Source organism: Benincasa hispida, chromosome 12, assembly GCF_009727055.1.
Source record: "Benincasa hispida cultivar B227 chromosome 12, ASM972705v1, whole genome shotgun sequence".
NCBI classification, from domain to species: domain Eukaryota; kingdom Viridiplantae; phylum Streptophyta; class Magnoliopsida; order Cucurbitales; family Cucurbitaceae; genus Benincasa; species Benincasa hispida.
The window spans coordinates 76,644,164-76,752,265 of NC_052360.1; the positions used below are offsets into that span (position 1 = coordinate 76,644,164).

The 108,102-nt window shown below is 35.3% G+C and overlaps 2 protein-coding genes and 1 pseudogene across 7 annotated transcripts; 1 reads left to right on the plus strand and 2 right to left on the minus strand.

Moving 5' to 3' along the window:
- The first annotated feature begins 39,575 nt into the window (after positions 1-39,575).
- Positions 39,576-56,353, plus strand: LOC120067648 (annotated as a pseudogene).
- A 569-nt stretch (positions 56,354-56,922) lies between these two features.
- On the minus strand, positions 56,923-59,984 carry LOC120067926 (proton pump-interactor BIP131-like). 2 transcript variants are annotated; one of them, XM_039019567.1, is made up of 8 exons: positions 59,730-59,984; positions 59,232-59,508; positions 58,854-59,045; positions 58,644-58,766; positions 58,341-58,532; positions 58,063-58,257; positions 57,642-57,740; positions 56,923-57,438 (listed from the first exon to the last, which is right to left on the minus strand). In XM_039019567.1, exons 1-8 carry the CDS (start codon positions 59,810-59,812, stop codon positions 57,205-57,207), a joined length of 1,395 nt encoding a protein of 464 aa, XP_038875495.1. In that variant the 5' UTR covers positions 59,813-59,984; the 3' UTR covers positions 56,923-57,204. The 2 variants fall into 2 exon arrangements, with proteins under 2 accessions (XP_038875495.1, XP_038875496.1); XM_039019568.1 differs by having other exon boundaries at positions 56,924-57,438; positions 59,232-59,513; positions 59,730-59,982.
- A 35,046-nt stretch (positions 59,985-95,030) lies between these two features.
- On the minus strand, positions 95,031-97,959 carry LOC120092740 (proton pump-interactor BIP131-like). 5 transcript variants are annotated; one of them, XM_039050913.1, is made up of 8 exons: positions 97,870-97,959; positions 97,049-97,761; positions 96,628-96,822; positions 96,401-96,523; positions 96,175-96,321; positions 95,883-96,083; positions 95,543-95,641; positions 95,031-95,450 (listed from the first exon to the last, which is right to left on the minus strand). In XM_039050913.1, the coding sequence occupies exons 2-8, from the start codon at positions 97,298-97,300 to the stop codon at positions 95,211-95,213; spliced, it is 1,257 nt and encodes a 418-aa protein (XP_038906841.1). In that variant the 5' UTR covers positions 97,301-97,761; positions 97,870-97,959; the 3' UTR covers positions 95,031-95,210. The 5 variants fall into 5 exon arrangements, with proteins under 5 accessions (XP_038906841.1, XP_038906843.1, XP_038906842.1 ...); XM_039050915.1 differs by lacking the exon at positions 97,870-97,959 and having other exon boundaries at positions 97,049-97,315; positions 97,525-97,862; XM_039050914.1 differs by lacking the exon at positions 97,870-97,959 and having other exon boundaries at positions 97,049-97,333; positions 97,525-97,862.
- Between the last annotated feature and the right edge of the window lie 10,143 nt (positions 97,960-108,102).

Below are 108,102 nucleotides of genomic sequence, written 5' to 3' on the forward strand. Positions count from 1 at the left end.
ACTGAAAACAAACTTGATGAACTAATCTTCCATGCTTCCTTGCGGTTCGACCCCAGACTTGCTGCTTGTACTATCAGTTAGTATAAGTAGTTAGTTTGGTGATTTATAAATATTATTTGTAGAGCAAGGGTTTGGGAATGACACCAAAATTCCTGCTACCAAATTGACGCGTTGCCGGGGAAGTCAATTAGTTCTTCTTAGTTAGTTTTTAGTTAAATTTTCTTTTGCTTTGATTTGTTTTCTTTTTGTGTCAGTTGAGCATGGCAAGATTTCTGAATCAGTCTTCGACGTCCAAAGGTCAAGTTGAAAATTTTGATGACGAGGTAAGTGGCCTTCTCCACGAGCTTGCCGAGTTGATTTCCTTGGTTGCCCATTTGGTGAAAAGGAGATCGCAACAAGTAGAGGTGTGCGGGAGTTACCTACTCGAGGGGTATCCCACGCAAGCATGCCCAAGGTTGTAGTGGATGCCAGCACCGTGCAGATTCGCCGAGGAAGTGTATTATGGTCCTTGGGACTACGAGCCTCACCATTCTTGGCGGGAGTCTTTTGACCATGGATACTCAGGATGACAACAGAGCTTTGACAGTCAAGATTTCATAACACCACATCAATTGACTCATGATCAGTCTTCAGGGTCAGGTATGTCTTTAGAGGCTTTGGTTATCAAGCTTGCTGACAAATCTTTTAAGTTTGAGTAGGACAACCTCCGTAGGTAGCAAGAGTTCGAGCGCATCCAACAGGAAAATCTTTGCCCCAAGGCAAAGGCTAGGACTGATTTGTAAAGTCTGAGTGACCTTGTTGCTCGACTTGCAACTTCAGCTAGGAGGCCAGACGAGCCGTTGCCAGACTAATACCTTGATTTTCCTGAGAACCAGAGGCGTGAGGTAGTCCATATCAACATGGTGGAGGAGTAGGAACCACTTCCTGGAGATTCGTCCCAAGTATGACTTTGGAGGTTTTAGTTTCTGAACTTGCTAACAATACTTCTGAGTTTCAGCAAGATACAAAGAATTTTCAACAGAATTTTCAAGCTCGGTTGTAAGGATTGATCATCCATGTTGCCCAGCTGAACAAGTTCATGTAGAAACTGGAGAGCACATTAGAGCAGTCCATCGTCTATACCTCAGAGGATGAGTTCTTTGCGGAGTACTACTACTCCAGTGATGATGAGGATGTCACTTCATGCTTGTCAGTTTGTGTGGTTAAATATGAGTATGGGTTTAATTTGGAAGAATCCTAGGTAAAAGAGTCAGAGGCTCCCAAGCCTTGTCCTGTTCTTTGTACTGGTATTCCTATCATTTTTGAATTTTGCTCACCTTCGCCTTACGAGTCAGTCGAGTTAGTTGAGTCAGTTCTTAAGTCTTTTGATTCTTTCTTTTTACCTTTTTTGTCATATTCTAAAAAACCAAAATTCAACTTGTCTGGTTCTCTTCAAAAGATGAAGAGCCTTATAGTCTTACTGGGCTATATAAACTCATCCAAGAAGGGATCAGAGAAACACGAGAATTTCTTTGTGTCTTGACAGGGGACAGGTCACGTCAAGCAATCGACGTTAAAAATTTGCCCTTCCTGGATAGAGCCAGGTGAAGATTTTTACTGCTTTCTTTATTTGTTTTCTAGATTAGATTTCTTTTTGTTTTTGTTTTATAGTGACGACCTAGAAGAGAGGAGAGGAGCATTTTTTTGGAAGGCGAGTCTACCACCACCACCATCCCGTGTGCGACATCGTTATCAGGGGAGATTTTATGTTCCCTTGACTAATTTTATTGAGCTTTACTAGAGATACATTAAGGACAATGTATCATTTTAAGTTGGGGGTGGGGTATGTTGTAACTGATGAGGTCCCTGAGTGCTTTGCTTGGATGATGTTTGTGTGCTTGAATTTGCTTGCTCGTTCTCTTGCTTGGTTTGTTATGATGAGTAGTTGATGACACACCCTTTTTGTGATTAGGTTTGCATGCAACTATGTTTAAAGAACATGATCATCATTTTTAGCCCGTTTAAAAAATTTTTCTTATCTCTCATGTATCTTTAAGTCCCTTGTCCAATGAAATTAGGACTTGCATGCTCAGAGTCGTATTATGAGGCTTATATTTTTGTTGTCACCTCAAAAGGCCTAGGTGATACGTGGTAAGTGACTGAAAGCTCAACCGAATAATGCATGCCTAAGTTTCTTTTTCCTAAACTCTTGTTTTGTATTGTAAAAGCCAAGTGTAAAGTATGTAAAAAGAAAGTTTATAAAAGGCGGAGTGTGTTGTAAAGTAAAAACAAGTTTGTATGTTATTTTTGAAGGGGATTACTCCTCTTTCTTGGGTTATGATTAACCTGAGGTGGCTATGACACCTGTAGTTTTTCTCTGAGCTAAAGTACCCAAGGAATAAGTAAGCTTCAACATCTTGTTAGGAGACATTGCTCGTAGTTGGATGACTCGCATGATACCCGTGTGGGCAAGCCAAAACAAAGGTGATGTGTCTAGATAAGGTTTTCTCTTTTTTTGTAAAGTAAAAAAAATAAAAAAATAAAAAAAATAAAAGTTTGGTTTCCTTAAGTAAGTTATTACAAATTTGAGTCTAGGAAGCTTGGCTCTTAAACCTTCGAGCCAGTGTAGGGGAAAACAAATTGAGGGCCCTATAGAATCATTTCGAGCTTTGCGAGCTTAATTAGTAGGGCTTTTGACTCACTCATGGATGAAAATTTGAGAATTATTTTTAAATGTGCTTTATTGATTGATTGTAATCGGATTTCATTTTTTGATTGCAAATTTCATCCTTATAGACTGTGAGACTAGAGCAACGACCCTTATAGTGATTGAGCAAACATATTTTTTTTGTGTGAATGTGTGATTTTACCTTGCTCGAGGACGATCAAGAATTAAGTTGGAAGTGTTTGCTAACAACAAAATTGTGCTATTTTCCTCTTTTTAATTTTCGGTCGTTACTACGTTTAATGTGTTTATTTGATGATTTTGTAGTATCGAGCATCTTGGAGGTGGAACCGGTCGTTATGAACTATATAGGGGTAATTTGGAGCAATTAAGAGCAAATTTGAGCAACTAAGCTTCAAAGGGACGTGAATGGACCAAAATATCCCTACCAGAGCGTCACAATGCTCAAGATTGGCCTAAGTCTGATGCTCGTGCAATGCTTGAAGGTAGTAGCTTGGAATGTAGAGGAACGTTGCAACGCTCCAGATTTTCACCAACATCAGCATCACAACGCTGCGCAACGCTTCAACCCAATGCCCTTGGACAGAACGCCCAGCGTTGCAACCAACACTACGACATTTGACGGAAGTGGAGCATAATGTGTGTGCAAGTGAGCGTTGCAACGCTGCTGTCAACGTTGCGACGTTGCCTCATTTTCTATAAATACATTCCCTCGGCCCTCGGTCAAAGTGTGTCGAATTTTGGAGGCCAAATTGATGAAGGCTGAGGAAAAACTTCAATCCTTCTTCCTTTTCCTTCAATTTTCAATTATCTTTAGGTAGATATATTTAGTAGTTAATCGAGTAATTGCCATCGATGAAAGATTTAAAACTATAGGTTATATTTTATATGATACAATATTAAACCATAGGTTATATGTTATATATAATATACCATATAGTAATAAATTAAATAAATAAATATATATATATATATATTATATTAAAATTAATTATTCATGTATATAAAGTTAGTTTTTATATATGTATATATATATATTTTATATTAAAATTAATTATTCATGTATTGATTTTAATATTTTGAAATTAAGGGAGGGAAATAATTTCTCTCACATATTCTCTCTCAACCTACGTACTGAGTGGGGAGAATTGGTTGGAGTATCTTTCTTGTTCTTCATAGAGTTTGAGATTTCTCTGTGTGTGTGTGAAGTTATGCTTTCAGAAAAAAAAAAAACCTTCCAAGATTTTCTTCCTATTCCTCTCATCTCTCAAATTCTCTTTTCCCTGAAAAAATTCCAAGAGTCCACAAGTCCTTGGGTTCTTATCCCAGAGAATACAGAGGTAATTTTCGTAGTGGTGGCCATTTGGAGATCCTTTTGTTCGTGACCATTTTTGGAGAGGAAAAACGTGAAGAAGTTGATTCTTCAAAAGTAAGGGCTTATAAACCCTATTTTTCCTTCTGTTTCTTTTTGGCTTGCTGTAAATTTATTATTTTGCATAATCTTGTTACTGTAATTTATGTGTTTGTGTAAAATTAAAATTGGAACCAATCCCCATGTTTCCGCTTAGGGCGTTCATAGGTTCCTTCACTCTTATGGTGGTGTCCAACCAAATAGTGATTTGGTGTTTGCTAAGATTTTTGGGTGTTTGCATTCTGAGACTTGTTTGTGATCGGTTGGAGAAGGAATTTGTGAGGACTTTTGGCTTCAAGGGTAAGTGTTGATCTAACCCATCTTCCTCCTTTTAGATGCATGTTATAAAATTTGTGATAATGCATAATGAGTTATGTGTATTTTAATTTATGTGAATTTAAAATTGGGAACGATTCCCGCTTCCGCTATAGACCCACAGTCCTTTACAACGTTGTGTGTCGAAACTATATGTGTGATGATCACATCCCCTCGCTGCACAATATCTTGTATCAAATGATACATCTGCTCTATGTACTTCTCGTGCTTATTATTGATGGAGTTGACAATCAAAAAAACGGAAGCTATTACGGATTTAAGTACTCTAAGTACATCATTTTTAATTGAAAAATATGCATGTTTAACAGAAAACCAAAAATAGGGTTTAGGAAATACAACCTTTATAGAATCCATTAATTAGCTTGATTCTTCACCATTTCCTTCTCCAATCTTAGTAGTAGACCACTACCAAAGTCTTCTTTACTATCCACAAGCCTTAGTTTGAAGTGTAGACTTTAAATTGAAGAGAATTTGGAGTTGTTTTGAGAGTTTGAAGAGGGAAGAATTTTCTAGATTTTGAACTTTAGAAAAATGGATGCATCAAGCTTCAATCTGATCTTCAACCACCATTATAAAGCCTCAATCCATGTAGGTTGGATATAATTTGATGTTTCCACTTCAAATTCCAATTAACTTGGTGGCATGAGGTGAATTTCAAAGTGGAAAAATCCCAATTTTTCCACTTTGCATTTTTAACCCAATTTTAACTTCTTAATTTGATTAATTGAAAAACTTAATAAAAAATTGAATATCAAATTCAATTTTAAATTAAAAGAGTTTTATAATTTTTAATTTCCCAAATTCAAAATCCAATTAATCCATTTAATGATTTTGAATATTTGGATAATTAATTAAAATAATTTAATTAATTAAATTTAATTTAATATCAAATATTAAATTAATATAACACTTTATCTAATATTTAAATCATATTTAAATATTATCAACTCTCTAAAATCGAAATGTTTAATTCGTTAATTGAGCATTACTTATATCAAATATAATCCAAACCCTAAATTGAGCTTGAATATTCCAAATTCTCTCAACACGCTATTCTAAGGTTTAATTTTTTTATGAGCTAGTAGAGGGACCTGATGGACCTACAGATTATGAGCTCCAACGATTTGAGTTTAATTGACTAAACTCTTTAAACCGAATTAATCACTATTTTTTAACTACTGAGACATACTATTATAGCTCAATAGTTGCACTCTCCTTACTATAGATATATTTCTATCAATTTGATTTAACCGTAATCAGTAAGTTGATCCTTCATAGGTCGATCGTATTTACAGTTACCGTTTTACCCCTATAATACATCTTATTCCGTAAGTCTCTGTTGATCCTCTATTGAACAATTTGTTTATGGTCCTACCAATAAACCATATCCATCTCTATCATAAGAGGGTGTGGCCCCTTTGTTCAAGATTAGGAATCAGTACTTAAGAGAACAACTTATCTGCTAACCCTAAGATGGGTAGGAGTGAATTCCTTCTTACAGAACTATATCCCCAACTATCTATCTGGTCTTACCCCTAAAATGGGAGGCTTATTGAGTGGTGATGTTGAACCATTCTCACCTATGCATATTAAAGAATAATCTCGAATAAATTCCTTTCATAGTTAGCTCAAGATTAAGATTAAGTTACCTTAGGTCATCAAATTGCAATAGTTAGTTTTAATAGTAAACGATCATTATAAAGAAAAGTGACTATTTCGTAGTCTGGTCTTATACAAACATCTTTTGTATAGGATGCCCCCACTCACAAGTCTTTACATGAACGATTTTGGGATCACATCATTTGTATCAATATACAAAGAGGGCTGCATCCATAGTGTCTCCAGGATAAGTTTTGGCTATATACTAAAACTTGATAATCTTTTATGTCTCTACATAAAGTATAAGTATTCATGGATTTATAAAAGAATGCAATTCAATAACACCTTTATTGATATAAATTTCAACAATAACTTTATTGTGAATAGAATATGTTTAATGTTTATAAACTGCAAGTTTTTAGGACATTTCCAATAGTTGTTGGGTTTTATGTCTTAAAACTTTTTTTTATAAACATAAAACTGATTCTATTTTACAATAAGGGACAGTTGCAAATATAGACATTAGACTGAAAGTATTAACAGATATAACATAATGTAAAAAAAATGTACAAATATGGCAAAATTTAAATAGTCTATTAGTGATAGACCATATTATAGGTAGGAGTCTATCAATGATAGACCATATCACTGGTAAAAGTCTATCAATGATAGAAGTCTATCACTCATAGACTTGGGAGTTTATCAACAATAAAAGTCTATCACTGATATGTTGGGACTGGTGTCGTAATTCTCCCGGAGTCTCGTTGTTTTGTAAAGATAGACATTGTTTAAGGAATAAAATAATGTTATTTAATTCTGGCATTTGCTCATATCCAATAAACAAAGCTCCTTGGTTATCTTATGTGAACTTAAGATGTATATGTGATATATTAGTGGATCATGCATTAAGTGATAACTTAAATAGGTCTGTAGTATAAGGATTAAGGTGGGATACCTGATCCTGGTGACACTATGGATACGACCCGCATTGTAGAGGTTTGCAAGTGTTATAAACTACTACAGATGGTAGATCTTAACCATTCATGTGAAGACGTGCGAGCGGAGGTGTCTTATACAAAGAGTTTGTATAAGACCTAGACCACGAGATGAATAGACTCTGTATATAATTCCGTTGATACTAGAGACTTGCATCTCACCTAAACGATCATAGGTGACACGACCTCAATCCTGAGTGTTTTGGGAACTCTTGCCTTTGAGAGCGGTCCTTTGATTAGTATGGGTGAGAGTGGCCAGATTGCCAACTCAACATGCCTACCTTTTTGGGGACTTGTCTGATGTGGGAGCTGGGAACTCAATCCACAAGATAGAATTCACTCCTTTCCCGAAGCAGGGATAAATTAGAGAGATTGCTCCTTAAGGGCTGATTTCGAGGCCTGAACATAGTGGCCACAGTTTTTTTTTTTTGGAAGAGAAGACATCAGTCATAATAGGGCTATGACTTATGTTCATTATAGGGACAGTAGTACTTAAGGAGACAAATGTAACTACAGGAGTATAACGGTTATTGCCTCAGTTGTACTTACGAGCGATATGTGAAGGGTTGTCGCACTGCTAATGGTTAAGATGGACACATAATATATATGTGGTAAGGAGAGTTCAACTGTCGGATCCCGTGACTAAAGAGTTTAGTTTGTTATTCACCTACCGTTGGAGCTTCGAGCTATAGGTCCATAAGGTCCCCTTGGTAGCTCAATGGATTCAGTTGAGGATCAGTTTTAGTGTTGATTTGAAATGTTTAAATTGACAAGAGGTTTTTGATTATATATGATATAATCGGTATGATGTATAAGAAACATCTTGGAGGGTTGATATAAATGAGATTAACATTAATTACCATGGAATAGAGAAAGAATTATGGTTTATATGTTTCATGGATGAAATATTAAAAATATAGGTTATATATATAGTATATATAGTTGTTTATCATTTATATTTATAATAATATTAATTATTGGATAATTAATTCTTTCTTTAATGATCAATTGAGTGGGTGGTATTGGTGATTCATGATAACCGTGGAAGATAAAGGAAATGGGTTTCCTAATTTTAGTAAGTTTTTGTCAAAAATTTGTTTTGAGATTTCTCTCTCGCAAAAAGAATCTCACGGAGTTGTCAAGTAATATAGATTTACTAAACGATAGCTTGGGTGAGTTAAACGATCGTACAGTGCAAGCTAAATGATCATGCCAGTGGTGAGCTAAACAATCGTTCAATATTTACTAAACAATAGCTTGCCCAAAGTAAACGATCGTGTAGTGTTTGTAGGCGATAGACACTGAGTTATCGATGAGCTAAACGACCGCTTAGCTTTTTCTAGACCATCGCGTAGCGTTAGCTAAACGATTGGACATCAACCTATACGATAGGTCTTCGGCATCTCCCACTTTCCCAGTCGTGTACATGATCGGTGTTTCCTCCTTCGTCTGCCTCATTCCAAGTCCGAACAGAGCCCACCCTCTGGATTCTCACACCGAGAATACCAAGGTAACCTTCTTGGTGGTGTCATACTCAACTCGACACCGTCGAGGTTCTATGGAGGTCGTTCGTGTTGCTGAGGAGTTTGTGACTGAGGCGATCGCTGAGTTCGAGCATGAAGTGTTCGTGCTGTGTTGCGGTTGTGTAGATCGAGCGTTCGAGGTTGCTATTGTTCAAGCGTTCGTGCGCAAATGAGCGTGGAGACAAGGCTACAAATGTTCATAGAGTTCTTCCTTGTTCATTTGTAGTGTTCATGCTGTAATTTCTATATTAATTGTATAACCACATGTTTCTGTACGACTGTAAATGTAATGTTCATTCATTATTGTAATTTGGAATGATCTTATTTTCGATGCTCATGAAAATCTCGAGTTTGATATCTTTCATGATAGACTGGTCTATATTTGCAATTTTTTTTTAAATGATGTTATACACTTGGTTATTATTCCTAAAAATGCTACCAATTGCAATTACTCTTCCAATAAAGTTGTTATTGAGGTTTATTTAGTACAGATGTTATTTAATATTGAATTTCATTTAAAAACCCTAAATCCAATAAATTAAGAGCTCCTGGCTATAACATGAATACTTGAACTATATGTGGAGAAATAAAATTGGATCAAGTTCGAGTAATAACATAAACACTCTATAGTATAGGGATAAGGCTAGGTATCTTATCTTAGAGACACTATGTATGCAACCCACTTTGTATTTGATGCCAACAATGTGATCTTGAATTGCTCACATGGAGACATGTGAGCGGGGACATCCTATGCAGTGAGTTTGCATAAGACCGGACCGCGAAATAGTCACTTTTACTTTATCACGCCATTTACTGTTAAGACCAACTATTTCAATACGATGATGTAGGTAACTTGATCTTAATTCTGAGCTAACTATAAACTCTTATTTATTCGAGATTATTCTTTAATCTGCATGGGTGAGAGTGGCCTGAGTTTTTCACTTAATAAGACTACCATTTTAGGGATAAGACTGTTGGGGTTGATACCCTAAATCTCGTGGGTTCTGTAGTTTATAATTGTAATATATAAACAATTATTTATTTAATAAAATGCGAGGTTTTATTCGACATTTAGTAGCATTAACTCGCAACCAAAAAAATAACATCCAAGGTTATCATCTGTAGCTTAAACATATTTGTAGGGACATACGATGGATCATATTTAAGTGATAACCTAAATAGTCTGTAGTAAATGGATCAGACTGGGTACCTTATCCTGGTGAGACTACAAATACGACACGCTTTATAGATGTTACAATTGTTTAAAGTGCTACAAATAATCTGATCCTGATCATTCATGTGGAGACATGTGAGTGGGAGTTTTTATACACAGAAGTTTGTATAAGACCAGACCATGAAATGACTGGTCTCATTATTTAATACAGTTAGAGACTTACATTTAACTAGGATGACCATATGTGACATGACCTGAATCTTGATTGAGTTGTGAACTTTTATCTATGAAGGTGGTCCTTTGATTTATATGGGTGAGAGTGGCCAAATCGCCGACTCAATAAGCCTATAGTTTTGGGGATTCATCTAATGGAGGAGCTGGGAACACAACTACACAAGATGGAATTCACTCATTCCCTAACGTCTGGGTAAATAGATAAATTGCTCATTTAAAAGCTGATTCTGGGGCTTAAACAATGTGACACCACATCCTCTCTTGACCCGAGAGGGGTTTGGTCATAGTTGGACTATGACTTATTGTTCATTAGAGGGATCGGTAGTACTTAAGGAGTAGATGTAACTACATGGGCCAAACGGTAATTTTGGCTTAGTTGTACTTACGAACAATTTGTGAAGGGCCACTGCACTATTGATTGGTTATATCTAATAGACAATTAAATATATCTGTAGTGCGAAGAGTGCAGTTGTCGATTTTTAGTGGAGTGACTAACAATTAATGGATGTTGAATAATTTAAATAATTTTTTTTAATTAATTATTCAAGTACCACCAGAGTTTCAGTCTACAGATTCATAAGATCCCCTCTGTAGCTCAACAGGGATTAACGAGAATTAATTTTAGGTAAATTTGAGTGTTCAAATTAATTGAGGGAATTAATTATATGTGATATAATTAATTTAAATTAATTGTACGTGATATAATTAATATAATGTATTTGATACATTATAATATAAAGTTTATTTGAAAGGAAATAAATATTTGAATATGATTCAAATATTAATTATGTGAATTGGATTCATATAATTAAATTTAGTATAAATGTGATTTATATTAAATACCACAAATAATTGAAAGAATTAAAACTATAATTACTATTGTATTTGATACAACATAAAAACTATAAGTTATGTGTATATTTGATTTAAATATAATTTAATAATATATACTATATGATAAGCTAGTTGTTATTATATATATATATATATAATTTATTAAATAATTGTTGTTTATTACATTATTGTTTAAATTTAATTAATTGTTTTTTTAAAATTAATTTTAACTCCCTCCCCCTATTTTCTCTCATGATTGATCGTGGTAACATGAAGTGGTTTTTTCATCTTCTTCACAAAAGGTTCACAAAGAACAAGTGCTCTTTCTAGCTTTTCTGAAGAACTCACTGCAAAAGAAAATTCTCTTTAAAATCTCTCTCTCTCTCAAAAGATTATAGAGCCCACTCTTCCTGTAAACTTTCATTCCTTACAGAGAATATAGAGGAAGATCTTGTGGTGGTGGTCATTTTGCTTTTCTGTTGATCGTGATCAATTCAAAGAAGGGGATTCGTGAAGAACAATTCTTCAAGGGTAAGTTTCTTGAAACCCTAACCCTAATTTCTTTTTTGCCTTTCTTGCATGTTGTAAAATTTCTGAAATTTATGTATATTTTGGTTCTGTAAGTTTTTATTCTATGTAAAATTAAAAATTGAGACCGATCCCCGCTTCAGTTTCAAAACTTCACCGTTCCATTAAAGACCAGGTAGATAGCTAGGAACATAGTCTTACAAAATGGAACTCACCCCTACCCGATTCTAGGGATAGTAGATAGGTTGTTTTCTTAATTACTGAGTCCGAGTCTTGAATAAGGGGCACCACCCTCTCATTGGCCGAGAGGGACTCGGTTGGGTGGTTGGACCACAAATCAATTGTTCATTAGAGGATCAGTGGGACTTAAGGAATAAGATGCAATTGCTGGGCTAAAAAGGGTAAATTTGACCCAGCTATAATTTCGAACAACCTGTGAAGGATCGATTTACTGATTATGGTAAATCAAGTGGACAGAAATATATCTACAGTGAGAAGAGTGCAGCTACTGGGCTTTAATGGACTATCTCGGTACTTAACGAATGCTCGTTAACTAAGTTAAAGAGTTTACCCAGTTAATCTCGGATTGTTGGAACTTATGATTTGTAGGTTCATTAGGTCCCCCTGCTAGCTCATATGGACTAAACCTTAGAATAGTGTGATGAGAAAATTTGAAACGTTCAAATTCTGTGTAGGAAGTAAGCATTAATTATATTCGATATACTTAATGTCTTTTCGTTTAATTATGAACAAAAAATATGGAGAGTAGAATATGGTGGTATGCGGCTAGCACGCTCATGCTGCGAGAGCACAGGAGTGGGTTATGGAGGTTTAGGTAGGCATAGGCTTCCTAGCAATATCGCAGATACACTGCATACGTCCTAGAGTTAGGCTCAAGTGTGTGTAGCATGATTATATGGCTTGCATTGACTAAGGTTGCCCTTGCGGTCACTCTTAAGTTTTTCATTGAAGACATCCCCACATTTTATCTATTTTTCCATTCATTTGTTTCATGTCAAGAGTTGTCATGTATCTACCTCTCTTTCATATTCTCATTGCGTTGTCTATTACTTAGGAGTAGGAGTAGTGTTAGCATAGAAACCTCCCATCCATTCTTTTATTCAACCGTCACATGCACATTACCGTAATCACCTTGCTACAAGTCCCTGAGTTCGACCTCGGATCACCCGAGAAACTTGCGTTCGCGTTATACTTGACGTGAGTGCAAGAAAACTTGTGACAGGACACATGGTCATCGTATACATTTGTTAACGCATAGTAATTTCAATGCATGACCATCGACGCATGATAATCAACGCATACCTTAAGAACATGCATCGCATATTGCGTCCACGAAATTTTAATTGTCGAGTAATTGACATCTAATTTTCCGTCATCAAGTTTTTGGCACTGTTGCCGGGGATTTGGCAGCTAAATGTTTGTTGAGTTTTGTGTCTCTGCAGGCAACTTTTTTATCTTAGGAGTATTGCAACTTGTGCGACCAGGTTGCAAACAATATTGAAGTGTTGACGATGCGCTGAAAGTCAATGTTGACCCTAAGGTAGAAGGGCAATCAGTCGCATGAGCTGAAGGTAATTCTAAGCGCATGGTGGCCAACATGAGCCCAACAATTATCGGAAGTTCCAATGGTCAAGGCAACTTGACCCAAGCAGTTGAGAGTAATCTCCTACATGGAAGACTCTTTGCGGTGACAACACTCCTATTTTTCCAAGGATGTCTTCTACTCTATCTTTAACTTGCTTTCTTAGTTTAGGTTATTTTTATTTTTATTGTTATTTTTGGATATATGGCTGCTTCCTTGGTAGTGGTGCGATTGTTCCTTGTAGGTGTAAAAAATAAGTCTCCTCGGTGTGTAGTCAACGGAAGAATTCCTTTCATCCTTCAACGTATGGCTTCGATCGCGTGGATTCCAATGCATGATCGCATTCGTTACTTTGCCTAAGGTTCTTTTCTTGTTATCCTGTATGCATTATCTTTTTGAAATTCTTTCTTTCTCAATTGCGTTGCTTTGCGATGTTTCTATGATGGTACGTATAATTCACCGCATCTTCTAATTAATCATCGCAAGGCGTTCCTTACTTTTAATAGCTTCTTCAAATTTTGAGAATTTTAAGTTTTATTTTGTGTAAACATTTGCTCAAACGTTTGTTACCACATTCCTGTTGATTTTGCTTTTATCTTTGCGGTGAGAACGCTGCCAACCTCTAAGTTTGGGGGTGGCAGCGGTCTCGGAGAAATTGCGTTCATTACATTCCGATCATAAAAAAAAATGCAGAGAATTTTGAGAATAATAACTCTACTGTTAACGCAAGGGGAAACCCATGTTGATAAGAGTTAAGTTGTGAAAGACACTTAGCAGAAGTTGGATGTCCGCATGACACACGTGGGGGCAAGCCAAAACAAAAGTAAGTTGCCAGGATCAACGCATAAGCAGAACTCCTCTGTCCGGCGTAAGCAAAATCAAGCAAGACAAGAGTTAAGTTGAATATGGAACACAACCGAAGTTGGATGCCCGCATGACACACGTGGGAGTAAGCCAAAACGAAGAGCGTAACCAGGTTCAACGTTGAATTTGAATAAGTAATGGCAAATTTTTTAAGTATTTTGAACGAACACATTCTCAAAAGCTAAACGCAAAGTTGCGGTGAATGAATAAAATTTTTTGAGCAAATGCTTGCCGGATCTAAACTTAGAAAACATCTTTTTGAAGAAGCAGCCAAAGTGGAGGAGAGCATTGCGATGATGGTTAGAGGTATGAGGAAATTATATTCTGAGAAACTGGTCATTACAAAAAAAAGCTGGAAGGTGAGTTAGAATTTCTTGAGTATAACGCTTGTCAATGAGTAAAGTCAGCAACAACTAACTGCCCGAGAGGGTAAGTGGTTGGTCGCATTAAGCAATGTAAGTTATTGTTCACTAGAGATAGGAATAATCTTATGTCAGCAAAGTTCATACGATTACCTTGTCTGATGAGCGCATCATTCATCATTTAGGCATACTTGAGAGAGTAGTCTAAAACCCAAATCTAAGACTCGAGAGAGCGGATTGGAACGCATAGGCAAGAATGGGGAACTTAGAGATAAGCTCCCTTCACTTTCATACAGTGTATGCACCCTACGGATAGGATATTGCATGCGTCTAGGAAGTAGGATACGATAGTATGCAGCTAGCACGCTCATGCGGTGAGAGCACGTGAGCGGGTTTTAGAGGTTTAGGTAGGCATAGGCTTCCTGGCAATATCGCAGATACATCGCATATGTCCTAGAGTTAGGCTAAAGTGTGTGTAGCATGATCGAATGGCTTGCATTGACTAAGGTTGCCCTTGCGGTCACTCTTAAGTTTTGCAATGAAGACATCTCCACACTTTATCTATTTTTCCATTCATTTGTTTCATGTCAAGAGTTGTCGTGTATCTACCTCTCTTTCATATTTTCATTACGTTGTCTGTTATTTAGGAGTAGGAGTAGTGTTAGCATAGAAACCTTCTATCCATTCTTTTATTCAACCACCACATGCACATTACCACATTTGCCTAGCTACAAGTCCCTGAGTTCGACCTCGGATCACCCGAGAAACTTGCATTCGCGTTATACTTGACGTGAGCACAAAAAAACTTGTGACAGGAAGCATGGTCATCGTATATATTTGTTAACGCATAGTCATTCCAACGCATGACCATCAACGCATGATAATCAACGCATACCTTAAGAACATGCATCTCATATCACGTCCACGGAATTTTAGTTGTCGAGTAATTGACATTTAATTTCCCGTCATCAAGTTTTTGGACCACCTTTATAGGTAGAAGTTCACAACTCACTTAGGATTTAGGTCATGTCATCTATGGTCATCCTGGTGAAATGTAAGTCTCTATTAAGAACGACATTGTATAATGAGACTAGTCATTTGGTGGTCCGGTCTTATACAAACTCCTTTGTATACAATATCCTCGTTAACATGTCTTCACATGAATGATTAAGATCAAATCATTTGTAGCACTTTACAATAATTGTAACATCTACAAAGTGGGCCATGCTCGTAGTGTCACTAGGATAAGGTACCCAACCTTATCCATATACTACAGGCCGTTTATGTTATCACTTAAACATGATCCACCTGTATATCTCTACATATATGTTTAAGCTACAGAAGATAACCTTGGATGTTAGTTTATTGGTTTGTGGGTTTAATGCTACTAAATGTCAAATAAGCATCTCATATTTTATTAAATAAATAAAATATTTTTACAACACAATTACAAACTACATAACCTTACGAGATTTCGGGCACCAACCCCAACAATCTCGCACTTCTCCTAAAGCTAGTGGGGTGTATAATATAAAAGTAAAACTAATATACAAGTACACAAAACAATAAACTAGAGCAGTTCAAAATCTCCTACTTGCCCTAGACTATGTGTGGCCTGTCCCGTAGACCCATACTCTGCAGGTGACCCACTGATAACTCCATATCTGAAAGAGGATCTGTCTCATTTTCGATGTATAGAGTATCCGTCTCATTTCCTCAACTTCTTGAGGTGTTTTACGACACTGTTCCTTAGACAAGATAACTCCATATCTGAAAGAGTGTAAACCTCTATTAGAGTTCAGTATCGAAAATTTGACAAGCATCTTGTCAATGTACGATGACTGGGATAGAACTAGTGATTTGTTCTTTCAATCTCTAAAGATCGAATTCTCAGATCAAACTGAGCCTCTCCCAAATATTTCATTTGGAATTGGGTCGCTAGCTAGTTCTTAACTTCAACCAGTAGACCTACATCATTTCCAATGAGTAGGATATCGTCTACATACAACATTAGAAAAGCTATTGAACTGTTGATGATTCTTTTGTATACACAAGGCTCATCAACATTCTGATCAAAGCCATAGGATTTGATCACAGTATTAAATCTTATATTCCAAGATCGAGAAGCTTGTTTTAATCCATAGATGGACTGATTAAGCCTACGAACCTTTTGCTCTCGAACTTGCATTGTGAATCCCTTAGGTTGCTGCAAATAAATGGTCTTCTCAAGATTGCCATTCAAAAAGGCAGTTTTGACGTCAATTTGTCAAATCTCATAGTCATAATACTAGGAAATGGACAGGAGAATTCAGATAGACTTTAACATGGCAACAGGTGAGAAAGTCTCCTCATTGTCAACTCTCTCAACCTGGATGTAACCCTTTGGCACAAGTCTAGCTTTGAAGGTTTGCACCTTCCCATCAGCTTCCCGTTTCCTTTTGTAGATCCATTTGCAACCTATAGGTTTTATCTCATCAAGTTGATCTACAAGATCCTAAACGGAATTGAAGTACATAGACTCCATTTCGAGATCCACAGCTTTGATCCACTCATCTTTTTCAACATCCTCCATTGCCTTCTTGTAAGATGATGGATACTCAAAATCTCCATCAGTTACATTAGCTAGGATTTCTGTTAAACCCATATAATGGACAGGTGGGTTCGCAACCCTCCTACTATGTCGAGGTTCCCTCAACACTTGAGGTGGATTTGACCTACTAGATGATCCAACTTCAACAACTCTTGTTGAAGTTTTAGTAGTTTCTTTGGAAATTTCATTCAAAAAAATCTTACTGTGGGGTTTGTGCTCCCTTATGTGGTATTCTTCTAGAAAAGTAGCGTGTGTTGACACAAACACTTTATTTTCCTTAGGGTCGAAGAAGTAGCCGCCTCTCATTCCTTTGGGGTATCCTACAAATAGACATATTTTTTTAATGAGGTTCCAATTTCTTAGAAATTACCTCAAGCACATCGGCTGGGCAACTCCAGATTCTGAAATGATGTAAACTAGTTTTATGTTCATTCCATAGCTCTAAAGGTATTCTCGTAGCACTCTTGGATGGAACACAGTTCAAAATATACACTATAGTCTGTACTGTAAAACCCCGAAACGAATTAGGTAAGGAAGCGTAACTCATCATAGACGGAACGATGTCCAACGGGGTTCGATTTCTACTTTCTGATACACCATTTTGTTGAGGTGTACCAGGTGCTAAGAGTTATGATACAATTCCATGATCTATCAAATTGTTCTAGAATGTAAGATCCACAAACTCTCCACCTCGATTAGATCGGAAGGTCTTAAGTGTTTTATTCAGTGCATTTTCAACTTCGGCCTGAAACTCTTTAAACTTTTCAAAGGATTCAGACCTATGTTACATCAAATAAACAAACCCATACCTTGAATAATCATCAGTAAAGGTGATGATATATTCAAACCCTCCTCTTGCTTTTACATTCATCAGACCACAAAGGTATGTACAAGCTCTAAGAGTTCTTTGGCCCTATGACCTTTTCCAATAAAAGATCTTTTAGTCATTTTGCCTTCAAGGCATGACTCACACACAAGTAAAAAGTTTTCTTCTAACTCACTTAGAAGTCCATTCTTTACTAGTCTCTTAATCCTATTGAGATTGATGTGCCCTAATCTTAGGTGCAAAAGTTCGGCATTTTCTTTAGGAGAAATTTTAAGTCTTTTATTTTGAGTTACTACAATTTTAAACATTTCAGAGTTAAGGAGGGCTTTAATCGCTAACGGTCTTAGCACATAAAGATTGTTTTCCAGCTAAGTAGAACAAATATTAATACCATTCTTTGAAATAAACACTTTATATACAGAGAAATGAATTCAATAATTTTGTTCTAACAAACACTTTACAAAAATTAAGTTCCTTTTCAAACTAGGAACTACATATACATTTTCAAGTAAAGCATATTTATTCCGTAAAGTCAGCTGGAGTCCTCCCACTGCCACAGCTGAGATGACGTGCCCAATTTCAACACACATCGTCATCTCACCAGCTTCTACTTGCCGCCAAGAACTAATTTCCTGAAATGAAGAACAAACATGGTTAGTGGCGCTTAAATCAATAATCTAAGCAGAATCATCATTCTCCACTAAACATGTCTCCAATATAAGTAAATCATATTTACCTTGCTTGGCCTTCTTATTTTCTGTCAAGTATTTGGGACAGTTCCTCTTCCAATGTCCCTCGTGGTTGCAATGGAAACATATTCCCTTTACAACCTTGACCTTCTTGCCCTTTTGGGTAGTAGCTGGTGGGTTAGTTTTCCTCTTTCCACCTTTCTTCTTCTTCCACTTTTTGGTGCTGGAAGAAGAAGACACAGACTTAGTTCCAGAGGATGATCCTTTGTAGAAATTATTTGAGGAGGAGGTGATATTTGCCTTTCCCTTTTGTTCCTTGCTTTTCATCTTCTTCAAAAATCATGAACTTGAAACCCTTGAAGAATGATCTTCTTCGTGTATCATCTTCTTCAAAAATCATGAACTTGAAACCCTTGAAGAACGATCTTCTTTGTGTATCATCTTCTTCAAAAATCATGAACTTGAAACCCCATAATGGACACCACCACTTGATTGTCTCTGTATTCTCTGGACTATGGCTTTTTGGTGAGGGAGAGAAATAAGAGAATTGATAGGATTTTTGGTGAAAGGAGAGAGAAAAAATTATAGAACATTTTCAGTGAAACCCTAAAGAGGAAGAAGATCATAAAAACCAAATTTAACCCTTCTGGCTTCCCACTAACGTAGTAGAGAGAAAAAAGGAATAAAGTTACAACTCCCTCCCAAAAATTATTTTTTTTAAAAAATAAAATTAATAAATAAAATTAATTTTAATAAAAACTTTAATATATATTTCTATGATAACTACTTTATCATATAATATATGTAAAACTATATGTTATACCAAATATAACATATAACTTATATTTTAATATTGTATCCAATACAATATTACCTATAGTTTAATTCTCTCAACCATGATAATCCCATTTATATTAACTTTAATTATATGAATCTAATTCACATAATTAATATTTGAATCATATTCAAATATTTATTTCCTCTCAAATAAACTTTATATTATTATGTATCAAATACATTAAAGTAATTATTTCATATATAATTAAATTAAATTAAATTAATTGTATCACATATAATTAATTCTCTCAATTAATTTGAACAATTCAAATTAATCCTAAATTTATTCTCATAAATCCTCGTTGAGCTATAGAGGTTACCTCATGGACCTAGCTTGAAGCTCCAATGGTACTTGAATAATTAATTAAACTCTTTAATTAATTTACTCAACATCCATTAATTGTCGAGCACTCCACTAAAAACCAACAACTGCACTATTCGCACTATAGATATATTTCTATGTCCATTGGATATAACCAATCAATAGCCAAAATTACCGTTTTGTACCTGTAGCTACATCTAACTTCTTAAGTACCACTGTTCCCTCTAATGAACAATAAATCATAGTCCAAATATGACTAAACCCCTCTCGGGCCAAGAGAGGGTGTGGTGCCACATTGTTCAAGTATCAGAATTATCTATCAAGAGAGCAATTTGTCTACTCACCTCTACCTTAGGGAAGGTGTAAATTCCGTCTTATGAAACTGTGTTCCCAACTCCCCAATCAGACGACTCCCCAAAATGGTATACTTGTTGAGTCGGCTATCTGGCCACTCTCACCCATATAAATCAAAGGACCACCTTTATAGACAGGAGTTCACAACTCACTCAGGATTTAGGTCATGTCACCTATGGTCATCTTGGTGAAATGTAAGTCTCTATTATGAACGACGTTATATAATGAGACTAGTCATTTCATGGTTCGGTCTTATACAAACTCCTTTGTATAGAATATCCCCGCTCACATGTTTCCACATGAATGATCAGGATTAAAACATTTGTAGCACTTTACAACAATTTTAATACTACAAAGCGGACTATACTCATAGTGTCACCAGGATAAGGTATCTAGCCTTATCCATCTACTACATACCATTTAGGTTATCACCTAAACATGATCCACCTGTATGTCTCTACATACATGTTTAAGCTACAAAAGATAACCTTGGATGTTAGTTTATTGGTTTGTGGGTTTAATGCTACTAAATGTCAAATAAAACATCTCATATTTTATTAAATAAATAAAATGTTTGTGCAATACAATTATAAACTACAAGGCCCTACGAGATTTAGGGCACCAACTTCAACACCTACTAGATGAACCAATATCAATAACTTTTTTTGATGTACTTGGCTCTTCAACAATTCTTATTGAAGATCCAGTAGTTTCATCAGAAAATTCATTTAGTATATCTTACTGTGGATTTGTGCTCCCTTATATGGTCATCTTCTAAAAAATGTAGCGTTTGTGGATAAAAACATTTTATTATCTTTAGGATCGTAGAAGTACCCACCTCTCATTCCTTTGGTGTAGCCTACAAATAGACACAATTTTGAATGAGTCTCCAATTTCTTAGGATTAGCCTCAAGCACGTTCTGGGCAACCACAGATTCTGAAATGACATAACTACCTTTTCGACCATTTCATAACTTCAAAGTTGGTCAAGTAACAATCTTGGATGGAACACAGTTCAAGATATAAGTTGTAGTCTATATTGCATAACCTTAAAACGAGTTAGGTAAGGAAGTGTAACTCATCAAAGAATGAACTATGTCCAACAGGGTTCAATTTCTCCTTTCTGATACACCATTCTGCTGAGGTGTACCAGGTGCTGAGAGTTGGGACACAATTCCATGTTCTATCAAATAGTCCTGGAATTTTAAATACATATACTCTCCACCTCGATCAGATCGAAGTGTTTTTATTGTTTTACATAATGCATTTTCAACTTCAGTCTTGTTCTCCTTGAACTTTTCAAGGTATTTAGACTAATTTTACATTAAGTAAACATACCCATACTTTGAATAATAATCAATGAAGATGATGAAATAATCAAACCCTCCTCTTGCCTTAACATTCATGGGACCACAGAGGTGCGAATATACAAGTTCTAAGGATTCTTTGGCTTTGTGATGTTTTCTAGTAAAAGGTCTCTTAGTCATTTTGTCTTTAAGACACAACTCACACATAGGTAAAGAATTTTCTTCTAACTCACTTAGAAGTCCATTCTTAACTAATATCTTAATTCTATTGAGATTTATGTGACATAATCTTAGGTACCAAATATAAGCATTTTCTTTAGGAGAAATTTTCTATCTTTTATTTTGAGTTATAACAGTTTTTAACAGTTCAGTATTAAGAAAGGTCTTTGTTGCTAATGACCTTAGCACAAACAGATTATCTTCCAACTTAGCAAAACAAGTCTCAACATAATTTTTGCACATAAACGTTTTATTTACAGAAAAATTTACATTATGAGATTGTTCAAGTAAACACTTTACAGAAATTAAGTTTCTTTTCAAATCAGGAACAATATATACATTTTCTAATAAAATATACAATTTTTGTAAAGTAAGTCGGAGTCCTCCCGCTGCCTTCGCTGAGACGACGTGCCCAGTTCAAACATGCATCGTCATCTCACCAATTTTCAAATGTCACCAGGAATCAATTCCCTGAAATGAAGAACAAACGTGGTTAGTGGTACTTGAATCAATTATCCAGGTTGAATCATCATTCTCCACTAAAGATGTTTCCAACACTAGTAAATCATATTTACCTTGCTTGGCCTTCTTCTTTTCTGCCATATTTTGGATAGTTCCTCTTCCAATGTTCTAGTTGATAGCAATAAAAATAGATTCTCTTTGAAACTTTGGTTTTCTTGCCTTTTTAGGTATTAGCTGGTGGGTTAGCCTTCCTCTGGCCTCCCTTCTTCTTTTTCCAATTTTTGGTGTCAGAAGAAGAGGGTACAAAATTGGTTTCAGAGGTTGAACCTTAGTAGAACTTCTTGGAGGACGAGATAACGTTTGCCTCACCCTTCTGTTCCTTGACTTTCATCAAGGATTGATAAGTCTGTAGCTCGTTGAGCAGGGTGGTCAGGTTGTAGTCAATCCTGTTTATAACAATATTGCGATGGAAATAAAGGAAACTTTCTAGTATAGTTTCCAAGATGAAGCTAACATAATTGGGTTCATCAGTGACAAACTCATTCATCTCCGCCACATTAAAGTGGAGTATCATGTTCAGAACATATTTTAATTCAGAGGCCCCTTCTGGCATGCGAGCATCAAAGATGTACTTAAATGCATCGTGCCTGAGCTGAGTGGATGGTTGGCCAAACATTTCCCTCAGGGACTTTATTATCTCACGAACAGTGAGCATGGGCTCATGCTTTCTGGCCAATAATTCAGATAAGCTTGTTAAGATGTACGCTCGAGTCTTTTCATTCACCCTAACCCATTGGTCATATGCCTCCCAAACATTTTAGGTGCCATTGGCAGGTGGGACTTGAGGACACTCCTCAATTAGGATGAATCGCAAGTCATCGATGATAAATATTGTATTGATAGTATTTTTTCAGGTAGCATAGTTATCACCATTGAATTTCTCGACGGCAAGCAAATTTAATATAGCGGTTGCCATTTTAAATATTGCTGAAACATACAATTTATTTATATTAGTTATACAAGCATTACCCTGTTTAAACAACCAATCAATTTATCAAAATAATCTAATGCATCTTATGTGTCATCTATTTTGCCATGATGCTTCAGTGGGCAGGGTAAAAGTTACCGTAGGGTGATCAGTTATTCCTTCACTGAATTGAGGCTATATCAACCAATAATTACACCAGAAAAACTTTTGTTCCTATAATTATTAGGCACAATTGTTTGGTCTAGAAAATTATTAACTAGCTTATCATTTTTCTTATAAGTGTAACATCTCATTTTAGATTCTAGAGTTCCGCCCCAATGAGCTAACCATAGGGAAAAACTGATTGGGACAAAAACTAAAGCAATCCTATCCATTTCTAGAGTTTGAGTAAAAAGTCATGTAAATGCCATTTGTAGGGGGACACAAGAAAACGTGTCTCTGTAAGAGTTAAACAACATGCAACGGAAGTATCAAGGATCCATAAACATTCTAATTCACTAATTTTGGCAAAAACTAAAGCATGCTCTTCATAAAAATCGGTTTTCAGAACATACCTTTGATGAACTCTCCAAGAAAACGTCTGTTCAGCTGCTGTCTTCACTTGATATCAATGTGAACGGCATCAAAACCTTCCTTACTATGCTCTTAGAGCTTTAGGCAAAGTTGTGGGACTCAAGAACAGCTTGAAGATGTTAAGAAGTAAGAAAAGCTCACAGCAGCAAATTGAAGAAGACAGTTTCTTCTTCACCGTAATTTTTCTCTCAAATTTCGTATTTTTTTTTCCTCTCCAACACTCCAATGTTCTTTATACATTTAGATGAATATGCAAAGTGATGAAGTGCATGGCTTGCAGCTCTTGCTTGGAGAATCAAAGTAGAGAAGATAATGCATTTTGTGTGAGCATAAAGATGATGATAATGGAGAAAACCCATTTTCCATTTTGTGCAACATGCAAACAAATTTCCATTTTCTTTTTTTTTTAAATGACTTCTAAATCATTTTAATTCAAAAATTGATTTTCTTAAATTAATTTCATAAATTAATTTAAAAAAATTAATTAATTTAATATTAAATTAATTTTTGCACAATAATCATCTTCATATATTTAAATCATATTTAAATGTTTATTCTCTTATTCCGTTTAATTTGAATTTTTCAAATTAATTTCTCAAGTTTCCCTAAAGCTTACCCATTTACGAGCTAGTAGGGAGACCTCGTGGACCTACAGATCATGGGCTCCAACGATCTAACCTCCATTCGTTAACTAATGGGTGATTCCACTAAAACCCATAGCTAAACTCCCATCACTGTAGATATATTATGTCCACTCGATATAACCATGATTAGTAAGTTAACCATTTACAGGTTGCTCGTAATAACGGTTGGGTCAAATCTCTGTTTTACCCTCAAATTACCTTTTGTTCCTTAAATTCCACTGATCCCCTAATGAACAATTGATTTGGGATCCAATCAATAAATCGAATCCCTCTCAGATCAATGAGAGGGTGAGGCCTCTTGTTAAAGACCCAGAATCAACACTTGAAGGGAACAACCTCTCTACTAACCCTAATCGAGTAGGAGTGAATTCCCTCTTGCACCCTATGTTCCCAGCTATTCATTCGGTCTTATCCCCAAAATGGTAAGCTTATTTAGTAGAGGCAATTGGTCTATTCTCACCGTTAGCAGATCAAAGGATAATCCCGAACAAACAGGAGTTCATAGTTAACTCAGGATTAAGGTTAAGTTACCTAGGTCATCGCTTCGAAATAGTTAGTCTTAAACAGTAAACAGCGTTATAAAGTAAGAGTGACAGGTTTTGTGGTCCGATCTTGCATAAAACTCATTTGCACAGGACACCTCTACTTTTCATGTCTCAACATGCACGAATTAGGATCACTTCGTATGTTGCACTTTACAACACTTTATAACAACTACAGAGTAGGCCGAATCCAATAGTGTTACCAGAATAAGGTACCCAAACTTATTCATATACTATAGATCATTTTGACTATTTATTTGAACTTGATCCACTTATATGTCTCCACATAAAGTTTAAGTACTCATATAATAGTCAAAGGACTTAGGTTTATTGGATTTCTAAAAAACACGCAACCAGGGACTGCTCGTTTCTTTTTCATTCTGGATTCCACTTAGGTTTGTGTCGGTGAGAATAGACCAATAAACCTAAGTTGGGAATTTTAAAGAGTAGTGGTTATGCAAAAAGTAAGATAAATTCATGAAAGAAAAATATCAAAAGCATATTTAAAAAAAGGATTCGTCCCTGATGAGTTTGTGTCGCATATCAACGCAGGGACTGCTCGTTTCTTTTTCATTCTGGATTCCTCAGGTCCACGGAGGTTTTCTCGCAATGAAAGTCTCCTCTATGATACATCTTGATTCTTTGTCCATTGACCTTAAATGCGCTGGTCCCTTCTTCATTTGTTAATTCGACTGCACCCTTCTTCATTTGTTAATTCGATTGCACCTGCGGGAATACTTCTTTAATTATGAATGGTCCGGACCAGCGTGATTTCAATTTTCCCGGAAAGAGTTGTAGCCTAGAATTGAATAGTAAGACCTTTTGACCAACATGGAGATTCTTTTCACACAGTCGCTTGTCATGCCAACGCTTTGTACGTTCTTTGTAGATCTTAGCATTTTCATACGCCTGAAGTCTCCATTCGTCTAGCTCAAGTAACTGACGTTTCCTCTCCTCCCCTGCATTCTTCAAATTAAAGTTGAGCTTCTTTACAGCCCACAACGCCTTATGCTCTAATTCCAGTGGTAGATGACATGCCTTCCCAAACACCTACGCATACGGGGACATGCCAATGGGTGTTTTATAGGTAGTCCTATATGCCCACAAGGCATCGTCAAGCTTCATGGCCTAGTTTTGTTGTGAGGGATTCACCACCTTTTCTAAAATCAACTTGATTTCTCTATTAGAAACCTCGACTTGTCCATTAGTCTGGGGGGGTATGCAGTAGTGATCTTGTGATGGACATTGTATTTGAGTAGCAGTTTGTTAATGATACGATTGATAAAATGGGATCCTTCGTCACTTATTATGGCACGTGGGGTGCCAAAATGAGTGAAGATATTTCTCTGTAAGAATTTGGAGACTATTGCCGTATCGTTTGCGACACATGATACTACTTTAATCCACTTGGAGACATAATCGACGGCCAATGGAATATATTTGTGACCATTTGATGGTGAAAATGGTCCCATGAAGTCTATGCCCCAAACGTCGAAAACTTCCAATTCCAATATGATGTTCATCGACATCGCATTTTTCTCTGAAATGTTTCCAATGCATTGGCACTTATCGCATTTCATAGAATAGTCTCTGCATCGTTAAATAGAATTGGCCAATAATACCCGCTTTGTAAAACTTTTGCTGCTGTGCGTTGTCCCCCGAAATGTCCGCCATAGAGTCAGTCATTGCATTGAAAAAGTATGCGCTGAAAAGCAGTCTCTGGCACACAGAGTCTCAAGATTTGGTCTGGTCCCCTTCTGTAAAGATCGGCTAGTCCCAGTAGTAGGATTTACATTCATGAATGAGCCGCTTCTTTTGGTGGGCTGTGAAATTTTCCAAAAATTGGTTACAGACTAAGAAATTGATAACATCTGCGTACCACGGTAATTCTTCAAGTTTAAACAACTGCTCGTCTGGAAAGGATGCGTTCACCTCCGATTGAATGCGATCCTCTTCAGGATTCTCTAATCTCAGTAAGTGGTCAGGGACCTAGTTTTTTGTTCCCTTGCGGTCAATTATCTCCATGTTAAATTCTTGGAGGAGGAGAACCCATCGGATTAGCCTCGGCTTTGCATCTTTTTTGGTCCTTAAATATCTTATCGAGTGGTCGGTGTGAACTATAACTTTGGATCCCAATAAGTAAGGTCAAAATTTTTCAATCGCAAAGATTAGCGCGTAGAAGCTCCTTCTCGTTGTGGTGTTGTTTTTCTTGGGCGAGTTCAATGTTCTGCTTGCATATGTGATGGGGTGTAAAAATTGTCTTTTCTGTGCTAACACTGCTCCCATCGCATAACTGTTGGCATCGTACATCAGCTCGAATGGCTTTGTCCAGTCGGGTGCGATCAAAATAGGTGCTGTAATCAATGCGTCCTTCAGTGCTTTGAATGCGTTGAGACATTATGAATCAAAGTCAAAAGTTCTTTCAGCCTCTAGCAAAGCACTCAATGGTTGAACTATTTTAGAGAAGTCCTTCACAAATCGTCGATAAAACCCTGCATGTCTTAAGAAACTCCTTAAAGCCTTCACATTTGCTGGAGGTGGAAGTTTTCAATGGCCTCAATTTTTGCTCTATCCACCTCTAGCTCTTCCTTTGAAACCTTGTGCACGAGCACAATTCCTTCGTTAACCATGAAATGACATTTCTCCCAATTCAGCACCAGATTGGTCTCTTCACATCTTTTTAGTATCCTCTCCAAGTTTTTCAGACAGACTTCATATGTTTGCCCATAAACTGAGAAATCGTCCATAAAAATTTTACTGAATCCTTAAGATACTCAGAGAAGATTGCCATCATGCACCTTTGAAATGTGCTAAACGCATTGCATAATCCAAACGGCATGTGGCGAAAAGCAAACGTTCCATATGGACAGGTGAATGTGGTATTTTCTTGGTCATCTGGTGCGATCATTATTTGGTTGTAGCCCGCATACCCATCAAGAAAATAGAAGTAGTCATTCCCTACTAGTCGGTCTAGCATTTGATCAATGAAAGGTAAAGGGAAATGATCCTTCTTCGTCGTCGCATTAAGCTTCCGGTAGTCCATACAAATCCACCAGCCAGTGACGATCCTCATGAGGATTAACTCGATGTTTGCGTTCGGGACTACTATCATTCAACCCTTCTTAGGAACGCATTGCACGGGGCTAACCCACGTGCTATCGACGATAGGGTATATGATGCCGACGTCCAACCATTTAATGATCTCTTTTTTTACAACCTTCTTAATCGTAGGGTTCAGTTTGCGTTGAGGTTCGGTAGAGCCTTTTTGTTTTCTTTGAGCTGAATTTTGTGCATGCAGTATGTTGGGCTAATTCCTCTTATATCTGCTAGCGTCAACCTGATTGTTTGATATACTTCTTCAAAATGCTGAGCAACACATTTTTCTTGTTCTTCTGGTAGGGCAAAGAATATTATTACATGCAAGGTTTCATTTTGACCAAGGAAAACATACTTCAAATAACTTGGCAGAGTTTTCAGCTCCAAGGTAGGTGGTTGCTCTAAGGAAGGTTCTTGTGTTTTTCTCACTTCATTTAAATTCAAATTTTCATCTTTGTTTAATGTATCCGTTATTACATGGTAGGTTTCTACATTACACGGTAGGTTTCTACAGATGCTGTTGCATCCTCTCCTTCTTCATCTTCTTTGGACTCTAATTCTTCATCGCAACTGTGTTCATCGTCAGATTCTGATAGGCTTTCATCTTCTGGATACTTCATTTCTTTGACAATATTAAACTTGAGCTTCTTTCCATTGATGCTCATCGTGATCTCTCTTTTGTGCACATCTGTTTGGGCACGATCAATAGACAGGAATGGTTGTCCCAATATGATAGGCACATCTTTGTTTGCCTCATAGTCTAGAATGATGAAGTCTGCTGGTAGAATGAATTTGTCGATTGTGGCTAAGACATCCTTCAAATTTCCTTCAGGGTGCACTAGGGAACTGCCTGCAAGCTAGAGAGTCACCGTCGTGGGCGTCAGCTGTCCCACATTCAACTATTTGAATATTGAAAGGGCATTAAATTTATGTTGACCCTAAGATTGCATAGTGCTTGACCGATATAGATCCCGCCAATTGAGCAAGGTATCGTAAAGCTTCCTGTGTCATGCATCTTCGGTGGGATTATAGTGTTTGACTCTTGTGTTAATGCCATCGTAGCGAATTTTCCTGTGCTTCTTTTCTTCGACACCATATACTTCAAAAACTTGGCATATTTCGGCATTTTCTCTATTGCTTCTGTAAATGGAATATTAATGTGTAGTTTTTTTAATATTTCCATGAAGCGATGATACTAACCTTCATCGTTTTGCTTCTTTTTCAGTATTTGCAGGAATGGTGGTAGCTGTACCTTCTCTGTTATGTGGTTTAGACGCTTAGAGGTGGTCGTAACTTCAGGTTCCATCATCTCGGGCTCTTCTGATTCATTTTGTATCAATGTTTCTTTGCTTCCATCGCATTCGGATTGGTCCTGCTAGGCTCATTTCTTTGTTCCGCTGTGGTCTATTTTTCAGCTCTCCCAATATCTATCCTATTTGGATTTCTAGATTGCTGATGGAAGTCGCCTGGTTCTAGAGGACCATTTCATTCTTTTCAATGTACTATTTTAGCAGGTTCTCCAGAGAGGATGATGGCAGTGCTTGCGAGCTGCTGGCTTGTTATTGTTGTTAACCGTTAGTTCATTGGAAAAATCTCGGTGGTCCTTCTTTTATCGCCATAGGTTGGTAACCTTGTTGTTGGTCATTTTTTCAAGCAAAATTAGGGTGGTTTCTCCACCCGAGGTTGTATGTATTTGAGAAAGGGTTGTTCTTGACAAAGTAGATTGACTGCAGGTTCCGTTGAAACTCTTCAATTGAATGCAGTTCTCCATATGTAGCACAGCTCGTGCTTGTTTGTTCTATCACGTTAACTTGCCCTTTTTGCATTCAAGGATTGTTGATTGTGATGCCCTGTAATAAATTTATCATCGCATTCATTTGATTTTGCAAAGATGTGATGGCACCATTATTTGTATTACCTTTTCTGGGTTCTACTCATTGATCGCTTTTTTGCCAATCTTCATGATTTTTCGATATGCGATCAAGGATGTTCTTTGCCTCCTCATAAGTCTTGTCTAGCAGACCGCTTGTAATGCAAAAATTGATATTATGTCACACAGCGTAGGGCCTGTCTCTTATACACATCTAGATGTGTATAAGAGACAGATCTCCATCTAGAGGCAATCCGACAATCCGTTGTGCAGACAATCGCACACTAATCTCTTAAACCTCGCCCACGCGTCGCTGAGCGATTCGTCTTCTTCTTGTTCAAAATTTATGATTAACTTCTCCCTTCTGGCATTCTCTGTAGGAGGGAAATACTTCTTCATAAACTTCTCGACAACCTATTCCCATGAAGTTATCTCACTTGGTTTGAGGGAGTATGCCCATTTTCTTGCTTTATCGCATAATGAAAATGATAATAGCGTTAGTCGAACTTTTTCAGCGGAGATATTAGGGAACACAAAAGTGTTACAAATTTTAATGAAACTCAGAAGATGGGCGTGCGGATCTTCGCCATGCCGTCCATAAAACTATCCAGCCGTCTGTATCATTTGTAACATTACCGGCTTCATTTCGAACCTCGATCCATCCAAAGCTGGCCTCATGATTCCTAGGGAGAAATCATACAAGTTAGGTGACGCATAGTCTCGAATGGGTCTATTGCGATCATTCGCCAAAAGGATAGGATTTGCCATTATGTTGTTTGCATTCGTGGCTCATTCAGCCATTCTGGGAGTTCTTTCTTGTTGTCGGTGGTTGTTTCTCTATCTTCTTCGGAATGTTCTTTCGATCTCTGGGTCATAGTTGGGCTCAGGAGCGTGTCCTTCGCTCATGCGACGCTTGATCCTTCCTTTACCGAAGGAATGGCAATGCATAGAGGTCGAAAGTTGCAAAGAAAATCAAAGAGGTTTGCTGTTAGCGCAATATATACCGTAGTCCCCGGCAACGACGCCAAAAACTTGATGTGTGTAATTTGTGATGCATTATGGCGCAAGTTTGGGGTGATATCTTATGCGGTGAACATGCAAGTTTTCCTAACAAGGCCCAAGTATAAGCCTTCCTAGGTTTCTTGGTAAGTCCAGGGTCGAACATAGGGACTACTGAGTAAATATGCAATAGACACTTTAATTCTATTGCAGTAGTAAAAAAAAATGAAGTGGATAGTATTTTGATTGATAATCCTCCTATGCGACGGAGTTGAACGTAGAGTTGATGAAAGCATAGAGTTACAATGAGTATGTGATGAAGGGGTTGAGAAGGGGTTTAGCGAACATTTCCTAAGATTGTGCACAAGCTATGTGATCATGCTACACACAAATATTAGTACTACATTTCTCAATGCAGAATGCCATTATTCCTATTTCTAAGATGCATGTGATATGTATACGAAACAGTTGATAGGACTTATTTCTAAGCCTCTACTCTTGTCTATGCGATGATGAATGATGCACACATAAAACAAGGTGACCGCATACAATCATTCCTATTTCTAGGGTGCATGCGATGTGTAGATAGCAATAGAGCTTATGTCTAAGTCTCTATTTCTTGCTTATGCAATTCTAATCTGAATCTTTCAAGCCTAGATTCTAATCTGACTTTTTCAAGCCTAGATTCTATCTTTAGACTACTCTCTCATGTATGTCCAAATGATGAGTGATGCATACATAAGACAAGTTGATCACATAAAATGTAAATCTTAAGTCATTCTAGCTAAGTACTTCTCAACCCATTCAGAAATTTAGCTACTCATGTGTGGTATAGAGAGATTGAACATAGATTGAAATGAGATTTTCATTTTCTGTAAATAAAGTACTGAATACAAAATATCAAATGGATTTGAGAGATAAGACGCTCGGTGTCTTGCTTCCCGTGGACTTTTACACTGCTCTTTTTCGTTCCAAGTCTGTTCTAGATGTGTATTCTTGCTCTCGAAAGTGTTAGCCCTCTCTCCCTTATAACGCTTTCCGAAAATATCTCGATATGTTCGGGAATGAACTCTCGGCTTCCTCGTCTCCTTGCTCTTCTCCGTTCTCTAAGTATATGTACGAGTATGTGCGTGAACAGACTAACTAACTATCTAACTCGCTAACTCGTAACCCCCTTTTACACTGGTGGCCTTCGGTATTTATAAAGCTCAAGGTGAAGCAACCTTTCTTGCTAATTATTGCAATGATCAGAGACATTACTTCCCCTGCTCTGATGCGCCGATTAATGGTCACCGAAAGTTGAGTGTACTTGCTACAGTGTGGCTTTTAATGACTTGTCAACTAAATTCAGATTCGACCGTTATCAGCTTTCCGTCCCATCATGATTTATTATGCTGTCACCTTAATGCACAGTCTTTATGCGGTCACCTTTTTAAGAAGCTTCTCGCTATTGCATGACTTGTGAACGCAATCTTCAAGCGCACTGACGCTTTATTCCTTTGGATCGCAATTTCATATGTGCCATCGCATTGTTCCTTGAAATGCACTCTTTCTACGGTCGCCTTTTTAAGAAACTTCTCACGATCGCATGTCTTGCGATCGCAATCTTCAAGCGTGCTGACGCCTTGTTCTTTAGGATCGCAACTTCTCATGCGCCAATGCATTGCTCTTGCACAAAATAAGTAAATTAACTGCTTTTATGCGATGGGCACTTGCGATCGCAATCCCTTTCAGTTTAGCGCATTCAGGCATGATATTGCTTATTTTACCATTGCATTCTCTCATTGTTTTACTTATTTGAGCTGTAATAACATGTATTTCTACTAGTTATCAGATTTCTTTTGGACGATCGATTGAACTATCAAACGAACAATTCAAAAAATGAAACAATTTCATTTTTATTTCATCGGTTACAATAACCGACTCATTCTCACTATCCCACGTCCAAACATGATTTTTGGTTTAATTATCATATAATTAACCAATTAATTAATAATAAATATAATCATATTATATTTTTACTCTATAGTTTGATATCACATATCTACTATAGTATTTTCTCCTTTACTTGATATAAATCATATTTATATTTAATTTCCTCCAAAATAATGCATCTCATACATTTAGCCAATTATATCATATATAATTAAGAAGTCCAATTATATCATATATAATCAAACTTCCTCTTGTCAATTTGAACATTTCAAATTAACCCAAACATTGGTTCTCGACTTTATCCAAGCTACCTAGGGGACCTAATGAACCTGTGGCTTGAAGCTCCAATGGTCCGTGAATAGCTGACTAAATTGTTTAGCCATGAGATCCACCATCCGTTAACTGTCAGGCATTCCACTAAAGACCAATAGCTGAACTCTTCTTACCACAGATATATTTTTATGTCCATCGGATATAACCAATCATGAGTACAATGATCCTTCACAAATGCTCGTAAGTACAGCTGAGCTAAATTACCTTTTTGCCCCTGTAGTTACATCTCACTCCTTAAGTACCACCAATTTCTTTAATGAACAATACAACATAGTCTAACTATGTGAACACCTCTCAGGCCAAAAGAAGGTGCGTGGCGCCACATCGTTCTAGCCCCAAAATCAGCCCTGCCTTAGGGAAGCTATCTATCTACTTACCCCTGCCTTAGGGAAGGAGTGAATTCCATCTTGTGTAGTTGAGTTCCCAGCTCCCAAATCAGACGAATCCACAAAATGGTAGGTTTGAATCGCCAACCTGGCCACTTGCACCCATACAAATCAAAGAACCACCCTCAATTGTAGGAGTTTCCAACTCACTTAGGATTGAGGTCATATTACCTATGGTCATCCTAGTGAAGTGAAGTCTCTATCATGAACGGTGTTATATAACAAGACGTTAACACTTCGTGGTTAGGTCTTATAGAAAATCTTTGTATAGGACACCCCCCGCTCGCATGTCCCCAACACGAATGATCAGGATCAGACCATCTGTGACAAGTCACAACACTTGTGATCATTCCACAAAGCGGGCCGCATCCATAGCTTTATCAGGATAAGGTTTCCCTCCTATATAAATATACTACAGAATATTTTTGTTATCACTCAAGACATGATCCACTTGTATGTCACCATATACATGCTTGAGTCACATACAGATAACCAGAGATTTTATGTTTAGTAAAGCTAATAAAACAATCAATTGAGCAAAAGTACAAGATGTGAAGTAAATATTATATATTAACAACACAAGCATTCGTACAAACTGTTTAATGTGTGATTAAGTGTCTGTAAACTTATTAGATTCAGTAGAGTTACAATTAAGTTGTAATTGAAGATGATTTGAAGCAAGCTCAACAACTGGTTGCAGTAGGAGAGGCTTCTGTCTCGCAGCGTTGTAACATTGTTCTTTAGACAGTCTAGCAAAAGGAGGAAAAGCCTTGCAGCATTGCAATTCTACTTTTGAAGAGTTGCAATGCTGTTCGTCAGCCAATCTAGAATGCACACGCACCTGACCGGTGGTCCAGGAAGTTCGATTAGGTCGATTTGACTCATTTAGGTTCCGTTCAATAGGGTTTTGTCCTATTCAGACCAAACTTAAGCCTTGGAGGTCTGATTTGGGTGATTTGGAGCCGGTTCAAGCTGGTTTGGGCGGTCCATTAGCGGTTCAAGGTAGTTTTTAATTATAATTTAGGCTGTTTGCTTTCTTAGGATGCCAAAACTGGACCATATCAGTGTGTGTTTTGTTATTTATGCATTTTGAATGTATGTGATAATTAAATAAATCTTGTATGTGCATATAGTATGCCATGTAGATCTAAAATCCCACCAAAGGAAGCATGTATCATACATTGAAAATATGTTATAATTTGTTATAAAATATATTATGCATGATTTAGGGTTTTATGTATTTGATATAATTAGTTATATTAAAATGTGAAATGGCCCGATGAATGTTATGGATTGAAAGCATGTCTATATTTTATAAATCATTAGGTAGTTGTCATCTAGAAGCATGAGTTAAGTTAGATTTTTGTGTTAAATTGGGATTCCATTTAGCAAACATTTACTTTCTAACTTAGATAAATATCGCTCAATTAATTGGTTAGACGATGGAAATCGATTAATTGGCTTATCTTTGCCTTAAATCTTAGTGTCTGTTGATTGATTGATTGGTTGGGAATTCTCGCTTTTCTATTAATTAACTTGATTTTGTGGACTACTGGTTAGGATTCTAATCAAGTAGGCTAAGTTTTAATTCGAATATTCTCGCGCATCTTTTGAATAGTCTATGATAGAATTGATGAGGAATGAATTAAACAATAAATACCCATGCTAAGTATTTTGTTCGATTGATTATTTACACATTCGTATGCATTGCGCACTATTCGTTTTCGCAATTTTATTTCACAACTCTTCATAAAACCCCTTCCTTTGGTTACTTCCTACAAGTTCCATTTTTAAGGAATCCAAATTGGCTCTCTGTGGTTCGACCTTGGACTTGCTACTCATACTACTCGTTAGTAAAAGGGGTTAGTTCTGCATATAAATTTTATTTGCGTAGCTGCAGGTTCACGACTGACGGTGAATCCAGAGGTCGACCAAATTGGCGTTGTTGCCAGGGAGCCAACGGAATCCTTGATTTTTGAACTTGTAGTGTTTATCCTTGCTAATCGGTTTTCTTTTTTGGTGCATGACCCACATTCCCAAAGGTTCTAGACAGTTGTAGTTTTATAGAGATTTCTAGGGAGGAGTAGAGAATCAAAAGAAAGAGGAGACAGCGAGTTGTGCTTGATAGAGATATTTGTGTTGAGGACACATCTAGAGAAAAAAGCGTTCCGAAGAATTTTCCAGTAATGGTCGAACGAGAAAAGACTCTTAAGGAGCTTGCAACACCTGACTTCACTCAGTAGCTGTTGTGCATTGCCTATCCTGAGAGGACAGGTAACTTTGAACTTAAATCTGGCTTAATTCATTTACTTCCTACGTTTTCTGGTCTATAGGGCGAGGATCCGCACAAACATTTGAAGGAATTCTATGTGGTGTGCAATGGAATGAGACCAAATGGGGTGACCTAGGAGCAGATAAATATGAGAGCATTCCCCTTTTCATTGAAGGGAGATGTCAAGGAGTGGCTCTACATTCTTCCGCTTGGGAGTATCACATACTGGGAAGAGTTGTAGAGGTAGTTCTTGGCAATGTTCTTTCCAGCATCCCGAGCTGCTAGTATTAGAAAAGAGATTTATAGCATCATGCAGTTCGACGGGGAGACCCTTCATGAGTATTGGGAACGATTCAAGAAACCTGTGACAAGTTTCCCCATCATCAGATCTCAGAGCAGCTCTTGATCCAGTACTTTTACAAAGGACTAATGCAGAATGAAAAAAGCAGCATAGATGCAACTGCAGAAGGAGCCTTAGTCAATAAAACCCCAACTGAGGCAATGAACCTGATAGCTACTATTGCATCTTAACAGTTTGGAACCAGAGCTGCAATCAGTGTTAAATCCTCCAATGAGGTAAGTGAACTTAAGAAATAAATATCTGACTTAGTTTCTATTGTAAAGCAGCTAGCAAAGGTAGAGATTGGACAGCCTGCGACTGTTTGCCAAGTGTATCACGGAACTGACCATTCTGATGATTTTTATGTCCTAAAACTCGTGGTTGGTAAACAATAAACTCATTCTGTAAATCAATAAAATTGTTATTGAAGTTCGATTCAATAAAGTTGTATTGAATATATGAATTGCTTATTTCATTTTAGAAATAAATCCAATAAACTAAAAGATCTATGACTATTACATGAATATTTGAACTTTATGTAGAGACATAAGAGTGGATCAGGTTCGAGTAAATAGTCTAAATGATCTATAGTATATGAATAAGGTCGGGTGCCTTATTCTAGTAACACTATTGGATGCGACCCACTCTGTAGTTGTTATAATGAGTTGTAAAGTGCTACAGATGAAGTGATCATGATTCGTACATATAGTGACACGAGGAGTGGGGCATCTTGTGTGAAGTTTGCGCAAGATCGGACCAAGAAATAAGTCACTCTTACTTTATAACATTATTTACTGTTTAACACTGACTATTTCAAAATGATGACCTAGGTAACTTAACCTTAATCTTGAGCTAACATGGACTCCTGTCTATTCGAGATTATCCTTAGATTTGTAGAGGTGAGGGTTGGCTCAACTGTGCCGACTCAATAAGCCTCCCATTTTAGGGGTAAGACCGGGTAGATAGATGGGGACATAAGGTGAAAGATGGAACTCACTCCTATCCACTTTCAGGGATAGTAGAGAGGTTGTTTCCTTAAGTGTTGACTCCGTGTCTTTAACAAGGGGCCTTACCCTCTCGTTGGCACGAGAGGGACTCGGTTTGATGATCGAATTATAAACCAATTATTCATTAAAGAATCAGTGGGACTTAAGCAACAAGAGGTAATCTCGGGAGTAAAACAACCTTTTGACCCAGACGTTATTACGAATAACTTGTGAAGGGTTAACTTACTAATCATGGTCATATCGAGTGGACACAATATTAAATGAACTCTTATACAAGAGTACCTATGAGCGGAAGCAGATCTTTCCAAAACATTGTGATAGAATTTCCACATTTACATTCCCACATACAGATATGCATTAAAAACTAAATTACCGACATGCTTACACATAAATAAACAAGAGAATGAACAAACTTACCAGTTGAAGACTCTATTCACTTGAAATCTCGCTCTCTCCACGAGCGAACTCCTCATATTCTCGCTAGAACAACAAGCAATCGTTCAGCAACACCCCGGTCGTCTACCACGAATGGCTTCACACGAACAGTAAAAAGATGGGGACGACACCACCACTTGAAGCCCTTAGTATTCCCGGAGTGAGAATCTAAAGAGTGGGCTCTGTTTGGATTTGGTAGAGGAGAGAAGGAAAACAGATCGTATACAATGATCATGCATGTGGAAGAAGGCAATGACTATCGTATAGTCAAGATGCTTGATCATTTAGGTGAGGTACACGATCGTGTAGGAAAAACTAGGCGATCGTCTATACGATTGTTTAGTAAAGCTCATGCGCTAAGTGATCGTTTGGGAAAAGGTAAGCGTGTTTATTATATGCATGAATGGGTGTAAGCGATCGTTTAGTAAACTGGCGCTATCATATAGGCTCTGAATTACTAAGCGATCGAATGCAAAACACTCAATGAGCAATTAAGCATGTCCTTTGCAAAATGAAAACCATTTTCATTTTTATTCTTTAGTTACGAAAATCGAATGGAACTTCCCACTATCATATGGTTATAGAGAAAACGTCAGGCAATTATCCCATAACTGTCCAATTAATAAAATAATAAATATAATCACATTATATTCATAACCTATAGTTTGATATCATATATCCACCATAGTATTTTCCCCTCTACTAGAAATAAATCATATTTATATCCAATTTCCTTCAAATTAATGTATCTCATACATTTAGTCAATCATATCATATATAATCAAACTTCTTCTTTTCAATTTGAACATTTCAAACTGACCCAAAAACTGATTCTTAACTTGTATCCAAGCTACCAAGGGGACCTTATGGACCTATGGCTCGAAGCTCCAACGATACGTGAATAGTTGACTAAACTATTTAGAAACGAGATTCACCATCCATTAACAGCCAAACATTCCACTAAAGACCAATAACTGAACTCTTCTTACCACAGATATATTTCTGTGTCCTTCGGATATAACCAATCATGAGTACGATTACCCTTCACAGATGCTCGTAAGTACAATTGGGGCAATTTACCGTTTTTCCCTATAGTTACATCTTACTCCTTAAGTACCACTGATCCCTCTAATGAACAATACAACATAGTCCCACTATGTGTGAACATCTCTCGGGCCATTAGAAGGTGTGTGGCACCACATCGTTCAAGCCCCGGGATCCACCCTTAAGGGAACAATCTATCTACTTACCCCTACTTTGGGGAAGGAGTGAATTCCATCTTGTGTAGTTGAGTTCCCAGCTAGAAAATCAAACGAATCCTCAAAGTAGTAGGTTTGAGTCCGCGACTTGGCCACTCGCACCCATGCAAATCAAAGGACCGCCCTCAATGGCAGGAGTTCCCAACTCACTCAGGATTGAGGTCATGTTACCTATGGTCATTCTAGTGAAGTGAAGTCTCTGTAATGAACGACATTATATAACGAGACGTTAGCACTTCATGGTTAGGTCTTATACAAACTCTTTGTATAGGACGCCCCCGCTCGCATGTCCCTACACGAGTGATCAGGATTAGACCATATGAGGCAAGTCACAACACTTGCCATAGCATTACCAGGATATTTTCCTCCTATATCCATATACTACAGACCATTTTAGTTATCACTTAAGATATGATCCACTTGTATGTCACGACATACATGCTTAAGTTACATAATGACAACCAGGGATTTTAGTTTATTGGTTTGTGGTAAAGCAAATAAAATATTCAATGTGCAAAGTCATGAAGTGAAGTAAATATCATATATTATACATCAAAAGCGTTCATACAAAATGTATTTACAAACTACAGGACACAAGACTTTAGAGCATCATCCCCAACAAATATATCTACAGTGAGGGGAGTGCAACTATGGGCTTTATTCGAGTGACCTAGTAGTTAATGAATGGGAGTTAATTCGGTGTAAAGAGTTTAGCCAATTAATCTCAGATCGTTGAAGCCCATGATCTGTAGGTCCACTAGGTCCCCCTACTTGATCACAAAAAGATTAGCCTTAGAGTAGCGTGATAAGTTGATTTGAAACGTTCAAATTAGAAATAAGAGAATTAGTAATTATATGTGATATAATTACACGTTTAATTTTGGAATTAAACAAAATTGGAGAATCTATTAATATTTAAATATGATTTAAATATTAAATTCATGAATAGGGATTCATGATAGTGAAATTGGTGGTTAATTAATTTGATATTTGATATTAAATTAATTAAAATTAATTAAATTGTTTAATTAATTATTAATTTTATTAGAAAAATTAATTATCAAATTAATAAAAACTCAATTTGATTAAAGAATTAAAATTGAAAAGTTAATTTTTAGTTTTAATTTTGGAAAAGTTTCAAAATTGAAATAAAAATTGGAAAATGAGAAGAATTGGAAAAGTGGGAATTTCCCACTTCTTCCTAGACTTCCTTCATGGTTCCACCATTTTTACAGCTCAAATTCTCAAGCATGAGCTGGAATTCATGCAGAAGGTTTGTTGCTTGAACGTCATGCAATATAAACTTCAGTTTTGAGATGGAAATCGATGATGCAATAGTTGCAAATTTTGTTGAAAAATGTGTGTTGAAGAACAGTTCTTCAAAAGGCTGATAAGCCAGTCATTCTCCTCCATTTTCCCTAATTCAAGCTTATTTTGAGTGCCACAACTCAATCTAAGGCTCCAAGAGAATAGTAGGGAAGACCTTGTGGTGGTTCACAACCAAAGGAAAGGAGATTGCAGTTGAAGATCGTGATTCAAGAGGTACTTCAAAGGTTAGTGTTGAAACTCTGTTTTTAGTTTATGAGCATGCTGAATTTGAAGTCAAGATTAATGAATTAGAATTCTTAATGATCTTGTTTTGCTTCCGCTGCTTGCTTCTGCATTCTAGCATATTCAACTGCCATTTGCCCAAGTGCTCTGCCAGGAGCAACGGTTGAGGTAAATGTTATTGAGGCTATAATTTCAATAAGCAAAGCAAAAAGGTGGGACCCATGCAGTCAGACTTACAATCTTGGGTGAAGAGACCACCCAAACTTCAAATGGGGAGGACAGAAGGAGCAGGCTCAACCTAGTCATGGAGCTCCGTTTGGTTTAGGTATGTTCTTAGAAGATATGGTTAAAAGTCTTGCTGGTAATCATTTTAAATTTCAGAGTGTCATTGATGCTTTGGAGACCCAAGTCTCGTAACTAACCACCTCGATGTGTAAATTTGAGAGATATCTGGCAAACTCCCATCTCAACCAGAATCAAACCCTATAGAAAATGTAAGTCCAATCACGTTGAGGAGTGGCAAGGAGTTAGAGCCACCTACTGAGTCAAAAGAGTCGGAATTGGAAAGCTGAGGAATTTCTTCTTCGAATTCAACCATCTTACCACCACCACAAAATAAATAGGGAGTATATTCTCACCCTTATCCTTCTTTAGATACATACGTGCTTAAAGTGCCTTTTCCTTCCAGGCTTGTAAGGCCAAAGGAACTGATGGTTGACAAGGACAAGGAGCTTTTGGAGATGTTTAGAAGGGTGTAGATAAATATTCTTCTCCTCGATACTGTCAAGAAAATTCCTAAATATGCCAAATTCCTAAAAGAGCTTTGCACGAGGAAAAGACAAGCCAAATAAAATAAGAGAATGGTGGTGAGTCAATCTGTGTTTGTGATCCTATAGAAGAACTTGCCTGAAAAACAAAAGGATCCAGGTATGTTTTCTTTCCCTTGCATCATAGGTAAAAAGAAAATTGATAGGGCCATGCTAGATTTGGGTGCATTAGTAAATGTTATGCCTTATTCAATTTATCAAGAATTAAAAAGACCTAACTGAGACAGGAATTGTAATTCAATTAGCTGATAGGTCTTTTATACACCCATTAGGAGTCATAGAGGATGTCCTAGTTCAGGTTAATGGTGAAGAGCCCACATCTATCTCATTTGCATCCATCTCGCTTGGTCAACCTTTTATGAAGACGATCAAGACTAAATTGATGTGGATGAGGATACTTTGTCCATCGAGTTCAATGGTGAGATAGCTAAGTTTAATATTTTCAATGATATGAAATCTTCCACCAAAAGGCATGTACAGTATTTGTGCATGATTGATGTGTTTGACTACTTTGAGTAGGAAGTTATATGGGACGTCTATGATAATGAGGAGGAGGATTTAGGAGACTTGATTTCGGTTGAAGAGCTTGCTGTTTTATTGAATATAGAATGGGTAGGTATGCTCTTTTATTCTGATAATGAATCTTCTGACAACGTGCTTCCTTCTGTTTTGCAGGCACCTAAAGTAGAGCTAAAGGAGCTTCCAGACCATTTTAAGTATGCCTATTTGGGACAAGCCGCGACTTTTCTTGCAATTCTTTTAGAGGACCTGATTGAGGACATTACTCCATGTCTACCCTTTTGTGAGGTTAAGGAGAATTTTGGGTCTAGATTTGACAAGATCTAGGTGATAGAGTGTTCAGTGTGAAATAGGTGTCATCAATTCTATCTACCCAAAACAAATGACATTTATAGAACTCTAACTAATTAGCTAATTTCAAAATTAACCTAATCTAGGTCTTAAATGCTTCCTAAAGACATTTCACAATTAAACCCTAAATTGCATTAAACTCATGGATTTTCTTAACTATTCCAATCTTGAAATCAAAAGACTGAAAATTCAAGATTGATTGCATGAATGTTCTGAATTAATAGATTCTTTAAAGAAAAGAGGAAAAGAAGTCCACATTTTCTATCATGACTACTAATTCTTGGTACTATAATTACAATTTGTGATAGAACCATATAATTTTTGCATATAAAAATTGATCAATCTTGAGTCGTCAATTCAATCTTAATCAATTTTATTCTAAATTATAGCAAAAACATTCAAAAGAAAGTAATTACATGAAAGAAAATTCAAGAAAAGCCTCAAGAAAATGTCAATTAATATAATTCCCCAAGCAAAAGAATTACATACTCATGGGGTATGAAATTCGTCAAGCAGTCCATTAACAGTCGCATACAGATACAAGTTTGAGTACAAATCGATCGAATCTCACAAAAAATTACAAGAATCGCTCTTGGAAATCGAAGTCTCTCTTTAAAAAATAGATTTCTCTTCTTTGAAGTTTCTCTCCAGAGAATGATGGATCTCTTCAAAATGATATCTCATCTAAAAATGATATGTCTTCTCCCTTTTATTGAAGAACTGAACTTATTTATACCAGCAGCAAAGCATCATGAGGCGCGAGGATGAACCGCGTCAAAATTCGAAAAAAGAATGAATGCATCGAGTTTTCTACTATTTAAAATGTGAGCTTTCTGTTTCATACTCGATCCTCGATGCACGATGATAGATTACTCGATGATCGATGCTGGATGTCCTTTATTTGATAGCTTTAACTCGATGAAGAATGAATAAGAAGAAACTCGATGACTTGATAGCAGAATACTCAACATTCTTATTTGATTATACACGATAGTATTATGCTAAATACTCGATGTCGATGATTCAACAACCTTACTCGATGGCATTCTGGGTGTATACTCGATTCTCTTCAATTTTTTTATTTTCTTAGTCATTTTTTTTAAATCTTTTTGGCACAATTTTCTTAATGACTCCAAAATATCTCGGGGACCGTTTTACCTACAAAATTAGCAATTAAAGCAAATAATCAATATAATTTTGGGGAAATTAACATAGAAAATATACATCATTTAAAAACCTAACGTAGAGTTTGAGAAAGACCTCACCCTATTCTAACTTCTGGGATTTTGTATATATTTGAGTTTTGTTATCCTAGTCCTCATAAATCTGTTACGTCTTTTATTTATGTGGGCTCTTTACAGTCATTTGAGTCTTTTGAGGCTTTCTTTTTATTCTTTTTACCATTTTTCAAAAAAATCAAATTTGATTTGTTAGGTTTTCTTCTTAAGATGAGAAGCCTTTTAGCCTTACCAGGCTATACTGATTCATCCAAGAAGGGACTTGAGAAACACGAGAATATTTATGTATCTTGTCAGGAGACAGGTCATGGTCAAACAACTGACCATAAATATTTGCGCTACCTAAAGGCAGCCATGATTTAAATTTGTTTGCTTTTTAGGGTTAGATTTCAATTCAATAATTTTTTTAAAAATTTTGTTGGGCCTAATTATTTCTATTATTCTTGTTTGCTAGGATTTTTGGTGAAAAAAGAAGTTGAGTCGAGTGTCCTATATCCTTCCTTCACTCCATTTTCAGGAAAGTATTCCGATTCCCCGTGCTTTATTTTAATCACAAAGAGGACAATGTGCATTTTAAAAGTTAGGGGTGAGATGTTAGATTTTTGGGCTGTTTTTTTTATGATGATATTATTTGCGGTTCTTGAGCGTTGTGCTCAAACAATGTTTGCTTGATTGAGTTTGTCTTGCTGTTTTGTTCCTTACGATGACTAGTCTATAATGCACTCGTATGAATTATTTTTGTACTAGAAAAGGTTGGATGAAAGGATTCATAATTTTCATAATGTTTTTGAAAAATTATGCTTAATTTTTTTTTATTACATCTCCAAGCCCTGTGCATATCTATCTTAACCCTGTATGCTTGCTTAGAATTGAATTATGAGACCATAAGATTGTTGTAACTTCAATAGGCCTTGGTGATAGATATTAGTCTTTCCACGATTCAATTTAATAATGCATGCTTGAGATGTAGTCAATTGATATCACTGTTATCTAGTAAAAAAAAAAAGGAGAGAATTTTCATTTATGCATGTTTAAGGGTCTACTCCTCTTCTTCAAGGGTATGATTAACCTGGGGCGGCCATTATTGGGGTTGATACCTTAAAATATGATTAATAATATACGATATTTTATTCATTTCGTCTATAAAATATGTGATATTTTAGTTGCATTAACCATAAAACCAATAAACTAACATCCAAGGTTATCGTTGTAATTTAAACATGTATATGGAGACATACATGTGGATCATGTTTAAGTGATAACCTAAATGGTCTGGAGTAGATAGATAAGGCTAGATACCTTATCTTGGTGACACTATGAATATGACTCGCTTTGTAGGTTTACAATTGTTGTAAAGTGCTATAAATGATCTGATCCTGATATTCATGTATTAGACATGCGAGTGGGGATATTCTATATAAAATAGTTTGTATAAGACCGAACCATGAAATGTTTAGTCTCATTATATAACACTATTCATAATAGAGACTTTCATTTCACCAGGATGATTATAGGTAACATGACCTAAATCCTAAGTGAGTTATGAACTCCTGCCTATGAGGGCGGTCCTTTGATTTGTATGGGTGAGAGTGGCCAGATCGCCGACTCAAAAGGCCTACCATTTTGGAGATTCGTATGATTGGGGAGCTAAGAACACAACTACACAAGATCTAATTCACTCATTCATCGAAGTAGGGGTAAATAGATAAATTGCTCCCTTAAGGGCTGATTCGGGATCTTGAACAATGTGACGCCACACCCTCTCCTGACCCGAGAGCGGTTTAGCCATAGTGGGACTATGATCTATTGTTCATTAGAGAGATCAGTGGTACATAAGGAGTTAGATGTAACTATAGTGGAAAAATGGCAATTTGGACCATCTGTACTTACGAGTAATTTATGAAGGGTCATCGTACTGTTGATTGGTTATATCCAATGGACACAAAAATATATCAGTAGTACGAAGAGTGCAACTGCGGGTCTTTAGTGGAGTGCCCGACAGTTAACGGATGGCAGATAATGTAATTAAAGAGATTAATTCATTATTCATGTACCGTTGGAGCTTTGAAAAGTATCTAAAAAGTGCTTTTATTACCTTCAAATTTAGAGCTACTATTGTTAGTTTTTGTTTGGTTTGATATGGGATGGGAGTAGTGATTACACCCAAAATTTCCCTACTTCTTGACGCTGCAGACCCGAGAGCATTTTAGAACAGGGCAGTGTTGCAATGCTACGACTTTTACACGCGGTTGGCATGACACCAGCGTTGCAACGCTGTGAGCATAATATAAATAACAGTGTTGCACCGCTAGGAGAAAAGAGAAAAGGAGGTAGAGCTGATTTTGAGAAATTTTAGTCCGTACAAGAGTCGAATTACAGCAGTTCTGATCGTTTTTGGTAGAAGACTCGAGATTTTGGTTAAGAGTAGATTCAAGATCATTTTTAGGCTGTTCGTGACAAGAAGATTTTTCGTGAGTGTGCTGTTTTGTTGAAAAACAACACGAGATTCATGGCGAGAGTCAAGGAGATCGTGATTGGGATTCAGACCTATTGAAGGGAGATCATTCTTCTACATTAATTTACTTTTTGCTTTAATGATTGATTATTTGTGAAATTTTGTTATTAGAATCATATGTGGTTAAACTCTATTATTCTAGGGTGTTTGTGGATTTTAGGGAATGTTACTCTGAATATTGAATTTACAGTTGATTGATTTTGCATGGATTTCTAAATTATTATTGTTTAATGCTTTTGATTAACTAACTATTAATTGAATGAACCTAAGTTAATTAGATGTCTCAAGAGAGAGTTTAATTCGCTAAACCCAATAATTTAGATTGTTATTCGAAATTGCATGAGAATGAATTTAGAATAATAAAGGGTGCAATTGAAGGATCTTAAGGGCTGTAACTATTCAAGCGATAAAAGAGATTCGGGTTGATGGGTAGTTATTAGGAGGGTTTGAGCTCGAGAGTGGATTTCCTGATTTTAGAACTTTTAGCCTCAATCTATCAATTTCAATCAATTGCATGTCATGTTCACTGTATTGCCTAAATGAAACAACACCCTTGAATCTTTTTGCTCTGAATTTGTTCTTGTGTGTGTGATTGAGTTTTCATTAGTCATAGTTATAGATACAATTCATCTTTTGGGTTGCTTGAATAAAATTAACAAAGAATAACTAAATTTAGGAAAATTTTGCTCACGCGGGTCCCCGAGGACGATACCCTATTTGCGATTTATTACTTCGATTGCGTATGCTTGCGCAGCGCATCAAGTTTCAAGCTACAGGTCCATAAGGTCCCCTCGGTAGCTCATAAGAATTTAGTTGAGAATCAGTTTTTGGATTAATTTGAATCGTTCAAATTAATAAGAGGGATTTAATTATATTGATATAATTAAATCGTTTCAATTGTATATGATATAATTGTTATAATGTATTTGATACATTACAGTTTAATTGGAGGAAATAAATATTTGAATGAGATTCAAATATATTTTTTATGAATATGATTTATATTTGTTAAATTTAATATAAATATGATTTATATTAAATGTAATAAAATAGAGAAAAGAAACTATAGTTTATATTGTATATGATATAATATTAAACTATATGTTATATATCATATTTGATATAACATATAGTTTAATATAAATATAATATGATAAGTTAGTTATCATATTTATTTATATTATTTTATTATTTTGAATAATAGTTCCCTCTTTTCTCTCCAACCATCTTAGTGGATGGTTATTTGGTTTTGTGGCAAAAAGAAATAAAAGAAAAATTAGTTTTATTCTTCTTCCTAACACACATACAGCTAACATTGGTTTTTGACAATACGATTGAGACTTTGGAGAAACGTTCTGTGCATTCTCTCAATCTTCTTCTTCCTCCAAAATAAAAAAATCCTCTTAACCAAAATAGTCAGAGCGCACCACTCCTGGGTTCTCACCCTGAGAACACCAAAGGCTCATTTTGGTAGTATTCTCTTTGTTTGGTTCGTGAAGTTCTTGAAGAAGGTCTTCAAGACGTTGTTGAGTTCGAGACTCGTGATTGTTCGAGGGATACGTGAAGAGAAAGGTTCTTCAAAGGTAATGTATCTTGAACCCTTTTTTTTTTGTATCAAGCATACTGTAATTTATTTTGAATGCATATCTTGTATGTTTATTGTAAATTTAGTTTTCAATAATTAATGGAATTTGGACGATCCACTTCCGCTCAAGGATCTCTTCCAAAAAAGTTCCTATACATGACACCCGTGGTTTCCCTTTGAGCTAAAGTATCCTGGAGGAATGAGTAAGCTTAGGCACTTTTGAAGGGAAATTGGCCCATAGTTGGATGACTCGCATGACACCCGTATGAGCAAGCCAAAAACGAAAGTCGGTTTCTTAGATTAAGTTTCCCCTTTGAGCTTTAAAAAGAAAAAAAAGGTAGGGGCGATGGATGATTAGATTTTGATCGATGCAATTTGATGTCATTATCATTTTTAATTTAGGAAAACTAATTCTGCAACCTTCGAGCCAGTGTAGGGGGAAAACAAATGGAAGATTCATAAGACCATTCTGGGCTCGCTCTTGTTCAAATAAATAACTTTGAGCTTGAACATACATAATAAATTTTAAAACGAATTTTCAAACCGTTCTTGAAATGATGGAATGCTTTTTTATCACCTAATTGATTGTGAAATTAATCCTAGTTTGCTACTGAGGCTTGAGTAACGAACACTCTAGTTTGACAAATTGATTATTGTTGCATGATTGCTTGTTTTAGCTCGAGGATGATTAAGAATTAAATTGGGGGTGTTTGATAACACTGGAAATATGCTATCTTCTTCCACTTAACTTAGGGTTGTTTAGCTACTTAATTTGGTTAAATTGATTATTTTGTAGGACTCGAGTGTACAAGTAGTCGGATTAAGCATTCAGGACAAAAAGGTGTTAACATGATGAAGTTAGAAGCTAAAATGATCAAATGACGAAGGAATGAAGGATGCTGCCCTGCCGAGTGTTGCAACGCTCTCATTAAACCTAAGTCCAACGCTAGCTCAATGCTATTGGACAGAATGCTTCGATGCAGGGCAGTGTTGCAAGGCTGCCCCAAGCGTTGCAACGCTTTGGAGATGCCTCAACACCACCGTCGCACCGCTCGCCAATGCTGCCCTCTAATGCTCTAGGATAGAATACATACATTCAAACTCAATGCGTATACAACATAGTGTCAAGGCAGCGTTGTGACGCTCGCCTGACGCTTGGCCATTATGCGTCGTAGCGTTGCAATGCTCTTTCTAGCGTTGCGACGTTGCGATAGTTTTATAAAAGAAATATTTGGGTCAGTCGATGAGAATACGTCGAGTACACCCGATTTTGAGCGCCACCGCTCTGTTCCAACCTCATTTTAACTCCCTTTTATACCAAAATTTTGTACAAAATTACTCCCCTTTGCCAATTGTATTGATTTCGAACATGTTTCGTGGCTAAAGGGTAAGAACTTAGCTTAGGTTAGTTAGTTTAATTTCGTTCCAATTCGATTCTTGAGACTTGTATTGTAATTCTACGAGTTTATTATGAATTTATGAGAATTTATCTTGAGCATATTCTTCAATTTTCGTGTATGGGATAATCTGACAAATTAGCTATGCATGTTTAATTGATTGCTTTGATTGACCCTAATTTGTAATCGTTAGGTGGTCGTCACCTAGAAACATGAGTTAAGTTAGTTTGTTGTGTTAAATTGAGATTCTATTTACCAAGCATTTACTTTCTAACTTAGATAAATCTCGCTCAATTAATTGGTTAGACGATGGAAATTGATTAATTGGCTTAGCTTTACCTTAAATCTTAATGCCTGTTGATTGATTAATTAGTTGAGGATTCTCACTTTTCTGTTAATTAACTTGATTTTGTGAACTACTGGTTAGGATTCTAATCAAGTAGGCTAAGTTTTAATTCAAATGTTCTCGCACATCTTTTGAATAGTTTATGATAGAATTGATGAGGAATGAATCAAACTATAAATACCCAAGCTAAGTATTTTGTTCGATTGATTATTTATATATTCGTTTGCATTGCGCACTTTTCGTTTTACGCAATTTTATTTCACAACTCTTCACAAAACCCCCCTCCTTTGGTTACATTCTACAAGTTCCACTTTTAAGGAATCCAAATTGGCTCTCTGTGGTTCGATCCTAAACTTGCTGCTTGTACTACTAGTTAGTATAAGGGGTTAGTTCGGTGCATATAAATTTTATTTGCGTAGGTGCAGGTTCATGGGTGACGGTGAATCTGGTGGTCGACCATTAATACAAAAAAACTGTGAAGGATCGACTAATTGATCATGGTTAAAGCAAATGAACAAAAATATATCTACAGTAAGGAGAGTGCAACTATTGGGATTTAGAGGAGTGACCTAGTAGTTAACGAATGTTGGTTAACTCGGTGAAAATAGTTTAGCAAATTAATCTCGGACTGTTGGCGCTCATGTTCAATAGGTCTATTAGGTTCCCCTACTAGCTCGTAAATGGACTAAACTTTAGAATAGCATAATGAGAGTATTTGAAATGTTCAAATCAATTTAAGGGAATTATTAATTATATGTGATATAATTAAACGTTTAAATTATCAAACTAAACGAAATTGGAGTACTAAAAGATATTTAAATATGATAAACACATGAATAGTGATTCGTGATTAAGGAATTGGTGGTTTAATAATTTAATATTTGATATTAAATTATTTTAATTAATTATTTGAATTAAGTTTATGTGAAATTAATTTAAAGGAATTTGATTACTTTTAAATCAAATTGATTTTAAAGAAAATAATTTTTTAGAATTAAAAAAAAGGAAGGAATTGGGCTTTTCCCACTTCTCCCACTTCCTCTTCCACCTCCCAATTCCATTGTCTATTAAAGTATTTGGTGTCAAACTAAGAATGCAATCTTTTGAAAGGAGAACACAACCTGGCTTCATAGAGCAAAAGAGAGGTTCATGCAAGAGAAATTTTATGAAGAAAGAGTTCTTCTCTTTGACACAAAAAACAGTTTTTCTCCCATGTTCCCTAAAATCATTCTCATTTTGGATCCCACAATCATCTAAGGGCCAAGAGGATAGTAGGGACAAGTAGTAGTCTTGAAGCCAAAGGAGAAGAGATTGAAGCTGGAATCGTTGCTAATTTGGAGGAATCTTCAAAGGTGAATTTTAGAAACTGCACTTCTATGTTTATGACCATGCATGCTTGATTGCTAAAATCAATGTAGTTAGAGTGCTTAAGATCCTAATTGCTTCTGCTTGTTGATTGTCAACACTAACATGTATGTCCCCACATACATGTTTAAGTTACAAAAGATAACTTTAGATCTTAGTTTATTGGTTTTGTGGGTTAATGCTACTAAATGTCAAATAAAATACCTCTTATTTTGTTAGATAAATAAATTTTTTATACATTACGATTACAAACTACATGACCCATGAGATTTAGGGCATCAACCCCAACAACATTTTCATCACTTGTAAATCTGAATTTTTCAAATGCGATCTAAACATCCTTACAAAGTTTTTCCTTCTTCTCATTTGGGTCCTTCGGTCCGAGCAATAGATTTTGTAGTCTCTCACCACTTGTATCTCTTTCAATTGTTTCCTTGATCGGCCATGACCCAGTTATCAGATTAAAATCATCTTGGGTGAATGTAACTTTCTTCCCAGTATGTTGAAGCTTATAACATTCGGGTTCTCATCACTAACCTCCCTTAACAGAAAATGGTGGAACAACTGTCCATTAAACACAAGTTCCATATCTAACAATGGACCAAAGCAGGTTTTCCTAAACATCAACATCTGCTTTGTGGTAAGTTTCTTCTTAATTAGGTCATTCATTTTGTGGACCATGCAAGAGACGGTAGCAGGAAAATATTTATCAATAGGGATGATCATCAAAGTAAACTGTAACAAACATATGCATTATGATAATAAGTGGAAGATCGTTTAATAAAACCTAAACGATCGCTTATTAAATCCTAAACGATTGTTTAACCTAAGTCAGGCACGTTTAAGTCTAAATTGGGCGATCGTTTAAGCTTAAGTTGGGCGATCGTCTAAGCCTAAGTTGGGCGATCGTCTAAGCCTAAGTTGGGAGATCGTTTACCCTATGTTGGGAGATTGTATAACCTAAGTTGGATGATCATTTAACCTACATTGGCCGATCAATTTTGTTAAACTAACCATTTTGATACTGCTGAATGGAAAAATCAACATGCATTGAAGGAAACGTGTAAAATATCTTTCACATCATGAGAACGATGATGGAAACTGTGTAGAAACCGACCGACGAGCAATGAAAAACTAATCAAAGATGATGTCGAAGTTAAATGAGAGTCTAGAGAAAACTAAGAGCAAAAAATCGAGAGTATGAAAGGAATGTGAAACGATCCCTTAATTTTCCAGCTATTTAGGCACCGCTTGAGTTGTATTAAAAGTGGGGGTAAGAATTGTATTTCACATGACAAAAAGATCAGATATAGATAAGTTTTTAGAAAAGGTCATCTATTGAAAAGTTTTTGGTTTCTGGGTTATTTTGTGAAATTTTCTTTTGAAAATCAGAACGGTAGGTAGTTTAAATTGGTGTTGTGAACGAGAGAAGATAGTAGCTTTACTGGGAATATATTGAACCATCATTTGATTTGTTCATATCAGAATATAAAGTGAATTCGTTTGCTGTACACCAAGTTCTCCCACGCAAAAGTTTGTATATAAATCAAAGTCAATCGCATGTGGGTTTATATGTAGAGATTTTTATACACATATTCCAACTCTAATTTGGATCGTGATCGTGGCAAATATAGCAATTAAATCCAAAATATTAGTAGATATAACACAATACATTATAATAAAATTTAGATCAAACTTTTGGAGTCTATTAGTGATTGATACTATCACTGATAGGTCATTGATAGATTTTTCTATATTTGTAATTTTGTAAAAATGTTGCTATACACCTAAGTATTAGCCCTAAAATTGTTACCTATCGTAATTACTAAATTGCTAGTACAACAAAATCTATCAATGGTAGACTCTAACATTGATAGACTCTCTCGTCACTACAAGAATTTTCGGCTTTAACGTCGGTTGGAGAAAATGAAATCGGATGTATAATTTCGGTTTTGTTTTTTTTTTTAAAAAAAAAAAAGTGGATCTTTAATGTCAGTTTTAAACCAACATTGAGGGGTACCTTTAATGTCGGTTTTAAACCAACATTAAAGACCCGCTTAATTTATCCTCTCACTTTCTATTTTCCCCCCATTTTTTTCATTTCCCTTTTACTCTCCCCCTATTTTCTTTTTTCTCTCATTCTCACACTTCCCTCTTTAGATCCTCTTCTTTCTCACTTCTCTCTTTCAAACCCTTGCCATTCGTTCGTTGATCGTGGGTGAAGAGTCTGTTGTGGTGCAGATCTGGCCTCCGTGCAGGTCTATTCGTCGTGCAACCTGCACTGTCGCATCTAGTTGCCCACGTCTAATCAGTCGCCCGGATCTACTGCTCATTCTGCCACATGTGCCACAGCCACACATCGTCATGTGCGTCTCTGCCGTGTGCGCCACTAGGTCTGTTCTTTACTAGTTACCGCGACCCACCTCTGTCGTGGATCTCCATCGTGTCATACTACCATCATTTGTGGGTGGATCTCGTCTGTTGCATAAAAAAAAAAAAAGAAAAGAAAAATGGTAGTAGTAGAGAAGAAGGAAAGAAAAAGAAAAGAAAAAAGATGAAAGATGAAATACCATCCCAGTTACTTTAGTAAAGTTGGCTTAGGTTATTGGGTAACTTTTAGTTTATGATTTTGTTTCCAAATTAGTTTTGATTAATGTTATCAAACTTTGTGTTTTTGTTTTCTTCATTTTGAACTCAGTCAAAATTTTGAATGTGTTTATTGAATTATCATTTTTCTTGAATGTTATACATCGTTAATCTCGCTAGTTTCGTGGGCTTCTATATCATTATGAAGTATTTATAGAAAAAGTCTAACTCTAAGGACACGATTTATTGTGATATTTGTTTGGATTGATGAAATTTTGAACTTTGTTGAGTTTTTGTTTTTTGGCTTTTCTTTTCATTGATAAGAACCAAGTCCATGAATCTAGAGGTATAAGATCGAATGCCCATGTGACATCTTTTAAGATTTATAGTCAAGTGAGTAATCAGATATAAGTTTTTGTAAATCATTGTTGTTTATGTTTGACTATCTGAAGAAACCTACAAGGAGAGTTTTTGTAAATCATTGTTCCTTTTGTGACAACTTTCGAGATTTGAAGTACATTGTGAGCTAAATTTGCTTATTGATGTATGTGTTCTTGAGTATTCATTTTTTAGGAATTCTGATAGTTCTGTTGAGAACAAGTGGTTGTGGAATATTATTGAGAATGTGTTTCTTTGAACAGGTTCAATGTAAATTTTTTGTTTTGTTGCGGTAGCATCATTATGCTGCCAAAAATTTTCCATCATCTTTATAGCTCATATGTAGGTAACCAAGCTTCTCTTCTTCAAGATCATAAAAAAGAAGATTCTTTCATTTATTCAACTATTGAGTTTTCTTGTTTTGCAGGTGCAACAAAGAAGTAAAGATTTGGTATCGCAACCTCTTTATGCTTTTTCTTGGGGAACTCTAGATCCAACACATTCACTACAAGAATTTTGCCTTGAATGTACCATTTATGCATATTCCCAATAAACACGGTCAGTTGAATATAAATTCTGATCACATTTTCACTTTCAATCCTTTGTCTTAAATCTTTTTTGTTTGTGATCCTTTGAACAACATGGTCAGACAAAGATGTCTATAACCAGACACTGCTGAAGCTAGGGGTTCTGTTTAAGAAGAATTTGAAGGGATCTATACTTACCAAGTAGAGAGGGACAGTAAACTGGCTGAGGAAATTCTTTTAACTGGTCCAATTTTGTAATAAAATGGTAAATGAAGCTCTTCAAGAATTTGGATGATATCATGAAATGACTGGCGTTGGGTGGATTTTACAAATGTAAATGTGAAAGTTTCAAAGTTGAGAACTTTTTTGTTCATAACCATGATATCAATCTTTCTTCCATGTGTAGAGGTCTTTTTCCCATTAGGTATCGATTCTTGTTGCTTGCAAGTACTACTCAACTTATGATGGTTAGTGTTTGGAATAGGAGTATTACCCTACAACCCAGATGTTAAAGTGTCATAGACAATTAGATATATGGTTTGTCGGTGTGACAAGTTAGTTTCATGGTAACTTTGTGATTATGAAGGTTTGTTTTTTTTATCAACTTAAGAATTAAACATAACATGTTTTAAGCCTCAGTCACATTGGTAATGTAAAAAGGTCAAAGAGCATTATTTAATTTGAAAGGTTGGATAAAAGACAAGGTATGAGTTCCTACCCCATGTTTATAAAATGTAATATTTATAGTTGTACTACTTTCAATGATGAGGTAGTTAAGATAAATATGATATGTTACTTATTTGTAAGTTTTGAGGCTATATTATTTGTTTTGGCTTCTTTCTTAGACACTTGGATGTATAGTTTGTGAGTGTGACATGTTTATAGTTTCGTGGTGACTTTGTGATTCTGAAAGCTTGTTTACTTGTTTCTGCTTATTTGATCCATTGGTCAATCTTATTTAATTTTGATATAAACTTTGGAATTCTTTTTTGTTGTGCATTAGATTTTGACCATTATGGCTTTGTACTGATTGTGTGTGTATTTTGCATATTAAGTTGTGAAGATTTTGCACATTGCTAGGCGTTTGAAGAGCGAAGGACATTACATCATTGCTTCAGACTGGAAGAAGAATGAACACATGACAGAGGATATGTTCTGCCATGAATTCCATCTTGTTGATCTCAGAGTTATGGATAATTGCATGAAGGTGACTGAGAAAATTGACCATGTCTTCAATCTGGCTACTGATATGGGTGGTATGGGCTTCATCCAGTCCAATCACTGTTATTATGTATAATAACACCATGATTAGCTTCAATATGCTTGAAGCTACAAAAATCAATGGAGTGAAGAGGTTAGTTTTCAAGGAAAATTTTCTCAATTCATGGTGTTTAGGCATGCTTTGAATCTTTAATTGTACAAGGTTGGTTGGTCAATGTTTTTATGCTTTAGAGTTATGGCTTGTCGGTGGGGGGTGGGGTCAGGATGAGCTGGAAATTTTTTAAAGGGGAATATTTTTTATTGTAAATCTTTTTAATATGAGATTATTCCCTCATTTGTTGTTGATTTTGTCCCTACCAATGAGAAAAGAAGTACCCAACAGATAATTTGATCTTCTATCATGTGAGTGCAGGTTTTTCTATGCTTCTAGTGCTTGCATCTACCCTGAATTTAAACAATTGAAAACTAATCTGAGCTTGAAAGAGTCAGGTGCTTGGCCTGCTGAGGTTCATATTTACTTATGTGTTAATGATTTGGAAGCGAAATAACTATTAGATATGTGCTTATTAAATCTGTGTTGACATTTGTTTCGTAGCCCCAAGATGCTTATGGTTTGGAGAAGCTTGCTACAGAGGAGTTGTGCAAACATTATACTAAGGATTTCGGTATAAAATGCCGAATTGGGAGGTTCCACAATATTTATGGTCCATTTGGAACATGGAAAGGTAGATCCAAATGCAAGAAAGGCCCTCACTTCTGTAGACAAGTTTGAGATGTAGGGAGATGGTTTTCAAACAAGATCTTTCACTTTTATTGATGAATGTGTAGAAGGTGTCCTGAGGTAAGAAAGCTCAATTGCTGTAAATTCCATGTTTAAAATTTGTTCTGTCTTGGATTTGGTATAATCTTAAGCACCTCAAGAGTTTTCCAAGGTGGAAAGAGTTTGAGACATTTGGAGATACCCTTCAAGGACTTTGGGATTAGTTGGGGTGGGCTATGAACATAATGCAAAGGGAAAATAACCTTAGTTTAAGTAATTTTTGGATTATTGGTTTCAGCTCAACTCTAGCTAAGGGAAAATAATTAGTGTATATTTTTTGTTATGAGCAACTTCTATTATATAAACTTTGAAAGGTTGGAATTGTATATTAAGTTTGTGAAGATGTACAACATTGAAGAACAGATGATATATTTTTCTGATGTGCAACATTCTTTAATATGTTTTTATAAGTTTTATTATATGTTGCTTGCCCATTTTTCTCTGCTTGCAAGAAGTCATGCTTTCGATTTGGATCAAATTTGTGGTGGATGGTGGAGAAAACATAATGAAAGAGCAATTGAAAGACTATTTGGAAAACACTATATAATGACAACAATTGTGTGCATAGTTTGTATTTTATAGTTTAAAAAGCAAGTTCTCGCTCTTGTTTGGATCAAAGTTTTAATTTTGCTATATAATGCTTATGAGTTTTGGTAATTTGTTGATTACCTTGGTTTTAGAGTTAAATCATCATTTCGAATTCCTCTTTTGTAACTTATTATTATGGATTTGTGAAAGCAATTAAGAATTTATTTTGTGCATGTACAAATTGATTGCCTTGGTTTTAGGGACATGTTGTTTTTAACTTTGTGACCGACATTAAAAATGGTTTGGACAATAATTATATCGAATACATAGACAATAATTGAAAAAAACGGATATGGTATTGACAAAAAAGGACAATAATTGAAAAAAAGGACAATAATTATGAGCTTTAATGTCGGTTTAAAACTGACATTAAAAGGCTTTAATGTCGGTTGACAATCGACATTGTACACCCTCTTCAATGTCGGTTTAAAACCGTCATTAAAGACAACCGACATTAAACGACTTTAATAACACTATCTTTAATGTTGGTTATCAACTGACATCAACATTAAAGCCCATAATTCTTGTAGTACGTTGATAAACTCCTATTAACGATATAGTATATCCCTAATAGATTCAAGGACTTAATTGCTATATTTGCAATTACCTTTATTTATCTTCATATTAGTTAATATATATGTGAGTATATATGTGTGAGTATATATGTGTAGAGTATCAATACGAGATGACAAAGTTATAAATCAAACCCCAATATTGATGTCATACCCGACGGATATTCTTTAGGTTGACATTGGTTGGTTTTTCATTTGAATTAATGCCTTTCCAAACCAAGGGACAATGACCTCAAAGAAAGATACTATGAGCTCTATAACCCACTCCAATAAGAACACTTTTGAACATGATCGAACAGAAAAATACTTACAGAAATGGAGATTTTAAGCAACAAATGGATGAAAGCTGAAACTTCAAGCATATGTGCAAAGGGAAGGGAACAAACATTTATTGCATTAGTTTCATCAAGAAAGAAGTTCTGAGGGATCCTCAAGATCTTTCATCAACCATTTCAATCTAGATTTAGAAAGTGCCTCTGGTTTAATAACTTTTCGAGTGTCCTCAACTGCTGGCTTCTGGTTGGTGATCATCCTCCCATCGAAACCAAGATGTTGGTTTTTTAAGGACGGGACGACTCTCTTTTTGTAATCGTTTCTGAAATCCAGGTTATCATTCCACTGCTTCATAAACTGTTCAACCTGTTCGTAATGGAAAAATCAGCTTTCATAAGTTCTAAAAATCCCAAAACTGTCTATGAACAAGGGAAGCCATAGCTAGTACGACTATGAATATCATGGAGAGTTCGACCCTGTGTCATGCTTTAGCACGTGCGATTTAGATGCAAAATTTGTGTTTCTTTGTCCCCTCACAACACACAATAAACAAGGGGTATTGGATCAACCTGTATTTGAGATAATTCTTGAATTGCTGCAATGTCTTTCTTCTGAGCAAGTGATTCGACTTTCTTCATGAGGGAACGGTATTGGTAGTAGGAAGCATTCTTTACATGTAAAATACCATTAAACATTAAAATACATTAGTTCAACTGGACTCACAACATGAGAAATCAGAAAATAACTATGCAATTCAAGATATGATGATCTAGATCAATGACTAACATCGAAAATAAGGCAGAATTTTCACTTATAACATAGATATAACTTATAAATTACCCAACATATGTATATTTGGCTTTTTCGATTAAAATTTTCTCATTTACGGATATATTCAGCAAACAAGGTACAAATCCAGACTTCTAAACTTGATGTAGCATGATTTGAGTTCAAAGTTAGAGTTCCTAAGTGTACAATTATGATATGTACCTCCTCCCCATACTGCTTCTTCAGTCTAAGAATGGTGTTGTATGCTCCATCTTTTTTGCGATTTGCATCTGTGAAGAGCTTTTGTAGAGAACGTATATCTTTTTCTACCTTCTCAAGTTCTACATTTACCTTCCTAATTTCGGCATTTACTTTTCTCTGTCTTTCCCTTAGTTCGTATGAACTGTTTTTGAGTATCTGCAACGTTCAACATCGCAAACTTTTTAGTTATAATCTATACACAATGAAAAAAGCTCCTATATTTTATTTTTTGCTCTTACTTCTTCTTTAAGGGACTCTTTTGAGACTAGAGAGTTCCACAATTTTCCTTTCACTACAGCATTAGCAATGGCTTTCTCCCTATTAACTTCATGTTGTTTTATGTCTTTGAGAATGGCTTGTTTACGAGCATCTTCATCGGTTTCTGTACGCCCCACGTATTTAATGGACAATTGTTGTCGCAAGCGCTGAATCTATTCATGAGAACCCAGAAACTTAAGAGAGGTGATAATTCATCAAGTACTAAAGATTAAAAGCAAGAAGTAGAATTGAATATTCTATTAATGCTCAAGGTTGAATATTACAGGAGCATGGAGTTCTTCCAATGTCATGCCACCATCCTTCCCTTGGCATGCATTGACTTCCCTTAATAGCTTTCTCTCATCAGCCATGTTTTTACAGCCATGAAGCATCAAGAAAGACAGTTTCTGCTCACATGATTATAAATAGACTACATCAGACAAAGAAGATCGAGTGTCGCAGAAATGCACAAGAAAGAGTTCAATTGACCATACTTGCTTATCAACTTCCCCTGACGACAAGCACGAGTTAACCGGCTTCCCTTTATATGCGTTGTTTGCGAAAGTTAGTTTGTCTAGTGATAGATGCAGGATGTCCAATCTCTCTTTTTGCCATTTCAGGGTGAGTCCATAATAATCATAGTTCTTCACCCAGCTCAATTTTGAGCGCAACGTGTCACGATCCATCTACAAACAAAACTCACTACATTCAATGTGTCGTATATCACTGTTAGTTCATATATGAAAACTGATTTGTCCATTGACTGAAAAATTCCAATCCTTCATGATTGAAGGCTCACATGTGCTAGTGCCAAACCAGGAGAGTTGAATAACATGTTCTAAAGAGAAAGAACATGGTTTCTTTTCACATACCATCTTTTCCCTTATCTTCGGGGCCAGCAGAACTTGGTCTCGATTCATTTTGTCTATCATCTCTTCAGCCTTCTTGATCATGGCATCTAAATTTGGGTTCTCAAGTGGCAAAACCTTGACAAAATAAAAATGTCGAACTCGAACAGGCATTTCATCGAACATTTGATGTTCATCATCAGAACAATCTATTATCTCCTCATCACCAGCTACTTCTGATCCTTCCCCCACCATATTCTTCTCTCTAGAATTGAATTCACCTTCTTCCATGGCGCTTTTCCTTTCCTAATGCAGAAACAAACTTCGAACTAAATGAAAACCATTCAAATACACTGAAAGAAAGTGCACCCAGTTCAAAACTTAAGCATCGGACTCTTGTTGTTTTGGGTGTAAATTAAAACGAATTCACATTACCGTTGCAATGTCAAAGCTTCATAACTAACGAAAATTCAAATTACAGAAGAAAAACAGAGCAAGAAAAAGTGAGAAGGCGTTTGATACCTCAAAATCAAAACAATGGGTGTTTCAAATTGGTGCTGTGATTGGGAGAAGATGGTAGCTTTGATCGGATTATATGGAATCATCTTTCAACCGAGTTATAGGAAAATGGGGAGTGAATTTTTCAGCTCTGCATTAGCACTTGCTCCCCACGCCAAGTTTGTATCTAAAATATTTGTAAATTTAAGTCAACTGTTTGTCGGTTTATGTACAAAATGGATGCTGACCATGTTCAGATATGTGAGCTATGTCAACCCTAAAAAATAAAAAAATAAAAGAGAGAGAGAGAGAAATGTGTGGAAGATTGGGAGATTTTTAAAAATAAAAAAAATAAAAAATATTATTTATATAAAATAACAAAATTTAATTTTTTTATACAAGTTAATAGAAGTTTATCGGCATCTATTAGTGATAGAAACTGATAGAAGTTTATCATTGATAATATGTGATAGACGATGATAGAAATCTTTCGGTATATTTTTTTTATTGCTATTTTTTATAAACAATTTGATATTTTTCTATTTGTAAAATTTTTTCTTAACTAAAAGATAGAAAAATAAAAATAAGAAAGACTGTTTTTTTAGATATTCAAAAATAAAAATAAGAAAGTCTGTTTTTAAGATATTCAAATGGGCCCAAATTCTCAATATATGATAATGACAAGGACGAGTTGTAAAGTTTAATTAATATTAGATAGATGAAATTGAAAGTTTTGAAACTATAGAAGCTAAATTAAAACAAATCATATTAGATGAAATTGAAACCAAGTCTATGTCATAAAAGATCAAATTGTGAGAATTTTAAAACTAAGGAGATCAAATTGAAACTTTGCTCAAATTTGTCATTTAACCCTTTATCTTCTCTTCTACGTGATCTCCTACATAGAGTAAGGGTCCATTTGTCAAAATATATTAGATAAGTTACTTCAAGCTCTTCCAGACAATAGCCTCTATCATATTCAGGTGGAGACTAATATCTACAATTGGGAGATTGATTTTTATGAACTAGGCATTCTTATTGATGTTGCCCATCACTTAATCTTTCATAAGGGTCAAGATTCTTTCTCATTTGAGGGTTGCAATCGTAATCTTCTAGCTTTTCAACGGTTAATTAAAGATGTCTATGGGACGGAGTGGGGTTAGGATGCCATTTTTCTTCCTTATCCCTGTTCCCCATTTCATTCTCCATTCCGGTAAAATTTTTACAAGGATCAGGGTGGAGATTTCTTGTGGAGAATTCACAAGGATCGGGTCTGCGGGAATTTTTTTCAATTAATATTTTTTAAAAAATAATTAATTTAAATCACTAATGTGACCAAATTTTAATTAAATAATTAACTCTATCACCAAATTATTTATTATGGTTAGTTTTACATGACAATTTAAATTTAAAGATAAATTATTCAATTTTTACCTAAGAAACAAATAAATATAATTCAAATTATTCACACATACAATCTGAATTTAAATATTCAATTTAAACATATTCATTATCTTGATCAATAAACAATCAAATTTAAAATTTAAGTGTAATATTTATCTAATAATAATAACAACATAATATTAAATAATTATATTAAATAAATAAATAGAGGTTAACTAGGGTAGGGAGGAGAATACATTCTTCGTCTCCATCTCTGTTTAGCTTACGAAAATTTTTCTCTCACTCCTTTCCCTATTTTCTATCAAATCGAAAAATTCTCGTATCGTTCGGGGTTGAATCCCACATGATCTATTTTTATGAAAACATTGAACATCTCTAAAGCGTATGGTACTCTTTCGATTCGGTGTCTAAACATTGGGAACCAAAATTTTCTTGTTGGTTTTTAGATTTAAATATGTCCAATACTCTTCATATATAGTTAGTAGTGGAGACATGCAATGGCAGATTTTTAATTATTTGATGATGTTTCTTAAAAAAAATAAATAAATAAACAAACAAAAAGAAAAAATGAAAAAAACAAGAGAGAGAGAGAGAGAATATATCTTGCAATTTTATTTGTTGAGTTATCTACTTCCTTCAACTATTTATCTGTCACGTCGCATCAAATTAACTACACTATACATGTCATATCATTGTTTAGGTTCACTGTATAAAGATAGGAAACTATAGAGAATCACACTTCTTGGAAATGTGATTTGATGATAAGAATGAATGATATAAATATTACATAAAAAATATTTAAATAATTAAGTAATAAACATTAGTTACGAAGTTTAAATAACATAAATATTTGGGTATGGAGAATTGGAGAGTGAAGCCTCACCACTCTACAGTTTTAATTCTGTCTCCAGAAGACAGCTATCAGTACTAATTATCTGCTCTACACAAGTTTAAATTTCGTTCTTATTTTTCTTCGAAACAAAAACCAGTGAAAAATCAATCTAGTTACATTATAAAAGTTATTCCTTTTCAATGTCATTGGTATTTTCAAGAATAATATAAGTTTATTGTTGCTTCCGAATAAAAAATTTGTGCATCACTCCACAAGGATACTTTTGAATATGATCTCAAAGACAAATACTAACAGAAATGGAAAACAATAAAGGTGTGTTTGGTGTGTGATAAAAGTAGAGAGTTGAATTGAGTTGAGTTGGTAATTATTATCTGGAGAGTTAAATTAGGTAATTATTATCTGGAGAGTTAAATTGTCTGTGTTTGTTTGCAGAGTTGAGTTGAGTTGATAATTATTATCTGTATTTGTTGTACAGAGTTGAATTGAGTTGAGTTGGGAATTTGATGCAATTTTTTGTAAATGACATTAGTTCTATTTTTTTCTGTTTGTTTTTTATTTTATTCTTTTATTTTTTAGTTTTATGTTTTCCTATTATTGATTAATTTTCAAATATACACGTATTTTCTCAAATCATTTATGACATAAACTGGACAATCTCAATTTTTTTTCTCAATTTGTAGAACATAATAGATTATTTTTCATATATTCTTTTCAAAAACTGTAATAATTCTAATTCTCTTCAATCGGTAAAACATACCAACAAAATATATTTCATATTACTACTCAATTAATTGATATATTGTATATTGTATGTATATATATTGAATGTTTGTATATATATTGAAGATTATTATCCCAATTACTAATTGGTATATTGTATGTATATATATTGAATCTTGCTAACTTAACTTTATTACTTCACATATCATACAGTTTATTTTTATATAATATGGATAGTATATTTGGAATTGAAATTGTACATAGGATAATCACCTTTCATTTGATTATGATGGTGAGAATGTGATGTAGTACAGTAACATTTTTCATAAGATCACAAAAATCATATGAACCGACCGAACATGTGGCCATTTCCAAAAAAAAAAATCACAAAATATATGTTCTTTTCGATACTTATAATATCTGTGTCATAATACAAACACAAAAAATACATGTCATAACGTATGCAAAAGTTATCATTCTTTTCGACATGACAGTCCATTTGCTGTTATCCAAAAGAACTATAAACAAAATATAGGGGTGTGGTCAGTCTACATGTTTCTTCCTAGTAGACGGAGGCAGTACCTCTTCCGTGCGTGTTCTGGTACTGCAAGTAAGCAATCTGTCATCTGAATGTCTGTGACAAGGAGGTTAATAAGGGTGACCTGATCATCCTCATCCAGGCCATCAATGTTGTATATGGCATTTACTACTTCCTTTCGACACCCGAACTCCAGCTCATACTTCTCCTTTTGCCACGATGCAAGTCTACCCATGTGTGCGCTCTGCATTTCAATAGTCGATCTCATGATGTCGATCATTTTAGCTTAGAATGATGGCCTCTTCCTCTTACTGCCTTTAGATGACTCGGCAGGTACACTCGCTCTACTTGTAGATTGCTCTACTAGCTCTTCATCTATTTCATCTTGATTTAATGGTGATTCTGTCTGGCGAACCTCAGGTGTGTGACAGACCTGTGATCCAAGTCGAATCTCATCTTCAAACTCTCTGAATCCATTCGTCGCCATCACGTATGGGTCCTTACTTGATTGCCCTACTGCTCTCTCTTTCCCAAATACGGTGGAGAGGTCATCGTAATGTAGGAATGACTTGTTCCACATCCCCTTCGCATTAGGATGACTCTGCATTGATACACATACACATTATTAATATTTATATTATAACACGTACCCGTACATTTTTTTTTCTAGAATCTTACCTGAACCCAAAGATCGAAAATCTCCCTCTCAACCTGGTCACATTTGAACTCCTCGTTCCAGCCGAACCCCGACTGACTTAACATCTCTGATATTGCATTGTATTGTTTCTTCAGACTCCTTACCTTACACTCAATAGTGTTCTGATTCAGTGCACACCCGGGCACTTTCTCATGCAGAATTCGCTCCAAGTGTTATAAGTATCCTGGTCGAAACGTCCCATTGTTGGACCTTCAACCAGTCTCCACCAAATACAATAGAGCTTCCACCAACTTAGCGTCCTCAACCTTCGAGCATCGTTGTCACGGAGTACACTCAACATCAACAACGGAATATAATCTGTGTGCACACGGTACCATATAGCCTCGGGCTCAATATCTCAGTCATGTAGTCAATAAAAGTCTCAGAAAACCACATGAAAATATTAAAACATGCTTGCTTATCTTTATCTTTCGTACAACTCAAACTTACTCAGCTTGCTCGTGAAAAACTGAAAATCTTTTAATAGTACTCGCTAATAGATACTTTACTTTAAATGATATCGTTTCAACTACTTTTCAGGAATTCAATAATCACTTGCTCGTATATAAACCTCATTAGAAAATCTAAGCTCAAAACTTATGCTTGAAACCATTCATAGAAATCGTGTATCATTCATAAGTTCATATTCAAGCATGTAAACCATTTAAGCATAAATTACAGTTTAGAAATCATTTTCGAAATTCGTTTTGTCACTCACAGTCTTGGCTAGTTTCCTAGTCTGTAGACTCAGCCTATTACTTCTTAGCCTGTCAAACAAACCAAAACCGAGCATCAGAACTATAAATCGTCTTGTCATTCCATGCTCATGAATTCTAAATTATAGAAATAAAATCATAATTCACACCTTTTTTTTTTCCAGATTTTCTAGATTCAATATCCTAAATTCCAACACTCATAACTTCTTCAATACTTGACCAAAATTAATGTACTATAAATAAAACTCTTCATTTTGGAACCTTCTACAACTTATCAGAAGGAACAAAAACTAGATTCCTAACGGATTTATCTAGAAATCCCCCGAATATAGTAAATACAGATTCGTGCTTCTCTGCTACCCTTTACCTTTCTCCTGAAATTAAACCTACTTCTAGTCGTTTTTAGCTCATGAATTCTTCATGTAAGTTATAGTAAATTGAATAAGATTTCCAACCATACACAATTAAGCTTCTAATTTAACCTGTACACCCTAGAATGTTCGAATAACCAGAGAAAACCCTAGATTCTTCTGATTTGCACGAAAATTCTATGCTCTATTTTCCTTTTCAAAAACCATTAACTTATCATCAGATTTAGCTCAAGCTTCCTTCATGAAATTTGTTAGAAAATGGATTAAATTTCAAGGAAGTCAGGCCTCACCTCTTAATTCTTCTTATATAGCTCAAACGGACTTAAAAACCAGAGATAGGCAGGTTGAACCCAGATTCTTCCATGGTTTCACTTGCATGAACTTTTTCCTCCCTTCTTCAACCTTCAACCTGCAGCAAGCTTCTTCTTCCTGTTCCTCCACTATCTCTCTCAAAATGCTCTAAAAACATGATGGGAAATGATGGAGATATGGGCTAAAATGAGTTAGGTGGTGGTACCGAATGGGTTTCCATTTCCTTTCATTTTTTTTCCTTTTTCCTTTTCCTTTCCTTTCCTTTTCTTTTCATTTTCTTTATTTCCTTTCTTTTCTTTTCTTCATTAATAAATTCCAAAATTATCAAAGACAACTTCAACCAAAAGCTTTGCCATTTTTCTTCAACAATGGAACAACAATAACTTAAATCCAACATCCTACAATATGTGACAAGAGCAAATAATCCAAGGAAAGTCTCGGGTTTACAACTTACGTCCCCCTTATGAAATTTCGTCCTTGAAATTTAGAAGTCCTTAGGTGAAGAGTGTCGGATAACTCCTTCTCATCTGGTCTTCTGACTCCCAGGTTGCCTCATTCACTCTGTGATGTCTCCAAAGCACCTTCACGAGTGGGATCGTTTTTTTCCTCAAAACTTGCTCCTTTCTGTCGAGGATCTAAACTGCTTCCTCTTTATAACTCAAGTCTTCTTTCAGCTCAACCGGTTGTGCTTGCAACACATACGACGGATCTGGAATATATTTCCTCAACATGGACACATGGAAAACATCATGTATTCGAGCAAGTTCTGCTGGCAACTCAAGTCTATAGGCTGCTGGTCCAACTCGTTTTGTCATCTGATAAGGACCAATATATCTAGGGCTCAGCTTACCTTTCCTCCCAAAGCGAAGAACACTCTCCACGAAGATAACTTTAAGAAAACTTGATCTCCAACCTAGAATTCTAAGTCTCTTCGTCGCTTATTTGCATAGCTCTTTGGTCGATTTTAAGCTATCTTCAGGTTCTCTCTAATCAACTTAATATTGTCTGACGTAACTTGTACTAACTCAGGACCAACTAGATTTTGCTCTCCCACTTCATTCCAGCATACAGGAGTTCTGCATGGTCTGCCATACAAAGCCTCGAATGGTGCCATGCCGATACTAGACTGATAACTGTTATCATAAGCAAACTCCATAAGTGATAAGTGGGTATCCCAACTTTCCTTAAACTGAAGGATACATGCTCTCAACATGTCTTCTAAGGTCTGGATGGTCCTCTCTGACTAACCATCTGTCTGGGGATGAAACGCTATACTGAACTTCAACTTTGTTCTCATTGCTTTCTGCATACTAGACAAAAACTTAGAAGTAAACTCGGATCCCTATCTGAAACTATGGACACTAGCACTCCATGCTGACTCATATTCCTATCAACGTATAGCTTAGCTAGCTGATCTAGTGTAGACGTCGCTTTAATCAGTATAAACTGCATTGTCTTGGTGAGTCTGTCTACTATTACCCATATACCATCATGTCCACCAGTAGTATGAGGTAATCCAAACAGAAAATCCATGGTAATATGCTCCCACTTCCACTCCGGCACTGGTAGTGGATTAAGGAGTCCTCCTGGCCTCTGTCTCACTGGTTTAACCTGTTGGTAGATCAAACATTCTCAACATATTCGACTATCTCTCGCTTCATACCAGGCCACCAATAAATTTTCTTCAAAGTTCCGTACATCTTGGTGCTTCCTGAATGCATAGCGTAAGCTGAACTGTGAGCTTCCTCTAGTATAGCACCTTTAAGCTCACTATACTCGGAATGCATAGTATTCTCTGCTTAACTATGGCTTCGTCTGCTCCCAACTCAAATTCTGCCTCTGGGCCTTGCTTGGACTTTGCAAGCATCTTTTGTAAGGTACTATCCTCTGGCTATCTTCTCACAATCTCTGCTACTAGAGAAGACCTAACCTGAAATTGAGCTAAAAAACCCCCTGAACTCTCTGCAGTCACAACCGCCCGAAACCTTTTAACTCACTTAGCAAGGTTGCTCGAATACCACACAAGGCACTCTTCGGAAGTCTCGACTTCCTACTTAATGCATCTATCACTATGTTAGCCTTACCCGGATGGATTTCAATGGTACAGTCATAGTTTTTAATTAGTTCTAGCCATCGCCTCTGTCTCAGATTTAGCTCTTTCTGATCAAAGATATACTTCAGGCTCTTATGATTTGTGAAAATGTGGCACTTCTCACTGAATAAATAATGTCTCCAGATCTTCAGTGCTAAAACATCTGCTGCTAGCTCAAGATCTTGGGTAGGGTAATTACACTCATGCTTCTTCAACTACCTTGAAGTATAAGCTATTACCTTTCCTTCCTGTATAAGCACGTAACCTAATCCTTGCCTCGAAGCATCACAATAGATCACATACTCCTTCCCTATTACAGGAAGTGTCAGAATAGGTGCTGTCACTAATCTCTTCTTCAGCTCCTGGAAACTTTGTTCGCATTTATCCAACCACTCAAACTTAGCATTCTTCCTTGTCAAAGCTGTCAAGGGTAATGCTAACCGTGAGAAATCCTCAACAAAACGTCTGTAGTATCCGGCCAGGCCTAGGAAACTACGTACCTCTATTGCACTAACTGGTCTCTCCCAGTTGACAACAACTTCCACTTTCTGCGGATCAACACTAACTCTGTCCGCTGAAACTACATGCCCTAAGAATACTACCTATTTCAACCAGAACTCACATTTGTTGAACTTAGCGTACAACTGTTTATCACTAGTGTCTGTAGAACAATCCTTAGATATTCCTCATGGGCTTTCCTGTCAATTGAGTAAACTAGTATATCATCGATGAACACTATCACAAACTGATCTAAGTACTGATGGAAGATCCTGTTCACGAGGTCCATGAAAATTGCTGGCGCATTCGTTAAACCGAATGGCATCACTAAAAACTCATAGTGCCCATACCTCGTTCTGAATGCTGTCTTAGGAATATCTGATTCCCTAACTTTAACTGGTGGTATCTTAACCTTAAATCATCAATGCGTGGTAGAGGACACTGCTGCTCCCCTTAACTGGTCAAACAAGTCATCAATGCGTGGTAGAGGATACTTGTTACGTAAAAATAGAGGGAACATGTATTACACGTGCAAGTGACCTTGTTTAACTGCCTGTAATCAATGCATAATCTAAGGGTACCATGTAACACTAGAGCTCTCCAAGGCGATACACTAGGCCTGATGTATCCCTTGTCAACTAGTTCTTGTAACTGCACCTTCAGCTCCTTAAGCTCGCTCGGAGCCATTCTGTATGGCGCCTATTAAATAGGTGTTGTTCCTGGTAACAATTCAATAGTGAACTCCACCTCTCTATCAGGTGGAAAACCTGATAGATCAGCTGGAAAAACATCAAGAAATTCGTTCACTACAGAAACATCTTCTGGTTTCAGCTTTTCTTCCTGCACCTCTACTACGTGTGCAAGAAACGCTGTGAAACCCTTTCTCAACAACTCTCAGCTTTTAGAGTTGAAATCAAACTCGTAGGAATAATCTTCCTCTCACCCTTGAAAACCACTTCAGCCAAACCTGGTTTCCTAAAAGTCACTTCCTTCCTATGGTAATCCATAGAAGCATAATGAGTGAATAAGAAATCCATTCCCAAAATTACATCCAACGTCTGCAACTCTAGTGGAAGAAGATCCACTATCATACTGAGACCTTCTACTAAAACCTCACAATCATGCAACACTTCATTGACTAGTAAAACGTCACCAACTGGAGTGTATATAACTAACACTTAGATAAAGGCTCTAGCATCCTATTCAGATTAGTTAGAAAGATACTAGAAACAAAGGAATGCGTAGCACCTGGATCTAATAAAACATGTGCAGGTACATTACAAATAAAAACCGTACCAGTAATCACGTCTGATGCATCCTCCGCTTCCTGTTGAGTCATAGCATAGACTTTTCCTTGCTGCCTAGGTCTCCCCACAACTCCCTTCTGCTTTGCACCACTGGTGCCCTCTCCTGTAGTCGCTGAAACTCTCAGCTACTCAACTGTGTGGGACTCAACGCCCTGGTCCCTCTGAACTACAGCTCTCAGCTGTGGACAATCTCTCTTGAAATGCCCTGTCTGTTCATACTGGTAACACACACCGGCAACAACAATACACTTACCCCGATGATTCTTGCCACAACTTGCACATGGGATTCTCCTGGTTTTACTAGCAACGGACTCCTGACCCATCTGCGGTCTTGCTACTGAACTAGCAGACTAACTAGGTGCTCTCTGGCTCTGCCTCTGATAGGCACTACCTGAACTCATCTTCCTCGATTACTGGCCACCAGACCGATGCTTAAAGTCTTGACGGCCTGAAACATTCACTCCAGGTGTGAACCTCTGCTGCTCATGACCTCAGAAACCACTAGCTGTTGAAGCCCCATGACTAGGCTCCTTTGTCGACTTCTCCTCTGTTATACTCTGCTCCACACGTAGGGCAATCTCTACTAACTGGGAAAAATCTGTTCACTTAGCAATAGCTGTAACTGGGGTACGTATCCCAAAATGCAGCCCTTTTTCAAACCTTCGACACCTGTCACTCTCAGATGCCATAATCACATCAGCATACCATGAAAGCTCGGTATACTTTCTCTCATACTCGGCCACTGAAAGTGACCCTTGCTTTAGCCCTAGGAACTCATCTCTCTTTGCCTCACAGTATGTGCTGGGATAATACTTGTCTTCGAATATGCCTCTGAAAGTCTGCTAGTCTAACGTACGTGCATCACTGCGCCTAGCTAATATAGATTTCCACCATCCCTCTGCCTTCTTTTGCAGCAGGAATGTGGCCAATCTGACTTTTCGCTCCTCAGGACAGCTCATCACATCGAAGCATTTCTCAAGCATATTTAATCAAACTTCAGCGTCAGCTGGATCTATGGAACCCTAAACACTGTGGCTCCTAATTTCTTCACCCGTTCTATTCCATACATCTTTTCTAGATCACTAGGCCCTACTCTCTCTGGCCTACCTACCTCCTGTGCAGATCTAAAAAAATTGCTCATTTCCTGCTCCAGTTTGCACTCTCGGGTACTGGTTCCCCTTTCAGATTGACCTTGGGTAGGATCCTGCGTCCCGTCCTGATTCTGCCTGCGTCGTTTGCTGGTATACGTGGTGACATGACTCCTATAACATATCAACACATCAAATATGCTATAGACACTTAATTCAGATGCATGATACTAAACTTTTACCCACATTCTAGTCCTGACTAGACTCACTCTTATCCATACTTGGGCTATACTATGCTAGTTCTATCTAAACTGACTCAACGTCTAACTATTTACTTCCTAGATTCTTCTAAGCAGTAACTGCTCTATCTCATTTCCCATGGAGCTAATCGCTCTGATACTAAATTGTCATACCCCTTCCTAAACTACCTGCTAGTTTAGCAGGGAGATGGTGTGAAGCCAACAGACATCGTCCTCCCAAACGATACCCGTTGACCCTGTTGAAACGTTGAACCTGATAAACATACTAATCTTAGATATAAAATACTTACATGTAACACAACACAGCGGAACCCCTAAAAACCTTTAGACACACATGAAGCGCAATCCTGACATAACTCGGTTTGGAAAATAACCTGATAAAGACATCACAACCAAAAACATATCCAACTGGGGTTTACACAACCACGACATCTAGTGCTTACACACCCATAAACTATCCAGTTCTTACAAAGACATTTACAATACAAACAAACACAATGTACAACTCTACCCACGTAATTAGCTTGATCTGGAAGCTTTTAGCAGAAAACAAACTTTGGCAGTTATCAGGCACCGGGAGCTCGATCTCTACCTAAAAAGTGGGAAAACATTTTGAAAGAGTGAGCTATGAAGCCTAGTGAGTGACTAATTTAAAACTGTAAATCCGCAAATCAGAACACGTGATAAACCTTTAAACGTATAAATCTGTTCAATCAAAGTGTTAAACATAAACGTGTAATGCTAAAAGCTTTCTCAAATATTCTGCAAGTACCTCATTAAAATATAGCAAGGCATATCAAGTATATAAAACATTTTAACTAACATGACAAATCAATGCTGTGTAGGGCACGCCAAGTACAACCAACGTTTACTAGCTCTACGATGTAGTGGGGCCCACCCAGCACTCCCATCGTCTTTGTCGTAGTGGGGCCTGCCCAGCACTCCCATCGTCTTTGTCGTAGTGGGGCCTGCCCAGCACTCACGACAACATCGTTGTCACGGAGTACACTCAACGTCAACAACGGAATATAATCTATGTGCACATGGTACCATATAGCCTCGGGCTCAATATCTCAGTCATGTAGTCAATAAAAGTCTCAGAAAACCACATGAAAATATTAAAACATGCCTGCTTATCTTTATCTTTCGTACAATTCAAGCTTACTCAGCTTGCTCGTGAAAAACTGAAAATCTTTTAACAGTACTTGCTAATACATACTTTACTTTAAATGATATCGTTTCAACTACATTTCAGGAATTTAATAATCACGTGCTCGTATATAAACCTCATTAGAAAATCTAAGCTCAAAACTTATGCTTGAAACCATTTATAGAAATCATATATCATTCATAAGTTCATATTCAAGCATGTAAACCATTTAAGCATAAATTACAGTTTAGAAATCATTTTCGAAATTCGTTTTATCACTCACAATCTTGACTAGTTTCTTGATTTGTAGACTCAACCTATTTTCTCTTGGCCTGTCAAACAACCCAAAATTGAGCATTAGAACTATAAATCGTCTTGTCATTCCATGCTCATGAATTCTAAATTATAGAAATAAAATCCTACTTCACACCTTTTTTTTTCCAGATTTTCCAGATTCAATATCCTAAATTCCAACACTCATAACTTCCTCAATACTTGACCAAAATTAATGTACTATATATAAAACTCTTCATTTTGGAATCTTCTACAACTTACCTGAAGGAATAAAAACGATATTCTCAACGGATTTATCCAAAAATCCCCCGAACATAGCAAATACAGATTCGTGCTTCTCTGCTACCCTCTACTTTTCTCCTGAAACTAAACCTAATTCTAATCGTTTTTGGCTCACGAATTCCTCATATAAGTTATAGGAAATTGAATAATATTTTCAACCATACCTAATTGAGCTTCTAATTCAATCTGTACACCCCAAAATGTTCGAAAAACCAGAGAAAACCCTAGATCCTTCTGATTTGCACGAAAATTCTATGCTCTGTTTTCCTTTTCAAAAACCATTAACTTATCATCAGATTTAGCTCAAGCTTCATTCATGAAATTTGTTAAAAAATGGATTAAATTTCAAGGAAGTCAAACTTCACCTCTTAGTTCTTCTTGTGTAGCTCAAACCGACTTAAAAACCCTAGATAGGCAGGTTGAACCCAAATTCTTCCATGGTTGCACTTGCATGAACTTTTTCCTCCCTTCTTCAACTTCTAACCTGCAGCAAGCTTCTTCTTCCTCTTCCTTCACTCTCTCTCTCGAAATGCTCTAAAAATATGATGGAAAATTATGGAGAAATGGGCTGAAATGAGTTAGGCGGTGGTGCCGAATGGGTTTCCATTTCCTTTCATTTTTTTTCCTTTTTCCTTTTCCTTTTCTTTTCTTTTCTTTTCATTTTCTTTATTTCCTTTCTTTTCTTTTCTTTATTAATAAATTCCAAAATTATCAAAGACAACTTCAACCAAAAGCTTTGCCATTTTTCTTCAACAATGAAACAACAATAACTTAAATCCTACATCCTACAATATGTAACAAGAGCAAATAATCCAAGGAAAGTCTCGGGTTTACACCAATTATATCACATATAATTGAATTTCCTCTTGTTAATTTAAAAAGTTCATACTAACCAAAAACCTGATTCTCAACTTGAACCCTTGAGCTACCAAGGGGACCTTATAGACTTGTAACTCTTAGTCACGAGATCCACCATCCGTTAATCGTCGGGCACTCTACTAAAGACCAACAACTGCATTCTTCTCATTACAGATATATTTCTGTGTCCATATAACCAGTCAACAGTGCGATAACCCTTCACAAATCGCTCATAAGTACTGTTGGGCCAATTCACCGTTTTGCCCCTATAGTTACATCTAACTTCTTATGTACCACTAATTCCTCTAATGAACAATAAGTCATAGTCCTACTATGACTGAGTACTCTCTTCCAAAGAGAGGGTGTGGCCATTATGTTCAAGACCCGAAATCAGCCCTTAACGGAGGAATTTTTCTACTTACCCTTGCTTTGGGAAGGAGTGAATTCTGTCTTGTGTAACTAAGTTCCCAGCTCCCCAGTCAGACGAATCCTCAAAAAGGTAGGCTTGTTGAGTTAGCAATTTGGTCACTTTCACCCATACTAATCAAAGGACCATCCTCATAGGCAGGAGTTCCCAAAACACTCAGGATTAAAGTCATGTCAACTATGGTCATTTTAGTGAAATGTAAGTCTCAATTATCAACGGTGTTATATAAAGAGACTAATCATCTCATGGTCTGGTCTTATACAAACTCTTTGTATAGGACACATCCGCTTGGAAAATTAGGACACCAATCCAACAAATTGGTCCATATATATCACCATGAATTCGTTTTAAAAATGCAGGTGATTCCTTCCCCACTCCAACTGGTGATGGTCTAATGATTAATTTGACTTGAGAGCAAGCATCACAAGATAATTCATTAGATTGAAGAATCTTTTGGCTCTTCAATTGATGTCCATTTGAATTCTAAATAATGTTGGGATTGATGTCCTAAATCTAGTGTATCTCGTGATTTGTAGTTTTGTTAACACAAATAATTTATCTAATAGAATCAAAGGTATTTTATTTAAAATTTAGACATCAATAATTCAATCCAATAGACTAAGATCTAAGGTTATATGATGTCATTTGAACAGTATATGGTTGACATACAGGTGGTTCATGTTCAAGTAATAACCTAAAAGGTCTGAAGTAAATAGATGAAGGTTGGGTGCCTTATCCTGGTAACACTACGGATACAACCACTTTGTAATTGTTACATGAGATATAAGTGATACAAACAATATGAACCATATTGTTTTGTAAAGGCATGTAAGTGGGGTTATCCTATATAAAGAATTTTATACATAGACTAGACCACAAAATGAATAGACTCTCTATATAACACTATTACTAGAAGAGATTTACATTTCACTAGGATGACCATAGAAGATTTGACCTTAATCCTAAGTGAATTGTGAAATCCTTTTTATGATGACTTTCCTTTGATTTGTATGGGTGAGAGTGACCATGATAGCTGACACAATAAGCCTACTATTTCGGGGATTTGTCGTATTAGGGAGCTAGGAACACAGCTACACAAGATGAAATTCACTCATTCCCATTCCTTGGGAAAATAGATAAATTTCTCCCTTGATAGCTAGTTCTGGATCTTGAACAATGAGGCCTCAACCTTTCACTGGCTTGAGAAGTGTTAGTGTACAGATGGACTAAATTGTTTGTTCATTAGAGAAATCAGTGGTACTTAAGGAGTTAGATATAACTGTAAGGATAAAACGGTATTTTGACCCAGCTGTAGTTATGAGCATTTGTGAAGCATCATCGCTCTATCGATTGGTTATATCCATGGACACAAAAATTAATCTACAGTGCAAAGAGTGCAACTATCGATCTTTAGTAGAGTGCTCAGTAATTAATGAATATTGATCAATTGGATTAAAGGATTTTAATCAATAATTTCATATCATTGGAGCTTCTAATCTATAGGTCCATAAGGTCCCCTTGATAGCTCACTAAAGGAAATACAAGAGGAATGATTTGAATTGTTCAAATCAATTGATGGAATAGCATATTAGTAAGATTGATATGATAAGGTTAATTATAGATTTGATCTATAATTAAGAGAAAAATATTTGAATAGGATTCAAATAATGAATTTTTTTATGAATCAGATTCATAAGGAATTAGTAATTTTGAGAGGTTGAGGCAAATAAATATATGATGTTTATTTAGTTAATTAATTATATACATTAAATTAGATTTAATATGCATAGTTATTGTTGGTTGGAAAAGAGGAGAGGAAAATATGCGTCATATGTTATGCGTTAATCTCCATGCGTCGACAGCCATGCGTTGCACTAGAAAATATGAAATATGCGTTAAGCACAATATGATGACCATGCATTCCTATCACAAGTTTTCTTGTTTTCTCGCTAAGTATAACAAGAACGCAAGTTTCTCGTGATGATCCGAGGTCGAACACGGGGACTTGTAACTCAATAATGTTCATGAATCAATGTGTTTGAGGCGATGAATAAAAGTAAAAAGACAGAAGTTAATGGATTATGCACTACTCCTACTCCTAACTAAACAGATTAAGCAATAAGAGTTTAACTATGAGAATTGGTAGAGATGCAGCAACTGTTAACGTATAATAATGTTCATTATGTTAGGTTGCTCTAGTAATCCTAGCTTGCCACACTAACGCATCGCACACCTCTAAGTGGCCAGCCGCATGCTTATATCTCTATAATGCATGGTTGTGTCGAGCATAAGATCGTTCCTATCTTTAGGAACAAAGCATACCTTGCTTTGGTGTGTTCCATTACTTACCCTCTCGGGCAGTTAGTTGCAGCTAATCAGCTCATAGACAAGTGTTGCGACAGCCTCACATCAAGCGAAGAGGATTAACTCGCTATACTCTCGCAACGCATACCTTTCGGTGGATTGCTACATGCGTCCTATCTCTAAGCAACATGACTGAGTATGCAACTATTTTCGATACTCAACTTAACGATTATAAAGACAAAGAAGATGATGAATATGGTGCTGAAGGAACTAAGATATGCGTTGATTACAAAATGTATTAATGTCTTAAAACAAAATGTAATACAATATAGAGATAAGAGGAGAGGTGGAAGGCTAGATGCAAGTAATCTCTTGTTTTTCATCCAAAATGCGTCAAGGCTACTGGTGGCACCATGGATGGATGGTGGAGAAGTCTTTCTCGAGCTCTATCTTCCACGAAACTCTGGTCGTCACCCAGAAGGGGTTGTGGAGGTGGAGAATCCTCAAAGAGTGTCTACTCATGCTCTCATCTATGATCACAAGGATCTGCCTTAAGGCAGAAACTCAGATGGTTTGAAGTGAAGATCCAAGGCGCTATTTATAGAGTTCAAATGTCGACAACATTAATGATTGTGTTCTGAATCACTGCTACCTTTGTCGTGGTACGGGAAATGTCAGCATCACCTTATTTTGTTGATACTCCCAAGGTATGTGTTCAAGCTTGTTTCTCCTGAAGTGTCAACACATTTCACCCACTTGGCGATCAATCCTCCATTACGATGATCATTGTGGATGCAACATTCCATGCGGCAAACTAATCTTTATGAACCTTTGCATGCGATTATTCTTGTGAAAATCTGAGGTCGTCGCATGCGGTAAATTCTTGAAATGGCTACAAAAATAGATGCTTTGATAAATAATAACGCATGATATAAGGTTAGTGAGGATTTCTGATGCTGGTCGACGCAAGCTCACTTTTTTGCATGAATTTTTGGTATTATTAACGCAGATTCTACTTGTTAGCCCTCATAATTCTAAGTAAAAGGCTACAATATCATGTATTTCTACAAGCTATCAATTATTTATTAGGTTTGCTAATTAATCAAATAAATATTATTTGATTAATTGAGCCCTAAGGGAAAATATAGAAATACTTAGAGAAGGGGAAAACCCTTCTCCATATAAGTTGTTTCTTTTGCCCAAATTAAGGTGAAGGATTTCACTTTCAAAACCTAGCCTCCAAAGTTCTCCCAAAAATTCTCTCTAACATTTTCTCCTTCCCACCATTCCTTCTCCAAGGGTTAGAGATCACCCTTCTACCCTTGGATTCCAAAAGAATATCGAGGACTCTCTTATGGTGGTGTTTATTGTTCGTTGGAGATACGTTGTGGAGAAAAAGCTTGGGATTTTCGTGAAGACAAAGGGATCTACAAAAGTAAGAAAATGTTCTTCTTCCTCTTTCTTCTTATTAAAAGGCATGTTGAATGTATAAACATGAGTTATCCTCTATTTTTTGTTTATTCTGTTCTGATTTTGCTTCATATAAATTGAAAAATTGAAATGTAAGGCATTCACACGATTCCGCTCGGGATTCGATCCCTTTAATTGGTATCAGAGCCAATTTTCTTGCATTTTCAATTTTTGGTTTTGCTTTTGAAACAAAAATCTAGCTTAGAGGTGAGTTTAATATTCTACATTTGAAATGTTTGAATTTTGGTTTGCAATATTGGATGTTTACAGTTTTTGTCACATAGATTTTGCATTTTATCTTGATTAAAATATAAGGGCCTGTGTTTGTAGGCATTAAATTTCTTGTTTCGAGTCTATAACTCCATGTCAATCGAAAGAGCATCAGTTGCTAAGGAGATCGGGTAGAAACGGAGGCTTTCAGAGATGTTCGAAGCTAGAAAATTGCAAATCTGAGGCATTTTGCTTGCAACGGTGCAAAGGCAAGAGGCACGTGCTATGTTCGTAGCATCGCAACGCTAAGCCCTCAGCATTGCGACGCTCCGAGGGCCTGACAGAAGAAGCGGTGCGCACGTGCGTTAAAGGTTGTCCCTTGAGTTTTTTTTTTTTTTTTTGCCCTACTTTGCTTGTAACTTAATTTTAATTAATTAGTTTAATTAATTAAATTAGTATAAATGTTATATTTATTTAATTAATTAATTACTCTCTAGGATGCTAGAAATCAGTCCAATTAATTGCTGATTAATTTAATTATACATGAGATGTATGATTTAAATTAGTTTAGAATGGTGCATAATGTATGTCATTTAGATTTAAAATCTCACCTTAGGATAAACATGTTCATGCATCATGCATAAATATAAAATGTTATATATTTGGATGCATGATTAAATTAGCATGCTCATGCATCTTAATATAAATGTTATAGTATCTAGATGTATGGTAAATTAAGCATGTTCATGCATAATGCAATAATATAATTGTTATAATGTATGATGACTTGATGGTTGATGATGCTTAATGATTGTTTAATATAAGAGTTATATTCTACAATGAAAAAGGAATTTGCATTGAGCATGACATTACTTAGATTAATATAAGCGTTATATTTTAATCAATATCACCAAATGCAAATTTATAGATTTTATTTTTCATTGTTTTATAATGGTTATAAAAGTAATGAAATTAGAATTAAAATCTATAATCAAGAGTTACATGCAAACATAGGTCAAAATTAATTTTAAATGGTTTAAAATTAATCACCTAGACTTATGTTAAACATGTTTCTAATGAGATTAGAAATAGGTTAATCTTTTGATTTATTTTAATAAGATTAAAATGAACTCCGATTAAAAGATTAAATTTATAAAATGATTGCCCATAAGGACCTTTGTCTAAGGAACGTTCTGTCTAGCTGAGGTTTTTAAGCTGATGGAAATTGAACTCCTCTACTTGGGAACTGACCTGGAAGGTGAATTGGGCAAATATTTTATAGGTATGCAATAAGTGATCAATTTTGTTAAAAAGTTTAATGAATGAGATCACATATTGTTAAAATATTCAATATAAGTGTTATATTGAGCAAATTAACATGGACTTAGCTAAAAATTGAATAGTCAAATTTTACTAAGTTAATAAACCCATCTTTTGCAGAACACTTAGTGGGAGGAAAAATATATATATATGAATATCGTTTCTCCACCTTCGTTCTCCCTAAAAGTTCACAAGGTGAGATTCATGCTCAGCCTTGTGGTGTCCTGGATGCACCCTTCCTTAGGAAGGAATTTACATAGGTCAATATCAAGGTAAATGGAGACAATGTTTACAATAAGTGGGAGAAAGACGTGTCAACACATCCTGCGGTCTCCTTCATTGGTTTAAAACGTCATTTTCATACTCAACCTCGTAGGGCGCTGGGAGCGTCCCCCTTAGGAAGGTGTTTGCATGGGAAAGCGATGTATCGAACTCCATAAATGGATAAGATTGCTATAAGCAATTGTTTCAATCATGTTCTTCCCTGAGGCAGGGTTATAGAGTTGAAAATGAAGGGTTACATTTACGATAAAGCATTAAGGTAGTTAATGATTTTAAATGAATGGTGAATAAGGAGTTATTGGGATAATAGTTGATTGAAAGTGTCTCACTTCAATGATAAGTAATAATCGTACACCCTGAAGTGGCATTTATTCCAAATCATCGAATATTTCATTGCAAAATAAATTATGTTTGGTTCATTTATTAGTTTTTTGCTAAACTGATTGAGTTAAAATGAAAAATGATTTTTTGCACAAGTGTCTAACTAATAAGTAATTTGTTTTGTATCAGCATGTCTAGCTCAATTGTTACTTTGTTGGCACCGAAAAATTAACTTAAGAAAATTATACAACTTGGAAAAATATGATGAATATGGTTTTGGTAGTTGATGACCTCAAATTCGTTCTCACGGAGGAATGTCCTCCAGCTCCTGGGCACAACGCATCACGAAGTGTTGTGGTGCTTATGAGAGGTGGACCAAGGCCAATGATAAGGCAAAGGTCTATATTTTGGCAGGATTATCTGAAGTGCTGGCCAAAAAGTATGAGACCATGATCATTGCACGCTAGATCGTGGAATCATTGCATGACATGTTTGGAAAACCTTCCTCACAAGCCATGCATGATGCTCTTAAGTTCATCTTTAGCGCGCGGATGGCTGAAGGATTGTCTATTAAGGAACGTGTCCTTAACATGATGAACCATTTCAATATCGCTGAAATGAATGGAGGTCTCATAAATGAGCCCAGTCAGGTGAGCTTTGTCATGCAATCGTTGTTAGATAGGTTTCTGCTATTTTGTAGCAATTGTGTTATAAACAAAATTGACTACAACCTCACTACCCTCCTTAATGAGCTACAGGTTTTTTAGTCTTTAATGAAAACCAAAAGAAATAATGGGGAGGCAAATGTTGCCTTCTCCAACAAGAAAAAGTTCATTAAAGGTTTGACCTCTGGAACTAAATCTGTGCCTCCCTCTTCATCTAGTATGAAAATGTGGAAAAAGAAGAAGGGTGGAAAGAGGAATAAAGCCACCACTACTGTTTCTATCCAAAAAGGTAAGAGGGTCAAAGTTACAAAAGGAATCTGTTTTCATTGCAACAAAGATGGGCATTAGAAGAGGAATTGCCCAAAATATTTGGTCGAGTAAAAGAAGAAAAAAGAAGGTAAATATGATTTACTGGTCCTGGAAACATATTTGGTGGAAAATGATAACAATACCTGGATACTTGATTTAAGAGCCACTAACCACATTTGTACTTCTTTGCAGGAAACTAGTTCTTAGAAACAGTTGACAGTGGGAGAGATGACTCTTTGGGTTGGAACAAGAGAGGTTGTCTTGGCAGTTGCAATTTGAAGTTGGAAGTTGCTTTTTGGATCAAAGTATATGTTGTTAGACAATGTTTACTATGTTAATAATTTTAAAAAGAACTTGATTTCAGTTTTATGTTTGTTAGAGACACTCTTTTAATGTATCTTTTATTCGGGATTAAGCATTTGTCTCAAAAAAATGGTATTGATATTTGTTTTGCAACAAATGAAAACAACTTATATGTACGAAGGCCGTTAGTATCTAAAATGCTCCAGAATATTGAAATGTTCAACATGGCAACCATTAAAACTAAGAAAAGAAAATTTTATCTTGAAGATAATGCTCATCTTTGGCATCTAAGACTAGATGACATTAATCACAATAGGATTGAGAGTTTGGTTAAGAATTGACTTCTAAATGAGTTAGAAGAAAATTCTTTACCTTATGAATCTTATTTAAAAGGGAAAATGACAAAATGACATTTCATTGGAAAAGATTATAGAGCCAAAGAACCCTTGGAGCTTATACATTTAGACCTTTGTGGTCCGATGAGTGTAAAAGCCAAATGAGGGTTTGAATATTTTGTCACTTTTATGGACGATTATTCAAGATATGAGCATGTTTATCTAATGCAACATAAGTCTGACACACTTGAAAAGTTCAAAGAGTATAATATTGAATTTGAAAATTTATTAGGCAAAAAGATTAAAACACTTAAAACTATATGATAGAACATGGAATCATATCTCAACTCTTAGCACTTGGTACACCTCAACAAAATGGTGTATCAGAAAGGAGAAATAGAACCCTATTGGACATGGTTTGCTCTATGATTAGCTATGCTTCTCTACCTATTTCATTCTGGGGTTATGTAGTGGAGATTGCAGCTTACCTTGTAAACTAGGTTCCATCAAAGAGTATCACTAGAACACTTTTTGAATAATCGAGAGGTTGTAAAAGTAGTTTATGAAATCTCAAGATCTGGGGATGTCCAACACATGTGCTTGTGGCAAATCCAAAGAAATTGGAATCGCGATCAAGATTATGTTGGGAATGTCCTAAAACTCGTAGTTTATAATCATGGAAACATATTCTATTTATCAATAAAAGTATGCTTGAAATTGCATTCTGTTATAAAATCCAATAAACGAACCTAGGGCTATAGTATGAATACTTTAACTTTATGTAGAGACATAAAATAAGATCAAGTTATAGTATATAGCCTAAAAGGTCTATAAGTATATGGATGAGATTCAGTACCTCATTCTGAGAACACTATGGATGTGGCCCACTTTGTATACTGATACAAACGATGTGATCCCAGAATTGTTCATGTGGAGACATACGAATGGAGGCATCCTATGCAAAAGATGTTTGCATAAGACCTATTAAAACTAACTTTTCAATTCGATGATTTAGGGTAACTAGATCTTAATCATGAGCTAACTATGAACTCCTGTTTATTCAGGATTAACCTTTGATCTGCATAAGTGAGAGTAGTTCAACAACACTGCTCAATAAGCCTCCCATTTTGGGCATAAGACTGGATAGATAACTGAGGACATAGTCCTGTGATGTCATGCAGAAATGCATGTCATCTTAGGCCTTTTATTTGGAACTATGAGGCTATTAAGCAGAATATGCGACAATTATGTTAGGAATTCATGAGAAAATGAATTTGTGTTGATCAGCATGATGAATCTCGGCTAACCCATTATTATGTGTTATTATGTATTGAATTGACTATTTTTGTAGCTAATGTAGGAAGTAGACGCAAATGCGGAAGCCGGACTACCGCATAGACGACTGCATGCGGAGAAATTCTCCATCGCAAAGGCGAATGCATTCGATCAACGCATGGGTGTTGTGGTAATCAACCGTATGCATCCATCGCATGGGAGTTGCGCTCATCAAGAAATTGCGGTCATCGTGTAGAAGTTGCGGTATTAAGCAAATGCGGTCACTGTACGATTGCGGCTACACGATAACACATAATAAAGGATCAACGCAAGGTTGGTGGAATGAATGCATCAGCATATATCTCGAGGAAATCAAAAGGTGATGTTGACATTTCACCTACCACGCCATTAGCAGTAGAGATTCAGAAAAGAACTAACGCGCCCGAATGTCAGAATCAGAGTAGTCCATTAATGCTGTCGACGATCCAAGCTCTATATAAAGAAGCCGACGAGCAGAATTTCAACTCATCCAGGGTTCCCCTGCATTCCAAACTAATGCGTGAGAAGAAAGATTGAGAGTTCTTCATCTCCTTCCTCCATTCCGAGTGACGACCGGAGCCTTCAACCGAAGTTAGATCTTGAAAGAGTCAGCTTCACCGCCCTTCCATGGCACCACCGACAGCATTGACGCACATCCGTTGGAAGTAAGTCATTGCTTCCTGCTGGTCATTTCATTTTCTCTTCTTTTCTTACATTGTATTGTATTACATTTAGTGATTAAGGAATTAATACATGATGTGTTCAATGCATTTCTGTGTTTCCTTCGATTCCATCTCCATCTTTCTTTACTTAGCATCCTTAACTTTCATTGTATCACTTAGTGATATTGCTAAAGTATCGCACATTTAGTCATGTGGATTAAGGATATGAAGCATGTAGCAAACCACCGAGAGGTGTGCGTTGCGTGAGTGTGTGAGTAAACCTTATTTGCTTAGTGTGAAGCTAACACAACGCTTGTCTATGAGTAAAGTTAGCAACACCTAACTGCCCGAAAGGATAAGTGGTTGGTCGCATTAAGCAATGTAAGCTATTGTTCATTAGAAATAGGAATAATCTTATGTCAGCAAAGTTTATGTGGTTACCTTGTCTTATGAGCACTTCATTCATCATTTAGGCATACTTGGGAGAGTAGTCTAAAATCTAAATCTAAGACTCGAGAGAGCGGATTGGAACGCATAAACAAGAATGGAAAACTTAGAGATAAGCTCCGTTTGCTATCACACATCGTATGCACCCTACGGAGAGGATATTGCATGCCGGTCCAGGAAGTAGGATACGATGGTATGCAGCTATCATGCTCATGCGGCGAGAGCACGTGAGCGGGTTATGTAGGTTTAGGCCGGCGTAGGCTTCCCGACACTATCATAGATACATCGCATACGTTCTAGAGTTAGGCTTAAGTGTGTGTAGCATGATCTCATGGCTTGTGTTGACTAAGGATTCCTAGGCTCAAGTGTGTGTACAATGATCGCATGGCTTGCGTTGACTAAGGTTGCCCTTGCGATCACTTTTAAGGGTTTCAATGAAGACATCTCCACATTTTATCTATTTTTCCCATTCATTTACTTCATGTCAAGAGTTTTCATGTTTTTACCTCTCATTCATATTCTCATTGCATTGTTTGTTACTTAAGAGTGGGAGTAGTGTTAGCATAGAAACCTACCATCCATTCTTTTATTCAACCGCCGCATGCACATTATCGCATTCCTCTAGCTACAAGTCCCTGAGTTCGACCTTGGATCACTCGAGAAACTTGTGTTTGCGTTATACTTGGCGTGAGCGCAAGAAAACTTGTGACAGGAACGCATGGTCATCGCATACATTTGTTAACGCATAGTCATTCCAACGCATGACCATGATGCATGATAATCAGCGCATACATTAAGAACATGCATCACATATCACATTTCACTCGATCTTAGTTGTCGAGTAATTGACATCTAATTTTTCATCACCATCCTGCAAGATGAAATTTACTCCTACCCAATTTAAGGTTAGTAGATAAGTTGTTCCCTTTACTAATTCTTGGTCTTGAACAAAAGGGGCCCACCCTTTCATGGTTAAGAGAGATATGGTTTATTAGTTGGACTATAAACCAATTGTTTAATAGAGGATCAATGGAAGTTTAAGGAGCAAGATATATTTACAGGAGTAAAATGATAATTTTGACTAGCTATAAATACGAACGAACTGTGAAGGATCGCTTTATTAATTATGGTTAAATCATGTGGACAGAAATATATCTATAGTAAGAAGAGTGCAACTATCGAGCTATAGTGGTATGTTCGATAGTTAACGAATATTAATTAATTCGGTTTAAAGAGTTTAGTCAATCAATCTCAAATCGTTGGAGCTCATGATCTGTAGGTCCATGAGGTCCCTCTACTAGCTTGTAAAGATTAAACATTGAATTAGAAAATTGAGTGAAATTGAAATGTTCAATTTCAATTTAGGGTTTGAAATTTGAAATGTTCAATTTCAATTTAGGATTTAGATAATTATATTTGATATAACTAACGTTTAATTTTGAAGAGTTTAAAATATTTAAATATTGATTACATGAATAAGATTTATCATTGAATTAGGTGTTTTATTAATTTAATATTTGATATTAAATTATTAATTAATTAATTAAATATTAATTATTTAAATAAATTATTTTAAATTTATAAAATTCAATTTTAGAATTGAATTTTAGTTTTTTCTCTAAATTAATTTTAAAGTAAAATTAATTAGATTTAAAAATCAAATTAAAATGATTTTTAATTGTTGAAAGTGGGTTTACCCCAATTTCAATTAGATAATGGATTAATCCACATTTTAACACATATCGCACTCACTAAGTGCTATTTGAAGTATCAATTAGCTGAATTAGTTAGTGGTTGCACGCTTGAACATGATAAAAGCTTCAATAATTTGAGATTGAAGCTTCATGCAATCTGTTTTTTGAGAAATTTTCAGTAAAAAATAGTTTTGCTCTCAAGCTCTCTCAAACCCATTTCAATCCCTCTTAATTCAGAGTTCCACAACTCAAATCTAAGACTGAAAATAGTAGAGAAGATTCTTTTGGTGGTCTACTAAATATTTGAAGGTCAAATTCATTAAATTGCAAGGATTTGAAGGAACTCTTCAAACGTATACGTGTTGAAACCCTCATTTTGTTAAAATTCAAGATGCTTTGTGCTCAAATTAAGTGTAATAAGTGTGCTTAATGATTTTGTTAGCTTCCATTTTATGCATCTTTACTCTATCAGATTATGCCTATTATAGGCTATTTTATAGAGAAGAGAGGTGATTTGTTCTTCGTTCCAAAAGAAAACAAAGTTTTTGTATCGAAAAATGCTACTTTATTAGAAGAAAATCACATTAGTGAACATAAGCCAAGAGCCAAATCGTATTAAATGAAATTTCCAGAGAAACTACTGAAACTTCAACAGGAGTTGTTGATGTTGCTTCATCTAGTCAAATGCATCATTCTCAAGTATTGAAAGAGCTTCAACGTAGTGGGAGGATTGTAACCCAACCTATTCACTATTTGGGTTTAACAAAAGCTCAAAACATCATATTAGATGATAAGGTTGAGGATCCATCATCTTACAAGAAGGCAATGGTTGATGTTGACAAAGATGAATGAATCAAATCCATGGATCAAAAAATGGAGTCTATGCACTCCAATTTTATCTAAGAACTTGTAGATCAACCTGATGGAGTTAAACTCATTGGTTGCAAATGGATCTACAAGAGGAAACTGGGTGTAGATGGAAAGGTGCAAACCTTTAAGGCTAGACTAGTAGCAAAAGGTTATTCTCAAGTTGAGTGAGTGGACTATGAAAAAACTTTATCACCTGTTGCTATGATTAAATCTATTCGGATTTTATTATCTATTGCTACATATTATGACTATGAGATATGACAAATGGAGGTCAAGACTGCCTTTTTGAATGGTAATCTTGACGAAACCATCTACATGACCTAACCAGAGGGATTCATTGAACAAGGTCAAGAGCAAAAGGTTTGCAAGCTTAATTGGTCCATTTATGGATTGAAATAAGCATCTCAATCTTGGAATACAAGGTTTGATGTTGCAGTAAAATCTTATGGCCTTTATCAAAATGTTGATGAATCTTGTGTTTACAAGAAGATCATCAACAGTTTAATAGCTTTTCTTGTTTGTATGTGAATGATATCCTACTTGGGAATGATGTAATTACCCGACTACCATTAAAGAATGGCTAGCTTCTTAATTCCAAATGAAAGATTTGGGTAAAGCACAATTTGTTCTAGGGATCCAGATTATAAAGGATCGAAAGAAAAAATCACTAGCCTTGTCTCAGGCATCCTATACTGACAAAGTGCTTGTCAGATATTTGATGCAAAATCTTTCAGACATTGAATTATCTTGTCTAAGGAATAGTGTTCTAAGACACCCTAAGAGATTGAGGAAATGAGACGAATTCTCTATGCATTTGTAGTGAGTAGCCTAATGTTTTCCATATTGTGTACTAGACCCGACATCTGCCATGTAGTATGAATAGTCAATAGATATCAATCTAATCCAGTATTTGATCACTGGATAGTAGTTAAAGATATTCTCAAGTATCTTAGAGAAAGAGAAGCTATATGCTTGTGTATGGTACTAAGAATTTGATCTTTATAGGATACACTAACTTAAATTTTCAGACTAATAAGGATTCAAGGAAATCCACATTAGGATAAGTGTTCACTCTGAATGGAGGAGCTATAGTATGGTCCAACATTAAGCAAGGTTATATTGTGGATTCCACCATGGAGGCTGAGTATGTAGTTGCTTGTGAAGCTACTAAAGAAGCCGTTTGGATCAGAAAATTTCCCATAGATTTAGAAGTTGTTCAAAAAATGTCGTTGCCTATCACACTTTATTGTAATAACAATGGTATTGTGGCAAACTCCAAGGAGTCTGTAGCCACAAACGTGGAAAGCATATAAAGCGCAAGTAACATCTTTTTAGAGAAATTGTGCAATAAGGAGATGTGATTATCACAAAGATTGTCTTACACAATATTATTGATCCATTTACAAAGACTTTCACGGCTAAAGTTTTTAAGGGTTAGCTGAAGGGTTTGGGTCTACGAGATATGAGTCATCCAAGCTTGAACAAGTTGGACGTTTTATTGAGTATATTGTATGCCCCAATTTATTGTATTGTATATTGATACTTTACCTTACATTGTATATTGATATATTACTTTCCCACTCGTTTTTCATTGTATTTTGATACATTCCACTAGCTTTGGACAAGTGGAAAATTGTTGGGATTGATGTCCTAAATCTAGTGTATCTCGTGGTTTGTCGTTATGTTGACATAAATTATTTATATAATAAAATTAGAGGTATTTTATTTGACGATTAGACTGCACTAATTCAATCCAATAAACTAAGATCGAAGGTTATTTTATGAAACTTAAACATGTATGTGGAGACATATGGGTGGATCATGTTTAAGTAAGAACCTAAATGGTCTATAGTAGATGGATAAGGTTGGGTACCTTATCCTGGTGATACTATGAATACGACCCGCTTTGTAGATGTTACAATTATTGTAAAGTGCTATAAATAATTTGATCCTGATGGTTTATACGGAGTCATGCGAGTGAAGATATTCTATACAAAAAGTTTGTATAAGACCAGGCTACGAAAAGAATAAACTCTCTATAGAACATTGTTACTAGAAGAAACTTACATTTCACTAGGATGACCATAGAGAACTTAACCTTAATCCTGAATGAGTTGTAAACTCCTGTTTATGATGGTAGTCCTTTGATCTATATGGGTGAGAGTGACCATGATAGCCGACTCAATAAGCCTACCATTTTGGAGATTTGCCTGATTAGGGAGCTGGGAACACAACTATACAAGATGGAATTTATTTTTCTCATTCCTTGGAAAGTAGATAAATTGCTCCCTTACTAGCTGGTTTGGGTCTTGAACAATGAGGCCTCAACCTCTCACTGGGCCGAAAGGTGTTAGTTTATAGTTGGACTATAAACTGTTTGTTCATTAGAGGAATCAATAGTACTTAAGAAGTTAAATGTAACTACAAGGGTAAAATGGTATTTTGACCCAGTTGTAGTAATGAGAATTTGTGAAGGGTCATCACTCTATTGATTGGTTATATCCATGGACACATAAATAAATCTACAGTGTGAAGAATTCCGCTATCGGTTTTTAGTGGAGTGCTCGGTAGTTAATGAATATTAATTAATTTGATTAAAAGAGTTTAATTAATTAATCTCATATCATTGGAGCTTTTAATCTGTAGGTCCATAAGGTCCCCTCAGTAGCTCACAAAAGGAAATACAAGAAGAATGATTTGAATTGTTCAAATTAATTGATGGAATAACATATCAATGAGATTAATATGATATGGTTAATTATAGATTTGATCTATAATTAAGAGAAATATTGAATAGGATTCAAATGATGAATTTTTTTTATGAATCAGATTCATAAGGAATTAGTTAATTTTGATAGGTGGGGGCAAATAAATATATGATGTTTATTTAATTAATTAACTATATTCATTAAATTAGATTTGAAGTATATAGTTATTTATTAGGTTTTCTAATTAATCAAATAAATTTTATTTGATTAAGTGAGTCCTAAGGGAAAATATGGAAATACTTGGAGAAGGGGAAAACCCTTCTCCTTATAAATTGTTTCTTTTGCCCAAATTAAGGTGAAGGATTTCATTTTGAAAATCTAGCCTCCAAAGTTCTCCAAAAAATTCTCTCAATATTTTCTCCTTCCCACCATTCCTCCTCCAAGGGTTAGAGACTACTCTTGTCCCCTTCGATTCCAAGAGAATATCAAGGACTCTCTTACGGTGGTGTTCATTGTTCGTTAGAGATACGTTGCGGAGAAAAAGCTTGGGATTTTCATGAGGACAAAGGGATCTACAAAAGGTAAGAAAATGTTCTTCTTCCTTTTTCTTCTTATTAAAAGGCATGTTGAATATATAAACATGATTTATCTTCTATTTTTTATTTTATTCTATTCTAAAATTTGTTTCATATAAACCGAAAAATTGAAATGTAAGGCATTCACATGCTTCGCTTAAGATTTGATCCCTTCAGATTAATATATAATGGTTAATTATAGATATGATCTTTAAGTCAAATTATGTAAAAGAGATATATTTGAATGAATTGGATTCGCGGAGACATGGAAATAAAGGTATTGTTTAAAAAAAATTTCCTAGATATGCCTATTCTTTTTCTTGCTGTAGCTGAGCCATCCTGGACTTGAATCAGAGACCTCGTCCGTGAAGTAAATCATCGCAGCATTTTTTTTTTATTTCAGTGCAATAAAGTTACATAGTATCTATTTTTCATGGGTTTGCCTTGGTATCGTGTTCATACCATTGTATTGAATGATCACGGTCGTTTTCTTTCTGGTAAAATCACAGAAGAAGCTTTATGGTATTTTTTTTATTGGAAAAGGAGGGCGCCTGGGTATGTTCTCGAAAGGGAAGACAGAGGTAGTACCTCGAATAGCGAAGAGAGGTGACTCAACAAAGAAGGAACGGGAAATCGTTAGAGCGTAAGCTAGTGATGCTTTCGACTACTATACTCTCTTGCAACCCTCCACTACTTCGCCTAGCAACATGACGCTTGTATTGCTCTCCTACAACCCCATTTTCACGGTTTGAATTAACCTTGACTTTTTTAGTTTTTATTAATGATTGAAGATAGACATATTTATATGTTAAATAACTCCATATTAAATATTACTTAATATAGTTATTTAATTTATTAAGTAATGGTTAATTAATTTATTAATAAATAATGGAGATTGGAGAGTAGTATAAATATATGATATTTATGATATTAAATGAAATGTATATTAAATAGAATTTAATATATGGTTATTTAATTATTGTGCTAATTAATTAAATAAGGGTTATTTAATTAATTAGCACTAAGAGTATAAAGGAAAATTCTTAGAGAAAGGGTTAACCCTTCGCCATATAAATATATCCTTATGACCCACTTAGGGCAAGAGTTTTTTGATCACGCAAAACCTAGCCTCCAAGCTTCTATCTTTTCTCTAACTTCTCTCCAGAAATTCTCTACCCTTTTCCTCCTCAAAATTTCTTTGAGACCACTCTTCCAAGTTCTTTTGGAATCCTAGAGAATAGCAAGATGACTTTGTTGGTGGTATCCTTCTTGGAGAAGTTCGAGATCGTCGATAATAGCAAGAGAAGAAAGCTAGAGGAATCAACAAAGGTGAGTTTTGATTTATTCTCTTCTTCCTCTTTTCTAATATATTTATAATTTTGTTTGAATGTTTATTCTACAAATGCATGTTTTATTTACTGTTTTTGTTTCCATAAAATTCGAATATATAAATGCAAGGCGTTTACATACTTCCATGGAAATTTGATTCCTTCAAATAATTCTTTTCATCATTATAGACCCTGGATGATCTAATATGTCATGCCATATTGTAAATATGTCTGGACTCATGAACTTTAAGTTCATTGTTGAATATGTTTCAATTACTCATATATGAGTATATTATAATCTAGAAGATAAAGCAGACAACTCTTCCAATATACGTTTTTCATACGAGATAGTAGATATGATATAAAGATACTCCATATTGTTCTTTCTATCAGTCTCAATATGATAACCATTGTAACGTATATCTTTAAAACTAAGTAGATTTCTCTTTGATTAACGAGAGAATAATGCATTGTCAATTGTAAGTTTTGTTCCTCTAGGTAAAATAATATTTGCTTTTCCAAATCCTTCAATTAGGTTTGCAGAACCTAATATTGTATCAACCTTTGCTTCCAGCATTGTCAATTTGGAAACATATTTTCTACTTTTAAGTATTGTATGGTAGTTGCACTGTCTGTCAGGCATAGACCTTCTTTATCCATTTTTTAGTCACTGAACATATGAAAATGATTCAGGTTTCTTCATTAAAGAAAATAATTACAATAAGAACAACATTTGGAATATAAAAAGGTCACTAAGAGGAAAAAAACATGGAGATGAAAAAAAAACAACATTAAGTCTAGATAATTTCAAAGTTAAAGGAAATACTCGATGTTCCATCAATTCTACCGATTTTCTCTTCAGGAGATTAAAAAAATTCCACCACAACTAAAATTGTCATATGGGATGGGCGGAAATATGTCATTATCCTGGTATGCAAAATTTGCTTCCACACATTTCTCTTTTTCCCTCAGGGATGCTTGATAGAGATCAACTAAGTGTTTCGACGTACGATAGGTACGTGACCAATGCCTAGTCATTCCGCATCAGAAGCATTTATTTTCAACACTTTTTGAACTCTTATCTTTTGGAACTTTTCCTTTGTGATCATCATTTTGTGTGGTTCTTTTGAAATTTGAATGATTAGAATGACGACCATGAAAATAATAATTATTTATTCCTTTGCTACAGTCAGGACCTCGATCACGACACAACCTTGACCACAATTATTATTAAAATTCACAGCATTCACTTCATGGAATGGTGTCCTCCCAGTTAGTAGAGAGTCATGATTTTTCATTAATAACTCGTTATTTTGTTCGGCCACGAGAAGACATGAAATTAGTTTAGAATACTGTTTAAAACCTTTCTCTCGATGTTGCTGCTGTAGGAGCATATTCGAGACATGAAATGTAGAAAATGTCTTATCTAACATATTAGCATCAGTCATTTTCTCTCCACATAACAACAGTTTCAAACTAATTTTTAATAATGTGGCGTTGTAATCACTTTACTATTTTAAATCTTGAAGCCTCAAGTGCATCGACTCATAACGAGCTTTAGGAAGAATAACTGTTTTTTGATGATCATACCTCTCTTTCAAATTTTTCCACAAGATACGAGGATCTTTTATTGTAAGATACTTCATTCAATCCCTCGTGGAGATGATGATAAAGGAAAATCATAGTTTTTGCTTTATCCTGACTAGATGTCGTATTTCCTTCTTTTTCAAGATTCATAGTATCCAAGTGGATTTCGGCATCAAGTACCCATGACAAATAATTACTGTCGTTAATATCAGGGCGACAAATTCTAATTTGTGAAATTTGTCATGGCAGCACTATCATAAAATATTATATTTAAGAAATTTAATAGATATTAAATATTCAAAATAAGGTTAAATTTATTAATTATAACAAAGAGGGAAAAACTGACATACCTTTAGAACATACCTTCAGCGAGAAAAACGATAGGAGTTTTTGCTGATAACGTGTTGTAAATTTGAGGAGCACAATGATGCACAACAAGAACACAGATATGGAGAAAATATAATATAATAATAATAATATATAATAAAATAAATATAATATAATATATAAATATATAAAATAAATAAATAACAAAAAGTAAATAAAATAACAAAAATGAATTTCTACACTTTCTCAAATCTTTTTGGATTGATCACCATTATGTGTCTCTCAAAACCCACCAAATGCCACTATTTATAGGCAATTTGACAAGTAGAAGATGGATTACATACACACTAATAGTATGTAATCTTGAGATACATGGACAACACGTAGACTATTGGATAAGTGACACATGGCCAATGGATGCTAATAATTGGCATCTATGTTACACCTAATTTAACATATTTATAATAATTATATTTTATAAAAGATTTTATTTTATTTTTAAAAAATGAATGGGTCTACGTAGAATTTGAAAGCAAGCCTAATAAATCTATCAAGATGATATTCATTATTTCAAAGTTAAACTATTTGAATGATTTTGTACACTCGTAATTAAGATTAGTGTACTGATTGATTCTAACCAATAACTTAGAAGGATGAATAACTCTTAAATCAAACTTATAATCTATGATTCAATCTTAGATCTTAAAAGAATTTACTCCAAAATTAGTTTGATTAACATTAATCCAATGAAACGGTTTAATTATCAAACCTAAAGCAAGACTTGAAAGATACAACACCAAATAAACATTAATTAAACACAAGATTTTGATAACATTCATTTGAGTTTTTTAGATCATTACTAATCATTTTAAAGGCCAAATTAACAAATGTCCAACTCCTCAAAAGATAGCAGATAAATGAAAAGTGGAGAAAATAAGACTTAGGAAATTGAAATTCAATTGCACATCAATTGAGAAGTCAAATTACAAAATTAAAAAGGTAGAATTACTTATTCAACTAACATTATAAAATAAAGGGCAAAATACGTTTTTATTCCCCTTCGATTTGAAGTTGATGTCTATTTAGTTCTTGAAATTTCAAAACGAATACTTTGGTCCTCGAGCTATAAGAAATTATTCTAAATGGTCCCTAAGGCCTCTTGAACCGTTAGTTGATTAACGGAAAAATGATGTGGTTGCTAGATGATTAGATAACCAGCTGATTTGAAAAAAAAAAAAAAAAGACATTAATCTCAAATTTCTAGGGATCAAAAGTGTATTTTGTCTTAAAATAAATTTAGGCTAATAAATCTTTATCATTGCTTGTGCATAAGCCAATCATTGGAGATGTATCAAAGTTTTGAACTTCTTTGTCTTGCTTTTTGTAATAACTCTTTCAAGTATATGAAATGGAAGTAAAAGGTAGAAATGGAAAAATTATATATCCCTCAACACGCTCATTGAGCGGTCTTTAAAAATTTAAATTGCTCACTTTCATTTGTCCTGTTTTCGTCCTCCCTTGTTTAATTTAATTCTTAAAAAAAGAATAATAAGATAACAACTGAAGAGAGTTAAGCCGACTACTAATTGGTATATAGTCCTTTTTTGGGGTTAAAAGTTTGAACTTCATCTCTATAATTGTTGTTAAAAAAATAATCGAAGGTTTTTCAAATAAATAAATAAAATAAAATAAGGAGCTACTCATGAGATAAGTTTCAAATTTGTTTCTCAAAAATAAAAAACTAATTAAGGTTTATCTATAAGTTTGTTTCAAATGTTATTCTTTTCCATTATCCAAAAGGAGATAATTATAGCCTGTAATCATTTAGTTTTTTAGTTAGTTTTTTTTAAAATTAAGTCTATAGACACTACTATTACCTCCAAATTTCTTATATTGTTATCTATCTTCTACCAATGGTTTAAAAAACTAAGTCAGATTTTTAAAATTAAAAAAAATAACTTTTGAAAACTTGTTTTTGTTTATTGATAATCTTAATAGTGGATCTCTATTCTAAAAAATGCCCGAACTTTCCATTTCTTAGCTTACAAAATTGGACAAATAGGCTAGCTTTTTCATGGATAAAATAGATTAAAAAAACTGAATCATATATGAAAAATGAAATAATTGTAGATTTAGTTGTTATAGAACTTAATCCTTATGATTGGATAAAATCTCAAAAATTGTTTCCTATGATTTGATAAAACACTCATACATAATCCCTATGATTTGATAAAACACTCCTAAATAGTTCCTATGTGTGAGAATGTTATCAAATCATAGGGACTAAATTTTAATTACAAAATCATAGGAGTTAACTTTTAACTTTCTTCGGCCCATAGGAATCAAATTTCCAATTTACCTTATAATAAAATTAGTAATACTCATTGAAGAAAACAATGAATGGTAAAAATCCATAAACAAAAAATATTTCCTTCCAGAAATCGTGGAATCAATCCATTTGAAATCCTTGCATTCAGTGTTTTCAACCTTGCGTATGATCTCATAGAACAATACTTACAGAAATGGAAACGTTGAGGAACATATAAACCAAATAAACATTCCAAAGCATATTTGCAGAGAACACATTTATTATATTGCATTTTACCTTTATAAGGAAAGAAGTTCAGAGAGATCTTCAGCATCTTTCATCAACCATTTCAATCTAGTTTTAGAAAGCACTTCCGGTATAGTAACTTTTCGAGCATCCTCAACTAATGATGATTTCTGGTTATTGATCATCCTCCCATCGACGCAAAGGTCTCGACTATATAGAGACGGGACAACTCTCCTTCTGTAATCGTTTCTAAACTCCAGGCAACTATTCCACTGTTGCATAAACTTGTCAACCTGAAGGGGAAAAATAAGTTTTCATAAGGTCCTTAAATTCTAATTTATACAACTTCCCCCGACCCAGAAAAGAGGCTATTAGATTCTTTAACCTGTCCTTGAGATAATTCTTCAAGTGCTGCAATGTCTTTCTTTTTAGCTAGTACTTCAACTTTCTTCATGAGGGAACGATATTGGTAGTGTGAAGCATTCTTAACCCATAAAATAGCACAAAAAATGCATCAGTGCAACAGATCCAACATTAAGAGAAATGAACGAATAAGCCACTAAACACACAGAAATCAGAATTTCTTTCGATCAAAATTTTTCACTTCCACACCACTTTGTAAATGATGAGGTATAAAGCAAAATTGATAAACTTGATGTGGCATGATTTGAGAGGAATTTGAAGTAAACTAGGCAATAAGAATATGCACATATATATAAATATACCTCTTCTCCATATAGTTTCTTCAATTTAAGAATAGTGTCGTATGCCTCAGCCTTTCTGCGATTGGTATATATTAAGTGTTTCTGTAGAGAGCTTATACCCTTTTCTACCTTCTCTAGTTCTTTCGTTGTCTTCTTAACTTTGGACCTAAATCTTGCCTGTCTTCTCCTCATATAATCTGAACAGTCGTAGATTTCCTGTAACTTTTGATGTACAAAGAATAAAGGACAAATTTTAATTATAAACTATACAGTTCAAACAATCAAAGTCCTATGTTTTCCGTTTTGCTCTTACTTCTTCTTGAATGGCATTTTTTAAACGCGAGGTGGACCACAGCTCTCCCTCGGTTGAATTATCATCAATACCTTCATTCCTCTTAACTGCACGAGCGATTTGAATATCCATTGGCCAATGCCATAGATGCATTAACAATGATCCATTCTGTTAGTAAAACACAGAAAATTAAGAGAGATGATAATCATAAAGATCATATTCTATAATGCTTAATGTAGAATATTACAGAAGAATTGACTTCATCTACTGTCGCGCCACCATCGTTCTTTTGTCTTGCATTAACCTCCCTTAATAACTTTCTCTCATCAGCCACGTTTTTACACCCATGTAGCATCAAGAAAGATAATTCCTGGTCACATATTGATAATCGATTGAATAAGGTGAAGAAGATCGAGAAAGTCTAAAAAGTTGAAATGAAATTATAGAAGAGAAAAGTTTAATAGTTGATCATACTTGCTTATTGACTTTTCCTCTTGACAAGCACGAGTTATTTGGTTTCCCTTTACATGCTTTGTTTACAGAAGTCAGTTTCTCTAAAGATAAATGGAGTAAATTCATCCTGTCTCTGTAGCATTTTAGGTCGAATTCATCCCAGTTTTCATGGAACAGTTGGTTGTTCAACTTGGCAATCACCTGATCGCGGTCCATCTATAAACAAAATTTATTACATTCAGTGTGTTACATACCGATATCACTTATTCTAGGAAAACTGGTTTGTCTAATGAATGAAGATTTTTAATCCTCCATTGTTATACACCAAAAAACACAAGTGAATCATGATCTAGTGCCATACCAGGAGAGTTCACAAAAATGTCATAATGGTTTCACTATGTGAATTGGAAACATCTATAGACTATAATTCTTTTCCACATACCTGTCTGTCCCTTATCTTCTGGGCTATCAAAATTCGGTCTTGATTCATCTTTGTAATCGTCTCTTCAGCCTTGATCATGGCATCTGTGTTTGAGTTTTCATGTGCCAAAACTTTGACAAAATAAAATTGTCGAACTCCAACAGGCATTTCATCAAACACTTGGTGTTCATCAACTACCGCTTCATCACCAGCAACTTCTAGTCCTTCCGCCACCACTTTATTCTCTCTAAAGTCGCAATCTCCTTCTTCCATGAGGCTATTTTTTGCCTATCGCAAAAACAACGCCTAACAAAGCAAATATCATCCAGAAACACTAAAAAATTGCACCCAGTTCTAAACTTAGCATTAGATTCTTGTTCCTTAGGGTATAAATTAGAACCAATTCACAGTTGCAATATAAAAGCTTCATTCATAACTGCAGAAAACTCAAATTACAGAAGGAAAACAGAGCAAGGAAGAGAGAAAGGATTTGATACCTCAAAATCAAAACAATGGGTGGTTCAAAATCGAGCTGCAAGTGGGTGAAGATGGTAGCCGGATTATACGACACAACCATCTTTTAATTGGTTGTATATGAGAATGTAAAGGGAATCTGATAGCTCTACACCGAGCAGTTGCTCCTCACGCCAAGATTGAATGTTAATGAAAGTCAACTGCAACTCTGCAAGTGGGTTTTGATATAAAATGGAGATTTTGCAATTTGGGCTGAGTTCCTACCAATATCACCAGAGAGAGAAGGAAGAAGAAAGTTACAAATTACAATATTGTTGTTGGAAGGCAAAAGGAAGAAGAAAGAGAAGCATCGGATGGGACATGTTTACCAAGTTGAAAAAACCACACAATTCAATTAATTCAAACTTAGATTCTCCGCTTCACATATTGTCTAATAAAAATGTGTGGCCATCAGCCATATGGAAATTCAACTTTTGAAAAGTTTATGTACCAGAATTGTTTTCGAATTTTGTATCTACGAGTTCTAAAAACTAACATTTTTATATTTTTAAAATGTAAAATTATATTAAATTAAGATAAAAATATTTATTAATCCAATAAATACAGCATGTCATATTATAAATTCGATTAATTTTATAAAAAAACATAATATAAATTATATAACATATTATAAATGACATGATATTACGAAATAATAATGGTATATATATATATATATATATATCTTCTTTTAACATAAACCATATTATAAACAAATAAATAATAGTTTACTATCAACTAAATATTAGTGGATAGTTACACTTAGTTTTATGATTTATTAATATATAGTATCAAATACATCTTACACAACTGTCTAAATTAGAATTAAAGTTCTGATTCTGCTATCAAACACATATCTAAAAACATGTAATACAACTCTGTCTCCATTGAATCCATTGTTTTCAAATTCTCTATCAAACATGTCCTAACTTCTCAACAGGGAATAGTTTTTTTTAGATAGATACATTGTTGTTATTATTCATTTTTGTTATATCCCTCGAGAGGTGAACAAATTTGATCTTGTTATTGCAACTTTGGCATCCTCTCAAGATTGTTCTTTATTTCAAAAGATATTTTTTCAAATAGTTTTCTCCCCCTCCTGCATGTTTAGGAGTTTTGGGGGAATTGGTCATCGTGTTGTGTATTTGTTTTTCTTAATAAATATAAAAATAAAACTAAAACTAGTCTAAACCGCAATATGTTCAAAGTCCAAACACATCAAATTCACATATCCAAAAAACGGGGTCAAATTTAACATTATATAACTAATGGCCAAGCAGCATTGCACACCATCACCACAAAGTTAGGGACATGACTCTAATTTCACTCGTTATAACAACGAAACCTACACATATCTCCATAATAGTATAATATTGTCTCCAATTTATGTACCTATAATTTTTGTCTTACTTTAGTCAATGTGAGACTTTGGTCACACTTCAAACAAACTTTAATGAGTTAAAATTAAAAACTTTTTATTTATGCGAATTCCTAATTATTTACCTTTAATTTTCAACGATGAGGTCTGACATGAGTTGTGTTAAGATAAAAATTCTTGAAACAAAGAACAAATTTCTAACTCTAAGATTGGAATGTTATTTGATGTGTTAATGATTAATTTTATTTAAATATCTTTGATAGACAACTCAATACATGAATTATAAAAATAATGGTTCACAAAGTTCTTAACTAAACCTGAAATTGAAAGCACAAAACCGTCTAAATTTCACTCCATTATCTTATATTTACAACCAAAGAGTAAGGTTTTAAATAGTTTTAATTAAACTCTAGATGTCATAATATCAATCATAATATATAAGGGATAAAATACATTTTTGGTTTCAAGTTTAGTTTAGTGCATCATTGATCTCATCAAAGTTTTAAAAGAATTTATCTTTTAAGATTTATAAAATAGTTCTAAATGGCTTGTTGTGTAAAGTTGTTGATTGAATTATAGTAACATATCAATTTTTAGATGGACTAACAAAAGATATGATTTTATAACGTTGTTTTAACTAAATATGAAATATATAATGGATGTTTTGTGAGTACCTTGGAAAGATATCTTCCTTTGAAATTAAAATTTCAAATTTGATGGCCAAAAGAAAGACTCTGTCAACATGCCTAAAGCTAATATAATGATCTAAATCAAAAGGTTTGGAGATTTCAGTAAAAATTTTGGTGAGAATTTGAATGCATACTTAAGCTAAGACATTCTCATGAGGATGGGACATATAGTAATCTTAGAAGCTAAATTCAAGTGAACTTTGAGAAGGGATAGATGAGAAAATATGGTCTCATACTCATATTGGTAATAGGGTTGTGGCATATGATCATAGTGTAGAGATTTTGAGATTTGTAGGGTTAATGGGATGAAGAAAAACAAAAGAAAATTTGCCAGGAAATTTAATAATTATAGTGTAGAGATTTATAGGATTTAAATTGGATGCGTTCGAATGGAATAGTGGCATCTTTATTTTGGTCCAACTTTGAAAAAATTATTTAGGGAGGTCATCATAATGTGTGATTGCCTCATAATAACCATTAGATGTTGATTCAAATAATTTGTATGTTTCCAATAATTACTAGAAATAAAGGTGAAACATTTCTAGCTCTACATTCAACCGTGAAAGACTATTAATCTTATTATGGTAGTCTCACTGAATAATTTCTTCCAACTTTGTTATATTGAACAGATTGACAAAATCTCAAACACTTTGGCCATTTTATTTTAATAACTACTCAAATCTCGTTTTTTAACCATTTGAGTTTTTATTTTTGGTTTTCGAAAATTAAGTCGCACTACTTTTAAATATTAGTTTCTATGTTTTGTTGTTTATATTTTAGAAGTGTTTTTAAAATTTAACTCAAATTTTGGAAATTAAAAAAAAAATTGTTTTTAAAAATTTATTTTGTTTTTTAGAATTTGGATAAAAATTTTAATTGTTTACCTAAAAAAGATGAAAATTATAATTAAGAAAATTGTAAAAAAACAAGTATGATTTTCAAAACTAAAAAACCAAATTGTTAAACAGCTTAAGTTTTTTGTTTCTAAAAAATTAAACTTAGAAATGCTACATTCACCCTCAAGTTAGAGACTAGAGTGTTTTGTTTTGCTCATCTACTTTTTAAGGATGTGTCGAAAATTTAACCTAAGCTTTTGGTTTTGGCTTCAGACTTTGGCTATGAACTCTTTTTATTTTTTTTTTAAGAAAAGATGAAACCTATAGTAAATATATTGTAAAAAAAATGGGTACAAATTTTAAAAATAAAACATTCCAAACTAAATGAATATGAAAGGGAGCATTCAACTTTTATTTAAAGAATTGGTTCAACCATGAAATCAACTACTAGGTTGAGAATAGTTCACACATGATTTGACTAGTAATCGAGGATCTATTTAGATTGGTTAGGGAAAAAATGCTTTCTAGAAAATTTATTTTTATTCAAACTCTTTTTATAAAAACGTTTAAAATGCGTTTTGAAAGTGTTTCAAAAACGCCTATTTTGAATGATTGTCAAATACTTTAATTTTTTTTTTCAAAATCACTTACTTTTAAAATTAAATATTTGAAAGTGAAACCAAACACCTAAAAGTTTAAAATAAATTATTAGTCATAAATTTTATAATTTGAGAAGTCATATTAGTGGTTGGTTCTTCTTCTTCTTCTTCATTTTTTTTTTTTTTTGTGAGATGCATATAATTTTAAAAATCAAAATTTCCCTTTGCTTTTGGAGTATTTCAAAAGGTAAATGGTCAAGAAAGAGAGTTAAAAGTTTGGCATAGGCTTGTGCCTAAATGAAATAAAATATTTTAAGAAGTTTTCTTGGGAAATTTTTCAAGAGAAGAAAACAGGTTCCTTTGGAAACAGACAGTATGATAGCTGAGGTTATTATACAATGAAAAAAACTTGGGTGGTTGCGCCCATGTTTTGTGTAGGTAGCACCCAATAACACTATGCCATGTGGCAAAAAAAATAATTATTTTATTTTACTTTAGGTGTGCAAGGAAAAGGGAACTTGAGATTAGGCTATGCATTTGCTCTTACATAATTATCTCTTTATTATTTATTTTGTTTATGTTAGGTATAATTTTAGATGATCAAAAGAGCATGAATGAAATTGAACAAATTTAGAGACTGTCAGACTAGAAAGTCGTTAAGACCCAAACCTAAGCTACACTGCATGACCAAACAAACATAGAAAAAAGAGGGGATCAGATTCTCTCTCGTTCGGGCCTAATCTACTAATTTCTCAAATGGAGCATTCTAAGTGCATGCCCCAACCTTAGGAACCCCAAGGTTAACTTGATCCAATTCCAAAACCTAGATTCTAGTTCCCAACATCAATTATCATATAAATACATTTTGCATTCTCAAATTAACAGATTGTTTTACTAGTGTGCGACAAACACCACACTAGCATGAAGGTTATCCCCTATTTTTTTAGGGTGTCTCTTTCCTTTAAACTTATAAATCTTATCACTGAAGCAAGTGCAAATACGTGTGTACCCTTCTTTGGATTGGAAGTATGTGCAAATCATGCTTTAAATTTCAATAAAAATAGTCCTATGTCATTTTTTAACAATTCTACCAGTGAAGTTTAAAATTTGTTGTTGAGATTTAATTTGATAAAAATGAGGTGTTTTGGAGATGGTGCATGATGATAAGTGCCCAATATGTTGAATTTATATAAAGATAAAGGTTCTTTTAGGATCGTTGCAAATACTTATAAATAAGATTAATTTAACGAATGATTTCAACCAAGAGCTTAGTTAGAATGATGAATAACTATTAGATCGAATTTATAATCTCTTAAGATAATTCACTCTAAAATTAGATTGATTAAAACTAATTCAATGAATCGGTTTTACCAAATCTAAAACAAGATTTGGAAGAAGAAAATAATTACCACCAAATGGGTTGAAGAACCACAAGGTTTGGATATCATTAACGTGAGTTTTCAAAAACATTACATATTTAAAGGCCAAAACAGTCATTCAAAGATCCAAGAACTCAAAAGTGAATAAAAACTAATAACAAAATCAATAAATGAAAATTGTAGAAAATAAACCCACTGAAACTCTCTGTTCTTTTTTAAAAAAATAAAAATAAAAAATAAAAAATAAAAAAGAGAATAAATTTGCTTTCATTGATAGTTGAACTCAATACATCCCACAAACTAACGGGTGCTAACCAACAAAGCTATGAAAACTCCTCACATGATAGTTGAGAAGTAAAAATACAAAACTAAAAACGTTAAATTGCACCAAATGATCTTAGATATATCCTTTAGAAGGCAGCATGTCTGATTAGCATGTTTGAAAAGGTTTGACATCACGAATTCTAATGTATTACACTCTAAACAATCCTTCCTTCACAATTTGTATAATACTTTTTGTTCTCAATGTCATCATCTTCCAAACTATATGACTTTCACGTGTCAACTTTACTCCATTCTCTTCTTGACTCATTAAACTAACATTATAAATAAATTTGGATTCATAAATCTTTGTATCTTCTTGTGCATTAGCTAGCCTTTGAAGATGTAATGTGAAAGCCTATTGAATTGTCTTTGTCTTGCTTCTTCTTGTAATAACTCCCTTCAGGTACATGCGATGGATCAATGATTGAATTTGTTGGGGTTGATGCCCTTAAGTCTCGTGTCCTATAGTTTGTAAACAATTTGTACGAACGTTTGTGTTGTTAATATATGATATTTACTTCACATCTTGTATTATTGCTCAGTTACTTGTTTTATTTGCTTTACCATAAACCAATAAACATAAAATCCCTGGTTATTTGTATGTAACTCAAGCATGTATGTGGTGACATACAAGTAAACCATGTCTTGAGTGATAACCAAAATGGTCTGTAGTATATGGATATAGAATGATCCTAGTAACGCTACGGCTGCGACCCCCTTTGTGGAATGGTCATAAATGTTGTGACTTGTCACAGATGGTCTGATCCTAATAATTCGTGTTGGGGGCATGCGAGCGGGGACGTCCTATACAAAGAGTTTGTATAAGACCTGACCACGAAGTGTTAACGTCTCATTATATAACACCGTTCATGACAGAGACTTCACTTCACTAGGATGACCATAGGTAACATGACCTCAATCCTGAGTGGAGTTGGGAACTCCTACCATTGAGGGCGGTCCTTTGATTGTATGGGTGCGAGTGGCCAGGTTGCTGATTCAAACCTACCATTTTGGGGATTCGTCTAATTTGGGAGCTGGGAACTCAGCTACACAAGATGAAATTCACTCCTTCCCCGAGGCAGGGTAAGTAGATAGATAGCTCCCTTAAGGTTGATTCCAGGACATTGAACGATTTGTGCCACCACACCTTCTCTTAGCCCGAGAGGTGTTCACACGTAGTTGGACTATGTTGTATTGTTCATTAGAGGAATCAGTGGTACTTAAGGAGTAAGATGTAATTACAGGGACAAAATGGTAATTTCGCTTACTGTATTACGAGCATCTGTTGAAGGGTCATCAACACTCATGATTAGTTACATCTGATAGAGACAGAAAATTATACGTGGTAAGAAGAGTTCAGTTGTTGTTTTAGTGGAATGTCTAACAGTTACGGAATGGTGGATCTCGTGGCTAAAGAGTTTAGTCAGCGTATCACGGACCGTTTGGAGCTTCGAGCCATAGGTTATTAGGTCCCCTGGGTAGCTTGGATAAAGTCGAGAACCAGTATTTGGGTTAATTTGAAATGTTCAAATTGAAAGAGGAAGTTTAGATTTATATATGATATAATTGGACTGGTTAATTATATATGATATAATTGGCTAAACGTATGAGATACATTATTTTGGAGGAAACTAGATATAAATATGATTTATATCAAGTAGAGGAGAAAATACTATAGTAGATATGTGATATCAAACTATAGGATAAAAATATAATATGATTATATTAATTAATTAATTAATTAATTGATTATATGATAATTAAGCCAATTTTCACGTTCGGACGTGGGTTAGTGGGCATCGTCGGTTATTGTAACCAATGAGTTAAAATGAAAAATGTTTTCATTTTGCACGGCTTGTCGTTCAATCGCCCAAAAGAGAAAAGTGAGAGCACGCTGGTGTTGTTCTAAGCGATCGTTTAAGAAAATTGAGAGACTATACAATAGCTCTTCTCTGCCTAAACGATCGTCCACCTCGCACTAAACGATCGCACGCTATTTCCTACACGATCGGATAGCTTCTCTAAACGATCATATAGTGTGCCGGTTTTATTAAAGAATCATGTACCTTTTCCTAAATGATCATTCAGTAAATACTACACGATCGTGTAGCTCCTTCTAAACTATAAGCAATCTGCTATGCGATAGCATTTTTTTCCCTCCCACTTGCTTATCGCTTACACGATTCGTGTTTCCTACTTCCTCTACCAAATTCACCAAAGCCTACCCTTTGGGTTTTCACTCCGATAATACTCGGGGTTCTTTAGTGGTGGTTTCGTCCCCGTTACGGTCGTGAGTTCGCGGTTGTTCATGCTGCTGCAGTCGACGCTTCCGTCGGATGTTGGTAAATCACTTGGAGGGTTCCGCTGTGTTGGAGTTCCGAAGATTGAAGATTGTCTTCAACTAGTATGGAACTCTGTCCCTTTGTTAATTTGTTGTTTGTAACATGCCATTAATTAAGATTTGTTTGCATAACTGTATGTGTTGAATGTATATATTTTTGTTTCAGTCACTGTGAGATCGGAGCGATCCAAACACGCTCATGAAACTCTTAGATATGAGATCCTTTAATTGGTATCAGAGCCAGGTTCTGATACTCCGATTTCATCTGTTGCAATGAAATGAGATTTATATTCATGGTAGGTGCATTTCTACGCTGTTTAATTGTTAAATCTGCTGTGGATGTGTGAGATTAATGGATGTTTTCGAGATGAAAAGCCTCGGTTTGATTTAAATCCTTTTACATTTGCAATTGTTTGTAAAGGCCCCTGCGTTTTTAGGCATTAATAATTGTTATCGAGTCTGTATTCAAAGTTTGTTTGAAGTTTTGAGTCGTTCGTCAAAGAAGTAGATCTGTGCAAGCGTTGCATAAGAGTGGTACGCGATCTGGGCAAGTGTTGCGGTTCTTCAAGGAAGGAGGCGATTTAGGGTTGATCGCATCATGCAGAAGAGATTCTATGTGATCGTTGTTGATCGCATCATAAAGATGAAGGAGTATGCGATCGTTATTGAACGCATCAGTTAAACAATGGGGTATGCAATCAAGAGTTGATCGTATCACGTTTTGATGATCGGGTACGCGATCGCTGAGTATCGTTTAATACGCGCGCGTGCTAGACGATCATTTAGGTCAACAAGCTTCATCGCTTAGTAAATGACTAAACGATCACTTAGCATTGTAAGGTGAATCATTTACCTGGTTGCACACATCATGTAGTCAATGAGCTACTCATGTATCGTTTAAAGCGCGTGCGCTAGACGATCGTTTAGGTCAGCAAGCTTCATCGCTTAGTAACTGACTAAACGATCGCTTAGTAATGCAAGGTAAATCATTTACCTGTCGTCGTGCTACACGATCGCAATCGTTTTCTTATGCTTCTATCGTTTAGTGCACGCTGAACGATCGTCTACCTACTGGAGTTTACTACACGATGAAGACCTCCTAGTGGTTCAAGACCCGGTTCACCTGTGAACCGGTTTGCTCGATGAAAAATGTAATAGATGGGGTTTTTTCATTCCAGTTTTTGTAAAGGCTCATCCCGGTCCATTAATCCTTTATTTATTACATGCGATATATGTTTTTATATGTCATATGGTATGCACATATAGTAAATCCCACCTTAGGTTATGCAATGGTCATGCATCATCTCTTTATTGTAATTGTTATAATTTAGAGAAGCATGATTTTAATTATGTAAGAGCATGCTCATGCATCATATAATATAAGAGTTATATTATGCATGCATAAAAAGCATTGACATGCATCATCTTTATATTATAATTGTTATAGTATAAGGGTGAATGATAGTATGTTTGCTTAGTTGTTACGCGTTATACAATAGTTATATATAGTAATGACCGGACATTGAATGAAGCATGACACATAGGTTATTTTATAAATGTTATAAACGTCTCGTTGTGCGCAATGGTTTTAGTTGTTTCTTCTTAAAAGTTAAAGAAAAATTAGAACTAAAAAAAATAAGAAAGACATGCATGCTCACTTAGGTTTAATTCATGGTTTTAAACTGTTTAAAGCTTGGATCACACAGACCTAAGATCACGGTTCTAATACAATTAGCAACCCTAAGGCTTTAATCTTTTAATCAATTTAATAGGATTAAATTGGCTAATAAAAGGTTAAAGTGTAGCAAATCTATCTATAAAGGACCTTTTGTCTAAGACGGGTTCTATCTAGACTGAGGTATTTAAGTTGACAGAAACGTAACACCCCTACTTGAAAACTTACCTGGAATGGTAAATTAGATAGATTTGATGCATGCATGCAAGTTAAGGACAGTCTATTAACGTGTTTAAATGTGACTACTTGAACTTGTTCATATTTCATAGACAAATGTTGTTTATGAGCAGAGTTTAAAAAGACGACTTAGACTAAAATTAGTAGCCGGATTGTCTAGGTTAATGAACCCCTAGGTAGAACATTCAGTGGGAGGTACTTGGGGCATAAGATGCTTCACTTAAACCTTTCACGTTTCTCCTAAATAGTCCACACCGTTAGATCTATCCTTGGCCTCGAGCACCTTTGGTGTGTCCCCTCAACGAATGGTGTTTGGGTAGGTCAATATCAAGGTGGATGGAGAGAGTGTTCATAGTAAGTGGGAGCAGGAAGTGCGATAACATATCCCTCGGTCTCCCTCGTTAGGTTGAATAAAGTTACTGTACATCGCCTCGAGGCACCCTGGGAGTGTCCCCCTAAAGGATGACAGTTTTGCGCGTTTCTTTATTTGATCTCCTATAAGGGGATAAGGTAACTTAGTCTCTTGTCCTAATCTGCTTCTTCTCTACAGTAGGCTCATTAAGGCGGGACTTTGGCATCAAAAGCGAAGGATTACACTTACGCAGAATAGTTAAAGGTTAACGATTCTAAACCGAAAAATGGTGGCTGTTAGGTTCAATTCCAAGAGTTAGTTCTGCCTAATGGTTGAGAATGTCTCATCCCAGTGAAGGGGCAACTAATCACCCCACCGGTGGTGTTTGTTCTATCTCACTGAGGCATCATTGCAAAATAGAAGTCGATAACTTAGGGTACTTGAAACTATTTTGCAAAACTGATTGGTTTAAAAGTAGTTTAACAAATTGTAATAAAGTTTTGTTCGTATTTTCAGCAACATTTTCAAAATGGCAATAGCCACGTTGGTATTGCTAAGCGTCGAAAAACTTACTGGCGATAATTTCACAACATGGAAACACATAATCACGACGATCCTAATCATCGAGGATCTCATGTTTGCTCTCACGGAGGCTTGTTCTCCTATTCCAACTCCTAATGTCGCTTGAAATGTTCGGGAGGCATACGAGTGATGGACAAGGGCGAATGAGAAGGCTCGAGCCTACATCTTGG

Coding starts and splice junctions, on each gene's coding strand:
- LOC120067926 (XM_039019567.1), bottom strand. CDS start 59,812: ATGATTCCATATAATCCGATCAAAGCTACCATCTTCTCCCAATCACAG. Junction 59,509..59,729: donor CCCATTGTTTTGATTTTGAG/GTATCAAACGCC, acceptor GCATTAGGAAAG/GAAAAGCGCCATGGAAGAAG. Junction 58,258..58,340: donor AAGAGTCCCTTAAAGAAGAA/GTAAGAGCAAAA, acceptor TGAACGTTGCAG/ATACTCAAAAACAGTTCATA.
- LOC120092740 (XM_039050913.1), bottom strand. CDS start 97,300: ATGGAAGAAGGAGATTGCGACTTTAGAGAGAATAAAGTGGTGGCGGAA. Junction 96,084..96,174: donor AAAATGCCATTCAAGAAGAA/GTAAGAGCAAAA, acceptor GTACATCAAAAG/TTACAGGAAATCTACGACTG. Junction 95,642..95,882: donor AGAAACTATATGGAGAAGAG/GTATATTTATAT, acceptor TTATGGGTTAAG/AATGCTTCACACTACCAATA.